This window comes from Xyrauchen texanus, chromosome 31, assembly GCF_025860055.1.
Source record: "Xyrauchen texanus isolate HMW12.3.18 chromosome 31, RBS_HiC_50CHRs, whole genome shotgun sequence".
NCBI classification, from domain to species: Eukaryota; Metazoa; Chordata; class Actinopteri; order Cypriniformes; family Catostomidae; genus Xyrauchen; species Xyrauchen texanus.
In genome coordinates this window covers 16,343,615-16,465,510 of record NC_068306.1, presented here as the reverse complement: position 1 = coordinate 16,465,510, position 121,896 = coordinate 16,343,615, and the positions used below count along the sequence as shown (strand labels likewise).

The following is a 121,896-nucleotide window of genomic DNA, read 5'->3' as shown; positions in this document are numbered from 1 at the left end:
TGAGAATGCTGTTTGTAGACTACAGCTCAGCATTCAACACCATAGTGCCCTCCAAGCTTGATGTGAAACTCCAGGCTCTGGGCTTAAACAGCTCGCTGTGCAGCTGGATCCTGGACTTCCTGTCAGGTGGACGTCAGGTGGTTAGAATGAGCAGAAACATTTCCTCATCACTGACCCTCAACACCGGAGCCCCGCAGGGCTGTGTTCTCAGCCCACTCCTGTATTCCCTATACACACATGACTGTGTGGCAACACATAGCTCCAATGCCATCATTAAGTTTGCTGATGATACAACGGTTTTAGGTCTGATCACTGACAATGATGAAACAGCTTCCAGAGAGGAGGTGCACACTCTGACATGCTGGTGTCAGGAGCACAACCTCTCCTTCAACATCAGTAAAACCAAGGAGCTTGTTGTGGACTTCAGGAGGAAAGACAGAGAACACAGCCCCATCACCATTAATGGAGCACCAGTGGAGAGAGTCAGCAGCTTCAAGTTCCTCGGTGTCCACATCACTGAGGAACTCACATGGTCCGTCCACAATGAGGCCGTTGTGAAGAAGACTCACCAGCGCCTCTTCTTCCTGAGACGGCTGAGGAAGTTTGGAATGAACCACCACATCCTCACACGGTTCTACACCAGTACTGTAGAGAGCATCCTGACTGGCTGCATCACCGCCTGGTACAGCAATAGCACCGCCCACAACCGCAAAGACCTGCAAAGGGTGGTGCAAACTGCCAGAAACATCATCGGAGGTGAGCTTCCCTCCCTCCAGGACATATATAACAGGCAGTGTGTGAAAAAAGCTTGGAGGATCATCAGAGACTCCAGCCACCCGAGTCATGGGCTGCTCTCACTGCTACCATCAGGCAGGCGATATCACAGCATCAGGACCCGCACCAGCCGACTTCATGACAGCTTCTTCCCCCAAGCAATCAGACTTTTGAACAGATGATCTCTCATGATCAATATACACCAGCACTGCACTTTATTAATCTATTGTCTCACACTGGACTGTCATAATTATATTCTCCACAATACAACTACAGCATATATATATATAATTTTTTTATATATACTTTTTATTTTTATTGTATGTGCATTGTATATTATTATTGTGTTGTGTAAGTATGTGTACATTTGATATGTAAATTGTGTTGTGTAAATATGTTGTTTACTGTAATTGGTATATGTCTCGTCACTGTCATGACTGCTATGTTGCTCGGAACTGCACACAAGACTTTCACCTACTGTTTCTCTTGTGTATATATGGTCATGTGACAATAAAGTGATTTGATTGATTTGATTAATAAAGTAAGTAATGACATGACATTCATCTTTACAAGGTTAACTACAGTTAAGTGAGAAGACAACAATTGTCGAGCTAATCATGTAGCTGTCATGTATGAATCACATTGTAAACAGCCATTCCTTCAATTCAGTTAGCACATTGCATTTTATGCAAGTAAATGATAACAGTTCAAACTTTTGCTGAGTAATATTTACAAAACAAAATCTGGTTACAAAATACTGCATTGAAATTCACTCAGCATCAAAATGACAGTAATTAAATATTTGTGTGCCTTGAAATTAGTTGTAGCTTTGTAATCACGACAAAATAAGAAAATGTATATTTCTTGAGAGCAGTTGTATTAAATTGTCTATTAACATACCATTATGAATTGAGAATAAAGTGAAATATTGAATTAAAATTAAATACTTCAAATGTATGCTGAATTTATTAAAGACTTCTCACTGCAGTTTGATGGAAATAACATACAATTGAAATGTGTAAATCTTAAGAAATGGATTTGAGTGTTTAGTTGGCATCTTTAAAAAAAAAAAGTAGCATGGATTAGAAGCCATAAATGCAGCATTTGAACCAGTACCAATGATATCATGATGACATTATAATGTTTCATTTAGCCTAATACTCTATATTCACATGTATCCATATAATAAACACATTCTAAATCAACCACCAAGAAAACAAATATGTCCAGAAATTAAGAGCTGCACCAGAAGTTGAGATGAGATGCTGTGGCGATCTTCAGTCATTGTCATAGATGCAATCTGAGAAGATATAGTTTTGTGAAGATGTGAATGAATACTATATGTGTTCTTTTGATATTGTCTAACTTTTTGGGGTGGATGTTAAATTACATCTCATCTGCAGTAAAGAGATTCAAAAGCATTTCATTTTTATCTCCTGTTTTAACCAGTAAAGACAAGTTTCTCCTATCCTCTGTTTATCAGGTGAGCATACTGTACATTATTTTGAAATTTGATTGTATAATTCATACAGTAAGACTTTATTGTAAGTATTAATAAAAATCCTGCTCATAAGTTTGCTACGTACCATCATCTCCAATGTCATCATAGACCTCATCGCTGTATAAATTACATTAAAATAGTCAGTTTTCATACATAGTCACACAATGTCAAATACTTTACAGAAAATGTATTCAATTTAGTGACTAGAAAATTAACTTACTCAGTTTGAATGTTGCTAACTGAGACATATCCAACTGAAAGTAAAATTGTTTGAAATATAATTTTACAATACTTTACAGGCATTATCTTTTCCTTTCATAGAACAGAACAAGATTTAATTTGGAGTCACAAAGAATGTTACTTACACTTGCCCTCCTTGTTCCTACAGATGAATTTTTCAGGGTCAGATTTGTTGATGACGTCCACAGTCTCGCCAGCCTGCACAGCCAGGTCTTTCCCGCCTCCCTTCTTACTGGTCGCAATTGTTGCTTGATGAAGCACTTGAATCTCACCGTCATACTGGTACATGTAAATAAATACCAAATTATTTCCTTACAAATTCAATTCAGAAAGCACTACAACTACATTACAGGTACCCGGAATTCAGCTGACAACGTCTTAAAGAGCACCTATTATGGTTTTTAAACGTGCCTAACTTTATATTGCTCGTAATTTAAATTGCAGCATTACCTTTTTTTATCCTGTCATAAACGACTCGTTAAATGATCTGTTCTAAAGCATTCATTCAGAGAGCCTACTCTGCTCTGATTGGTCAGATGTCCCAGTCTGTTGTTATTGGTCTACTGCTTACAGTAGTGTTTCAGGGCGGGTCAAAGCTGTTCGCGAGCAGCCAATGAAGACCAGAGGCGGGTTTTTGTTACCAAATTACGTAGGTTTGTACAGTACAGTACAGGAAGTAAGTCTGGATTTACTAGCGACTCGTTTCAGGTGTTCAGAATCGGTTCTTTCTTTTGGGAGTCAATAACGCCATTTGTCGTGCTCTTAGATTTTTTTTTTTTTAACTTTGCAGGCTTTTTTACATTCACAAACAGCTATATAACACACTACATGAAAGGTAATATTTGAAAAACCATAATAAGTGCTCTTTAAACCGATCTTATACGCACCTTAAACTTCTTTCTAAAGTCCTTCTCTTCTTTCTCGAGCTTTTTTTGCTTTTTTGGGTCATCGTGGCCTTTGGTCACCTTTGATTTATTTTGAGGAATGCTGGAAAATATAATTATTAGCACTATTTAAATGTGGTGATATACATATTTAAGTTTGATTTAATTAGTACATTATTTTATTTCCTATAACATTAGTGACATAATAATGTTCCTATTACATTTATTGGTAACACTTTGTAATAAAGTGCCATTAAGATGAACTAACAATGAACAACACCTTAACAGCATTTATTCATGTTTGTTAATGTTAATTATCTATTACATTTTTAAAATCTAAATTTGTATTTGTTAACATTAGTTAATGCAATATGAACTAACTTTAACTAACAATGAACAATTGTCATTTGTTTATTAGATAACAGTAACAAAGCTTAATAAATGCTGTAATAAATATATTGTCCATTGTTAGTGATTGATAATTCATGCATTAACTAATGTTAACTAATGGCACTTTATTGTAAAGTTTTACCCTTATATTAATAATTGTCTACCTGCTAACAGATGGAGCAGGAGGTTGCGTATCAACATCATCATAGATATCACCATCTGGAAAAATGTCTGTGATGAAATGACATTTGAAAAGAATGCAGACAAAGTAGGTTTTACATGTGTTGAATTATCTTAGCTAAGCTTACAGTTAATTTTGAAGGTTTGAGATCGGGCTTAAAATATTATTTTACCTTTATTTCCTTCAGATGTAAACTGTGTAGGGGGAGGAATGCTGAAAAAAAAAAGAAATCTCAGAATTTTGTGGGCAACAGCCACTCAACAAATGTGAAAAATACAATTTACAGTCTTAATTTGAAGTTAATATACACGTGTGGCCAAAAGTTGGGAATAATGGACAGATTTTGCTCTTATGGATAGAAATTGGTACTTTTATTCACTAAAATGGCAATCAAATGATCACAATGTGTCAGCAATATTGTCAGGACATTAAAAACGTGAAAAATTACCATTACAATTTGAAACCAATGTTCAGAACTTCTTAAACTACTTCAAAGTGTTCTCATAACAAATCCTCCACTTGCAGCAATGACAGCTTTGCAGATCCTTGGCATTCTAGCTGTCAGTTTGTCCAGATACTCAGGTGACATTTCACCCAATGCTTCCTGTAGCACTTGCCATAGATGTGGCTGTCTTGTCACGCACCTCACAGTCTAGCTGATCCCACAAAAGCTTAATGGGGTTGAGACCCATGTCACTCTTTTCCAATTATCTGTTGTACAATGTCTGTGTTTCCCACTCTAACCTTTTCTTTTTGTTTTTCTGTTTCAAAAATGCCTTTTTCTTTGTAATTCTTCCCATAAGGCCTGCACCCCTGAGTCTTCTCTTTACTGTTGTACATGATACTGGTGCTGAGCAGGTAGAATTCAATGCAGCTGTCAGCTGAGGACATGTGAGGTGTCTATTTCTCAAACTAGAGATTCTGATGTACTATCCTCTTGTTTAGTTGTACATCTGGCCTTCCACATCTCTTTCTGTCCTTGTTAGAGCCAGTTGTCCTTTGTCTTTGAAAACTGTAGTGTACAGCTTTGTGTGAAATCTTCAGTTTTTGTTGGCAATTTCAAGCATCCTATAGCCTTCATTCCTCAAAACAATGACTGACTGATGAGTTTCTAGAGAAAGCCGTTTCTTTTTTGCCATTTATGACCTAATATTGACCTTAAGACAAGTCTATTGCATACTGTGGCAACTCAAAAAACAAACACAAAGACAATGTTAAGCTTCGTTTAACGAACAAAATAGCTTTCAGAAGTGTTTGATGTAATGGCAAGTGATTTTTTTGTACCAAATTAGCAATTTAGCATGATTACTCAAGGATAAAGTGTTGAAGTGATGGCTGCTGGAAATGTTTTCAAATAGTGATGGTGCTTGTTTTGCACATCATTAATGTCCTGACTATACATTTTGTTCAGTTGAATGCCACTTTGGTGAATTAAAGTACCAATTTCCTTCCGAAACCGCAAAGTATGTACATTATTCCATACTTTTGGCCACCACACACTTTTGTACATACAGTAAATATATTTATCTAAAGCAAAAACAAAATCAAGGGAGGAGGAAGTCACTAGATGATTGTTGGGAAAAGAAGAGAGCAACAGTGAATCATTCACATCTAATGACTAAGAAATTATGATTGGAAAAGCATTAATAACAGGAAATTAAAAAAAAAAGAATTTGAAAGAAATATTTGACAAAAACTTTTACATGGATTGGATTGATTGTGAAAGCGTAGGTAGAAAAGATTTAATCATGCTCTGTTAGAGGAAATTGATAGATTTGTTGATTGGGATGGATTAAAAACCTTGAAAAATAACATTGTTTGATTTCATCTTACTAATGTAAAAATTACTCATTATTGTGGACTTGGCTTTTTCTCCTGTCAACTGAACTTTTGAGCATCTCCAAGAAGTAGCGTGGTTTTGAGAGGGACCTGGGATCTGCAATGCTATGGTTTCAGAGGAACTCAGTATGGGTAAGATAGATCCATAATAAAAGTGGCCAAACAGCAAACCCAGGAATACAGGCACACATACAGTAAAAAGACACAGTATGCAAATTATTATTGTTGCTATTTTTTTAAGGGCTTTGTGTTGTTCTTACCTGACTGAATTGGAATCAGATATATCATCATACACATCATCTGGTAGTGGAGGTAAAACAACTGAACAGGAGAGGGCAGAATTATTCATGTATCAACACCAAAACATGTATATAGTGTCTGACAGATTCGCCCAGATTTGTCCATCCTATGTTTGTAATTCATTAGAAATTGATTAGTTATATTAAAACTTACCCCGCTGACCACTCCTGAAATAAGAATGAGAAATGAACTGTAGAGTTTGCATTGTAATTTTAGTGAAACGTTCTAGACTGCAATAGACTAGAGTAGGAAAAAAACTCTCAGTTTCTACGCAATATGGCATCTGGTAATGCACATACATAGGCTGAATCTGCACCTTTCACATTAATGTGCTATTTATTGGTGAAAATCTGCAGAATTCTGCTAAATGTATTTATTTATTATTATTTACTTGATAATATGAGAGGACTATATTCTTTTTGTAGCTGAAAGCATAATTAAATTAGCCTAAATGTGTAATTAACAAACAAGATTTGGGATGTGTAGAACTTTGTGAATGACAGGTGTGCTCAATTCTGTGGAAATCTGTGCAGCTTTTCACAGAGTTCTGCACATAGAAACCCATACAAAGAACAGCCACACACTATACTTGTGTTTGTAACTGTGAGGTTCTTACCCATGATCATCCTGAGAACCCACGTCATCATACAACTCTTCACTTCCCAGATTAGTAGGAAGAGACATGCCTTGATTCTTCAGCACGCTAAAGTCTATCTCGACCATTTCCGTTTTAACAAAGCCAACTGCAATATAGAGAAAACTCTAATTCAAGGTTGTGCTATGAACATGCTCAAGGCAACAAAAAACAGATCTCTGACACTGATTCTCACAAGAAATAAAGAAACAAAAAACAGGGTACAGGGTACATGGTTCATGGTTCATGGCTCAAGTCATGGACATATCAGGGAATTTTTAAATTGTGTTTCCAACCCCCCAAAAGTCATTGAAATTTCTATTGTGAATAAGGTTTTATTTCTTCTAGTTTTGGTCTGCTCTAAATCCTTTCATAAGATATTGTACTTGTGTAGAGTTAAAGTTGCTCGCAAGCCATAGTGGTGTTTGATTTGCAATTAAATTGTTCTTTTGACTCTGTTATTTTTCAGGCAATGACAAAGATTATTTTGTGATTTTATAATTTGAACTTTTGAAGATCTATGTATTGTGCTATTTAGACTCATAGCTCACTGCACTTTATTCCCTGCTCATCTGAGATTGTGTTTGACGCATCCATGGCAATAAACGTTCTTTATTCCCGAGTCCCAACTCCAGACAAATAACATAAGAACGGAGTTTGTAAACTCTCGTGGTTAACCAAATATTACAGGTGGTTACCGTGCACATATTTACAGTATTAAATCATGTTTTGCTTCATCATTAAACATTAAATGCACTTATAGGACTTATACATTTTAAAGTCCTCCATACTGTTGCATGAATTCTGTCGCATATATTAATTTAAACCTTCAGCTTTGTACACTGCCAGGGTAAATTGCACCGTATCTTTGGAAGCATTTTGTAAATCAGACGCTGTTCTCTGTAGTACTTCAAATAAACATGCTGCAACTTTGAGATGCAGATTCCTTGAATGCTTGTACTTTAGTGTAAACACTTACTAGATCCATCTTGAGTCCTGCCCAGCCATTTACCCTCTGGGTTGTCAGCGATTCTAATGATATCTATTAACTCGCCCTTCTTTGTGGAGAGGTCATGTTTCCCGCCCTTGCAGTCAGCTTTAGCTTTTACCTGATGAATGATCTGCAGAGGTGGTGTTAGCTGTGGAAAAGACAAACCAACCAAAAATTTTATAATAAACCATGATCCAGTAAAATAACCCCCTAAAATAATTACAATGGCACACTGATAATTAGCTTACTTTAAACTTCTTAATGGCTTCCTTCTCTTTTTTCTCACGGTCTTTCTGGTTTTTTATTCCTTGTTCTTTGTCTTGCTTTTTCTGATGTTGACTTGACTCTGCAGCAGACCTGTGGTAAAACTGTCTTTAAGCCATTTATCAGCAGAATACCCCAACACACTCATTTGATTGTTGCATAAAAAAGTAGTTTTCAAAGAATCACACTGTTATACACTCTGTTATATAGCTGAGGGGAGCTCTGTACTACATTCATTTGTCAGCAATAACAAAGTATAAAACTGCTTACCTGCTATCATCAAGATCCTCATATATCTCACCATCACTTTCATTTCCCTGTGCAAATAAAGAGGTAAAAGATAAAATAGGTTAAAAAAAGAGTCAGTGTACTGTACCGTGGGTGGTGCTCGGGGTTGGGCTACCAGGGCTTAAGCCATGAATGTGTTCCGTAAAGCCCAGAATGCTTTTGTAATCTTGTAGTGATTTCAGAAGTACCTGTGCTTTGGTATGAAGTTGATACTAAAACATATTCTAATTGAATATTATTAAGACATGATGCAATAAACTTTGCAAACTTTTGCACCTCTAAATTTACCTATTTTAAAGCCGAAGGGGGAAAAAATTGTGTTTCTTGAAATCATGTTTCAAAGAACCCAGTGTTGAAAGCACACAATATTTGATTTTCAAGCATGTCTGAAGCTGAGACAAAAGTTAGTGGGACCTTTTAGTTATAGTTTAGTTATATTTAAAGATTTCCTATATAAATGACATCTCACACATGTAACATTTACATTTTTATTATAAAGTGTATTATATGATGGCCTCATATGCATCCACAGAGGTCTGGGCTAAGCCCCAAATTTCCCCTGACCCTAGAACCGTCCTGCAGTGTACCATAAACTGTCAGTGTACTGTCCAAGTAGAGTACCTGTGTGTATTCATTAAGTTTCTTACCTCATTTTTCTGGCCTGGAATGAATGAACATGGAAAAAAAAGCAATGTAGATATTTAGAATCAGTTATGAAATGTTCTTATCTACCCATTTAAAGCATTAATAATTCTAAGGTTTTGGCTCAAAAATGATATCCTTGCAATATCATAAGAGCAGGCCTACCCGCAAATGACCCCCTTAAGGACTCCACATCATCGTAATTCTCATCTTGAGTTCTGTAGACAAAAGAATATATAATCTACTACAAAATGTCAAATGTTAAAGAAAGTGTCACTACATGAATCACTCAATTGCAGTGCTACCCAAACAGAAAGCATGGTATTTCTGTGGTACTCACAATGCTCCTGAAGGTCGCGGGGGCAGGATGGGAAGGAAGGACTGAGAGGGCACTGGTGGGGCTGCCTGGCTACTCGGGTGAGAAGCTGGTGGGGGAGGGGGAGCTACAATCTTCAGCCCAGGACCTGCAAGAAAAATTCTCAGTCATCCTTATCACCAGCTATCTATTTTTGAAGTTCTTCTAGCTTCCTCTATTTTTAAAGAGACACGTTTAGTATGGCAGCTTTTCAATAGAAAAATAAATGACAGTGAACTTTGACCCACCACAGACAGTGATCTAGTTTAACTGGTTGTAAAATAGTGAAGACTTCAATGATTATTATTTGTGTTATAATATCTCACCTATTTGAACATACAGTTTGTTTCGCACATACTAATACTGAGTCTAGGGTCTATAAAATTGAGGTTAATGGCATCCAAATACAGTATTTTAATCTTCCATTTTAATCTCCAGTTATCATGTTTTTACATTGGACTCTGTAGAGAAACCTGGTCCTGTTTCTTTCCCATTTCATTAAATAAAAATGAAAGCCTTCTCTAAACTTGTTCCCATTTTAAATAAGCTTCCTTGTTTTTTTCAGCTCTCAAGTGAAAAGAGAAACACAAATGAGGAAGTATGTTCAACGCATACTGGAAATCTTGAATTTCCAATATGTTGTTATTACTCTCTTATACAAGATGCACCTGAATGTTTGTATCATAAGAGAGATGGCATAAAGTATGTGATGCTGAATCACATGATGTGCTGTAATACTCTATAGATCAAATGTGTTTACCTAGATACATATTAAATGAAAGATCAAATATAAGATCTGAGTATGTTGCACTGTGTCAGTGTGAACAGCAACTAAGCATTCAATATCATAATGTGATGCTCCTCATATGGACATAAAATGCTAACAATGATATGTATCTGCTCATAGTTTCTCATCTTTATGGCTTTGTGATGCTTTTTATATTTTGCATACTTTCTAATTGTCTCAGGGGAATGCAGAGCAGTCACAAGTAAAACCACATAAACCGCTGTGGTCCAAAGTACTCTACTGTGCTTGCTTAAAAGCAGTGGCTGATTTGTGTACAAAGACTTTGTGGCTTTGATATGAGTTGTGCAGAGCTCATTAGTGTTTTTTTGTTTTTTTGTAGATTGTGGCTTAATGTATGGCAAAGCGTTTAATCATAATCATAATGGAACTATTTGACAAAGTAGAAAAACACGAAGGTGCCAGACAGGGTGTACTCACCCTCAGTTGCAGTCTCTGTCCCCTTCTTGAATTTCTCAAGGTTGACTTTGGGTGGTCTGTTGGGTTTTGCAGGAGCACTGCCCAGGGCATAACTGTTGGGTAAAGGTTTCTTCTTTGGGGCTGAGGGATCATTATTCACTGTCTGTGCAGGGGGTCCAGAAGTCTTTTTTGGAAAGCTGGGTTTTAGAGGGGCTACTGGCTTTGGGACTGACTCATCAGCACTTGGTACTTTTGCACCCTCTTTCACACCTTCTTCGGGTTTGTTGATGCTATTTTTAAAACGGAAACTTGAGGGTTTCACATTAGATAGAGCGGAAGGTCTTGTACTAGACTCTGCAGTACTGCTTTCAACTGGCTGCTGCCGTAACAAAGCAATTGTGCTCTTTGGTTTAATGGCAGATGGCATTTTTGGATGGGTGGGATTAGGGCTTACACTGTTGTCTTCAGATTTCGTGGCATCTTTTACCCAGGGAGGCTTTGCTGTATGTGCCAGTGGCTTTGAACTTGTGCCCTTTGAATCATTTGCCATGCTGCTTAGAGGAGGCTTCTGTAGTGGTACCTTTGGAAAGAGGACCTTTGGCTCAGTGTCCTGAGATGAGTCTGGAGGTTTAGTTTTGACAGGAAGTTTAAAGTTGACTTTATTATTCTCTTGTGCATTTTCAAACCTACTCACAAGAGCTTTAGGCTTTGGTGGGTCATGCACATCTGGAGCACTTTTTGCTGTGTTAACTGTGCTCTTTAAAAAATTAGGTTTTGATGCAGTTGAGGTAGTAGTAACTCCACCAGAGAGGCTTGTTTCAAGCACTGGCTTCTTAGCAGGCACAGATGGGCCTGAAGATAAGGTGGGCTGGAGGGTTGGTTTTGAACGTACCCCTGGACTCCCTTCCATAGATGAACCACTAGCTTGAAAACGAGCCATAATCGCTTTTACGTCAGATTTGTTATCCTGCAACCAAAGATTGAAAGGCAAAATTTGAGGAACAGACACAAACTCGTGAGAATAATAAGGGACTTCCACATGGCAAAGAGCATCAGACAATGATTACCGCACAATACAGATGGTGTAACATTGCAAGGGCAGCGTCAATGCAAAAAAAAACACTTTTTATGTGGAGAACAAAGCGTATCTTGATGCTGCCGTTGAGTGGTGCGTTGACGGCCCATCATGTGGAAGCTCTAAAAGGTTGTGTACGCATTCATATTTGGTGCGTGTGTTTGGTACAGTACTAACCAAATTGTTAAATGAAGTGCAATTTGGTTAGTACTGTTCCATATCACCCCCAACACCCTCCCTCTCCTGCCCACCAACAAAATATATGCACAATACCCATTTCAAAATACTGCTTGATGTAACTTCCCCTTATTTACTAAAGTATTCAAGAAAAATGCAGACCAATGATATGAGTGATACTACCATGAGTGATTTTGTTGTCTGCTATTGACAAATGTAGACAACTCTTTAAAACACCAAAATCTGGGGCAAATTCAAATTGGTCATGCTGGGCTTCCTCCACTGGAGCTGACAGGTTTTGTGGTTTGACCAAAAGAGGGGTCTGTGCCATGCAATCATTCGGCCGCTCAAGTAAGTGGAACAGCTGCAAAGTTCAATTGGTGCTCATAACTAAGACAGGCTGCATGGTTATGGAAAATTATAACTGTAAGGTGTAATTTGGCATGTAAATGATTTAAATGTAAAATTTAAACACAAATGCATAAGTAATCCTCTCTCTAGTTCTTATATATTTCATTGGCGCTAATGCCTAGGGTTGTCAACTTTTAAAGTATTATGAAACGTAAATACATTCTGTACAAACATTTTCTTCAAAATGCTATCAAATGTAAATAAATAAATACATAAATAAATAAATCATCAAAGCTGTATAGAATTTTGAAACTCAAAGCTTTAACTTCCAAAGTCTGACTTGAATTTGTATTATGCAGTACATTAATCATAAGGGTAAAGTAATTTGAATAATTATCTTAAAATACCTGTGTAATTTTGTGCTAGACTGTCTATAAAAGTATTTCATACAACAAAAAGCTCTCAGTTTTTCTATGTAGTTCATCTGTGTATAAGAGATTAATGCTATGAACCAACTTAAATGAACCAACTGCTGCCTAACTGCATAACTCAAGCATATAGCAGATATACTTTTGACATCTAAAGTAAATCACACATTACAGGTTAAAAAACACTAGAAAAGCCAGCTTTACCTCTGACTCAGGATCTTCATTACATTTTAGGACCATTAATTTTCCAATGTGAGCCATTTGCTGTCTACTCCACTAAACGAGAGAGCTGTCTGTGATCACACAGGAACTGAGAGTGTTTATCATACCAAACTAGCAGGAAGTCACAACACTTACTACCTCTCAGATACAGAAAAATGAATTGAAAACATTTTAATCCAACTGTATATGTATAATTTGTGATAGAGGCTTAAAAATCACAGCAAAGTGCACTTGAAAGCACTAGAATCTTTTAGATAATTATTAACTTGACATAACTGTAGTTGTTAAAACCATTTTGGCCTGAGTAGCTCAGCGACGCTGACTACCACACCTGGAGTTTGCGAGTTCGAATCCATGGTGTGCTGAGTGACTCCAGCCAGGTCTCTTAAGCAACCAAATTGGCCCAGATGCTAGGGAGCGTAGAGTCACATGGGGTAACCTCCTTGTGGTCACTATATATATATGGTTCACTCTTGGTGGGGCGCATGGTGAGTTGTGTGTGGATTCCGCGGTGGATGGCGTGAAGCCTCCACATGCACTATGGCTGTGTCTCGTTTGGATGGATGTGTCCTCTGGAGGTTGCATCTGTCGGCCACTTACGTCATCGAGCTGTCTCGTTTCAGAAAAGCGAGTAGGATACTTCGAATGCAGCCTTCGAATGCGAATTCTTTCACAGGAATTCGGAGGATGCATGAGGTGTATCCATCGTGGGCACTCGCTACTCACAATTCTTTGCTTCAATGGAAATGTGATGTTCAAACGCAAGGAATGTTAATTCCCAAGGTACCTCAGTAGATGGGTGCAGAGTATATAATATGTATAATTATATTAATATATAATTGAAATAAAGTATTAGACGAAAAGTACACCTATAAAATCTTTTTGCTTTTCAGTTTACATCATTATAACTCTCCTAAAATGCACCTCATACATTCCCTTCCAGAGCGACTTTGTTCCCTTCTCGCTCAAAGTGCTCGCACTTGTTAAATAGTGGCGTGCTGTCATAGCAACCATGATACGTTCCATTTCAGTTTGTCCTATGAAGGCCGTCTCATTTAAACAAGATTTGTTTAAAGGGGGACACTCTGTATACTGCAGCCTTCAAAGGACGTGTCCTACCTAGCATGCAGCCTTCCAAACGAGACACAGTTTCAGTGGTAACGCTCTCAACAATCGACGTGATAAGATGCGCGGATTGATGGTCTCAGACACAGAGGCAATTTAGATTCATACTCCAGTCACTACGCCACCACAAGTATTTAGGATGCATTGGGAATTTGGTATTCCAAATTGGGGAGAAAAAACCCCAAAGATTTTATAGCATTTCCATAATGTTGTACCCAACTATTTGCCAAACTTCTTTGAATTCTCCCATTTCTGTCTAACAGACACAATGCTCAGGACCCGTGTTAACATGTCTGAGGATACAAAGGTACCTGAGAGGCTCTGGGAGATAGGAGTGAGGCACCCTTGGTTACAAGTGGTTGAATCAGGACAGACCTCTAACGAGGAAGAGCTGATAAACACATGACAGGCATTCTAATGTGACTGGCCTGACCCAGAGGTACACACTGTGCTGTTGACTTACTGAGCAACTCTCAACAGGAAAAAAAGAGAAACTGTTAGACAGGAACTGACATTGGTCAACCAATTACAATATCACTATGCTCTTGACAAACAACAGCCATGTAGGCATTTCCCATTAATGGCCTTAAGATTCTTTAAATCATTTACAGTGGTCCCTTAGTATTAAGCCATACTTAAAAACTGTATGGATGTCATTTCATTAGAAATTAGATTATTAAAAATATGGCAAGCACACTTTTCAAGCAAAACATGTATTTATTTTACACAAACATTTATTTCACAAAATGAATGTTTTAGGTTATAAAACAATAGATGTACTGCTACAGACATACATTTTTGGAGTAATGGTGTGGTCATACCAGACTTCGTGTTCCATTCACTTCCATTCACATGTATGCAAACACAGAACAACGGGAATACATGGTAACACAAGCATTTACAAAGAAAGTTTCTACTTTGTACTTTGTTGAAGTTTGCATTGTTCAATTTGTAGATGCCACTTGGATTGATATTTTCTTATCTTATGCAAAGAAATTCATGCATTTTACGTGTTGTTTACTCACCCTCATGCTGTTTTGTAACTGTTTGATATTCTTTCATGACACAAAAATAGATGTGGCAAAATGTTGGCTCATTCACCATTCTCTTTATTGGATGGAAAAAAGACACAATAACAGTGAATGGTGATGAGACTAAAATCTGCTAAGCATCTCCTTTTGTGTTCCACATTCCATACCTTTTTTGGGGGACTGTAGAGTGCATTCAAGTCACATTTAGTGCATTTTCACAGATCATTTTAAATGGTGTGCACTTATATAGTGCATTTTTAACCTTAACAGTATTCAAAGCGCTTTACACTGTGACACATTCACCCATTCATACATGTGTGTATGAATGCAAGGCGCAATGCAATCCCAATGCAAGGCACTAGCAACTTGGGGTTCAGTGTTTTGCCCAAGGTCACTGCCCAAGGTAATATGGTAAGCAAAGAGGAAATGTGTCAAGTTTTGCTCTCCTAACTAGAGCACATGTTTTTCTAGATGTTCTCTTATTTAGTGTTCTTTGCATTTAAAGTAAATCAGCCTAATATATAACACAGAAGTAAATACAGAATCTGTTTTTATTTATGTAGTTCCAAAGTTACTATTACAACAGCTGTACAAGCTCCCGACATGCAAAGTACAAAAAGTCCATAGTTCCATTCTTTAGAGGGGTGAGTGGAGCGACCTATGTTTTGAATATTGTACCTGGTGTGTGTTAATATGTGTTTAACAAAGAATCATCGGTAACACTTAATTGTAAAGTGCCATTAATTAACATTAGTTAATGCATTAGGTATCATTAACTAACAATGAACAATATACAGTATTTATTACAGTATTTATTAAGCTTTGTTATGGTTTGTTAATAAAATAAAAAATTGTTCATTGTTAGTTAAAGTTAGTTCACATTGCATTAACTAATGTTAACAAATACAACTTTAGAATTATTAGTTAATGTTGTAATTAACATTAACAAACATCAATAAATCCTGTATAATTGTTGTTCATTGTTAGTTCATGTTAACTAATGTTGTTAATTAATGTTTAGGGGTGGCTGTGGCTCAGGTCGTAGTGTGGGTTGGCCACTAATCGCAGGATTGGTGGTTTGAATCTCGGCCCACATGACTCCACATGCTGAAGTGTCCTTGGGCAAGACACTGAACCCCAAGTTCCTTGCATGCGCCTTGCATGGCAGCTCTGTCGCCATTGGTGTATGAATGTGTGTATGAATGGGTGAATGTGTCACAGTGTAAAGTGCTTTGAATACTGTTAATTGGTGAATTGGGAGATCCCATAGTATAACCTGTGATGCAACTGAAACAGGTGTTCCATCGTAGTTTCACTTTGGTAATGTGGGATTTTTGCGTATAAACAGAATACATTTCTGCAACCAAATAGCAGAACAAGATATACATTTAAATATATCTGCAGCACAGTTAAGTCAGAAGAATTTAGAAACTCAAGTAATGCTGTTCAGATGAAGAGGAACTGAGTTTTGTCCGCAAAGCAAAAAGTAGCCTAAAATTACACACAGTTTTTTTTTTTTTTATCTGGTTTTGCAAAAACTCCTCTAAACATTCTTAACATCTAACTTTCAATATTTTAGTAATTTCTAAACATGAGAAATGTTTAGAAATTTTGTGAAATGTACTGAAAAGTAACTGAAAGCTGATGTGAACCTAACGAACAAAAGCAACATTTTTTTGTTTGTTAAGTATCTTTTCCTAAACTAATGTTCTCCAACAAACAGAGCCTAAATATTATAACCGAAATTGTTCTGGTCATACACGACCAATAGAAATATTTAATGTAATAAGAGTTTATAAGTAGACAAACATAATTTCATACAAATGTAATATACCAAGAGACTGTTCTTCAATGTCACACAAAGAAACTCCTGCAAGCATGGATTCACCATGTACACCAGCTGATGTCATACTACCACAATTCTTAAACCTATGAATCAATTTCACTGAACGTGACTCAAGCCTGACAATTTCCACTGATGCTTAGAGTGGAAACTTGTTTAGGGTTGCCCACTGGACAGAAATAAGTGACAATTAATGGATGAAAACCAAAAGATGGCACTTACCATGATGATTGAGCCAAAAAAATTCCTCTGGCAGATCTTCTCATGGGCCGATAGCTCACAAACTTACTAGTGAATGTGCTTCTGTCTGCGTCAGTTCATTTGTGACTAAAAGCCTGCCCACTCCTGGCTACTTCCCCTATTTGCTGACATACTGTTGCACAGTCATCACAGGAAGCCCTATCACTCTCCTCATCAAATCTATTTGCCTATCCCACACTTCTCAACTGCTCTTTCCATATTCACATATGCTTCCCTACGCTGCATGATCGTATACACTAAAAATGTACAATCTCCTTAGTGTACTTACCTCAGTTCTCCATACATATCATGTTATCTAGAAAGTAATAGTGTGTGGTTGCCATAAAGTGTGCAATCAGTTAAGTTTGTTGCATTTCATTGGGTGCAGTATGCTGTGTTGTAATGAGCTAATGGGCTATTGGTTTGTTTATATAATGGCAACCTTTGTCTTTTAATCCTTAGAATTAAAATTACATTGTTTCCTAAGTACGAGATCTAATCATTTATTTTACATGTATTCATGTAGCCGATGCTTTAATCCAAAGCATCTCATAATACAACAAAAACAAATTTAAGGAGGCTATAATATGGGAAGTGCTGCAATACAAATTGCTCTTTGAGGACAAGTACAAGTAGAGAGGAAGTTGAGAGACAGTAAGTAAATTAGTAGAATTAGGTCAAGTGGTCATGGAAGAGATAAGTCTTTAGATGTTTCTTGTGGGAGGTTGGAGAATCGGCTGCTGGGATGGAATTGGGAAGGTCACTCCACCAGCCAGGAAAGGTGGAAGTCCAGTAAAGTGATTATGGAGGTAAATTCATGACTAAAAGTCTTTGAAGCATAAAAGCATGTTGAATTACTCTAATCCAAAAAATAAATGCATTGTATTATCAGTACTTGCATTTAAATGCATTGCATTTAAAGTGCTTGCATTTGGAACGCTGAAATCTAACATGGTTGTATTTTTAAGCATTGAATATTTGAAAATATTTCATAATTAAATTATTTAAAAAAATCAAGCAATAAATATTCACCTTCCAATGTCCATTTCCAAAATATTCAGTTCGGGGTTATTTTTCGACTGGTAAAATTCAGCCCCTTCTATTTTGCTTAACAAAATACGCTTCCTCAAATTTAGTGGTTCAAATTTGTCTGAAATTCAACCTTCCACATCCGGGAACTGCAGGAAAAGCAGCAGAGTACCGATGCACAATCTCAACCTGGTGCTATTCGTTCTCACCAGTAGGTGGTGCAACACGATCTGGTGTTGAATGGTGAAGACCAAAGCTACAGGTAGAGAGATTAGCCATGTAAATTTTGATAGTTTGTCATAATTGTTCATGAGTAGAAAATAGATACATATTTGATTTGCACATGTGTGTGGACATGAAACGCACCTTTCCACTGATTGGTCAACCCACATAATAATCAATTCCTCAATGCCTTGTAACAGAATATTTATCCACTGCTGTTCAACTTTTATTGTAACCAGGGCTGGACTGGGAAGAGAAAACATTAAGCTAAACATGTAGGTAACATCAGTAAATCCTCACCATTACTCTTCTTTTCGATTAAGTCCAAAAGGCTGCATATCTTTTTTCTTGACGTTTAATTTTTCCTCCAGAGTGACACAAGCTGCCTCTCTCTCTAGTAGCGGGAGGCATAGGGGGAGGGTGTCACGTCACGTGAACTTCAAACAAAATGTAACAATATTATTGCATCATGAAGATTATTGCATATTCATACAGAAATATTTTTGTTGTTGTTGTTGAGCTGCACCTAAACTTTGTGTTGCCTACATTTAAAATTACATTCTGGGCTGAAGCCCCGGAAAAATGACCTGGCGATGCCGATGACCAGTCCTGAATTGGAAAAAAGTTTTTGTCGATGGATGGGTTTCCCGAGGCACTAAGTAGAATGTTAGTAGCACTAAAGTTGTAACGAATGGAGGCAGCAAAAGCAGATGAGGAGAGTGGATCTAAATGCAGCTAAACTTTATTTAAACAAACAAATAAATAAACACAAAGGAAAAAACCCACAATGGGAAAACAGGAAACTTAAACACGATGAAACAAAACTGAGAACTCGGGCAGGGAACACATACCAGGCTTAACATCATTCAACGATTGACAGAGGGGAGTGAAAACAACCGGGTTAAAATACATGGACATGGGAAAACGGGAACCAATGAACAAACAGAACTCAAACAAGATGACAGGGCAATAAACAGAAACCAATGGCAAACTAACGAGGGCAGGATTAAAACAATGAACAGAGAACACGAAAGCTAACAAGGAGACTATGGAGCTACAAGGGTGACAAAAGTGAAAACTATGGAACTACCAAAGTGACAAAAATGACAAACAAAGGGCAACAGTGAGACAAGACAAGGTATACATAACAGATCCCCTCTCAAAGGATCGGATTCCAGACGATCCTAAAAAAGAAAAAAAGGCACCAGGAGCAGACGGGCAGACCAGGAGGGGCACGAGAGCAAGAAGGCAGTCCAAGGGGGCACAGAGGGCAGGCAGGAAGTCCAAGGGGGCACAGAGGGCAGGCAGGAAGTCCAAGGGGGGTACAGAGGGGACTGGGTCAGGGGGCCTGGGAGGTGGCCACAGGACAGGGAACGGTTCAGGGGGCCTGGGAGCTGGCCACAGGGCAAGGATAGGTTCAGGAGGCCTGGGAGCTGGCCACAGGGCAAGGACAGGTTCAGGGGGCGGAGCCGTAGAAGGCGTAGCCGGGGGAGGCCTTGGAGCTGTGGGGGGCGGAGAAGCCATAGGAGGTGGAGCTGAAGGAGGTTCAGAAGGCGGAGCTGAGGGAGGCTCTGGAGACTCAGGGGGCGGAGCCATGGGAGGCTCAGGAGGCAGAGCAGAGGGGGGCTCGGGAGGTGGAGACCTGGAAGGTTCAGGAGGCGGAGCCGATGGAGGTGGCGCCGTAGGAGGCTCTAGAGGCGGAGGCCTGGAAGGCTCTGGAGGTGGAGCCGTAGGAGGCTCGGGGAGAAGAGCCATTGGAGGTTCGGGAGGTGGAGCCGTAGGAGGCTCTGGAGACTTGAGGGGCGGAGCCCTGGAAGGCTCGAGAGGCGGAGCCCTGGGAGGCTCGAGAGGCTGGAGGGGCGGAGCCCTGGAAGGCTCGAGGGGCTCGAAGGGCGGAGCCCTGGAAGGCTTGAGAGGCTCGAAGGGTGGAGCCCTGGAAGGCTTGAGAGGTGGAGCCCTGGGAGGCTCGAGAGGCTGGAGGGGCGGAGCCCTGGAAGGCTCGAGGGGCTCGAAGGGCGGAGCCCTGGAAGGCTTGAGAGGCTCGAAGGGTGGAGCCCTGGAAGGCTTGAGAGGCGGAGCCCAGGGAGGCTCGAGAGGTGGAGCCCTGGAAGGCTCGAGAGGCGCTGGCTCTGGGACAGTAGAGGCTACAGGCACTGGCTCTGGGACGGTAGAGGCTACAGGCGCTGGCTCGCTGACCGTGGAAGGCGTGGGCACAGGCTCCTTGCAGTAAGCCGCTAGATCCATTTGTGGTCAATCGTTCTGTAATGAATGGAGGCAGCGAAGGCAGACGAGGAGAGTGGATCTAAATGCAGCTAAACTTTATTTAAACAAACAAATAAACACAAAGGAAAAAAACCACAATGGGAAAAGAGGAAACTTAAACATGATGAAACAAAACTGAGAACTCGGGCAGGGAACACATACCAGGCTTAACAACATTCAACGATTGACAGAGGGGAGTGAAAACAACGGGAACCAATGAACAAACAGAATTCAAACAAGATGACAGGGCAATAAACAGAAACCAATGGCAAACTAACGAGGGCAGGTGAAAATGAACAGAATACACGAAAGCTAACAAGGAGACTATGGAGCTGCAAGGATGACAAAAGTGAAAACTAAGGAACTACAAAAGTGACAAAAATGACAAACAAAGGGCAACAGTGAGACAAGACAAGGTATACATAACAAAAGTATTACTTAATCTCTATGGGCCATTACCCAAAATGCATCAAAGTAGTAAAGTAAAAACTTAGTAAATGAATGAGGGCTTTGAACCGCACTAAAGTCATAAGTGCAACTTAATTGTATCTTTCTCACATTTTCACAGTTTATCAGAGAATAAGGTTAGAATATAGACAGCTGCCTAGGGTAACAACGCTCTCTGGGGTGGTGCAACAGGTTACCTACTCGGCTGGGTATTCCAGGATATTTCCAGGATATTTTATGCGCCCATCAAGTGTAATATTTAAGCAAAAACATGGTCCAATTAAATCTAGCTTTTATTTTGCCGTTTCTGTGTGTTTTTGACAGAAGTTTCTCACCTCCAGATAAGCAGTATGCTCCATGCCATAGTGTGATAATTAATCCCCATAAAGCAGTAATTTAATTAAATAAATAAATAGTCTGTATGTGCTGTGCACTTCGGAGTAATCTCTGTCTCTGTCAACTCACACACACACATGATGATCATGATGAGGTGTTTTCGGTGTATGAGCACATTCATTTTAAAGCGTGCATCACTTGTAGATTATTTATTTATTCAATTAAATCAGACATGTTTTCTGGGGTAATATTTTTAAAAGAATAAGCTAAAAGCACCAACTTAATATATTTTAATGATTCAAGTATAGAAATGTATTCTACTGTGTAGAATTAGCTGCAAAAGTAAGGGTATTTTGATGTGGCTTGCTTCTGTTTCACAAATATGTTCAGATTCAATAACACCGTGTAACACACCTTTTATTTTATTTTTTGGTTTCTGGGTAGTAAGTGTTATCTTCTAATTGCTTATGCCTCAAAAGTATAGAAAATGCCTATTATTCCCCATAAACTTTGCTTTTGTGACCAAGACAGTGATATTTAGAAATGAACCTATGTTCCAGAACATTCCAGATAGATTCCATGCCGAGTAAACTTGGAGTAACTTCTAGAACTTTCTAGAACTTTCCAGTAATATAAATAGTAGTATAAATACAGGGGCCTTAAGCCCACCAGTTCAGTTTAGTTCCAGCTGCCTAAGTGGATACATATCAAGACCTTGCTGGACGTCTTGAAGTATGAGGAGTACGGCTGGGAGGTCATAGGAGACTTCAAAATGGTGGCATTCCTGATGGGTCTCCAAGGCAGTTTTAAAACGTTTCCCTGCTATCTTTGGCTTTGGGACAGCAGGGACACCAAGGCGCACTATCGAAGATAGGACTGGCCACAACAGACAGAATTCACTGTGGGGAGGAACAATTTCAAGTTGGAGCCACTGTTGGACCCCCGGAAGGTGCTGATGCCACCACTGCATATCAAATTGGGCCTAATTAAACAATTTGTCAGAGCTCTAGATGAGGAGTCGGCAGCCTTCAAGTACCTTCGAGACTTCTTCCCTAAGCTGTCAGGCAAAGGTCAAAGCCGGTGTCTTTGTCAGACCACAGATAAAGAAGATCCTGAAGCGCAATGAATTCCCCAAGAAGCTCACTAGTAAGAAGAAACCGGCTTGGAACAGCTTTGTCGCAGTTCCTGGGCAATCACAAGGCTGAAAATTATGTGGAGCTGGTTGAGACTCTGGTGAAGAACTACGGCACAATTGGTTGTAGGATGTCCATCAAAGTCTGTATCCTTGATGCTCATCTTGATAATTTCAAGGAGAACATGGAGTGTACTCGGAGGAGCAAGGCGAGCATGTCCATCAGGATATACTGAATTTTGAACGCCGCTACCAAGGCTACCAAGGACAGTATAATGAGAACGTGATGGGAGACTACATTTGGGGGCTGATTCGAGAAAGTGATTTACAGTATAACAGTAAATCCCGAAAACTACTTTTTGTAGTCATTTTTGGATTACTTTAGTATTAATACATGATAATTTGGATTCATATGTGAATGAAAAGACACAAATTCGCCGTTTTCTCATTGGAAATATGTAAATATCAAAATATCACTGTCCTGGTCACAAAAGCAAAGTTTGTGGGGAATAATAGCCATTTTCTATACATTTGAGGCATAAGAAATTAGGATATAACACTTACTACCCAGAAACAAAAATTGTGTTACATAATGTAATTGATTAGTTTAGTGACCCCTTCTGCAGATGCCACTAGGTGGCAACAAATGAAAGTCTAATATGCAATGAGCGAGTCATTGAATCCTTTGAAATGATCACGACCGAAATCTGCGAAGTGACTTTATAGATTTTAGATAAGAACAAAGCAGATCTATAATTTCCATTCAGTTTTTGAACACCCGAGCATGACTTTACATCCAAAAGGACAACAATAATAGTCTAATAATAATAACGATTATTAATAATGTCCTTACCTTCTACATTATTGAAATTTGCATGTCAAATCTACTGACTTCAGTGGAATGTTTAGGCATTATAATATAATGTCCCTTTGTCATTGTAAAGTGCATTTCACATGAGTTGAGTCGAGGCGTCAAAGCTCTGCTAAACACCAGCATCAAGCGGCACTTTGCCCTCCACATTAGGTTCCTACACACTGACTAGAGTTTATGCTGCGTCAGAGAATTCTGCGAATGCACTGACTTCAAAGTGGATAATACGTTGGAAGGACGAAAAGGGAAATTACGAGACGTTCAACATCTCTTCATAAATTTCTACCATTTTTAAATATTTAATATAGCTTTGTACTCTCAAAAACATCATTTGTGAGGTAAAACGTGTGTGAAAAACACTTTGGTGTGAAGTTGGAGCCAAGGTTGTGCTGGCGTGTCACTTCATAGACTAAAATGTATTCGGCAGCACTGACACAAGTCATGTGACATCCCCTCAAAGTGCAGAAACATCATTCACTTTTACAAATTAATAGCTCTTCTGCCCTTTTCTCTCCATGATGAACAAGGTAGACTCACATACCGATGCTGAAGTAAACAAACAACATACCCCTCTCATTCAGTCAGTCGGTACAAGTACCAGGTCATTCAGTTTGTTTATGAATTAGGGATGGGTGGATCGATACTAAAGTATCGATACTTCCGATACTGATGTGGTATCAAGAATATCGATCCTCACATAAAAATATCGATTTAGAAGTTGTTTTTTTAACTAGTGATCTTGTTATTTAGATAACGTGAATATTAATAAATCTTCTAAGCTTCAAAGTGGAAAAAAAATATTTGCAAATTGTTGCGTGGCACCGGAACTGTTTTTTCTTCTGCACATCTTGGAGCTCAGAACTGCTAAAATACACCAGCAGACAACGCTCACCCTTTCAGTCACAGCGCTCATTCATAGAGGGAGCAGTGCTTTCCTGAGGTAATGACAGAAAAACAGCATCTGAAGTTATTCACAATGACAAACCTAGACATGACATGTATAATAATGGGCTTGTGTGACCATTTTTACAGGCTTATTTAAATTCAGAGTTGTTAAAACATTGATAATGATCTTTAATCCTTATTAATAAATGATACCCTTATGAAAACTACCCATGGATTTACTGTAGTAATGTTGTATTAACCATTACTAGTAACCACGACTGTAGTAACCATGTTTTATTTTTTTGGCAGTAACCATGGTTTTGCTACAGCATTACTGTAGTATCCATATTGTAACTTGGTTTTAGTAATAGTAGCTATATGATAATATCTATGGGTAATTGTGTGGTTTTATATGTTGTTTATACTAACTAATTTTTAAAAGGTAAACAAAGCAGCCTAATAATTTTCTGCTTAGGCCTATTAATACATAACAAATTTAAGTAATAATTTAAGTTACTAATTTTATCCAAAGAATTCATAAAAATTTTATTTATTAGAGGTATCGGTATTGGTATCGATATCGGCTATACTAGCCTAAATGTACTTGGTATCGGATCGGATCGAAAAGAAAAGAAAATAAGTGGTATCGCCCATCTCGATTATGAATGAGAAGTTTCACGAATGCTGCTTCATACTTTGCATGCGCCGGTGAAGCAAAGCACGCGATTGGTCGTAGCTGTAACCAATCATTATGGTGTAAGTGCCCTTAACAGCTGATGTTGTTTCACAAAGCACAGCTGCCATTAGTGAAAAAGCTATACAAATGTGTATTTTGACAGAGTCAAATCGTTACCATGTTTTGTTTAACGGAAACCTTGCTAGCAACACAGTCAAAATGGTTATATTAATATTTTCCAGGACAAATCATTTTTCTAGGACATTTCGATATTTTTCTAACTTTCCATTACTGGAAAACTGTATTGCAAAATTCCAGGTTTTCCAGGATGCATGGGAACCCTGGTCATCGACGATTTTGCATCAATGAAAGCTAGGAGGGGAATGCTATATTTTAAATTAGGGATTAAGTATAATAGCACAAGCAGTTAACTGTAAGTATTCTGCCATTTTCTTTATTTACTGACTATAGTATAATTGTGTAATTTAAGTTATGTAAATATAATGTATATGTTAATATAATTTATAGTGGGTGTATATATATGTATGTATATAATAAACTCACTTCTATGAGCAAAAGTTCACTAGAAATCTAAAATTCTTACTCATGTTATCCCATACAGAAATCAGATGTATGGTCATACTCTACAATTATTGATAATTTATTTGGGCGTATTGGCTATTTAAAATGACACTGTGATTTGGGAAATTATGTTTTACATATATGAAAGTGTAATATGAAAATGAATGATTTTTACACTTACATAGCACTTTTCTGACTCTATACACAAAGTACTGCGGATATGTTGCATATACTGTATGTACCGCTAACTTCTTACATCAGTGAAAACCATTAACAGGCACTTTGTGTTTTACATACATAGTCATATGTGAAATGTCTCTTTGGAAAATGTTGTAACAAAGATATTCTCTTGTAAATAATAAAATAACAATGCGAAATCGAAGCCAATCTTGTGTTCCAAACATCATAAAAATGCCTTCGCAGCGCACTATGAAGGGAGAACAATTATGACAGTCAAGCCTGAAATGCTAATTATAAACCATACCATATACATAAACTTCTCTTTGAGGTAAGGTAAAACCGATCCAAAACGACTTTGGATAACGAATTTTGTGTTTAATTCCGTTGGTTTTAGTAAATGCAAATATGTGTGTGAATGTGACTTGGCGCAATGGAGTTCTTGTTCATTGTAAATATGGCAATGGAAACTGTGACACAAGCACTGCCTACACTGCACAAAACATATATGCAATGAGGGAGCGAGAGCTTTATATCTCTTGACATTTCTCTCAATTTATGCACTTTGTTTTGCACTATTTTCTTTGCATGCCATTTCTTTCTAAGTTGCCATTTACTTAAAACTGAAACTGAGAGCGCTCCCAGCCAAGTGCATTGATCATGAGAAACAAAGGCCGCGAGATTTTCCGATAACTATGGGTCTAAGCTCTTAAGAGTCTACATGCAAAGTTACGAATGTTCTTTCCTTTTCTCATGTGTTTCCCAAACCTGCACTTTAAACGAATCCGTGATGCACTTTTAAGTGCTTCTTTGCTGTCCATTGTGAAGTGCTGAAATCTGACTGTATAGTGACGCTCATTCATAGATTTGTGCATAACTTTATAAATACTTGTAATTTAGCTCGCTGAGAAATGTTATGTTCTTAAATAATCAAACAAATTAACTACATAAGTAAATACATAGTTATGTAATTATTTTTGTGCTGGAGGCTACGATCTACTGTTTTTACACAATCACTGCTTTGTTCATCAAATGTGCGTTTGCAATGTTTCATTTATCATATGTGGGTCGACCGTCATGGTGCAGGCTTTTAGGGTCTTTGAAGACTATATAAAAAGTATAAAGAGGTTTACGTGTTGGGATGCATATTTCATGTGCACAATAGAGCGGTGGAAGCACTAACATAGGGTAAATGTACAAACATTAACCGATTAAGCGGAGATCTGCGCTTTGCACCCAAACTGATCATCAATGCATAACAATGTGTGCATGATGGCACCCTTCAGTGTCAGAGAGGAAGATGAGAGTTTGTAAAGAGAAGGAATGTGGGAAGATGCTCAAGACAGACAATATCCCCATAGATACAGAATAACATCGACATCATTCCTTCTGAATTTAATATTATATCATGCAGCCTTTTTACCAATTCATGTACAAAGGTAGGCCTATTGTTTATTTATTTAGGCCTAATACATTTTTCATTAATTCTGTTATTATTTTTATTGTAATATAGTATTTTATTTAATTTTCTTGTTTTCTTGTTTCTGCTCATTTCCTTTCAAATTGAAAAACAAACTATCAAAACTTAAACAGCTAATCTCTCTACCTGTAGCTTTGGTTTTCCGCAGTCAACACCCGATCACATTGCACCACCAACTGGTGAGAACGAATAGCACCAGGTTGAGACAGTGCAGCGGTACTCTGCTGCTTTTCTTTCTTTGAACCTCTGAATTTGAGGAAGCTAATTTTGTTAAGCGAAATAGAACAGGCAATTTTACCTGTTGAAAGATCTAGGTGGTATTTTCAAATGAACTGATTATTTTGGAAATGAACTTTGGATTGTTTATTTATTGTTTAATTTTTATAATAATGAAATTAGTTGTGAAATGTTTCAAAATGAAATATTCAATGCTTAAAAATACAATTACAACCATGTTAAATTTCAGCCTCCAAAATGCATGCACTGTCAATGCAACGCATTTAAATGCAAGCACTGATAATAAAATGCATTTCTTTTTTCGATTAGAGCAATTCAACATGCTTTTACGCTTCAAAGACTTTAGTCATGAATTTACTTCCATAAGTGATTTTGTGATCTATGAGATAGCACCAAGAGGCACAGCTCACTGATCGCAAGCTTCTGGAGGGCATATAGAGCTGAAGTAGTGAGTGTAGATAGGGGATCCAGTGGCTGTTCTATATGCCAGCAACATCAATGCTTTGAGCTTGGCTTGACCACTGGCAACCAGTGCTGTTTAATGAAGAGAGGTGTGACATGGGCTCTTGGGCTTGTTGAAGACTACATGCGCAGCCAGGTTCTGAATCAATTGCAGAAGGTAATCACTTCTAACATTTCAATAATTATGTAAGGACTACAAATGTTTTTTATGTCTTATTGGAATATGAGCAATTGTTTTCTCAGTGGTCGATCAAAAATTATTCTCTGATAAGCGACACAAATGTTTGGTGCTGGCTGGTTGTAATTGAGCCTTAAAATGACCTGCTTTTTTTTTGGTTGAACTTAAAAAGAGAAATAACACTTTCTTAACTGAATTGCAATCATGACATATGCAAGCAGTGTTGATGGTGAAGATTTTTGTGTGTTTTTTGCTTGTTAAAACAACTGAAGAGATAAAGTTGATAATTTTTTAAACATTGAACTGTCCATTATGCGGAGATATTCACAAATCAGACATCCTCTCCATCTTATAAAATTAGCCTTTCATTTTAGCAGCTTAAGAAAAGAAATGGCCTTGTGCGAGCCCGTTCCCTTCTGTGTGGAATTTGTGTTTTGTCTTCTCTATACGAAATGCATGATTTTATTTAAATAAAAACCGACTGATCTTAGTTCAGGACACACTGGGCTATCAGTAAAGGGTTAAACTTTTGACCCACAGGCAGTTTCAGATTTAGGCATGGGTGACATGGGCAGCCCATAAATACAATTATAAATTTAAACATAATAATAATAATTTTAAAATAAACCATGATCTATAGATAGTTAAACACATATCTCATACATTTTTGTTTCATATAACACGGCTACAACTCTGACCGTCAGAGAAATAATTTTATGTTCCACAATATTTTCAGAGTTTGGACATTATTTTTTTTTAACAACTGCTGGAGGAATCTCCAAGCTACGAATGCAGGAACTGAGTTATAACTTTGCGCTGAGTTCAGGCGTGGTTTTCAAACATCTTACAACCTATTTCTCAGGAAAATAGCAAATTAAGCTTTACGTTACTTCATTAACATACAATACACATACAGTCTGCACGCATACACCCACAATAGCGCAAACACTCTGTACTTTGCGCTGGCACGAAAATAGAGCCAATGTGACAAAACAATATGGTGCCGATCACGGCGAAGTTTGTCTTTGGGAGAAACGCCAAACATAACTACATATGGTAAAAAACCTACAGTAATTAGGTTTTTACATTTTTTGTCTCTAGATTTATCCAATATGCAGTTTAGAAAATTGTAGTGATTTATCACAAAACAGCACGTTGTTAAACACAATGACCACTGACGTGGACTATAGGGCTATTTTTTCCTTAGAAATCCCATATATACTATGCAATATCACATTGAGAATGAATTGGTTCATCCAAAAGCTGAAAAATATTGCTGTAACAATTCCCCAGTTAAATAGGAAAAGAGGAAGCGGGTACGGCGATGTCAGTTCCGAATAAAACTTTATTCTTGACAGTTTCAGCAAATCAAAAACACACATTCACTGCTTCTGTTCAACTCAGCTTTCTCTCCCCTTCCACCTCTGCCGCTGGGACAATTGTAATCAGTATTTTATAAACAGAATTTATAATGTATAATTTTGTTTTATTTTAACATGGTTGGCACTGATTGGATGATGCTGGCCATTACTTGTATCAGAAGTAATTATGCTAATTTCTGATTGGTTAATGCTTCAGCACTGGCTATCACTTGTTTGTTTGACAGTGCAAAGTGAGGACATTGAGATTTAGTTGCCAACGTTGAAAAAAAGATTGTAACATAAAAGTAAAATCAAGTCAACTAGTTTTTTTTGTTAAGGTTTTATTTGTGCTTTTCCCAATACTATTTGCACTGCCATGTGCTATAAAGTGATTTTGACATTTTACTGAACATATGTAAATGCAACAACAACAGGTAATATACTGTATGAATGAGGTAAACTTCTGCATCACATAACATAGGGATGACATATGTACAAATGCATGCCGTGTTCATTAAATGCACATCTAATGTCTTTATTATGTTGGTTTGTTTAGGTGTCTTTCAGTCCTCAGATCTGTGGTACAAGTAGCTATCCTCTGTCTCTTCTGCGTAACCATGGTATGAACCAACATTCTCGTCTGGACAGTAAATTCCAAGCATTTGCTGCAGTTTTTGTTCTTGTTGACGTAATTCCATAGAGTCCACAAGGTCATAGATGCTTGCCAGAGACCACATTGGAGATGGGAACCACGCGTTTACATTGCCATCCTTACCCACCACCAGCATACTAAAGTAGTCCCTGTTAATCTTTAATTGGCTTCTGAGACTCTCCACTACATCTTGTGAAAGCATCTCCTTCTCTGGTTGACTTTTCCCTGAGAGAAGTAAGATCATTGGGTGTCATTCACTTATAATTGCATATACAAGTGTTCTTACTTACTGTATGTACACAGAAATTCAGCCGGATTCACAACAGGTGCATACGTACATTATTCAAATTAAACAATTTGTTCCATAATCACTATATTGCAGTATTTGTTGTAAAAGCAATGTGTAATTGCAGCAAATGAAGAGGAAGAGAGTTTTATGTTGAATCTCACCATTCAATGGAAAAAACTCCACTGTTCCTGAAGATGATGATCCAACACCCACAAGTTTCAACAAGGCAAAATGACGTATACCTGTCCATGTGGATTAAATTTAACACTAAAGTTGCAGAATCAGTAACCACACATAATGAATAATTTTATAATTAAGGAATGGAAATATACAACAAAGGTGAACATTCGACAATTTAGCCGTTCATCAGATAGACCTCAGAAACCATTATGCATACCCATCGGACACTCCTGTCCATTTAGTGCTTGAAGCTGCTGATGGAATGAGTAGTCATCTACAGTAGGTGCTGAGACAACTAGAAGTCTTCGTTTTGATATAAACCTGACAAAACACTCATGAAGAAGAAAATTTTTCAGAAAATCTGGTAAGATTTTTAGAAACACAGTTGAAGTCAAAAGCGCTTCTGGTGTTTACCTCATAAGTGAGTTCTCCCGATTGTTTGCTTGGGCTTGAGAGCAGGGTGATGGAGCTTTCTTCTCCTCCTCCTTTTCAGACTGACGTGAAGGAAAGCTGTCAATGTAATCCAGTAAAACCGAAAGCGCTGTTGGCTTGTTGAAAACCCTGTTAAGCTAAAAAACACAAGTATGCCTTTGACTCAGTAGTTAAAGTCACAGTTAATTAGGATGTTAGGATGTATTAGAAAAGTAAAATGTACTTACAATAGGCCTCAGGTCATAGTCAGTCAACACCATTGAGAAGTTTTTGGGTTCAAGCCCATATTCTCTGCGAATCTCGCTGATTAATTCAGGGTTTCTGAACTTGTCTGGAAGGGATGTTTGTAGAGGCTCAGCATCTACCAAACAAAACATAATGCATTTGACATTTTTGACAAGAAAATGCATGTCACTACTAGCAACACTATAAATGTAAAGGGTTCAAGAAAATGTTCTTTTCAAGTCATGTGTGTTACTCTATGTACAGTAAAATGCTCAAGACAGAGATGAGCCAACAATTAAGCATGAGGGTCCTGACCACCCTGTCATGGCCAAAGTAAACTGTGGTTGTCCACGTTGCAGATCGCTCCACGTACAACATGTGTGATGCAAATTTCGTCAACAGCACGGTCTGCTCGGACTGTCTGCATGCAGCCCAGCTTTTCTCGACACATGGACAATCCTCATCTGTGCACATAGTTGATGCATGCACCTGCCGTTGACTGTACTAAAAGAGTATCACAAAGCAGTCACAGTGCCCCTGCATCGAAAGCAAACGTATTCGCTTTTGGTCAAAAGAGAATACTTTGAAAGGCAATGCGGTCGATCGTATGCAATCCAATATGGAATGCAGAAAAAAGAAAAAGTATCCCAGGGCCTTCAGAGTTTATTTTGTCATAATGACCAGCTGACTGTAGATTTCCCTGATTATGCATGGCTCCTTGTCACGAACCCCGCTCCTCTGCTTCTCCCCGCATCGTCTAGCACACACACGCACACTCCCTCGACCTCACTCCCTCGCTCCGCCCCCTCGAGCTTTTCACGCTCTTTTTGCTCGCTCGAGCCCTCATGCCCACTTTGCTCCTACTCGCTCACATGCTCGTAGGCAATCTCCCTTCCTCGAGTTTCTCACGCGTTTCCAATCCCCCAGAACATTATGACCACCTGCACTCGCGTCATCTGCACTCCTGCACATTAGTTTCACCTGCACTCGTCTCATCACCTGTCATGGTTTACACCTGCACTCGCCCCTATATATATAGCACTACCCTTTCGTCTCATGGTTGTTGGTTATTGTATTTAGTTTCCCGTGTCTTTGCCCCCCGCTAGTCTCGTCTAGTTTTGACCTCCTCTCGTTTACCCCTTAGCTTGCCAGCTCCCCTTGTTCCCCTGTCTTTTGCTCCCTCTAGTCCCATCTCGCTGATTCTGATTACCCCGGCTTTGACCCTACGCTTTCCACAACCTCTCTCTTTGGATTTGCCCCTTTTATAGTCTCCGATTCCCCGGCTTCGACCTCACGCTCCCCTTGACTACTCTTCACTGGATTTGCCCTTGTTTTGTACTGTTGCCTGCTTTGCTTTTATTTAATAAAGCAGTTTTTTCCCGACATTGTGACTGTCTCAACTTGTGTTCGCTACACTCCTTACCAAATAAATTATTAAATGAACATAATTTGTTGGTGTTTACTGTATTTTGCTGAAGTCTGACTGCTCATTATCCTGTTCATTACACAACTAATTGCCAAATAAATAAAAAATATATTGGAGTTTAAATTATTAGCTAAATAGTAAAGCTCGTAGAGTGATACGAGAAGAAAAGATGACTTACAATACCAGGTTGATTGGTGAAATATTACTTAATCCCTGAATGTGTGGTCATTATTCAAAATTATCAGACTGCTTGATGGTGCCCAATAAGAATCAGGTATTCCAGAATGCTGTGTAATAAACTGCTCTATTACCTTGTTGGTAGTGTTGAATGTGTAGTGTAGGGCTGCGTTCTGAACCCAAGATGGACATCACTGAGATCTTTCTCAGGGAAAAGTCACAGCTGTGTAGTTCATTTTCCTCTCTCTGTTTGATATACTGACTTGAGACATCACTTTGAGAAGATATCACCTGTGCCACAAAGAAAAAAGTTATCATTTTATTCACCATTCTATGTAGAGCTGCACATATCCATGCAAATCTTTAATAAACAGGCACTTACAAGAAGTCTTCTTCTCCCTTTGAGGTTTTGCATGAAGTCTTTAAGAGCTGACTTTTCCTTATCATCTGCTTCTCGTTGTGACTTCCTCCCTCCTTTCCCCTTTTTCTTCTTGCCACCCTTTCCTTTGCCTTTCTTTTTGGAGCTTGAATTATCAGCAGTTTGTTCTGCTTTCAACTCCTCATTGACAATGTCAAAATGAGAATTTGCATTAGCATGCATTTTATCTGCTTCAGATGCTGAGTCATGTTTTTTCACTTCTGTCTCTGGGTCTCTGTGTCTATCACTGCCTGCAGTTTTCCTATGGCCATCATGCTTTAGCCTCTCATTTCCACTAGATCCAGATTTTGAACCTGCCTTAGTTGATGGTTTGCCATGGCTTGAACTACCTGGTGTTTTACGGATAACGAAACGTGAGCGTCCACTCAAGATGTCCTGGACTTTGTTTCTCAGAGTAGCCTTTTTGTCCAGAGGTTTCTTCTGTGTGGGGAAGATGGATGTGATATTTGCCTGCCTCTGTGGACTGAAGGTCCTCTTTTTGGTGGAACCCTGTTTCTTCACCACTAACTTCTTTTTGGTGACCTTACATTTAATGGGTAACCCCTTCCTTGTAACTTTTTCCAACTTACGCACAGGCAGCTGATCAATAACTTCAAGGACGGCCTCAACACGCACTGGGTAAGGAAATCTCTCGCTAATCCTCATGCTCTTCTTTACAATCAGCATGGAAAAGATCTGGTCTTCCAGCTCCAGGTAATGAAGAAGTTTGGTCACCATTTCAGAGTCCATGGGTTCCACAGTAGCCTCTCCCTGCAAGGTAGTGCGCTGGACTTTTCCCTCCATCATGGCATTCTGAATTATTGTGACAATGAGGGTATCTCTCTCTGCTAATCGGCAATTCAGTCCGTCAGAATCCTGAATCTGTTTCTCCATCATCCGAAGATAGTTGTCACTGTGCGATGGTGCAGTGATTACCCACAGGCGTTGTTTCCCTGCAAAATCAGTCAAAAAGTCTGACTCTGATGGGATGCCAGATTCCCTATCACGAGCCCCATCTGATCCAGAATCCTCCTGTGGCGTTATAAGGTCACCTTTGTTCTTCAGTTGATGTTTTTTCTTGCCTACTTTTGCAGACAGCACAGGGCTGTTACTCCATGTTGCAACCAGGACCAAGAGGATCCATAGACGAGACATCTCCAGCGTTGTAGTCACTCTCACTCAAAAGGAGGGAGCCACTAACCAGTGAGCAGTGAGTACGCAAAGGGAGAAATAACAGCTTCTGGTTTGCATTAAAATTCAATCTTGTTTCAGGAAAGTCCTGGAATTTCTGAACTTCAAAGCTCTGAGCTGTATGGCATGCAGAGTTGCTTCTTGAGTGTCATGACTTTCTGTGTGCATGGAGGCTGAACTTATGCAAGAAAAGAATGAAAGGGGAGGATGAAACCCAACCCACTCCAATCTGCAGTAATGGGATTGAAATGTGACATAATCTCCGTTAACATTTAATTTATGCAAGCCATTTTTTTTTTTTTTTTGAGGACAGAAAGAATGACTGGCAGAGCATCTTTGACACTTAATCTTAACTGTTCTTCAGAGTATGTTATGAATAAAAATAACAAAGAAATTTTTACATAATTCAAAAAAGAAGACTTGCTTTGTTGCCTCTGCTCACTCTCTTAGTCCATCCATACATCTGCAAAACAGACATCAAAACTATGATTAGGACCAGAAATCCAATACTTTCACTGTCTTTCTCCCTGTATTCTAACTACATTCAGTGAATCAATACTTGTTCATACATCAAACTGAATACACATTAAATTATAAGAGAAATCCATTTAGCCTTTGCAGAATGATTTATAGAGATCAAACTGCATGTTTGTTTCTTGCCCCAGACACCTTTCAATAGATATTTAGAAAAATGCATGCCCGATAGTTAGGAAGTAAAAGAAACTTAGAAAGTGGAATGCTTGTAACATCATAGTGACAAGAAACTTTAAAAAGTAAAAATGTGCATGTTGAAGACTGGAAAATAAGGTATTATTGTGATCCACACTAAAATAAATACAAAATATTTACTATCTAAAATGTACATTATATAAGATATAATATACATTATATGAATTACGAGCATTGGAGAACCAAGGGGGAAACATGATTTGCATCATTTTAATTAATCCCACTGGCCTTTTATTTCTTAAATAGTCAAAACCCAAACTTTCTTTTTAGTTGTGAAAAGAATTGTGAGAAGCGGCTGTAGCAATTTGGATCAGCGAGGAGAGCTAATGGTTAACAGCCTTGTACACAGACATTCCACAAAAGGATTTAGTTGAACAGAAACATATGAGAGACAATGGGGAGGACTTCACACAGTCCACCAAATCCAGTGGTGACACAACATAAGAAAAAGTCACTTATATGTATTTATGAATTAAATTATGGTTATTGTGTTATGGATATTAAATTCTGCAACATGGTGACTGTTGCTAACTCTTAAGTTTTAGAGTTTTAGTGAAGAACAAAAATTATTTATTTCAGTGTTACTTTGTATTTAATTTGTTATGACTGGCCAGGAATTGAATTTTAGTTGTTCAGCATTCCAATAATAATATTTACTCTCAATAACCAATAAGTCTGCATGTTTCCAGGAAACCAAACCATTACATTTTGCATCGTTCATACAGGCAGCTCTAAACACACAATCAAACCTCATAATGTCACATAACTGCAATGAAATCTTTATGGTTTGAGAATGCTTTGAAAAGACTGGATGGAGATTCCGATAAAAACCAATGGGCTGATTATCTGATGCTCTTTTTTAATGGACTTTTTCATGTCAGTTACACTCATAGGTTTAGTAGAGTGTTGTCTTCTGCTTTCCCTTGCTGGGTGTTACTGTAGGCCTAATAAAAAAATAAAAAAATCTACTTTTTTATATAAAACAACCCTCAAAGGCAAACTTTGATTAAATGTGGATGTTTGCTGGGTTTCCCGAAACACTCAAGTAGTACTTAATCCCTAAGGCGCGTTTCTCAAAAACATTGCTATCGAAGTAGTTCATAAAAACGTTTGTAATTTAAGCTCTTGAAACACTCTTAAGACACATAATACAGTACAACATTATATTAGCCTTCTTTGATAAGCATAATTGTAATGGCAATAGAGAGATATGTTCTTATTAAACAGATTATTTAAGAAGACATGAGTAATGTGACCATGCAGAAAAAAACTTAAATAAATATGCCTAATAAATAATTCACATTTGGTTAACAAAGGAGATTAGAGTAAGAGTGCGCAATGAGAGATTCCCTCTCACTCTTCCTCCTCCTCTTTCACTTTCCTCCAATGGATGTTTCAAATTGGCTCGCATATAGTCTTTTTACAAGGCAGTAACAAATTGCATGATGCATAATAATGGCAGTAAGGCTACAAGTACACAGTGCCTCACACTCTCACCAGATGACTTATTAATATTTAGACAGGTCTATGACTAGTTCAATACTGATGCCCATCATTTTAATCCTGTTCTGTATGCATTTGTTCAGTTTCCAACTAAAAACATTAGGCTACGTGAGAGCTGCTTATGATTCACATTGTGTACATTTATGTTACATGCATTTATTGGCTCACATTGAGCATCAGTAGGCCTACATCTGAATCTTCATTTTACTAAAGCCATCATTATTTCTATAATGTAATTCTGTTAACAGTTAATACATTTCCTTGCCGCGACAAGGTTACAAACAACTTCCATGTTTGTTAGTATTTCCACATTATTTTAATTTTGAGAAGACAAACACCTGGACATATTGGCCAAATACTAGACCACTTACTAGAGTTATTTTGACTAAACTACAGTAAAACTGTGGTAACCTGGTGAGCCACCACTGTCATCAGAAACAAGAAAGATTGTTACACTGTTTGAAGGTGATTTTTTTTTTTGTTTTGTATTTTTTTTATTTATAATTCCATTATGGATTTACTATTGTAACGAACTGTAGACACTATTGTATTTTGGCGGGAACCTTGGCGGTAACTGGTTACCTTGGTACAATTTTACAATGACAACCACTTCTCCACTAAGTTTTATTCTATTTTTGCTGTGTCTCGTTTGGAAGGCTGCGTCCTCCGGAGGTCGCATTTGTCGGCCACATACATCATCGAGGCTGTCTCGTTCCAGAAAAGCGAGTAGGACACTTCGAATGCGACCTTTCACGGGAATTCAAAGGATGCATGAGCTGTATCCTTCGTGGGCACTCACAACCCACAATTCTTTGCTTCAACGGAAATGTCTGAAAAAATTATGCCAATATGCCCGTAAATATTATGTTCAAACGCAAGCAATGTTAATTCCCAAGTTGAAGTACCTCAGTAGATGGGTGCAGAGTATATAATATGTGTTATTATATTCATATATAATTAAAATAAAGTATTAAGACTTAAAGTACACCTGTAAAATATATATTTTTTCTCTTTACATCATTATAACTCTCCTAAAATGTACCTCATGCATTCCTTTTAGAGGGATTTTGTTCCCTTCTCACTAAAAGCGCTTGTGTTTGTTAAATAGTGGCGTGCTGTCATAGCAACCATGTTACGTTCCATTACAGTTTGTCCTACAGGGCCGTCTCGTTTAAACTATGCTTGTTTACAGGAGGACACTCGGTATACTGCAGTATTCAAAAGACAGCCACTATTAATCAATTCAATAACTCAATAATATACAATTTGATGAAAAAAACGACAACAATAACAAAAAAACATTGTTTTGCCTCTGTTTAATACCTTTATTTAATCGAAAGAGGCTAAACTATAAATGATAAAACAACAATAACAAAAAACATTGTTTTGCCTCTGTTTAATACCTTTATTTAATCGAAAGAGGCTAAACTATAAATGATAAAACAACAATAACAAAAAACATTGTTTTACCTCTGTTTAATACATTTATTTAATCGAAAGAGGCTAAACTATAAATGATAAAACAACAATAACAAAAAACATTGTTTTACCTCTGTTTAATACCTTTATTTATTCGAAAGAGGCTAAACTATAAATTAAAAATAGTTTTCAGACGCCCACAGGCAGCACATGACTAACATATGCTGATTGACAGTCCAATGAAACCATTGAAGCGGTGACCATAGAGGTGAACGTGAGTTCTTCCGGGGAGCGGCTTTGAGCTCGTCCTCGCATTCAAAGGTCGATCATCTGTCTCGACACGGTGAGAATTTCAATTGTTCATTATCGATTTCTGCGGCCTTTGAGGTTGATCGCTAAACATGCTTTATGCTTCAAATGCAAATGGCCGCTTGCAGTTACTGATTTCTGCTTTGCTATCATGCTAGTGTGTGTTTGTTATGAAAACAAAAGAGGGGAATTGAGCGCTTGTACCCGCCTTCTGATTTCAAACCTGCATCTCAAAAAATTTGCATGCGAACTCGTGCTTTTGTTTTAGTGTCGCACATCAGATTTTGATAAGTGGAAAACACGTGTTTGAGCCAACAAATGTATAGTTAGAAACATTGCGTAGACACATGTGTGTCTCGTGCCATTGAGCTGTTTCAATGAATGACTTATGCAACGTCAAAAAACAAGCTCTAGACACAAGCACCGTTATATTTGCATTAGCGTGGTTTTCCACGGTGTGTTCTTTGCATATTGAAATCTTCCAAGCCTTGTAGTTAATGGGGTGTTTTAAATGTTAAACAGTTAATTTACGTGTGAGTCAATCTTGCCCCACTTCTGATAGGAGTCTTGTCTCACTTTTCTTGTGTGATGACGTGGTGCTGGATGTAGGTTGTAGTTGGCACGATAATCCAATAATCCAGTCAGACTGCACACGTAAAATTATCCCTGTGATTTAATTGTTTCTCACGCCTTCATGATTGGCATCCCCAGCCACTGCTGTGCTTTATGTGTGGGATGCATTCAAAAAGAACCATCAAAACATTGGTGTGTATTATGTTATGGTCTATTTTGTTGGTATTTGCTTTTTTCTTAATCTTTCTATTATTCGGTTTAGTACGTTTCTCACATTTAATGTTTATGGTTTCATAGCAGGCCATAAATGAGTTATAAGCCTAACTGTCTGAAAGCTACTGTGTGACCTAAACTGAGTAACCCTTATCACATTAGATAGTCAGAGGCACCTTACCCAAACAAGTTCACTATACATTTATAGTTTACCTTGGCTTGTCCTTGACCGTTTAAGCCATGTGTATTAATTGTGGATATGTTTTTGCTGCTAAAAATAACTTCCCAAGGAGACCTGAACTTGGAGCACTCAGTATTATTTTCCTCATTAAAAAAGTTTTACTTCTAAAAAAATTCATTGTAATTTTGAAACGTATAAAATCATGAGCACTCACATGAGATGAGGACTCTGGTCATAGCAGTAACCTTATAAAAGCTGTTTTATTCTACATGGGGGAGGGGCAACCTCTTGGGTGCTGCCATTTTGGAATCACGTGATCAGATCAATACTATTCATTTAATCTTAATAACCGTCTTGTTATTGGACACTTTCACTCTTGGATTAAATTAATCATGGCTGATTGTCAATGGTGAATTCATCTAGAATGGCATCTGTAACTGAAAACTATTGATTTTGAATGATGCTGCATCCACACCACTAGGTGTCACTGTAAGTCTAAGATGAGACAAACAAAAAGTTACTGAGTGCAACTTTAAATACTTTTTCTGGATTTAATACAAGCTCTTTACCAATGGAATCTCTGGCATGCTGTTGTTGCTTTGCAAAGTTCTGCAAAGTCATGAGATTCCCAGGGAATGCGCACACATGTATAACTGTGAAGGCTAGGAATGTCAAAAAAAAACATAGATTATTTATCGGCACGCTATTTTCTTAATATGTTTTGAGGCATCTATATAACATTAGCTGACATTAAAATTAGAAGCCTAATTTATGTGCTTTTCAATTCACTGTCAGTTGGCCTTCCATTTAATGTAGTCTGGCTTGGGAGAGCACAAGGGGGTGATATAATAGTTGCTGTTCCTGATCACTAGACTTGCCATAATTTTCACAAGTATCTTAATTTTCACATTGTGGTGTTCACGTTCAAACCGACTAACCACTGGTTGGACGCAAGGTGATACTATGGGGTAATTTTCGTTAAGCAATAGCCTACACAATAACGCAAGGCAGCTTGATTTCAAATTTGAACTTATTTTTTATAATTAATAATTCAAATTAAGCTAAAAAAGTTAAGTACAATTAAAATGTGTGTCATTAATTTTTGAGAGATGGCTTTTCAACAGTTGTTTAGGGCAACATCTCTTTGGCAACCAAATTCATCCGTGCATTCTCTCCATCATGGGCTACTGGTCGGGTATTTCATTGTCTGGGCAAACGCATCACTTACTGTGGGTTGTTGTGGGATTAATGTTGTGCTTTATTACCTTTCATCCCAGGACCCAGTTTAGCTGCTTTGGAAGGGTAATGACTTTTGAATGTGTGAATAAATTCGATGGACGATATGCAAGAAATATGTTCACAACATTTTTATTTAAAAAATAAATAAATTATATTTCACAATATCCAATTACATCAACCCCCGGCTGAGGGATCAGTGAATATTCTTGCTTCAGTGATTTTTGCATTGAAAATTATATTAATTTATTTAAAAAACTTAAACCAAAGACATTTCTAAATTCAAATTGTACTTCAAATGAAACGAAAAAGCAATTAAGAAAACGAAGTGGTAAAAAACATTCATAACCACCTTTCCATTTACTATCAGGCAAGTATCAGTCTATGGCAATGTTGGAAAATTGCTAATACAAATTAAGATCTAAAAACAATTCTAATTGGAAACGTAATATTATAATGATGATAATATTCATTGAAACATGGTTCGGGTTGTCCTTGTATTATTTTATCATTTAGTTACAGATGTAGGTAGGTACGTACGTCCGACCGACCTTGCAGAGTTGCGCTCCCAACAAACTGCTCTGTGGAAATAAAGTGAAGTGAACTCAGAGCTTAGATGGTCCGAGGTCATTTGTAGCATTCTCATCGATACTATTCTTGCAAAAAAATTTCAGAAGACTGAAAGAAAGAGTACAAACACTTTTCATACGAGTTTTCCACGAGACTGCACGCCCCTGAACAAACAGCACATAGACGGCTTTTCTGTCATTTGTTCTTAAAAATATAATAAAGAGTGTTTCTTCAAGCATGTGTCCGTGTGTCTAACAGCATTTCTTGTGTCATACCAAATCCGAGATGTCTTACAGTTACCCACCATGCACATTATCGTTACCTGCAATTAAACGTCTTCTGTCAGTGCGTGCACTTTGCTGCCTGTGTAATTAGATGTGTTGTTAAAGAACATCTAGCTTTCAGTATGTTATTTAGGTTCATTTATCATAGATCACAAATTCTTCATTTGGCAACTATTCTTTATTTAAGGCTATTCTATTCGTTAAGCTATTGTAATTGTATTGATATTGAAAGTTCTTTAAATAATGTTTCCATCAGTATAAAATTTCACACCTGTGTTGTCCCTTGTAACAAGTAAAACTTGGCTAACTCCATACTTGTCACACACTGGACGAGAAGACCAGGCACAGGGATCAAGCACAGGATGAATTGATGCGGTGTGTGCAGGACCGTTGGCAGTCCAAAGTTGTGAATCTTGTCACCAAACACACAAAATGTTATGAAGGTTTTTGTTCTTCTTTAAGAATGAACAAAGAGATATTGACGAGTTTGCATGTTAGTGTATGGAACTGGTGTTATTCGCAAACTGAATTATTAGAAATGGATGTTTATTAAGCAATTTCTCTGTGTGTAGCCTTGAATCGGTTTCATTTGTTGTCAAACCACAACAAGACATATTTGCTACTGAAAATACATATTTTAGGCTATATCAAAGATGCTTATACACAAAAATATCATCCAGTGATGGCTAGAGTACAAAGTCTATCGCCTTTGACAATGATTTGGAACAAATTAAATGGAAAACTATTTGCACCCTTTTGTGCAACAAGTAGCCCTATTTATATCTAAATAAAATTGGCATTATAGGTCGATAATAATTGGGGACATTTTTTTTGATTGTCGTAGCCTGAAAAATTAATCGTTCCCAAGCCTAATGAATGTATTTTCTTTCCTGGAGATATATTTTCACTACACCTTTGCATTTTCATGCAGTTATCAAGCAGGTGCTTTTTAAGAATCATCTGTACTTGTGTGAGTGTGTGCATATGTGTTTGTTTGTATATTGTATGTGTCAATGAATGTTTCTTAAATGTATGTCACCTTGGTAAGGAGTTCGGGGTGGGTGAACAGCTGAGTTTCTGAGTGGAGCATTGTGGGATAGGTTACTTGGCTCACACATTTTTTTTTTCTCTTTCAACCGCATGTAGGAGGAGGGTCATTTTGACTTCACAGCTCCTCCTTGTATCTCCAATGGCGAGTCTTCTGCGCGTGGTAGCCAGCAGCTGTTCCAGCCCCCTGTTCTCCGGAGTGGCCTCTGCTAAGTTACCGAGTGTCCGGACAGTGAAGACACCATGCGTGCGATTCTTTAGGACCCACCAAGCCCTCACTCGCCTCGCTAGTCCAGGTAACGGTGATGGAATATCATCCATAACATCATCTGTTTTTTTTTTTTTTACTGATGTTCATTAATCATATGCTGCTCTTGGGCAAAAATACGAGCTCATTGAAAGACCTTGAAAGTATTTGTCTTACGTCAGCAGATATTGTTTTACTGTTTGATGAAGGCAAATTAAAGATTCCCCAACTTCTCTTCCTTCTAATTTTCCTATAGCAGTTTGTGTATACATAGATTTTCAAGGCCATTGTGTTCCATCACCAGTTCCCTCCCCCTGCTTTTTCCGCCACTATTACCTGCATTGAAGGCCCCTGGATATGAATGAGTTGTAGTGACCTGTGTAGCGTGCTTGCTGCCTGCCTGACAGACATTTTTTGAGAGTGAGAAGAGTGGTAATGACAGCTTGGATGGGCTATTTCTGGCACTGTATCAGCTGGGGTAGGAGTTAGGATTGTGGCACAGATCATGTTGTAGAGGGACTGATGGGTATTAGACATGCTTATGGTGACTGCCAGTGTACAGTATGGTTATAAAAAGTTTGTGGGCTTCATATTTTCTTCAAGTTTATATTTACCTAGGTGAACTTTTAAGGTGCTGGAATTTCTTGGTTAGAATTGACACTGGCATAATGCCTAATCATATTGCAAAACAGTCACTTGTTTGCAACAGTAAAAAACATAACTGATCTTGCATATGCTAGAAGGCAGGATAGCCTTTAAAGTTGTTTTATCAAACTCTTTCCAAGATGCGTTCTGTAAAAAACACTGTACAATACTTGCATTTGTATTTTTGGGCACTTAAGCCACACTTCAAATGTATGAATTTCACTGCATTAAAAATCTAAATATCAAACCAATTGGCATCTGCTAAGAAATTATGCTGGAACATTTCTCAGAACTAACTTCACTTTTATAGCCATATTTGCAATGACTTTTAACCAGCTGGTGCCAAGGTAATTTTTAGTGGTTGTATGGTTTCAGTTCTCCTTAAAGTGATAGTTCACCCAAATCTGAAAATTTCTCATTTACTCACTCTCATGCCATCCCAGATATATATGTATGACTTTGTTCCTTCTGCAGAACACAAATTATGATATTTAAAAGTATAGCTCCGCTCGGTGTGTCTATACATTTGCAAGTGAATGGTGGCCTGAAGTTTGAATCTCCAAAAACCACATAAAGGCAATTTTTAAGTCCTTTTTTTATAATAAATCTTCACTTTCACTTCTATATTCTATTCTATTCTCTTTTTTTATGTCGCCACCTACTGGCAGGGGCTGGTCAAAGGTGGAGGTTTATAGTAAAAAATGTACTTGAATATTGATCTGTTTCCCACCCACATCTACCATATTACTTCAGAACACATGGATTAAACCGTCATACGGATTACATTTATGCTGCCTTTATGTGCTTTTTGGAAATTCAAAGTTTTAGCCACCATTTAATTGCCTTGTATGAACCTACAGAGCTGAGATATTCTTAATATTTATTTTTTTAAATGAATAAAGGTTGCTTTGCAGTCAGCTTTGTGACCTGTGGCACTGCTTTAACCGCCTCCAGGCAGCTCAAGTCAAGATGTTGTTGTTATATTTAGATCAGGCATGTGGTGGAATTTTCCACAAGGGACCTCCTGCTACCAATAGCTGGAAATGACTTGAATCACTTCTCAGTGCAAATTCAGCACATCTTGACCACTTTTTGTACATCCTTACAGACCAAAACACACAATATAGCCACGCAGCTTTCTTTTCTTTTCTATTAATGCCAGAACCCTTTGCCTTTGCTCTGTTGTACAACTTGAGCCAGTTTCAATAATATGAACAGAATTGGAGCTGTTGCAAAGTCACACTCTCGCAGTCTAGAAATGCATGCAGCTGTAAAACGAATCGGTTACTAACGTAACCTCTGTTCTCTCTAGATGAGGGAACGAGTATTGCGTAAGCTAGCTTACGCTACGGGAAAGATTCATCTTTTCTGAGATATTGAAGCCAAAAAATTATCCTTAATTTTGTATCCATTGTCAACGCAGCGCGGCAGCTGCAGACCTTGAGCGGGCTAGCTAGCGAGCTTATTGGTTGCTCTGCGGCAACTGCTGCAGCCTATAGACTAGCTTGGGCGAACTCGCATCCAATGAGAGGCGTCCGCGGCTCACTGCATCAAAGCCCGCCAAAAGGGCGTGACTAGAGTGCATATAAGCGTAGTTCAGTAGGCTGGAACCCTGGTTTTCATTGAATGAAGCGAAAAATCGCTCGTGGAGCGAGCACGGACGGTTACGCAATACTCGTTCCCTCATCTAGAGAGAACCGAGGTTACGTTAGTAACCGATTCGTTCTCTTACGAGAGGTTCTCTCGTATTGCGTAAGCTAGCTTACGCTACGGGAACCCCGCGCCAAGCATCCACTGCATGAGCCCCAGGGAATTAAGGGGGACCCGGGGGAGCCCTTGTGAGTGGGGAATTAATATTTGGCCGGCAAGAGTGCGGGCCAGTGTGTGTGTAGTACATAAGCACATAGACAGAGCGGTATACAATCTCAGTGCTCTGACTGGGCAAAGGAGATTGGCGTCGCGTTCGCTATCAGATGCTGGTAGCGCCGACAAGGAAATGATCTGTGCTCTGAAAGGAGTACCGACCACCTTGGGGACGTAGCAGTGTCTAGGCTTTAAAATGACCTTGGAGTCACTTGGTCCAAACTCAAGACACGCAGCGCTGACAGATAGCGCGTGAAGGTCTCCCACCCGTTTAACTGATGATAGGGCAGTTAGAAAAACGGTTTTAAGTGAGAGGTGTTTCACATCCACGGATTGAAGCGGTTCGAAAGGGGGGGCTTTCATAGCTTCGAGAACTATAGAAAGGTCCCAGATAGGAACCGATGGGGGGCACGGAGGGTTCATCCTTCTAGCTCGCCTGAGGAAGCGGATGACCAGCTCGTTTTTACCCTGTGACTGGCCGTGCAGGGGTTCAGCGAACGTCGCGACGGCCGCCACGTACACTTTGAGCGTGGATGGGGATCTGCCCTTATCCAGCAGCTCTTGTAAAAACACGAGCAGAGGCGACACCCCACATGTCCGTGGGTCCAGGTCTCTGTCGGTGCACCATTTTGAAAACACAGACCATTTTGACGCATAGAGTCTTCTCGTGGAGGGGGCTCTAGCGTGTATGATGGTGTTTATTACTCCTGGCAAAGCGACGCGTGGGTGATCAACGACTACCCGTGTAGCGCCCAGCGCTCTGGGTGGGGATGCCAGATCGTTCCGCGAGCTTGCGAGAGGAGATCTGCTCTCACTGGGATGGGCCACGGCGCTGTCAGTGACAGCTGTGTAAGCTCCGGGAACCATGTTTGATTCTCCCAGCGCGGGGCTATGAGGAGCACCGAGTGGCGCGTTTCCCTGATCCTCTGCATTACCTGTGGCAATAGCGAGACGGGAGGGAAGGCGTAAAGCGGGCGGTTGGGCCAGTCCTGGGCCAGCGCGTCCTCGCTTCGAGAAAAATATTGGGCAGTGAGAGTTCTCTTCTGGCGCTAAAGAGGTCTATCTCTGCTCTGCCGAATATGCGCCATAACGTCTGGACTGTTTGAGCGTGCAGGGACCATTCCCCTGGGGGAATATTGTCTCTGGACAGTCTGTCTGGGCCGTCGTTCAGACGGTTTAGATAGGATACCACAGACCTGTTGTCCGAGCGGACCAGGACGTGGTGACCCTGAATGATCGGGAGGAAGCGCACGAGCGTGTACTCGACCGCTATCATTTCCAGACAATTTATGTGAAGGAGCTATTCCTGAACTGACCATAGGCCAAAAACCGGAGAGCCCTCGCAGACCGCGCCCCAACCCGTGTTGGACGCGTCTGTCGAGATGACTTTTCGGCGAGATACAGCTCCCATCATCACTCCCGCTGATACCACTCGGCCACTGTCCAGGGCTGCAGAGCTGAAATACAGGTCTGAGTCACTCTGATTGGCTGGCGGCCTGTGGCCCAAGCCCGGCGAGACGCGGGTGTTTAGCCAATGCTGAAGCGGGCGATGCGCAGTAAACCCAGTTGAAGTACTGCTGCGGCTGAGGCCATGTAGCCTAGCACTCTCTGAAACTTCTTCAGAGGCGTGAGGCTGTTCATCTGAAATGACGCGGCTAGTCAGCTGCACACGGCGCACGCGCTGTGTAGATAAGCGAGCCGTCATTGCCACTGAGTCTAGTTCTATTCCAAGGAAGGAAATTGTCTGACTGGGCTGTAGTGAGCTCTTGGTCCAATTGACTGCAAGGCCCAAACTGTTCAGATGACTGAGGAGAACTGTCCTGTGAGACAGAAGCTCCGTATGTGACTGTGGCAAAATCAGCCAATCGTCCAAATAGTTCAGAATTCGCAAACCCTGACTCCGCGAGGGGTGCGGCGCCTGCATCCATGCACTTCGTGAAAGTACGGGTGCTAATGACAGGCCGAACGGAAGGACGGTGTATTGATAAACCTGGCCGTCGAAGGCGAATCTCAAGAATGGCCTGTGACGGGGATTTATCTGAATCTGAAAGTAAGCATCTTTCAGATCGAGAGAAATAAACCAGTCCCCCTGGCGCACATGCGCGAGGAGTTTGCTGGTTGTAAGCATTTTGAACGGCCGCCTTGTCGACGCTGAGAAGTCTGGCTTTGTTGAGCTGGGCGCTGTGAAGAGGCTCGTGCAGGAGGCTCACGTGGGCGGCCTGCAGAGGAGCTAGCGTGACGAGGCAGAAAGAGATTCATGGCTTGTGTGGCTTTTTGGACCTCTGAAAACCGGTCAATGATACCACTCACCGCGGAGCCGAAGAGACCGGATGGAGAGAGTGGTGCGTTGAGGAACTTAGAGCGCTCTGCTTCTCCCATGTCAGCTAGCGTTAGCCACAGATGTCTCTCGGTCACAGTCAGCGCGGCCATGCACTTCCCCATAGCTTGGGCTGCAGCTTTGGTAGCGCGGAGGGCGAGGTCCGTAGCACTGCCATAGAGTGCAGAGCAGATGCAGCTTGGCCGGCGGCGGAAGTTGTTCTGCAGGCCTTAGACGGGAGCACTGGTTTAGACCGCCATCTCGCGGAGGGTGGGCAAAGGTAGAAAGCAGCCGTCAAGTCTGTTGGGTGCCTGCTCAAGGGGCGGTGACCACTCGAGCCCGAGGCGGTCGACGGCCTGTGTGAGGAGGCGTGTTAGTTCCCCTTCGACTCCGGCGCGGGTCCTGCTGGATTCCTGGGCCGAGGAGGAGGCGTGTGAGCCTGACCACTCCTTGCTGTCCGAAGCCATGATGGAACAGCCCTTATCCTCCACTTCTTCGTCTGAGATGGCAGCAGAGCAGCCGCTCGGCGGCAACTGCTGGCGTCCTGGGTGGGCGGGGAGGGTGAAGGCGATGCTCGAGGGATGGGCTCGGCGAGGCAATCGCTTCTACCACTGTTTCCGGCAGCCTTTGAGAGCGGCGCTTTTTCTGCGCGGCTGAGCGGAAGGCGACGCGGCGGCCGGTCCTGAGTGCTTCGAGTCGAGCCCGCGAGGGTCGACATCGGCAGCTCCTCGCAGAGATCGCATCCGCCTGGCGAGGGCGAGCTCTGCATGCCCCAGTCCCAGGCAGAGAGCGCCAGATGATGTGGCGGTCTCCGGTGCTGAGAGGAGCGCGACAAGTGGAGCGAGGCATCTTAAAAAGACGCTCGTACTCTTTTGTGAAGTTCTTTAAGAACTAGCTTGCTTTTAAAAAGGATACGTCTCCGGATGGCGTAGCTTCGCAGGACGGCTGAAGGTGGCGAAGACGGCCGGCTTCTTCGGCGCAGTCCACGCTTGCTTGATGCCCCTCGAACGGCGACGCGGCTTCCGGTTCAGTGATGCGAAGAGCTTCACTGAAGAGATGAAAATCAGGGTTCCAGCCTACGAACTACGCTTATATGCACTCTAGTCACGCCCTTTTGGCGGGCTTTGATGCAGTGAGCGCGCGGACGCCTCTCATTGGATGCTGAGTTCAGCCCAAGCTCGTCTATAGGCTGCAGCAGTTGCCGCAGAGCAACCAATGAGCTCGCTAGCTAGCCCGCTCAAGGTCTGCAGCTGCCGCACTGTGTTGACAATGGATACAAAATTAAGGATAATTTTTTGGCTTCAATATCTCAGAAAAGATGAATCTTTCCCGTAGTGTAAGCTAGCTTACGCAATACTAGAGAACCTCTCGTAAGAGAACCGCACGTCTCATGGAGTCTTGGAAATTGTTACTTTTTTTGCCCTTTTTTATTTTTTTTTACATTTCCCTCCTATGTATCTCAAAGGTATTTTATATGTTTAACTCTTTCGAATTGGACTTTATAAACTCCTGTATTGTTACTCTACTTCTGTATGTAGCCTTTATCATGCATGCATACCTTTTATTGTAATGCTCTTCTCTTTTGACCTCCGAGTGCGAGTTCAAAACTGGCAGTCTGGTGGGTCAATTAGGAGCCTGTAAAGGAATGTATTGGTCTGGGAAGTGAGGTTAAGCTTTCCATTAGAGATGCTCATTGGTCTCACTCAGGAGAGCAACCTGAGATCACAGTTGTTCACACTTCACTTCTGTATTATTAGGCTCCCTAAACTGAGAATTCGTCTTAGGTTTGACTCTTGTAGCTGATAAAATGAGAACACTAAAGATTCCGTCTTAAGGTGTGTTGTCGTATATGTCATATATGTATGCTATATATTCAATTGAATATATAGCATATATATATATATCTCTATCTCGCAATTACTTTTACACATGTTGCAACCAACCTATTTTAGATCCTTGTATCAATATAATTTGTTTTATTGAAAACGCAAGCTTGGAATTCACAGATGGAGTTGTCTGGTCTGAAACACCTCAAACATAGGCAAATGATGTTAAACAAGCAATTAAAAGTTCCATTGTTGTTAAAAGAAATTTGAGTATTTTTGGAAAGCTGCTTGTCCAATCAAATTATCCAGGGGCCGGATAAGATGTTTAATTAATTTATTGGGTTGTTTCAAATGTGACCCATTCTGAGTCGGAAGTCTCGATTGGCTGTTTATGTAGAAATGTGATTTTTGACTAAAATGTGTTTTTGACTTATGATATTTTTATTTTCAGCTTAAACTATGTAAATGTTGTCGTGAATTATTTTTATTGTGGTTACCAATCATGTTAGTGCTCTCTCTCTCTCCATGGTATTTGCTCCATAGAAACATAATAATTAGTGTGTGTGTGTGTGTGTGTGTGTGTGTGTGTGTGTGTGTATATATATATATATATATATATATATATATATATATTTATTTTTTGTTAAAAAAAAACAAAGATGCACAACAGAGCTTTACAATATTAATGACAAAAAAAATCTGATTACCTGAGGCAAAAGTCTGCCGTGGCTGATTTAAAACATGCTGATATTCAGTACACTTGCTTTTTTGATATTGCTTACAGATAATAATTATATAACCATTTAATATTATATTATTGGTCTTATGAGTATTATTGTGACTAATTTGAATATTACACTTTTTACCGTAGTAATGTAGTAGTCTTAATTTCTTCTATTTCACACATCCGGTTGAATAGAGCTCTTAATTCAGTGTGACTTGTATTTGGAAAGACCTTTTTGAAGTTCTTTCTGTTTTTGAAGGGTTCGTTATATCAAGCTTTTCACGACTTGCAAGCTGAAATCTCTGAGCTGCAATGGTGAACATGGTCATTTGAGAGTTCACAGCCAATTATACACTAAACACACTGCTCTTGAGCAATGTAAATAGATACTATTGGACACGTAGCATGAAAATCAAGCATTAGTATTGTGTTGGGTTTGTGTGCGCACCTCCATATTATTTCATTAAATGACATCTTTCTGCTGTTAAATGAACACACTTGGTCATATCAAGACTTTTTTTTTTTTTTTTATTATTATTTTCAAATTGCCTTTGATTTCATCTCAAAACATATTACATTACATTTTGCTAATGGCAGCATACTTTAAAATGGTACAGAATTGAAGATGATATTGGACCATTTCATATTTTTTGGTATCGCGATATTTTGTTAGTATACCGGGCACCACTATGAATTTATTGTATTAGACAAGGCAACCTCAAGAGCAAGCTCATGTAAGCATACAATGTCAAAGCCTGTCATTTTATTAAGAAAAATTAAGACGCTCCTAAGAAAGAGTATGATTTCTTTTTAAATATTTGCAGTTGGAAACATTTACACGCATCAAATTTTTCCTTTAGAACTTCAAATGTTTTTGTGAATCTGCACCCAGAACTTTTTAGTTTTTTGTGGTTTTGTTTGGTTGTGGTTTTATTTTGGGTTAGCTGTTGTTTGTTTTTTGTTTTGCACTGGAGATTTTTCTCTCTAGGCCTTGATTAATTCTGTTCTCCACTGTTCCCTGCAGGTATTCCATACAACCATCTGACTGTTGGTGTTCCAAAGGAAATTTTTCAGAATGAGCGTCGTGTGGCCATCTCTCCAGCTGGAGTGGAAGCACTCATCAAGCAGGGTTTCAATGTGGTGGTGGAGTCAGGTGCTGGTGAATCTGCTAAGTTCTCTGACGAAATGTATACAAAGGCTGGGGCCACCATTAAGGATGTTAAAGAAGTTTTTGCATCTGATGTTCTGCTTAAGGTAGGTTCCTTTATCTCGCCTCTGCAGGTTTGAGATAAAGGTTTATTGTGAGTAGTGATTGTCTATTTCAGTGATCTCCATTCCACCTACACAGGTGCGCGCCCCCATGTTGAACTGTGCTTTGGGTGTTCATGAGGCCGACCTTATGAAAGATGGAGCTTCCCTTGTCAGCTTCATCTATCCTGCTCAGAACCCTGAGCTGATGGACCTCTTGTCCCGGCGAAAAGCCACCGTCCTAGCCATGGACCAGGTGCCCCGTGTTACTATCGCCCAGGGTTATGATGCCCTCAGCTCCATGGCCAACATTGCTGGGTAAGGCCATCTAAAGTTGAAAAGCAGTGTGATTGAGCTCTTCCATTTTTGAGGCAGTCTTTGATAGCTTGTAATGTGTGAGTGAAATGAAGCACAGACCTTTAAAAAAAAAAAAAAATGCTCCAGGTACAATCACGCTGCTCTGCGTCCAATCTACACAGCTCGCATACTTTTTAATGTTTATTTTTGGTGTTGTGGCCAGATCCCAAACAAACAGTTGAACTTCACAGATCAGAAAGTCTTGTGTGACATTAGTGTCAACAAATGTGATGTTTGTGGCCAGTGTAAATCGTATCTTAATTTCTACCTCATAAGCAGCCATGACTGATGTGCCTCTGTTTTTGTTGGCAGCTACAAAGCCGTGGTATTGGCAGCAAACAACTTTGGCCGCTTCTTTACCGGTCAGATCACAGCTGCGGGGAAGGTTCCCCCTGCTAAGGTATGTGCTGGCTTAACCGCATGCACGCTTGAAGTGTTTTGATTTCAGTTTGCTTAATTCATTACCATACACTTCTCACATTAGCTCTTGGAAGAACACATTAGCACTGTTGATACTTTGTCCAGTTTGAATGTTCTATATGTTTCAGAGCTTGACTTTAAAATGAACTGTTATTATTGGCAGGTGTTGATCATTGGAGGTGGAGTGGCTGGGTTGGCCTCTGCTGGCACTGCCCGTGCTATGGGTGCCATAGTCAGGGGGTTTGACACCAGGTAAAAGGCTGTTCGTCCAGATCATATGACTGGAATATTCTGTCATCATTTACTCACCTTAGGGCTGTCATGATTATGAAATTTGGCTGAACAAATTTTTGCAATTATTACAATTGTCTGTTTTAGGTCTATGACAATTAATTATCTCTCTCTTAGGGCTTTCACAATTAAGTGCCATGTGTGCTTCATACGCCTTAAGAAGTCATTTTTACTTATTTAACTTTATAAATCAAATAATAAAATAGGGTTGTAAGATTTCATTTTAAGGCTTGAATGACATGAAATATAGTATCTAAATATTTCTAATCCTTCTAATATTTTTCTCTATTTGGTCAACTTTAGATTTATAAAATTGTATATTTACAGTGTTGTTTTTGGAACTCATATATATATTTTTTTAAATGAAATATATTTATATTTATTTTTCAAATCCTGCTGTTCTGGACAGGAGCTGCTCTGTTTGAGATCAGTGGTGCAGCTCAGTGATGCAGCTCAGTGATGCTCAGAGTTCAACCGAATGATACACAAACACGCCGTTCATGGCATTTATATATTTACTTAAAATTCCCTTATTTGGGCATTAAAATGTGATTGGAATTTAAAGTGCACAATAATCACAGTTATGTCAAATAACCAGAAGGATTATTGAAAAATCTACATGTTGTTCCAAACCACTATTAATTCTTCTTCTGTTGAACACAAAACATTTGCACGCAGCTTTCTTCCATATAAAGACCAGAAGCTGTAAAGCTCCGAAAAGAAAAATATTGCACCCTAAAATTAGTACATACAACTTCTGAGGTTTATTCCAAGTCTTCTGAAAAAAAAAGAAAATTATGCTTTTGTGAGGAATTGACTTAAATTTAAGTAGTTATTTGCTAAAATTCTTGCCTTCCACCATGGTGCTCAAATCTTATACTTGGATGATTTTTGCTCCATAGACCCTCTTTACACTATTGGGTTTTGGAAAATGAAAGTAAAGGATTGCAGGGTGAACCTCGATTGTGGTGATTTGGAGACCACAGGAAATGTAATTTTTGCTTATCTATTTGTTCCAACATTAAAAGAAAAATGTCACTTACATTTCTACAACTTTTCAAATAAAGAAAAAAATAGAGAGGGCTGTATTATGACAGTCAGAAGAGGGACGATGGCAATTTTTCTGTCACTCTCTCAGCAGCTGTATTAGCAGCCCCATCACAGCTGTGGTAACTCATTTTTAAAACTAATTCCAAGGTAATTTAATACACAGTACAGTTATAAATGTGTGCTAAAAAAAATAAAAATTGCATACATACAAAAGTTTGCTAGATTTATGCTGCTAAATCTGGCGGAAATGTATCCTCACACTTTTGTGAAAAGGTGTGTTTTTTTTAAAAAAAATTTTTTTTTTTATATAATCTGATTTGATGGATGCTCAGTTTTGGGGAAGTTATTTTGAAATTGTAGCTTTACAAGCTACTCGTAACTTAAAGTAGATAAACTACAGACAATATGCTCTTTTAGAAAAGTAGTTAGATACACTACAAGCTACTAACAAAAAGTAGCTAAATACATTGAAGCTATTTAAAGATGAAAATATTTAGATATATAAAAATGTTATAATATTGTTTAATTTTGCAGTCAGTTATGACTCCAGAATTAAATATCACCTGATAGTTATATCAGCCACAACATAAAAAATACCTGCCTAATATTGTGTAGGTCCTCCTCGTGCCACCAAACAGTGCCAACCCACATCTCATAATAGCATTCTGAGATGATATTCTTCTCCCCACAATTGTACAGAGCGGTTATCTGAGTTACCATAGAATTTGTTAGTTCGAAACTTTGTCTATGTCTAGCCATTTTCTGTTAACCTCTCATCAACAAGGTATTTCTGTCCACAGAACTGCTGCTCACTAGAATTTTCTCAGACTGGTGCCAAAAACATCCAGTGAGTGTCAGATGGAAATGCCTTGTTGATGAGAGCGGTCAACAGAGAATGGCCAGACAATGGCAAAGTTTCGAACTGACAGTCCATGTCCGATAACCGCTCTGTACAATTGTGGTGAGAAGAATAGCATCTCCAAATGCTATTATGAGATGTTGTTGGCGCTGTTTTGGTGGCACGAATGGGACCTACACAATTTTAGGCAAGTAGTTTTAATGTTGTGGCTGATCGGTGTATTGGCTTATACATAGGGTAACATTCCCTCACGAAAATGAATCGTGGTTTGACTACAATAAACAGTTTAACCATGATATTTGTAGTAAAACCATAGTAACCACAAAAATAACCATGGTTACTACAATATTACTATTTACAAGGGTTAAACAAATAGGTTGACAGCATTAATTTGAACACAAATTTATACTTAAAGCTGAACTTTTTCTGCGTTAAAATACTTTCTCCTTTCCCAGCTTAATGTGCAGAGACTATTCTAAGTTAGCCATTCATAAGTTAATTTTCCAATGAAAATTACTGTTCAGAAACGTGCTTAGATCCGCCCAACAACCTTACTCAACCAATCGCGTGAGTTGAGGGCGGGTCTTTCTCTTTGACCAACGGCAGACGGGGGCACGTTTTCAGAAAGCTGTTTTTGAAAACGTTTATTTTTGCAATTACATTTGGTGCCGCTAGTGGCACAAAAAGTCATACTTCCGCTTTAAAATACACTAATAAAGTAGAAAACACCATATTTTATATATCTGAATCAAAATATAGTGATAAACAGCAGCAACTAACTAAATATTTCATTTATAAAAGAAGCCATGTCCCTTTAAGACTGCGTGGGGCTCAAGTGAATCATTTATTTGAACCACACAAAATTACAGACTCAGTAAAATGAACTGGAGTTTCCATTGCTAATTGCGTTCGCAAAACAACATGACAAATACAGCGTTTTGTGACACTAAAGCGCTACTTTTTGGAAATTGTAGCTTGTTATTGTAAAAGCAACAGTATTGTGAAAATGGCTAAACTGCTGTAATGCAACAGAAACATATAGTTGCTGTAAAATGTTAGTTGCTTAGCTACTTCTAGTTAACTACTCCCCAACACTGTAGATGTTCTTAGTCAAATTTCCTTTTTTGACCATTTACACATTTGTGTTATATTTTACCTTTTGAATCGTTACTCTAATGACGTTGATATTGTCTAAGGTTCCAAAAATAAGATGATTGAAAAGGTCTCCGTAGAATGCAGTAATGTCACTACTAATACTGCCAGCATTTGAGTGTACATATTTGACATTTTTTATTTTTTATTCCCTGAATATGTGATCACCTACTATATTTTAGCCAAGCTCAGTGAGTTTAGAATAAGTGCCCTTGACTTTTTTGCTTAAACTAAACAAATAAAACTTTAAAAACTCTGCAAAAGTTCCAACAGCTTCAGTTCCAGTAAGCCTCCACTGGGTGGCAGTATTGCATTAGTTGTGGAGTTTTTCCATCAGTTATTAAGAGATCAAGGACGTCTTGATGCCTTCTCATTCTCAAGAGTCAGAATCAGAAGCAGCTTTACTGCCAAGTATGCTTACACATACAAGGAATATGTCTTTGTGACAAAAGCATCCAGTGTACAAGTAATACAGCAAGACAGATAAAAATAAAAACATAGAAAAAATATAAGTGTATATATAGGAATGCACAATAAGACTAATAGATAGAGAGAAATATATATAACATGCACATGTACAAATACAAATCTGTTATATACAGATGCGAGGTAGTGTATGTTGGATAAATATAAATAGACTAAGCTGTGTATTGCACATAATTATTGCTCAATGGGGAATTTTATCTGTTCATGAGATGGATAGCCTGAGGGAAAAAACTGTCCTTGTGCCTGACTGTTCTGGTGCTTGGTGGTCTGTAGCGCCGTCCAGAAGGCAACTGTTTAAAAAGGTAGTGGGCTGGGTGAGTGGGTTTTTTTTTCCAGCTTTTTTCTTCACTCTTGAAGTGTACAGTTCTTGAAGAGTAGGCAGTGGGGCAACCAATAATCCTCTCCGCAGTCCTAACTGTCCTTTTGTAGTCTTCTGATATCGGATTTTGTAGCTGAACCAAACTGATATTTATTCAGACAGTTATAGATGTACAGAAGACAGATTCAATGACTGCTGAGTAGAACTGTATCAGCAGCGCCTGTGGCAGATTGAACTTCCTCAGCTGGCGAAGGATGTACAACCTCTGCTGGGCCTTTTTCACAATGGAGTCGATGTGTGTCTCCCACTTCAGGTCATGTGAGATGGTAGTGCCCAGGAACCTGAATGACTCCACTGCTGCCACAGTGCTGTTTAGCATGGTGAGCGGGGTCAATGTTGGTGTGTTCCTCATAAAGCCCACCATTATTTCCTCTGTTTTGAGTTTGTTCATCTACAGGTTATTTTGACTGCACCATTGAGTCAGCCGTTCAACCTCCCTTCTGTATACAGACTCATCGTCATCTTGGATGAGGCCGATGACAGTAGTGTCATCTGCAAACTTATGGAGCCTGACAGAGGGGTCCTTGGTGGTGTAGTCATTGGTATTTAGGGAGAAGAGTAGTGGGGAGAGTGGAGGGCACCAGTGCTGACACATACATGTGCTGGAAGTGAATTTCCCATCTCACTAGCTGCTGCCTGTCCATCGGAAAGCTGGTAATCCACTGGCAGATAGACGTGGGAACAGAGTTGGTGTAATTTAGTCTGGAGAATAGCTGGGATGATGTTGAAAGCTGAACTGAAGTCCACAAAAAGGATCTTTGCGTATGTCCCCGGTGTGTCCAGATGTTGCAGGATATTATGCAATCCCATGTTTACTGCATCATCCACAGACCGGTTTGCTCATTAAGCAGATTGAAGGGGATCTAGAAAGGGTCCAGATCTTAAGTGCAGATTGAGTAGCAGGAGTGTGGTTGCAGGAGATGTTGATGTTTGTGTAATGTGAAGGTCAGAGCAGGTGTAGGGTGTGAGACTGGGCCTTTCAAATCTACAGGATAACACATTCAAGTCGTCAGCCAGTTGTTGGTTCCCTACCGTGTTGGGGGATGGTGTCTTGAAGTTAGTAAATTATTTTAGGTCAATCCACACTGGTCCAGGGTCATTAGCTGAACTTGTTTTTCAGTTTATCAGATTAGCTTCTTTAAACCACTCTGAGTTCCTTATTCACTTAAGTTCCTGGCCTGATTGTAGATTATATTATCCCCACTTCTGTAAGTACCCTCTTTGGCCTGATGAAGCTGCCTGAGTTTTGCTGTAAACCATGGTTTGTCATTGTTGTATGTTAAGTCCTAGTAGGAATGCACATATCCTCAAAGAAACTGATGTCACAGTATCTGCAACCTCAAATACGCTCCTCCCCTACCTGCTGCATATTCAACAGAGAGGAAGAAACGGAGTCGCCCATAGGCTACCGGCAGCAAAGGAACTTATTCTATAGGCTAGATTATGCCTATGTCTATTTTTACAGGCTGTATGCAGTATGTGCAAAGCCAAAACACAATTAAATAAGGCAACTTATGATTTCGGGGGTTTACATAGGCTATTGTCTGGTTTCATATTTGTCAGTCAACTTTTCAAAATACATTCGGGGCTACACAAAACATTCGGGGCTGAAGGCCCGGCAAAATCGGCTGCCGCCGCCTCTGGTCCCAAAGCTGCTCTATGGAGAGAGCAGTATGCATCCTTTATTGTTTTGTAGCAATGATCCAAAGTATTTTTGTCTCTGGTGGGGCATAATGTACTGTCTGTATTTTGGCAGTTCACAGGTGAGGTTAGCATTATTCAAATCTCCCAGAATAATAAGTGAGTCTGGGTTTTGTTGTTCCGTGTATTTGATCTTATCAGCCAGCTGTTGCAGCGCTGCATTCATGCACGCTTGTGGAGGAGTATAAACCAGAAATAAATGAGAAACTCCTGAGGCGAGTAGAAAGGCTTACATTTGATAAAGAGTGCTTCCAAATTAGGACGGCACATCTTTAACGTTGTTACATCTGTACACCAACTTTCATTGATGTAAATGCAGGTTCCATTCTAGTTTGAAGGAAGTTTGTATTGTGCAAATGCTCACAAAAAGCCTTTGTGTATAGTGCAATACTAGCTTTTTTTTTTCTCCACAAAAATATTATTATTATTATATAGCATTTTCAAGATTTACACATTTCAGAATTGAATTAAGCAATCTTTAACTAATTTAATTGAATAAAACTTGTAAAATAATGAATAAAGTATATACGTTTTATTGATCAATTTAACTATTTAGTTTTGAAATGTAATAAATACTTATTAGAAATACTCTAAAATATTTTTTGTGTGTGATAACTGTTACATAGTATGTTTAAAAGGAAATAGTAGGAAGTGTACAAAGTAGGTGTTATTCCACTATAAATGTAACAAACAGGTGCTATGTTGTGAAATTAGCTCAAAATGCATGTGATTTGCTGTCGAGTTTTTATAAAAAGAAAAACAATTTTTGTTAAATCAACTTTTGGTAGTCCGATTAAATAATGTGTCAAAAAATCTTTACATTTTACAGCAAAAGTTGTAGAAATGTTGAATGACTTCCCACTGTATATTATCCCTTGTATGAACTCTACATCTGTTTATATGTCACTTGTCCAGCCCATCTTCGTGTCCTCCTGGTGTCTGATTCATTTTCCTCTTCCTCCAGAGCGGCTGCATTGGAGCAGTTTAAGTCGCTGGGTGCCGAACCCTTGGAGGTGGATTTTAAGGAGTCAGGGGAAGGCCAGGGCGGCTACGCTAAGGAGATGTCCAAGGAGTTTATTGAGGCAGAGTTGAAGTTGTTTGCCAAGCAGTGTTTGGATGTTGACATCCTTATCAGCACCGCGCTTATTCCCGGTATGCATACCTGCAAGACTCGCTCCCTTCCCATGCCCTCTTTTTCCATCGTACATCCTACTCTGCACTGACCGATGCAGATGAGTGATCATGCTTTTGGTGATGCTCTGAAAATGAAATTCTAATTCTGTCATTAATTAATTACTATCAAGTTGTTCTGAATGCATATAAACATTCTTTCTTACATGGAACACAAAAGGAGATGTTAGGCAGAATCTTAGGTCTCAGTCACCATTCACTTTCATTATGGAAAAGATGCAATGAAAATGGATGGTGACTGAGGCTAACATTCTGCCTACTATTAATTTCAAAACTGAGGGAATAATAGGAATATAATAGCTATCCCAAACATCCCAAAACCATTTGTGTTTGATGTTAGTGACTCAAATTACTAATTTCCTTTTAAACTAAAGCTAATGTACAGATCAAACGGCTTTGTCATTTTAGAAGTGGTGCATGTTCATCTTGAAGTAATGTTTTGCTTAGTTGAGCTCAGTTGATAGCATTTTTGGCATAATGTTGATTACCACAAATTAATTTCAACTCGTTCCCTTTTGTTTTTGTTTTTTTTAAAAAAAAAAAAAAAACAATGAGGCACTTACAATGGAAGTGAATGAGGACAATTAACTTGAATGTGACCAATTTTTGGAGGGTTTAAACCGAGAAATGTGAGTCTTAAAATTTTATAAAAGCACTTTTTTTTAAATTCATCTTTTCTGTTAAAACTCATGTATTATTTGAGCTGTCAAGTTGTTAAATTGGCATTTTAGGGGTTGTTGACATAATATCGTCATGGTAACAAAATTGTAAAATTGGCTAAATTTACACAGAAAAGTTTTAGTATGTGATTTTACCACATTAAAATCATGTTTACACGCATATACTTGATGTCTTGTGTCCCCAGTATTTTAACCCTCTGGGGTCGACGGACGCGCCGGCGAGTCCTGCTGTATTTTTTCATCATTACAGCAGAAACAACCTGAAATTCTCCGTCATTTTGGGGCATACAGATAAGTGCAAGACATCATTAGAGACTATAAAGGGTCTACTTTTATTTGTGTACACTCACAATAACAACAAAACCTTGTGTTTTGTAAAATAAAGAAAATAAAAAAGGTGAGCTGTCAGCAGTCTCTGGGTTTGTGAGCATATATCTGAAACGCGTCACAAAAATTAACTGAATATCAGCAAATACTTATCACACAAACATGAAACATATGTCTAAAGAAAGCTTAAAATGTCTACTTTTAAATAAAATAATTTAAAACAAATATTCTCCTGCAATATAGTCTGTATGAAACAAAGCGATGTACAGTTTCTCCTGGCTCAGCTAATTATCTCGAATGTGATTACACCCACCAGCAGAGGGCGCTATTCATATGCTAATGTGCTGAGGCGATCAATGCAAATGGTAAACGCCCCCGACTTTCTTAAAAACAAGTTTGTTCATTTTTCTGCGCGTTTGAAATACAGCACAATACACAAGTGAGAAAACTCCTGGATAGTGACAGTTAAAATTTTCCTCAGAAGAGCAGGACTCCGATGAACGTTTGTATTTTGAAGAGAGACTTGATCCAGCTGAGGATACAATTTCGGACGAGTAAGTCATTTAGTTTTCATTAGTTGACATGCTATTTTATATAAACATGTACATATTTTACTAGTGGGACTGTTTCCAGACTTACCAGCCAGGATTCAGATTATTGAAATTTGAAATATGACTCCTAATAAGCAAGTTTTAGTTACATTTAAATGTTGTTTCAGCTAAAGCTGGTATTTAAATTGTATGCTGTATGATATAAATATGATCCAAAAATAATATGAACGTTTATATTATATTTTATCTAGTGTTTATGCTGCCTCGTTATCATCAACAAAGCTTGTGCTTGCAAATATGTGTTCAGGTGTAAATGAGTAAAATGCACTTTAAATATGCCCATATTAGAAAATCAGCATATTATAATGATCTCTGAAGGATCATGAGACACTGAAGACTACAGTAATGATGCTGAAAATTCAGCTTTGATACCAAATTGCATTTTACAATATATTCAAATAGAAAACAATTCTTTTTAAATTGTAAAAATAGTTCAAAATATCACTGTTTTTACTGTATTTTGGATCAAATAAATCCAGTCTTTGTGAGCCGAAGAGACTTCTTTTAAACGGTAGTGTAGGTCTAAAATTTTTAGATTTTTGTAAAGTCTTTATGTAAGGAAAATGTATAGTCAAATTACTTCTTTTAACTTAAAACTTGATTTTGATCATTAAGTCTCCTCACATTCATTCCCTTTCTGTCACATTCCTCATTGATAGGCCGAGGGGAGGGGTCTTTTGTCTCCTCAGGTGTGAAATACAATCAATATTCATGATAGTTCACGCCTCCTCGCATATGAACTTTCTAACACTAAAAGTGTCTTACAAAAGATAAATTACTATATTGTTTTGATGAATGAGTGATCAGGATGGTTTTCACATCACTTTGTCGCAAAAAACTCTAGGCTAGATTCAGTTCTCAAAAGGCTTGTGGACCAATGTTATATGGCCTTATTTCAATGACTTACAAATTTAGTTTTTTCAAAAACCATGCATAAACATTTTTTTTTCTCAAAAATACAAACATGTACACACATGTTGCTCACATATTATTGTAGCCCAGTTTGTGCTGAATACAGTGTTATCAGACTTTAGCCATTTAATGTGTTTTTAAGCAACTGATAAAAGCACAAATGTCAAGGCATGTCAAAACTTCTCCAGGGCCCAAAACACCCACAGACCCCAGAGGGTTAACAAAAAATTGGCCACATTCACTTCCATTATAAGTGCCTCACTCAGATTTGTGCTTTTTTTTTTTTTTTTTTTATAAAGGTGCACTAAGTAAGATTTTAGCAAGGATTTAGCTGGCTCTTACTCTGTACCAGAATTACTAATAAAAGCTGTTGGTTTACACCAAATGTGTTTGTTTATCTTCGGTTTTGTTACTTTTAGTCTTTTATTATTTTATTTTTTTTAGCCGTCTCATATTACACACATCCCTATAACAGGCATTCTTCTATTCAATCCAAGCGAAACGCTTGTCCATGATCCACGCTGAGCACTGCAGGTCGTAGCTTTTTGTTTAATCACTCCAGCAGGGACCTCTTGTTTGGACATTTTATCTTTCTACTTTTTTCATTCTGTTTGGACTGTCTTGTGGATCATACTCCTGTTTATCAATACTGTACAATCATTGGTACCACTGATGACCATTACATGACACAGTGTCATGTGTTGGTAACATGACAGTGCCGATGATGGGGTGACCCGCTCCATGTAATATTAAACTGCTTTTATAAGGTTTTTGACATTACTGTAGTCTTCATCTCATGTGAGTCTATATCATTTTCAACATATTTCTAAAACATTTTATTCATGTCTTTGTGTAAACTTTTTTAATTGCCAAAAACTAAGTGCACCTTTTAAAGAAAATTAATTTTTGTGGTAATCAACATTATGCCACACATGCTGTCGATTTGAGCTGAGTTTAACTTGTACTGAACCCGGAACATTCCTTTTTAAGCATGCTTTGTCCCAATATTCATGACTGAAAGCTAATTGAAATCAGCCTTTGTCCATGGAAATGTTTATCAAGTTTCCCTAGTGTCATAACAGTTGCTTTGAGTCGTTCCATGCTTGAGATTGGCAGACAGCTGTCTTCTTACTCCGTGTTGCTTGCTCCGTACCGCTGGCACTTGGGAATACAGTTCCTGTGACTTTTCATGGCCATGCACATCCCTGGTATCACTCCTATGTTACATAATTTTATTTTCATCCTTGAAGCCACTATGGAGCCACTAGTAGGACTTTTTGTACACAATACAGATGTATGCACGAATTGCATACCCGAGTTTTTTTTTTTTAGCACGCTTGAATTGGTAAAACTCATACAGTTCATTTAACTTGTATCAGAAAAATCTTTTTATTTGTTTTAAAACCGACCAGCCGCAAAGCAGCTTATCTGTGTATTCGGTTGCACAGATAAAAGGCAGATCAGAGGACTCTTATTAAATGCGTATCAGTCATGGTTTTGATTTACCAGTCTCACTGTGCTGAAATGATTATGCAGGTCGGAAGGCCCCTGTGCTGATTACTAAGGAAATGGTCGAAACCATGAAAGACGGTTCAGTGGTGGTGGACCTTGCTGCAGAGGCTGGGGGTAACATCGAGACCACGGTTCCTGGAGAACTGTCAGTTCACAAGGTGAGGACATTGCAACATGCAAGGGGTCTTGCATGAGCAATATTTTTCTTGTTTATCAGGAAGGTTTGGGAATATGTTTTTCTGAGTAACTTCATGACAGCAATGCATAACATAAAATATCAGCAAAAATGTTTATACATGTTTTGGTGCTATTTACTGTATATCTGTGCTTGTTTCTATGACTAACGGTTTCATAATTTTTTAAAAAAATGCTAGAACTTTTCTGTCCCATAGGGTGTGATCCACATCGGCTACACTGATCTCCCAAGTCGCCTCCCAACTCAGGCCAGCACATTGTACTCCAACAACATCATCAAACTTATTCGTGCCATCAGTCCAGACAAGGACATTTTTTACTTTGATGTCAAAAATGAGTTTGACTATGGCACCATGGACCACGTCATTCGAGGTTCAATAGTTATGCAGGTAAAGCATTTCCCACGGAACCCCAAACATTTTAAGCTTTTAAAGTAATTATTCAAGAGCCCGTAATGAAATAAATGGGGCTTTACATTTCAGTTACAGCAGCAATTAAACATTACAAATCATAATATAAAAACATTTAAGAAGTAATGTAATGCAAAATGCTTAAATTGTTGACATTCTTTAATGTGTGATTATTAGATATTGTTATGCTAATAGGCTTGTTAAATTTAAAGGGGTAGTTCACCCAAAAATTAAGTCTTATTTACTCACCCTCATGATATACCAGGTGTGTATGAATTTCTTTCTTCTGCTGAGCAAATTTGAAGAAAGTCTTGTCTCATTAGATCCTTAAAATGAAAGTTGATGATGATTTCTCTTTTGAAGCTCCAAAAATCGCGGTTAAAGCATATATCTGCGGTTAAATTAATGTCTTCTAAATTGATATGATCGCTTTTGTTTCGAAAATAGATACATTTAAGTACTTTTTTTTTTTTTCTGTATACCAACGATTCCGGTGAGCTTCACGAGAGGGTGGAGTCCAAGCGGTCTCCTGTGTGATGTATTCGCTTTGCCATGACACAGACATAATCTCAGGTTCTACACTCGGTTGAGACATCCAGAATAAGCACACAAACGCACCATTGTGAGTAAAGAAACGGATCAAAACCAACCAAGCTACAGTACAGCATTCCTCCTCACTTGTAAACGGCGCTGCTCATGTCACACATGTGTCAGTTCCCACGTCTCGCATGCCAACGCAATAATAGTACATGCATACCGCTGCAGAACGGAAGCAATGGTTTATAGTTAAGAAAGTACTTGCATATAGATCTTTTTCACACCAAAAGTGATCATGTCACTTTAGAAGATTTTTGGAGCTTCAAAAGTGAAATCACCATCCACTTGCATTTCAATGTCATACTGAGTGAAGATATTTTGTCTAATTTTCTTCAAATGTGTTCTGGGAAAGTAAGACATTCATACACACCTGGGATATCATGAGGGTGAGTAAACAATGAGAGAATTTTCATTTTTGGGCATACGGTCCCTTTAATAGGCTATTAATTCCATGCTGTCAGAGTTTGAATATGAAGTAAATCTGTCATTAAAATGTATTTGGTTATTAATCTACTAAAGATATCCAGCCAAATACTTTTTATTATTTTCTTGTCAGTATTGCCATTTGATTAATATTAAGGATATAACGGACAGCAGCAGGTCTATTAGGTTGCATTTACACATTGCACACTTCAGATATTATAAGATTATTGTCCTGTCTGCATACACTCACGTAATACAGTGCAATAATGGCTGTTTACACATTAATATGGCATCATGGCAGATTTAGTCTCTTCAAGAGGGGCATTTTGACTAAGAAGTGTATTTGACTGTTAACTGCATTCAGCGAGACATGAGCGCACACGCGCAGATATACGCATGTGAGCGTTTGAAAACAGCTGGCTGTACTCGCAACACAAGGGTACAACATTTGTTCTTGGTACTGCCAGTACTTCGCTAGCAATTAAATAAAAAACATTTAATATGTATAATATACCCTTTTCTGCCAATGTTGGAATGCCCAATTCCCACTACTTTAGTATGTTCTCATGGTGGCTCGGTTACTCGCCTCAATCCAGGTGATGGATTCATCACGTGGCTCATTGTGCATGATACCGCAGAGACTCTGCATGTGGAGGCTCATGCTAAACTCTGCGATCAATGCACAACTTGCCACGCACCCCCATTGAGAGCGAACCACTAATCGTGGCCAGGAGGAGGTTATCTCATGTGACTCTATCATCCCTAGCAACCGGGCCAATTTGGTTGCTTGGGAGACCTGGATGGAGTCACTAAGCTCACCCTGGATTTGAACTCGCAACTCCCGGGGTGGTAGTCGGCATCAATACTCGCTAAGCTACCCAGGCCCCCCAGCAATTAAAATATTGAACTGAGCAGAGATTCCTTGGCACCCCTAACCGGTCATGGCAGCATGCAGTTTGGGAACCACCACACTAGTGACACAGACATTTCACACTTTGGCTGCTTAAAATGCCTTGGTAAAGCTGAAAGATGTGAGCAATTTTAAAGGTATGACTTAATGTCATTCTGTCACTAGTTTAGCTGTCAAGCAGATGAGTGTTGGTGTAATTTAAATGTTGGCTCTCCATCTTTCTGTCTGCAGGATGGAAAAATACTTTTCCCTGCACCACAGCCTCAAAACATCCCAGTGGCTGCACCTCCAAAACAAAAGAGTGTCCATGAGCTGGAGAAAGAAAAGGCTGCCACTGTCTCCCCCTTCAGAGCCACTCTAAACACTGCTGGGCTTTACACCGGAGGTAAATCACAGTCCGGCTGCCCTCCCTCTTCCTGCTGATCTCTCTTGGTCCCCTGGGGCTAATATGAAAGCAGCTCCCCATGTATTTTAAGAGGAAAAGGTGGCTGCATTGGCGGTTTCTTTCATTCAACTATGGTAATAAGGATATCACATGTTTAATATGGCCCCTTTATTGCCTTAATTGCCTAGATTAATTCGATTTTTATTTGAAAATAAAAAGTAACAGTCAGTATCTGGAGTGGCCCTTGCAAGGTCCAAGACATTTCTGGGGGGAATGGACCTAGCCCTCACACTCCTATCCAACAGGTCCCAGACGTGCACAATGGGATTGAGATCCGGGCTCTTCGCTGGCCATGGCAGAACACTGACATTCCTTTCTTGCAGGAAATCATGCACAGAATGAGCAGTATGGCTGGTGGCATTGTCATGTTGGAGGATATATCAAAGTGGCATTCAACTGATCACAAAGTATAGTCAAGATATTACTGTTGTAAAAAACCGCACCATCACTATTTGAAAAAAATCATTTTTGATCAAATCTAGACACCCCATTTCCTGCAGTCATCACTCCAACAGCTTATCCTTGAGTGATCATGTTAAATTGTTAATTTTGTACTAGAAAATCACTTGACATTATATCAAACACAGTTGAAAGCTATTTGGATTGTTAAATGAAGCTTTACATTGTCTTTGTGTTTGTTTTTGAGTTGCCACAGTATGCAATAAATGGCAAAAAAAGAAACAGCTTTCTCTAGAAACTCATCAGTCAATCATTGTTTTGAGAAATGAAGTCTATACAATGCTTGAAATTGAAAGACAAAGGTCAACTGGCTCTAACAAGGACAGAAAGAGATGTGGAAGGCCAGATGTACAACAAAACAAGAGGATTAGTACATCAGAGTCTCTAGTTTGAGAAATAGATGCCTCACATTTCCTCAGCTGACAGCTTCATTGAATTCTACCTGCTCAACACCAGTTTCATGTACAACAGTAAAGAGGAGACTCAGGGGTGCAGGCCTCATGGGAAGAATTGCAAAGAAAAAAGACACTTTTGAAACAGAAAAACAATAAGAAAAGGTTAGACTGGGCAAAAAACACAGACATTAGACAACAGATAATTGGAAAATAGTGTTATGGATTTAACCCCATTGAGCTTTTGTGGGATCAGCTAGACTGTAAGGTGCGTGAGAAGTGCCCGACAAGACATCTATGGCAGGTGCTACAGGAAGTGTTGGGAGAAATGTCACCTGAGTATCTGGACAAACTTGACCGCTAGAATGCTAAGGATCTGCAAAGCTGTTATTGCTGCACGTGGAGGATTTTTTGATGGGAAATCTTTGAAGTAGTTTAAGTAATTTTTCACATTATTAATGTCCTGACTATTGTGATCAGTTGAATGCCACTTTGGTGAATAAAAGTAAGAATCTGTAATAACATCTGTACATTATTCCAAACTTTTGGCCGCCAGTGTATGTAATGCTCCTGTGTGAGACGCTGAAAAAACAAATCACATAAAATGATTTTCAGATTAAACAATAAATGTGGACCTCATGTTAAAGACCCCTGCAACCATCTTCATTGCTTGGAAATCACAGAAATGGCAGCTCTTCTGTTTGGTGCACTCCCCCAATGTATTTAGACTCAAAAGCCCTGATAAACAAAACTAGACAAATTAATTCTATTAGTTGCAGACGGCCAGGGCACTTGTGTGAGGAGAGACGGCACTGGCGAAACATCAAAGAATTCACTTCCTCAGACAAGCCACAAATACAAGTTGCATGTAAATAAACACCGGCTGATAAACAAACATGCAAATGTGATCTTCCTTCCCTTTCATGGTGTGCCTTATCTGTATGAATGTAGCTACAGAGAATCCTGACTTGCCCCAAAGACCGAAAATCGATGCCTTTTGAAATCAGAATTGATCACATAATTGCGGCACAAGTGGTTTTGTTTTCCATACCACCTTGGCATTTTTTGGCTTCTGATTGCCAGGAAACTGGAATGATAAATGTAGGGTTATATTCACCTTTTCCTTCCGCAGTGAATGTCTGGCTTTTGTGAGTTGTCAATACAGGGGTGCCAGTTCAGCCTACCTGTACATTTGTAAATGGTAGTGTTTCATATATAGACACAAAAATATGCAATATAGACCAAAAAAATTAAAATCTAATTTTCACTGTTATCAGTATGCCACATGTTTTCGTCCTTATACTATTCATACATTTTACATTTAAAAACTTTCAGTGCTTCTAAACCCATTTCAGGTGGAGAAAGAAATAGTCTTTACGTAAGTGATAGATATTAGTGTCTGCCATTTCTTTATGCATTATTTTTCTTTATTTTTCCACCTTCCAGATTGCTGTTCTGTTCTTTCATACTGGTACCTTTTTTGTGCACTTCATTCTGATTAACAGAACATGTACACCAGTTATAATGGGAATATACAGCACCTTACTGCAGTTTAAACCTGGCACATGCTCGTATCATCTGCGACTAATTGTGCAGTCCTAGTGCTCCCCTACTATGAATTTGGTGGACAGCTACAGAGCTGATTATTCTCTCTTCTGCATTCTAAAACCCTTTATTTTATTAAGAGAAGAAAAAGACAAAAACAAAAAACAAACAAACAATAGAGCTACCAAAAACTTAATTAACTTATTCCCTACCGAAAAAAAAAGAACTGATATCAGATACCAAACCTTTTGTACAATAAAATGTTTGTTGAAACCAAATTTCTTATTTGTTCTCAGGTCTGGCTTCAATGATTGGTCTTGGGCTTTGTGCTCCTCATGCTGCTTTCAGTCAGATGGTTACAACCTTTGGCCTGGCAGGAATTGTAGGATACCACACCGTATGGGGCGTTTCTCCTGCTCTTCACTCCCCACTTATGTCGGTTACAAATGCCATTTCAGGTAAGTTACTTAAAACAAACCCCAGAATACATAAATCCTAGATGATTTGTTTTAACAAGCTGTTTTAACTTTGACAAAGTCATTTGTATTTGTATAGCACTTTTCACAACATGCAGTTTAAAAGCAGCTTTACAGAAGTTCATGCATAAACAGAAAATGAAACTGTAAAATCTGTAGAGTCATCATTGTGTAGTTTGATTAAATGATTGTAAATTGTGTATAAATATAAATTATTAAATAATAACTTTATTTAGAACCCCATTGAGCAAACCAAAGTTGAATGTGGCAAAGAGCACAACACTCTAACTCTGTCGGTTGATGAAGAAAAATAACCTTGGGAGAAACCAGGCTCACTGTGAGGGCCATTAGTTATTAATGTGCAGTGGAAGTCATGATTTTTTTTACATGAAATCAGAATTGACCCTATTTAGTTTCTTAAGGTTTCTGTTAATAAACATCAAAACATTCCTGGTTGTATTCTGCATTATTTATCAGTGTATGTCATTCCAAAGGAAAAAGAAAGTTTGTCTTTTGTAATCTGTCTAAATGATCTTGCTCTGCCTCTGTGCATTAAATGGAAAAGGAAAGTAGTGCCAGTCACTTAGGCTATCCAAGCTATTGGTTTGCAATTTTGACTTTAAAGCCTGGCTCAGGTTTGGTATGGAACACCCACTTTTATAAATCCAATCAACTCCCGATGGATAAGTCCTGTCAAAATTTTTTTATTTACTCATTCAATTTCACTTGAAAATGTGACATTATGGAAGTAAAATGGGTTGATAGTTGTGTTTTTATCTTGACTTACGGTAAATTATCAACTGAAACCGTATAATATTCTAAGGTCATCCTACATAAGCCTACTAATGAAGCTCCTACTAAAGAAACGAAGTATCAGTTGCTGCAGTGAAAGGTGGAAAGTTTTCCATGTATGCCAGTAATGCCACAATATTTTTGTCCAAAGTTAGCCTGGCTGTAGTTATGAAAGTGCTTCAAAAAGAAAAAAATGGTTTTCTTTGGTATCTAAAAAATTTTATTTTTTTTTTTTGCTTTTTTTTTTTTTCCTCTACATCAGAGTTTTCCCTTCAGCTACAGGGGGTTCTCAAGTGGGTGTGAATTTCCCACTTGCTTTAATGAGCAGAAAATGTCACCTAATGCACCTAAAGGAGATTTAATTATTTTTCTTCTTCCCACCATTGAGTTAGTGTCTTTTGACAGGCTGAGGTAGCCCACCCATTAAGTTCTTCATTAATCTAGATGTGAGAGCCCAGGCTTCAGTAGTCTAATGAAGTAGAGGATGTAACCATCAGCCAGGCCTTAAGTCTAGAAAAGGTTTCCTTTTTTTAACAAGTATTTGGTGGTCTACATTAAAGAGTCGTTTATGTCAAGAGAGCTGTAAACTTTAGATTGAGAGTGTTGGGGAATCAACTGAAGCAATTATTTCTTTTCGACCTACTGCACAGTTCCTTTTGAATTCGTTTATTAGTCTTGTGGAGACAGTCTCTTGCTTTTTCACCTTGTCTTATATGTGTATGAGGTGTTAACGCTACATATTTGAAACTTATTGAACTTTGTGTCTTTCACAGGACTGGAAATGTGAGTCCATTGTGGGATTTGCTTATTACTGTGCCAGAAGTAATAAAGCTCACACAAAAAGTTACCGAGACGTTAAGACACTAATGTGGAATTTCTGTCCCTCATTGAAAGTGTGGGAGAACTTTTCCAGAAGCATAAAGTTACTTTTGATTTTGCTCTTGATGGAGTAGAGTTCCTCTCAAGCTCTTTAATCTACCTGAAACAGGTGAATCAGAGTTATCTACTGTCTCCATATATCAATACAGGACTATTTGAACATTTGAAGATCTGATCTAAGGAATCTTGTGGATGAAGTTAGGCTATTGGATATTGGTTTTGGGTCCATTTAGGCAATATGACCATGACTCACTGAATGTGTCATTGCTTAAAAAAGCCCCTCTTTCCAAATACCTCATAGCTTTCACCATCTTTGATCATCATGGTGGATCTTTGATGGCACAGACAGTCTGAAATTTTATCCAGCTTGGAATAATAGAAAATTAGGATAAAACAAAATCTGCTTGTACATTTCAAATGGTCTCAAACGTCTTTTATTTTATATCTGAGGGTTTTTTTTTTTAATACAGATATCCAGATTTCTGCATGTGTGTGGTGGTGCATGCCTGCGGTGGTTTACAAATTTTCTGTTGCATTTCCTGCAGCATTGTGGTAGAGTGCACTTGGCTCATGAATCTAGTTTGTGATCAATTGTAACTTCGGAATTGCCAAGTATTAGGAAATGCTTAGCAACAGTTACAAACCTCATTGACTTAAGAGACCACTAACTAACAGGGCCACATCAGGTTTGTTCAGTCAAGAGTCGACACTTCAGAAGCATTTCAAAGTGATTTTAAAGAGGTGATTCTTATCAGATTTCCCTTTGGGATTCCAGTGTTGCTCTTGTTAATCACCGATCAAAACGAGTTACAAATGACTTGTTTTGAGCACTGCGAGCACTGAACCAGCATGAAGCATATTGCAGGGGATACAGGGGATCTCAACCTTTTTTGGTCTGCAACCAGTTTTTTTAGGTTCCAAAATAAAATGTAAGGATCTCACTGGTGGAAAATTATGTACTTAAAGAGACAGTTCACCCAAAAATTTTAATTCTCTCATTTACTCGTCCTCATGCCATCACAGATATCTGCAGAATACGAATGAAGATTTTTAGAGGAATAATTCAGCTATGTTGGTCCATGTGAATACAATGTGAATAGGAGCTAAAAGTTTGACGCTCCAAAAAGCACAAAGGCGTCAAAAGTAATCCAAAAGGGACTCCGGTGTTTTTAATCCATATTTTCAGAAGTGATATGATAGGTGTGGGTGAGAAACGGATCAATATTTAAGTCCTTTTTGCTTGAAATTTGTCTCCTTGCCCAGTAGGGGGCGGTATGCATGAAGAATATGAATCACCAAAAACACAAGATGAAGAATTTTAAAGTGATCCTGTTTCTCACCCACACTTATCATATCCCTTCTGAAGACATCGATTTAACCACTGGAGTCTTATGGATAATTTTATGCTGACTTTTGTGATTTTTGGAGTTTATTTGGCATCCATTCACTTGCAGTGTGTGGACCTACAGAGTAGAGAAATTCTTCTAAAAACCTTAATTTGAGTTCAGCAGATGAAAGAAAGTCATACACATCTGGGATAGCATAAGGGCAAGTAAATCAAGAGAATTTTCATTTTTGGGTGAACTATTCCTTTAAAGCAGGGGTATAAATTAAAGTTATGAGATCCGGTCTCTACATTTCCTTCCCAGCAGAGGTCTGGATAATATGTAGCGTACATGGTGTCAGTAGTCATATGGCTATGAAATTATATAATATTGTTTTTATAACTTGCCACATTGGCAGCAATAGAAGCCTACTATGTAAATAAATAAATAAATAGTAAATCCTAAACAGTTAAAATAGTCTCTTCAATCTGAATATCAGCAGTACAGTTTTTGTTTTTAAATATTTTTACATTCAGAATATATATAGAATGTGTATGGGATATAGGAGGACTTTTGTAGGGATTTCCCCTGAGAGAAAATGTATAAAAATGTTTGTCTGAATTGACCATTTTTCCTTAAAGTGAGAATCTATGAACAAACAAACAATTTACATAACAGCGAAGCATTAAAATACTACTTGCTTAAAGTATAAATAGGCTTTCCTTGCCATCCACGATGACATCTCTGATTTTCACAAAATTGGAACAATGTTTTTTTTATTATAAAAAGGCTCCTAACATCAGGTTTTTTGCGGCACCTCATGTCATGCAGAGACCAAGAATTAGTGCTTTATTCCCATTTTAGAGAGAAATATTTCTCCGCGTGTCTACATGTATGCTCACACAATCACTTAGCCAAGCCAGGTGTCCGATATCTAGCACTAAGATTTAGATTTCGGTACGGATTGAAGTGTCCGCCTATTGAATACCCCTGCTTTAAAGGTTGCCCATAATATGAATAATGTAATAAACCAAACCCAAATTAATTTCTCTTTTCTGTTGAAAACGACAACAAAAAGGTTTCTTGGGAGAATGTTGTTCGTTTTAGTCACCTTTCACTTACAATTAACACGAATGGTGATTGAGTATAAAATTCTGTCTCCTTTCTATGTTCCATGGAAGAAAGTCATGGGGATTTGGAACAACATGAGGGGAATGACAGAACTTTCCCTTTAAGTATAAGAACACCTATTTAGTCATTATTGTATGTCACATTGTAGTGTAATATTTTAAGCACAGAAGATTACTGCAACACTAACTATAGGATGTCTTGTTTTTCTCACTTGGATTAAAGCAAATCCTGCAGCAGATACAATTTCCATGAAATGTGCCAAATTGACCAGATGTTTTCCAGTATGCGCTTTATTAGTCAACAGTTCTAGCAAGTTATTTAAATTTGTGTGCACAGCCTTTATCTCCCATGAACTAGCAGTGTCTGCATGTGTTTGCAGGCTTGACAGCTGTTGGTGGCCTCTCCCTCATGGGTGGTGAATACCTCCCCAGCAACACAGCCGAGACCCTGGCTGTCCTGGCTGCTTTCATCTCTTCTGTCAACATTGCTGGTGAGTGCACACAACACATGATCCCATACCTGGCAACAGTAAAAGAAAAGATAAAACATTGCTCAAGCCAACTCTTTAAGAGGTGTTTTTCTATGTAAACGTGCACTAGATAGACATCTTTGACCATTGTGTCGTGTCTCTAGCTGGGATCAGGGCATTTTGTAGGAGTCTTAAAACATCAAAGGGCAATGAGCCTTGTAGTGTGTACTTGGCTTAAAATATAAAAGTCTGGAAGTTTAGTAAGATTACAGATGCCAGCTGGGGAGTGCTCTGTACTTCTGCTGCCCTGTGCTCTCTGGCAGCCCTGCATCTTGTGTTCAAGAGAAGAGTGGCATATTCCCTTCACTCTAGGTGGAATGGTTTAGTCTGGGTGGAGCAGGCAAACTTCACACCTGAAACAGGAAATCAGCGTGGCAGTTTTGGTTGAAAGTGCCTTGGCCTTTCATAAATCAGTCTGCTCAAAAACAACCAGAAAGGCCATTAAGGAGGAAAAGGAGAAAAATGGATTTGAATGGGCAGGTGGCCAAAATGCCATCCCGAATCCAGTGACCCCTCCATCCTGTTGAATTCTACATCTGAAATGCTGGTCCGGTGGGCCAAGACACCCAGCCAGGTCACATGGTGTGTTAGTGATTTAGTGGCATGCTACTAGGTTATTACAGACATTTTTATCATGCTCTAATGTTTAGTATGTGTTCCAGTTCTCGTAAAGTGTCTGAATTTATATATTTATCTTCTCAGAAGGCAGGTGTTTAATTTCAGTTTAAAGATGGTTATTGTTATTTCCATTTCTCATAGACTGTGTTTCATCCCATAGTCCCATTACCCATAAACCTGTGGCAGTTAGAAATATGGAGATTCTGGTCCCTTTTTTCCCTATGCTCTTCTCTGCTATTTCTTATTGTTACAAGTGTATGCAGGGAAAAAATAACAACTGCCCTCTCCAATTTAATTTCAATAAAAGACTAGGAATTTATGGTGAACCTGCTCCATTTATGACAGGAATGAAAACATATTTTATTCTTTGGCCCGGCTATGATGTCTGGATATCCCTCTTATTTAATTGTGGGAAAACGGAACATTCTTTTAAATGCTGTATACATTGTGTTCGACAGTCTGAGTGCATTTACTTCTGAGTTCAAGTATTTTAATGGAATCCTCCGAGGAATGGGTCGCCAAGGTTTGAGTGAAACTGGATATCCTTCTGAGTTTGAAATGAAAAGCTTTGGTTTGGTAATCGTCCTAGTAAGTTGCTTTGGTCAGATGGTGCAAGCCAGGAAAAGGAACGTAAATGTAATCACATAGCAGTTTAAAAATACTTCACTAATGAGCAGCCGATGAGTGACTCCCCTCATTAATCATGGAATCATTTAGTGACTCCTCAATTAGGATGTTTTACACAAGTTTAAATAAAATAATCAGGGGTCTGCTGATACAATATTATTTCGACATATGTGTGGTGATAGAATAATATGTGATTCTTTCAATGTAGCATATTACAAATGAAAACTGAGATATTGCAGTCGTTTCTAATTAATTGAATTATTTGTGCTTTGCGCTTCCTTTTTTACTTCGTCGCACAACCATAGTAGTGTAGAGCATAGGCACGTCAGTTCCAGTTAAAAAAATAGATGAACTTGACCTAATGCGGCTGTACATTTAGTTTTACACACATTTTAGTGCCACAAATGTGAATGGGAAATATGTGACATAAATATATAGATTTTTGACAAGAATATTGATAAAGTATTGAAAAGAGGTAAACACCCCCAGCTGACTTCATATTGAAACATACAAAGCTTAGAATGACAGCATAAACCTGATAAGTGTGATCTTACCATCTATTTGTTTAATCAGGTGGTTTCTTGGTCACTCAGAGGATGTTGGACATGTTCAAGCGGCCCACTGATCCTCCAGAGTACAACTACTTGTATCTTCTTCCTGCTGGTCTGTTTGTTGGTGGCTATGGGGTGGCTCTTCAAACCGGCTACAACATTGAGCAGGTAAGAGAGCGTCACTTTGGTCAGTGTTACTTCAAGGCCCCCCATTTTACAACATAATATTTTAAAGTCCCTTCCCCTTGAAAACAAGGAGTGTCAATAGATAAAAATAATCATAACTGTGCTTTTTTGGGGTTATGCAGTATATCTTCACTTCCTGTAAACCTTTTTCTCTTTGTGCAGATGATGTACTTGGGTTCTGGGTTGTGCTGCGTGGGGGCTCTGGGTGGTCTGTCCAACCAGTCCACAGCCCGTCTCGGTAACGCCCTGGGCATGATCGGAGTGGCCGGTGGCATTGCTGCCACATTTGGCGTGTTGAAACCTTCTCCTGAGCTTATGGCACAGATGAGTGCAGCCATGGCTGTGGGTGGCAGTGCCGGTGAGTATGTGTGTTTGTTACTCTTGAGTCAGAGGCCTTTTGAATCTCAGAGTGTGTGTATGTAAATTGGAAATGACCTAGTGATTTGCCCCACAACCCCAGGTAATGGTCATCAGGTCGTGTGAGTCACACAGCACGGGATCGCTCTTTGTAGCCAGTTTTGTCTAATCTAAATTGCTAATTATTCCTGGAAACCTGCTGGAACGGAGTTTAAACCATCCTGATTTGCCCTAGCTCAAACCAAATGTCTGCTTGATTCCAGATGCTAACTTCCAGCCGGAGGCCTCAGCCCACCCCAAACATGCCCTCTGCACACCCCTCCCCCAACCTGCACTCCAGACATGAATCAACACACACACCGCTACATCGGATGTTTACCAGCATGCCTAAATTCTCTGCTTCTTGTTCTCTTTACCTTTGCAGGTTTGGCCATTGCCAAGAAGATCCAGATCTCAGATCTGCCACAGCTCGTAGCTGCTTTCCACAGTCTGGTGGGTATGGCGGCTGTGCTCACCTGCGTGGCAGAGTACATGGTGGAGTACCCCCACTTTGCAACTGATCCTGCAGCCAACTTCACCAAGATCGTGGCCTACCTTGGGACCTACATTGGTGGAGTCACCTTTAGTGGCTCTCTGGTGGCTTATGGCAAACTTCAAGGTCTTATTTGCTTTTATCATTTAACATAATTTGCTTTTGTTGCTGATATGGAAGTTTGATCCTCTGCATTTGTCTCCAAAAATGTGAAAGCTTCATATATTCGTAATGGACCGGTTGGTTACCCTAAACTACTTCTGACTTAATCGCCTTAGGGACATCCTATATAATTACACTGGTTTCAGGTTCACTTAGCCTGATTAAAGGGAGCCTTTGCATAAGACACTTTCTTGTGTTTTAAAACAGCTAGACGAGTGCAACGGAATGTAAGAGAATGCAGGGTTCTCAAGATGTGTTGAACTATTTTTAAATCTACACCACCTTTAACACAACTCTCATGGCAGAATGCTCAAAAAGAGTGCAAGTCACAATGCAATGACCAAAGATGTCTGTCTCAAGGTTAGGGTTAGATGCTGTAGAGTGGTATTTTTCAAGGGGATGAATTAAAAGACCACTTTGCCGAGAGGGTATTACGGGGAAAATAGTTTTTACAGCTAAAGCACAGCATTCTAATTAAAGCACCCCATTAAAATATCAAAACCTGGGTAAAAAAATAAATCTAGTTAAACTAGTCAAACACACTATTTCACTAGTCAGTTGTTTGATGACTAGTTGACCATCGTGACACCCTTTCTTGCTACCCTTAAAAAAGGTACTGTGCAGTATTTCCAATGTACTTCCAAGATTACTACCAGTTATCCTGTGTTCATTTCGATCACTCCTCAGATATTTGAGGGCAGAGTTCCTCAATGTTGAACGTGCGGTCCAGATCTTCATTGTCTAGTGTGGCCTCTGTTTGTTAACTCGCCGACTCACCGGTGCCACATATGCCTTGTGTTTAAATCTTGGCCAGGCGGAACATCTCAGAATTTGGCACTAATTAGTCCCTCCACCCCCCCAGTCATTTTCCATTTGTCCCTCAAAGCTGGAACACATTATCTTCAGGAGCTTTCCCATTCCACCACCTCTACCATCCCTCTAAATCCTGGAGGCCCGCACTTATAAAGAAGATTAAACACCTATTTATTTTTATGCTTGTTTGTGTTTCTCTTTCTAGCATCATTGAAAGTTGCGTAGGAGATGGTTGAATACGGTATATTGTCCAATCCAACTGTATCACAAACTTGTTGAGAGACAGATGCGAAAGTTGGGAGAGTTATTGATACGGCTCCTGAGTTTTTCACACATACAGTACTTGTGCTGATGATATGTCTTGTACATATTACTATCGTTTATAGAGCGCTAACAGCTGCTAAATGTGCACTTTCACAACATGACATGCAGTTGTGAACCTTTGTTTAAAGTGCTAATCAAACCAGCTTGAGAGAGTGCCTTCTCATTTCCAAGAACTTCTGACCCTAATTTCCCTCCTTTCACTCATCGTGTTCCCAAACAGCACACTGTGTCCACTAAACAGAGCTCGACATTAAGAATGACCTGCTGGCCTGGGACCAGTTGACAGAACTGTGATGAGCTCATTCGGGCTGGAGATGTGTTGTCATTACATATTACATTTGTTGGTCTTGTGTTTTACTGCTTTGCAAACTTACATTTGGTTTTCTGTGATGCATTTAATGTTGTTGCAAATTCTGCTGATTGTCACCAATATCTAGCTGGCTAACATGGATGAAGTTTTGATAAATTGTTTGAAATGACTTGCGATTTGTCTTGGAATCATCAGTAAGAATGGGTTGAAAATTACAAACCAACCAGTAATGTTTTGCACCGCATGTGGACATTTTCCAGCAAAAGTGTGTTTGACAATAGCAGTCACAGGTCTGCTCAGATTGGGTCGCAGACATCAGGGAAAGAACAATGCCATGGCTGTACCTCCATTGAAAATGTAGGCAAATTGATAAGATGACGTTCAACACTTTATACGTGTTAAATATGCTTATCATCTGCAGCGTGATATTGACTCGGTGTGATTGAAGTCTGGTTTTCGCGAAAGTGTGCTTGAGCCATCAACGAACCACTCGCACCAGTGATCTACTCTGCACCAATCTACTGTCTGGAGTGCGCACACACCAACCAGGCTTCTCTCGATATCTTGCCGCAAACCATAAAACTGATTTGACACATTTGAAATCTAGTGAGAATTATTTTGTTTAAAGCACTAAAGAGGAAGCCAAACATTGCAAACAGTTAGATAGCCTGACATTATGAACAGCACTGATTTAAAAAAAGAGCTTCATTTTGCTATGTGCCAAAATAAAGGTTTTTCAAATTACACATCACACTAAAATGTTTTTAATAATATATCACAATTTTACAGTGGTAACTGATATATTTACTAAAATATACATACCATTATTATTTGAACAGTGACAATTGTATTTAAAGTTTCTAAATGTGTTTAGGCTATTATTTGTTCATAACCGATACAGTCTACTAGTTTTTTGGGGTTGCACGAAAATGCCAAAACCATGGTCATGCTAATTGATGCATCACCAGTGGTGGAAAGAGTACTGATTGTTTTTACTTAAGTTAAATTACTGCGACTGAAGAAATAATTCACTTGAGTACAAGTAGAAGAACTGAGAAATATTATTACTCAATTAAAAGAAAAGTAGTTTGATTAAAAACCTACTCAAGTAATTACGTTACTTTATGAAAATTATATTATATATAGTGCATACCAGGGGCCAGCAACCTATGGCATGCGTGCCAGCATTGGCAAGCAGAGGGGTAATCACTGGCATGCCAGAAACGGCATGCGGTGGGGTAATCACAGCAAAGGCGAAAGAGGAGTAGAAGACTGTTTTATTTATATAAATTCCGCACCTGCATTCCAATCTACATCTTGATGTAATCCTTCCTCATGATCACGCAGCGTTTCATTGAGCTCAATGGGAGGCTTTCCACCTGCGTATCGCATAGCGCTGCACTTAAAATGCTGCGCTCTTTAAATGGAGCCCAAAATGTCCAGTAAATGTCCTGGAACATTTTGCCTTGAAAAGAGCGGGAACCCTGATAAAAATCTATGGCTAAAAATTATGTTTTGTTTCTTTTACAGACATTTTTATCATGCTCCTAATCTTTAATATGTGTTCCAATTCTTGTAAAGTGTCTGATGTTATATATTTATCTTCTCAGAAGGCAGGTGTTTAATTTCAGTTTAAAGATGGTTATTGTTGTTTCCATTTCTCATAGACTGTTTCATCCCATAGTCCCATTACCCATAAACCTGTGGCAGTTAGAAATATGGAGATTCTGGTCCCTTTTTTCCCCTATGCTCTTCTCTGCTATTTTTTATTGTTACAAGTGTATGCAGGGAAAAAATAACAGCTGCCCTCTCCAATTTAATTTCAATAAAAGACTAGGAATTTATGGTGAACCTGCTCCATTTATGACAGGAATGAAAACATATTTTATTCTTTGGCCTGGCTATGATGTCTGTGCTGAAATTCATTAAACACAGTTCTTAACATGCTAATATTTGTTTCCTCCCCATACAGGACTCCTGAACTCTGCTCCCCTTATGCTTCCTGGTCGTCATGCTCTGAACGCCACCCTCATGGCAGCTAGTGTGGGCGGAATGATTCCCTACATGCTTGATCCCAGCTATACCACTGGCATAACCTGCCTGGGCTCTGTCTCAGCACTGTCTGCAGTCATGGTGAGGCATTCACCTCCAAAAGCTCCATGTCATATTTGTTTAAATATATCATGACTCGAGTGCTGTGGCTTTTATGGGGGGTTCAAACTTTCCTTTATGGGCCTTTTTGGGTTCTTACTGTGGTGTAAATGAGTGGTCGACCAATTAACTTTTTGTTGTTCTGGCCGATGCTGATATGTGGAGCAGAATGACCTACACAATGCACATAAATGAATTCCAATCCAATGTAAAGGCTTTGGTATATTTTTGTATTTCAAAATGCTTCTATGCCCTCTTAATATATGAGGGGGGCTTTTAGGTTGATTGAGATGAAAAAGTAGGTTGATTCCATTTGGTTCCGCTATATGGTAAGAAATTACCCTTGACAAGGTCTGTTTTATGACAATGAATTGTCTTTTTCAAGGCTTTCATGATTAATTGTCAAATTTGATATTTCTTAAGGTGCATGTGTGCTCCATCCACCTTAAGAAGTCTTTTTTACATATTTTGAATATATAAATCTAATAATAAAATAGGGATATATAATTTCCTTAAGGATTTAAAAACTTTAGAATGACATGGAAAAATTATTTCAATATCAAAATATTTTTAAATACTTCAAAACTTTAGTTTTGGTAAATTTTACTTTTACATTGTTGTTGTTGGAACTCATAAAAGCTAATTTATTTATTTTTATATATAAAATTGGAATTATAACATAATATTATTATCTTCATAATATAAAGTGTATAATTACAGACAACAGATAAAAAGTAAACAAAAATCATAAACATTTTAGGGAAAGCTCTGAGTGTCAGTAAACATTGGCGTCAAGGAGCTTTCATCATTTGTCAATAATCAGGAAACTGACATGCAGCTCATTTTACCTCCTATAAAGATAAACAATCACCTGCTGTATGGTGTCTGGCTCATTTTACAGTGATTCGATATTATTCAAGTCACCGTCTTTCTGCTTGTTTTGAGCGTATTTCTTTACATAATGTTTGGTAGCTGGCTTTAAGTCTGTTCCCTGAGGAACGCATGTTGTTTAATAATACAGGGATGATATCACGGGAAAGTGAAATTTATACTGTGTTTTGACAAATACCTCATGCCTTAATTGAAGCCCATTGCAACCAAATCTGTGTGAAATGTGTTATAGTGCTGTGTTCTAGATCGCATTTCCTATTTGTCTCATCACCAGTCTGTAAACGAACAGTGAACAGTGCAAGTACATTTAAAAAATGGTCATTCCTCAAACTTGCTTCTTTGGTCTTTTTTGGTTTAAATTACGGAATCGAGTTACTGTTTGCTTTGCTCACTTGTCATCGCCGTAACCTTTGATCTCCACCGTTTTCTTCTTTTTCTCCCTCTTTTTGTGACCCTGCTCTTGCCCTCTTTGTAGGGCTTGACCCTAACAGCAGCCATCGGAGGGGCCGACATGCCCGTGGTTATCACTGTGCTAAACAGCTATTCTGGTTGGGCCCTGTGCGCTGAAGGCTTCCTTCTCAATAACAACCTGCTAACCATAGTGGGTGCCCTCATCGGTTCTTCTGGAGCCATCCTCTCCTACATCATGTGTGTGGTAAGTGCACTCTTGGAATTGGAGTCATAAGAAATTTAAAGGAGTCTGGTTGTTATTCCAATAATACTAAATTATTTCCTTTACCATTACCGATTCCAAGTACCGGTACTTTTTAAAAAGCACCAAATAGATCTTAAATATGAGAACATTTACAATATTTTGTTAATATGTATTTTAAACCAAGAATTTTTTTATGACAAAATACTATTTTGGTAACTAATTTTTAAAGTACAATTTTTTTTTGTGTATCTATAACTACATGTTGTAAACAACTTTTCAGTAATTACAGAAATTTAAGTCCATCATGAAAACAAAGAAAAGAGTTCTTGGTTCATTTTGTGTCGAAAGCAATAAGTGAGTCAGATGTTAATTCATTAACTGCTACGGCTGATTTCTTAAGTGGACCGTTTTAGATCGATACGTTCATCTGTGAGTCATTTTGAACGATTCATTGAAAAGAACTGTCTCAAAACAGTCATTCATTTGCAAATTGGACCACTTTAATTCAGACCGCAAGCCCACAACTCACTAAAATAACAGCATTTCTTTTGTTGTGGTGCTGTAGATTTCACAGGAAATAGACGTCATGACGATTAGTTACTTCCAGTATAAAACAAATGGAACCACCTCCGAATAACAGGTTCTCGATCTTCAACCCTAGTTCACAGTGTCCTCTCCTTACGACTGTCTGTCTAAGTCTCTGTGAAGTGGTTTGTACCAGTTTAGGTTGGTCATCTCTGAAAGCCAAGTTTCACCAAATGCCATGACCCCAAAGACTAGATGTTCCTTTTATAATGACTCCCACCCATGTGGGATTCGGGAATCCGAGACTATGGTTTTCTTTACGGATGAACAAGTGGTCTTATTTTTTATGTACCCTTTTTATTCTTGCTTGTCCTGCCAATTCTTCTGGTTCATTTTGATTGCCTGGCTGCTGGCACACACTGCAAATGTCACGATAGCCTTTAAGCATGTGAAATAAATTCGGATCACGCAATGAATTTGAGCAACAGGATATAAGGTTGTGCTACAGGGCTTCTGTTTTGAATAAATTATTAATTGTGTAATTGATGCAAAAAGCCATGATGGAAGAAAGAATATTGGGTGTGAGTGCCTTTTATAAAATTACAGTAACGGCAGTAAAATAAGACGCCAGTTTTCAATAAACAATTAAGTTTATTATTAATCATGAGTATAAACCATTCTGACAAGTAATCTTGTTAATAATCCTAATCGTAGCTTATTGAAGTTGCTAAGCAATTTAGCAACTTAAAGTGAATTTAATGGTCCGTCACTGGTGAACATTTTATAGTCAATTCATAATGAATTCATAGTCTGAACTGTCCTTTTTATAATAAATTTGAAATGTTAAAATTCCATCTACTTCAGTTTCCTGCAACACACCAAATATGTTATAACTTCTTACCATTGCTGATCAAGTCAGCTTGAGATCATAAAGCCCCGTACACACATGCAGAAACTTTCAGCAACAAAGCAACCAGTTCTCATTCATTTTCAAAGAAAGCTGGCGACTCCCGGTGACACGAGTTTAACTATGCAAATTTGGAGGGACTTTCGGGAGCAACAACCAATAGGAGTGAAGAGGGTGTCAGTGGAGCTCATGTCGTCAGTAGTCTCTTTGAGATAATAGATTCGAGTGCAGGCAAGACTTTCACTGTTGTATATGATTCGTTCGTAACCACATGCACGGATATAATAAAAACGATGCATGGACAGTCTGAGTGAGCTTGATTTGATCCTTGATGGATCATTCAACTTAATTATGATATGATGCTTTTAGCACTGCTGCAGGTTAAATAAAATCACACTCCCCTGAAGAATGTGCTATTTTATGGACAAGAAAACTGAATCCTTGTCAAAGTAGAGCGATATCTTAATTTAACTGGCAAAATGCCTCATCAGTGATAAGATTTTCAAAAGACATGGCCAGACGTGCAGTCCACCAATAACATTATAGCGATAGCAGTAGGAATGGCCACTAACAACTTCACACAGTACAAAAACTACCGATATCAAGTGAAAAAGTCACTGCATGTGTCACACATGCAACATCATAAATTGCAGTAACGTTTTTAGATTGTCTTGACTGGTAAATGTATCTGCTATTCACACATACAACGAATTCTGTCCTTTTTCTGTTTTGCGGCCATTCACACATCAGCTCCAAAATGCCAGTGAACTCCTGACATGTAGTTCGTTTTTTTTTTTTATCAGTAGACAAATTTCTTCATCCGCTCGGATAAAGAAAGGCGGTTTTTAGGATTGATTACTCTACACCACTTCTTATATATGAACAGAATCTAATAGTGCTAGGTATCCCATACTTTCCGACTATGTAAATGGCTACAGACAAAAACTGGGCATCAAATTTTACGACTGAGAATCTCTTTTGCTGTTAAGTTGATCCCATCACAAACTCATGTGGAAACGCACTGCCCCATTCTAGGAGACGCATGTCAGATGTAGACAAACACGGATGTATCAAAGCTCTGCCATTGATGTTGTTGCTACTCTGTTTTGAGTCTCAAAACAAACTGGTCGAGTGCATTTGGTGCAGTCTTGGGTGGAAAGTTGGAGACTGAGACGCGAGTTGGAGGTGGGGTGGCGTTACATATTTTCTCCACTTTGAGCGCTTGTTCGCCATCTCTATTTCTTCATGGTCCAGTTGTGGCTCCGTGTGGTCGTTCACCAGATGACTTCAGATTTGAATTGTGGAACATCGTACACTACAAGATTTTTTTATCGTGGGGTGGTGTGGCGCAATGGATAAGACACATGCCTTTGGTGTGAGAGACCCGGGTTTGAATCCACTGTGAGACACCAATGTGTCCCTGAGCAAGACACTTAACCCCCAGTTGCTCCAGAGGCGTGCGACCTCTGACATATATAGCAATTGTAAGTCGCTTTGGATAAAAGCGTCAGCTAAATGAATAAATGTAAATGTAAATCCTCCAACTAAATGGCCTTTTAAATTCTCCTTGTTTGATTCTCATTCAAGAGTTCACCAAACTTTTGTATGCAGCACTAGAAGACAAATCTTCTCATATGAATGTCAATAAAAGTGAATGGAAACAAAGCATAGTGGTGATTGCAGGATCATCACTGTTTTGACATGATACTACTTTCTTATTCCTCTAAGAGGGACTCACTGAATCCATGACTGTAATGGTCACTCAACTTACGATGAGCATCTTGTTGTCTTCTTACTAGGCCATGAACCGTTCCCTGGTAAGCGTAATTCTAGGTGGCTACGGTACCTCATCAACTGGCACGGGCAAGCCCATGGAGATCACAGGTACCCACACGGAGGTTAACGTGGAACAGACGGTAGAGATGATCAAGGAGGCTCAGGATATCATCATCGTTCCAGGTAATGAAGATTTTGTGTAGTCTAGCACATCTGAAACCCCCTCCATACACAGATAGAAGGTCCTTGGTTCAAACTAGAACCAGAGTGTACTGTCAACAACTTCAAATTATGTGTGTTAAACCAAACTTGTTTCACCCCCATTATGTCACAGGTAATTTTCTGACCCATCCTGTGAAGGATAAGCCCCCCAGAGTGTGCCCTGAGGCCTGTTGGGGCTTGTTCTGAGGTGGTCTTGAATTCTGACTTTTTTTTTTTTTTTTTTTTTACGTTAGAAAAATGTTATCTGTCTGTTTGGGCTCGACGACTCTGCTTGTTGTTTTGTGGAATGCTGTGGTTGGCCTCCCGTGCCATTGTTCATGTGTGTTGAACTGTGCAGGGTGATGTCAGGTTTATATCTTCTGGCAGGGTCCCGCAAGCTTTCTTTGCCCAGATACAGCTGACAGAGCGAGCAAACAAACTTTTAACAGTGTTCATCTTATAAGTTAAAGCTGAAGTGTGTAATCTCTGTGCCAGTAGTGTCACCAAACTAGATTGCAAAATGAATGACATCTGTCAAAATGATGTGAGCTTCCCACTCGTCTTGTCTGCCATTGAGTGCTGGACTATATGTTTAAAAAAAAAAATAACATGCCATTGAATGAGTCAGTGTTGCTCTGTTAGGATGGTTGAGATTCTCAAACAAACAATGTTTAAAAGCACCACAGAGCCACAGTGTTTAAATATTTCTGGGAAATCAGAAATGGGAGATTTTTAACATAAAATTACATACTTCATCTTTACGTTGCCAAAAAACATAAAAAAACTTAGTTGTTTATCGTTCTGAACGTCCTATGTGAATAACAGTTTTTCTGTGCAGAATGGCCGGTTTCTTTGAATGTTCTTTGCAAGGGCCTCCATGATAGCCTCCAGCAATGGCAGTGTCTCTCAGGCCGCTTTGCTCTCCACAAAAAACTGTTTTACGGTCGTGCTTTATGGTCCGACAGCAGGTCAGGAAGATCAAGACGTTGGAGGCGACAGGACAGTGGAAAAGAGGAGCAATTAGATGTGGGAATATGAACAAAGAAAAATTGAAACGATAAAAAACAGCGCCGTCCAGAGTAAACAAGATGGCTTGGCCAAGCACAACAGTGACGGCCCCTTTTATTTAAAACAAATGGCCATCCAACATGCTCTGAGGCATCCAGTCTTCCCCTCCTGACTGTTGCCTGGTTAGCCACTACCAAGATGATTTAGAGGGCCATGTGTTCGTAGACGACACAGGCCTGACCATCATGAGCTCCATGGCCTATTGGTATGAGCCACAAATGGCTACAAATACCTTTTCTGAGAGTTAGCGTAGTGGTTCAGGTCTGGTAACTGAAAGGTTGTAGGTTCAAACAAAGGAGTTCTGTAATACCTGTAGAAAGTTGATACAGCAGTTGCTTGGCTGGTGCGTGGCCCTCCCTAACCCTTTTCCTTACTCTAGCAGGGGCTAGCTGGGCCTTGACCCCTTTGTTCAAACCTTGGAGAGGTGATCTATAAACTGTTGTGTTGCCAAATTCTCCCATCACATAAGTCCTTTTGGAGTAACCTGCAATTTTTCCCTGTAGTTAGTGTGCTTTGGTGAAGTGACCGCTAAATGACAAATATCTAAACCCACACAAATGTTGTCCTCTTATTAGCCGCTAAATCATCAATCAGCCAGCATGGTGTGGCCAGTGCTTTTTGTACGGGGTTCCCTTGACTGCTCAACCCTCATGTTGCGCAAGTGGTGGCCTTGTTTCCTTTCTGAATTTCTACAATTGAAATCTACTGTGTTAGTCATGTTCGTTACTGTCAAGCTAAAAAAAATGACATAAAAGAACCATAAAAACAATTAAAGTAGTTCATATGACTCGTACATTTTATTCAAAGCCACTTGTAGATGTGCGATAGCTCTGTGAATCCCAAAAGGCTGTGTTTTAATAAGTAAATATATAAAATGCACGCGCAGCTCCAGTGCGTCAGTGAATGGCGCTGCTCTGTTTACACACACGCATGGCTATTTTTAGCCTTCACAACGGTGTGCAATATTTAAGCTCTACTCACGAACAACATCTCCGATGTAGATGCTCAATAATTTGGTTCACTTATAATATGCATTTAGAACGACACCTGAGGTGCATTTGACCAGAATTTGAATAAGAAGTGAATTAAACTGCTGGGAACTTGCCTACAAACAGACACACTTACAGGACTTCCTGGAGAGTTCAGAATGTCAAAATAAAAGTGTGAGGGTTTAGAAGTTAAAGGTGCACGATTGAGATATATTACTATTATAATATATTATTATTGGTTTACAAATGACGATAATATTGAAGTTGAATGGGTTCCAAAAAATAACTGTGTGAATAAAATGTGAGCTGATATCTTAACAACTAAATGAACAAAAAGAGATCTGAATACTTTATAGTCCAGATTCAAGTTGAGAGAACTGCTTCTTTTCTACTGATGACTTATAAAAAACAACAACTCTAGGATCGGCCGAAACTGAGATTTCCGATATCGGGATCGAAAGAGAAAAGTGGTATTGGTGCATGCCTACTGGAAACTACACACTATGAGAATCACTCTAGTTGTATGAGAGATGACAGACCAGAGCACTAATCCACCCTGAAGCATTATTTTTATATAATTAAATCACAGTATTTGTGCTTTATTGATCACACCGGGCCATTTAGTAAACTGTTTATCCGCAGAAGTTAAACTACATAACACACATATATGCTACATACGTATATTATAACTGTATAGTAAACTGTAATCCTCACTGTAGAAATAATAATTATTATAATAATAATAAATAATGATTTTAATAATAATAAAAATTAAGCAGTATATCACAAACAAAATGCTTTTGTACTGAATACATGTTTGCTTAAACATGCAATGGTATGTTGAGAAGTAATTGTTCTATTTTTTACTTGTTAAAAGTTTTTAAAAGTAAGAATTTTTTTTTTGATTAGACAACATTTTGATAATGAAATGAATTTAAACTTTGAAACATGGTATTCTGGAAAAAAATTATAAAATAATAATATTTTACTTATTAAAATAAAAAAAGAACATGAATATCTTTCAATGTATAATTTACATTGAAATTTAACTTTAGGCTAAAGGAATGTGTACAATAGCACATTATCATATTAGCATATTGTTTCTGTGGTATCGAAATTGGTATTGAGAACTGTGAAAATTCACTGGTATTGATGAGCTCATGTTTTGCATGACAGACTTCAATCCTTTAGACCTATATGATGATGTTGATATTTAAACTCGTTTACATTTACGAGAGAATATTATATATATATATATATATATATATATATATATATATATATATATATATATATATATAAAAAAAATCTTTATGGCTCTTCGTCATGAAATCATTCTAACGGTGCACATTCTGGGGTGCGCCACCCGGTGTCAAGTTTCATCACCATACAAAATATTTAAGATATTCAAATGAAAAATGTCAATTTTTCCAGTATTAGTAATTATTTATTGCCCTTATTAATTTTAGACACCGTTCCTGAATAATGTTATATACAATGTTATTTATTAAATCTACTTTTATTACGTGTCGTATTTCAAGGGGAATATCATTTATTATAGCTGACAGTTACGTGCGCAAATGAGGTTTGAATATTAACCGTAACAAGATAAAACTAAAATTCACGGCTTTTGTACACTTCTGTGTATACGTTTGAAAGCTGCTTATTGGATCAATGTAAGTAAATGTCATATTATGCAACTACGCATGACTTTACGGAAAACTTACAACCTACTAGCTAAGTCTTGCCTTAAGAACAGGTGGTGCAACCAAATCAGCACTGACTTGGTTACAAACTAACAAGTAGTTACTAAGCCTTTAGTTTGAATTTTACATCCCAACTTAAGTGAGAACTTATGGAAAGCTGGTGCAAGACTACCCAGAACCGTAACTATCTGTTTTATAACTGAAGTTAAATTAACATATGCAAAATGTATCTAACATTTTATTTTATTTTTTTATAATTTTTTGCCACTATCGCTGGTAGATTATGGAGCTGACAATGCTGTAAACAGCCCTAGTGCACACCATTATCGGGCTATGCCAGTGATCTTAAAATGGCAAATGTGAGCCAATTAATAGTCCTTATTGGTATATCAGTATCACAAATTTGAAGTTAAACTTAAATTTGACTTTTATAATTTGTGTTTTTCTTTAACTCTTGTGTCTTTCCATTCAGGGTATGGTCTGTGTGCAGCTAAAGCTCAGTATCCAATTGCTGATCTGGTGAAGACACTGACTGAGCAGGGCAAGAAAGTCAGGTAAGAAATATAACCATCATTTACATTTTTTTTTTTTTTTACATCAAGACGAAATTAACCTCTAATTAGTTTGGAGCAGTGATGGAGCGTTTAAGCCCTGTGCACACCATGGTTCAACATGTTAAGAGCAGATGACACGCGTTTGAGTCTTGCCTTTGACAATTTCACTATTCCGTCCCTCCAAGAATGTCCAGTTATTAACTATTTCTGGTATCCAGGCAAATCAACCATTATAACTGTCCCTGACCCGATTTTGAGAAATTTGAAAGTTGTCTTTACAAAAAGTGTTAGGCTAAGCATAAGCCTATGCCAACAAATTGCATCAGCAGACGATTGTAAGAATCACCTAATTAATATTCATGAGCCAGTTAGATAGTTTGTACTATGCCTGTATCAAATGAGCCCCAAAAGTTATTTGTTGGCAGTCACTTTTGACTTTGTCACTCTGATAGGTTCTGGGGCTTGTCAGTGCTGATTGATTAGTGTTTGAATAGCTCACTAGTTTTGCAGGTCAGTTTGGTGAACCTCTGAATGGCAGCCTTCTCTCTGCTCTCTCATTTCTAGCAGTCTGCATGTCGGACTTCTCTATTTCAAAGAGGTATTCATAGAGTGCTTTTGAAGATCCTCATTCAGTTCTTCCATTGTTTGGGGCTTTTGTTGCCTCTCCAGAGTACGTGTAATGTCCTGTGATCTGAGCGCAGTGTACCCTAGGCCTCCCGGTGCCGTGAGAGGGCCGGTGAAGCGCTGAGTGACAGGTGGACGCTATGCAATACTTTCCACAGCCCTAGCGACACTTCTCAAGTTGCAGGCTGTGATAGAGCTACATGCCTGACTCTGGAGATGCTTCCGCAGGAGTGCAGATGGCTGGCCTCCAAATACTTCTCAATATTAAAAAGGCATATTTATTGAACAACAACATGTAAAAGCTTTCTTATTTATAGCATGTTGTGGACTGTGAATGGTGACTCTTTATTTATTTTTTGGTTTAATTTTGGGTTGTGCCTGTATGTCTGTTCGTTCCTTGTTGCCTTTATCAGTTTTGTCTCAGGCAGAAAGGGGGTATTTACACTTGGTTTCTCCATGCATTTTTACTGATCGTATTGCTGTGCGATTGAATACGCACACTACATTTACCAGGGCCAAATATAGTCACCATTGGCAACAGTTGGGTTGTGTGATGCATTTGCGGATTCGTCAGATATTATCTTGTGCGTTATTGAATACATCTTTAGATCGCATACCACCAGTGTGTCTCGTGCCACTTTTCACCCATTCTGTTGTGATGACGAGCTCGCTGTACCGCACGCATCAATTATGTATGTATATAAGTGTGTGTGTGTGTGTGTGTGTGTGTGTGTGTGTGTGTGTGTGTGTGTGTGTGTGTGTGTGTGCATATGCTCATATTACACACAAAAATGATCTTTTGGCACCACCTGCTGGCTAACAAATGTAATTTCAAAAATAAAGCCAGTAACTCCTAACAGATACACTTTAGTTTAGAACTGCATGAACGCGGAGTGATACACACACAGTGAAGCTGTGCTGATGCTATCACACAGTCTCTCATCCAATCAGATTTGAGGACCGGAACTAACTGTGGTGTGTGTGTGTGTATCAACCTTTTGACACTTCGGACAATTGAGGGACTTGTACAAACATTCATTGATGCTCAAGAAGATAACACACTACTATATGCATACTATACTTTATGTAAATATCTGTAATGTAGATTCTGAAGAGCAGTATTAAATAAAAATATCTTTTATCTGTTATATTTGTTTAAATTATGAAAGGGGTGTGAAGATTTATGAGACAAGAGAGAATGCAAACTTATCTTCTCAACTATATACGGTTTACAAAACCTTCGACGAATTGGCTGACTTTATTTCTGCCTTTTTTTTTTAACAGAAGTCTAAATCGAGAAAATCTGTGATTTGGCCACTACTAAAAACAGCCATTTGGCTCCTTAATGTTTCAGTTTAGGAGCCAATGGCTCCAAAGTCATTTTTTAGTCTGGAGCCATGTTTACATTTGGCCATGTCAAATGTAAATCAATCTGATCTTCAATTCCTGGGCTATATGCAAATAAATTGGAAGTTCACTTCCTTGATTACGTGATTTAAAAGATGTGATTTATTATTTGATTCCAAGTTACTCTACCATGTGTGGGTAGCTGTATATTTCCCCCCTCTGGGCTTGTTGAAGGTTTGTCCCTGCACATCAGCTGTGCTCATTTTCAGTGTTTTAGTTTGTTTCTTCAGAGAGCTGCATCAAATAAATGAAGAAAAAGTCCTGTCTCTCCTACAATGTTCATCCGTTTCTTTATTCTTTATAGTGCTACACGAGCCCTTTGCAAATACTTTGTAACAGCTGTTGTATTTCCCATTTCCTTATGCTGACGTAGTGCTTTTTGGGCTTTTACACTTGGTCTTTTCATGATCTGATTGCTATCCGATCTGTAAAAACTCTAAGTGACCAAGAGTAACCCCCCCCCACCCCCCCAAATATTTTTGTATTTTTAGAACTACTGCTTGCTTAATTTGTTCTGAAACAAGGACTAAAATTGTCACAGTGTTGCATTTCCTTCTTTGTTCAGTTCGCTTACACAAGGGAATATTCAAAATAGAAGTTGAGCTCAATCGACAGCATTTGTGACATAATATTGATTACCACAAAAAATGTTTTTGACTTGCCGCCTCTTAAAAACATTTACAAATCTGGGTTAATGTGAGGTACTTACAATGGAAGTGAATTGGGGCCAAACCTTAAAATACTAACTTTTTTAAAATTATAGCCACGAGACATAAACAATATGCATGTAAACATGATTTTAGTGTGAAAAAAATTGCTTCCTAACCTTTTCTGTGTAACGGTATAGCCAATTTTACAACTTTGTTGCCATGACGATGTAATGTCTACAAACCCTGAAATTACTGTAAAAATTACATTTTTAACAACTGTACAGCTCAAATAATACACAAGTTTTAACAGAAGAATTAATTTAAGTGCTTTTATAAAATTATAAGCTTCACATGTCTGTCTTTTAAACCCTCCTATAATTGGCCACATTCACTTCCATTGTAAGTGCCTCACTGTAACCTCCAGTATCACTACTGAATCTAGAATGTAAAAGCTTCCAAACACCAGAGACCGGAAACACGAACTCATTGCAAAGACATTTTGCACTACGCTGCTTATCGAAAATTAAAATTTGGTGAACTCTGAACTGCGAATCTGTATGAAGAGTGACTTAAAGTATATAGAAATGTCACATGCTGACCTCTTGCTCAATACAAAGAATACATATATTTTAAATCTGCATGTTTTATTTTTGAGAAGCGAATAGACTAAAATATAAATATAAGATATATATATATATATATATATATATATATATATATATATATATATATATATATATATATATATTAGTCTATTCAGCTATATATCTATGTATGTATGTGTGAAAAGTGAGAATGTGTGCATTTAATTTTATCACCGGTCTCCTCATTGGTGTTATTTTGTCATAAACCATACATCATCATATGGTCTCTGTTTAAACACCAAAAAATATATAATCTTAAGTAAAATTTCATTTATATATATATTTTAACATAACATTTGTTATGTATTATTTACTTGCCCCTGAAGTGCTCATGTGTAACATCATATTCTGGTCCATTGCATTGTCTGATAAATTTGCGTGCTCAAAGCCTAGTGTTACTTTAATTATGCCCGACTTAAAATTACATTTATTTCTGATTTATCTTTTCTGTTGACTTCTAAAATAATCTCATAATTTTGTAAAATACAACTCTAGAGCAATGAATGTAATAAGAATTGTATTTATTAGTTCCAAATATTTCTTCATCAAAAGTACAAAAAGAATTGTTCAGAGAAACCAGAATCGTTAAATTCCATCCAATTCCCATTCCTTCTCATGAGCTTCAGAACCAGTTTGCATAATGCAATTTGTGGAGTAACTAAGCATTCAAGTTGACTTGTCAGCTTATTTCATTTAGTTTCCACCTCGTCAGATCTGTCGCATGAGCTAGACTCCGTCTCTCTCTCTCTCTCTCTTGAGCTGGGGGCACTGTGTGATTGTGGAAGAGAGGCGTACACCAGAAGCTTGTGTAATTTTCATTCATTTGTTTGATCTTGGAGCCCAGCAGCTGCTGCCAATTAGAGCATTTGCAGTTGATTAGAAGGGGAAATGGGTGGCCAAAGAGTGGACAGATTAGGTAGTACACCCACCTTGCCCCCCTTTCTCTTTTTAAGGCATTATTGGCTCGCTCCCAACATGAAGGCTGTTCCAAAAGATAGGCAGCCTTGTTTTGGCCAAATTTTAAAGATGGATCCTTTGCAGAAAAAGCAATCCCAAAAAATGTACTTTTTATAGGCTGAAAAATGTAGGTGAAAAATAAAGTTATTTAGTTCAATACAATATCGATAAAGTATTTCAGTGTAAATTAAAATAGATTTTTACCCAATATTTGTGTGTGAAAATTATTTTACGCATATTCGAGTATCACACCATTAGAGCGTCACATTATTTGTCAATTGCTTGTTGAATCTCCTGTGTGAAGTGAAATTTATGTGTTGCTGAATTGCTGCCTATGTAGAGCTTGCCTTATGTGGTCCCATGATGGTTAGGATGCAGCCTTAGTAGGCAGCTGCATATGTAGGCAGTGAGGCAGCTCACAAGGTTTTGGAACCGAAGTTTCTGTAAACCGACTGTCTTATCATTCTGTGCATTTCTATTTGTCTTTCTTCATCTCTTGTTCTGCCAGCTCATAAAGACTACTAAATTTGTTTTGGCTGCAGGGAGGAGTTGAAAAGACTTGTTCTGTGAAAGGAGTCAGAAGTTTGAGCAGGAAGGCAGCCTGAATATCCTATGGGCCATAAGCTATCATGGTCAAAAAGAAGAGCAGTTGTTTTCAGATGTGCGGAGAGCACATGTTGGTTCAGTGTGGTGAAACGCAGGGCAGCTGGTAATGGGAATAGCAGAACGATCGGCTGGTTTGGACTGGAGAGCAGAGCTTGGACTCTCTTTCCACTAAGACTGTTTGTGCACCCACTGCAGCTGCAACTTATGTAAAACTTTCCAGTGTCAGTGCTGATTGACAAACCCCATGTCTCAAGTTTTGAGGCTTGTCTGCTAAATTATCTTTCGGTTTAAATGATTGAACTGGTTTTCCTCATCCTTATTTCCTGTCTGACAAATAAATTAACTTGGAAGTAACAGATGTCGGACTTGAAGCTAAACAAAAATATCACGCCATGTTTCTTTTCTAAGTGTTTGTGGCAGAACATTTTCAGATCATATCTTGGGATGTGCAAAACTGTGTATTTTCAAAATTGACCAATTGGTGGGTAGTCCAAATGGCCAATCTGTCTTGAGAAGGCACGCTGATTTAGGGTCATTTCAACCAGATAGTGATCAGATGAGTGTTTTAAAGGGTGTTCACACATGTTCTTGCTTTCAGCAACAGCTGGAGTGCAGCAAAATGGAACAGAAAATGGGTTTTGAGCCTGTTTTGTAAAAAAAGATGAACAAGTTTGACAGGGCATCATAAAGCAAAAATAATTGATGCAATGGCCAAAGACGTGTGTCTGCTTGTTTATATAGACCAATAATGAGTCTTTGGATGACTTGGGTCAATGAGTTTCACCATCCTGACCTTGATAATTTTACCATTTGATGGTACCTGTTTCTGTAAGAAATCCACTTTCGCTGTAACATGTTGAATGGTGACCGACGCAGTCATGTCACTTTGTCTGTCCTAAGCCTGTTGGCTCTGATCTTCTGTTTTTACAGAGAAGTGTGTACCTTAAGGGCACGTGGGCAGCTTTACAACCTTCCTCAAGTCATTTCCCCTGAGCTCATGCCCTTTACTACCTCTGGCATTAAAAAAATACCTACAGCCTCCGCTTATTTCCTTGTCTCTTAACCTTTCGCAAACAGCCTGACCCCTACCTTAAAGTGCTTCTATTTAAGTGTTCAAAGACTCCTCTGCTTGTACTGTATGGAGGGTCATACTGCACTGCCAGAAAGCACTTTTCTAGATGCTATGTATTTATCAGGAGATCGTAGAGGTCTGATGTGTTTATACATTGTCTGTGTGTATTCAGGTTTGGAATCCACCCAGTGGCTGGCCGCATGCCTGGCCAACTTAATGTACTGTTGGCCGAAGCTGGTGTGCCATATGATGTTGTGCTGGAGATGGATGAAATCAACGATGACTTCCCTGGTACGATATTACGTTTGCTTTGTGTAGTCTGCGTGACAAATCATAATACTAGTTTATGCCTAGTAACTTTGTTTCAACTCTATTCACTACTACATTTCTCTGTCTGTGCTAATAATCTGTGACCCAATTTTCAGAAAATGACCTGGTTTTGGTAATTGGAGCAAATGACACCGTGAACTCTGCGGCCCAGGAGGACCCCAACTCTATTATTGCTGGCATGCCCGTTTTGGAGGTCTGGAAGTCCAAGCAGGTGAGCAGCTTAATAGTTTTTAATACTTTCAATAGCCAAATATAAATTATAGTCTGAAAATCACCTGACCTGTTCGTAGCTGCTTTTTCAATATACATGAAGTATGTATCAGACATGACTTGTTTGGCTTGGCTGGAATAAAAACCAATATGGCAAGGATTGCCCTTAAGCACTGTAATGCAGACCATTCCTCATTCTCCCATCCAGAGTGATATGAAAATCTACATCCACACAGCTGGTTCCCACTGTAACTGAGCTGTGGTCCAGGTGTATCTCCAGCAAAGACAGCCTCGCACTGCTTTCATTAATTCTGACATTTCGGAGCATCCGACCAATACTTTCCCTAAATGTGGGGGCTGTTGTGCCTCACCATATGACAGTATGACGTATGCCCATCATACCCAGGCCTTCTCTGGGGAAATCACTAAGTACTGGGGCTTGACTTTGTGAATGTACGAATGGATCCACCTCTCATTAGTAATTGCGTGTAGCTTAACCTGTTCTGTTTATTCAGGTTAAAGTGTTTGCAAAAACCAATGTTAGTTTGAATTCAAGTGGGAATCCAGCAAATTATATTTCCGAAAGCACAACTGGACTCACTACACTGGTGTAGGCATTAGTAAACCAATCAGAATTTCAGAGTGAGTTTTAGCAAATGTTCTCAACTTTAGTTTGCATGACTGGGAGTCATTCACAAACTTTTGAGTATTTCCTCTACATCTTTTCGATGCACCATCCCCTTTGAAATCAGTGGATTTTACAGCATTCTCTGATGTAGCGAAAACTCTAGGTGGCTTTATTTGTAGGAACTTGAATGCATTGCTGTCTCTTGTTTGTAAGACCTTGGATGTTGCCAGATCTCAACTAGGAAACTGAACCAAATTCTTGATAGTGTTGCATTATCTGGAGTTACCCTATCAAAATGTAATGATTTGAAGTATTTTCGGACTAATAAGCTGACCTTATTTGAAGGAACTTGAATACATTGCTGTCTTGTTTGTACAGTGCATCCGGAAGGTATTCGCAGCACGTCACTTTTTCCACATTTTGATATGTTACAGCCTTATTCCATAATTGATTAAATTTATTATTTTCCTTAAATTCTACAAACAATACCCCATAATGACAATGTGAAAGAAGTTTGTTTGAAATCTTTGCAAATTTATTAAAAATAAAAAACAAAATCACATGTACATAAGTATTCATAGCCTTTGCTCAATACTTTGCTGAAGCACCTTTGGCACCAATTAAAGCCTCAAGTCTTTATGACTATGATGCTACAAGCTTGGCACACCTATTTTTGGGCAGTTTCTCCCATTCTTCTTTGCAGGACCTCTCAAGCTCCATCGGGTTGGATGGGGAGCGTCAGTGCACAGCCATTTTCAGATCTCTCCAGAGATGTTCAATCGGGTTCAAGTCTGGGCTCTGGCTGGGCCACTCAAGGACCTTCACAGAGTTGTCCCGTAGCCACTTTGTTATCTTGGCTGTGTGCTTAGGGTCATTGTCCTGTTGGAAGATGAACCTTCACCCCAGTCTGAGGTCCAGAGGCTTGTCTCTGTGCATTGCTGCATTTTCCCTCTATCCGGACTAGTCTGCCAGTTCCTACCGCTGAAAAACATCCCCACAGCATGATGCTGCCACCACCATTCTTCACTGTAAGGATGGTATTGGCCAGGTGATGAGAGGTGCCTGGTTTCCTCCAGACATGATGCTTGCCATTCAGGCTAAAGAGTTCAATCTTTATTTCATCAGAGAATTTGGTTTCTCATGGTCAGAGTCCTTCAGGTGCCTTTCGGCAAACCCAGGTGGTCTGTCATGTGCCTTTTACTGAGGAGTGGCTTCTGTCTGGCCACTCTACCATACAGGCCTGATTGGTGGAGTGCTGCAGAGATGGTTGTTCTTCTGGAAGGTTCTCCTCTCTCCACAGAGAAACGCTGGAGCTCTGTCAGAGTGACCATATTGGTCACCTTCCTGACTAAGGCCCTTCTCCCCCGATCGCTCAGTTTGGCCAGGCGGCCAGCTCTAGGAAGAGTCCTGGTGGTTCCAAACTTACATTTACGGATGATGGAGGCCACTGTGCTCAGTGGGAACTTCAATGCTGCAGAATTTTTTCTGTACCCTTTCCAAGAACTGTGCCTCGATACAATCCTGTCTCGGAGGTCTACAGACAATTCCTTGGACTTAATGGCTTGGTTTGTGCTCTGACATGCACTGTTAACTATGGGACCTTATATAGACAGTTGTGTGCCTTTCCAAATCATGTCCAATCAAGTTGTAGAAAGATCTCAAGGATGATCAGTGGAAACAGGATGCACCTGAGCTCAATTTTGATTGTCATGGCAAAGGCTGTGAATACTTGTAACAAAATGTGCTTTGAATACTTTCCGGATGCATTGTATGAATGTAATGCCAAATCTCAACTAGGAAACTCAACCTACTTCATAGCGACACTCTGACACGATAGCATTGCAGAATCTAAAGTTATCTTCTCAGTTGCTCCCAGCCTGTAGAGATGTTCATTTGTAACTCAATGTAACCAAACAAAACCAGCTGCCAAATTAATAATTTCACAAAGAGAAGGGATGTTGTCCTTTCCTGAGGGATGCTTAGCCTGATTAAAGTGGACACATGACTCTTGAAGAGGGGTTGGCAAGGGTTGTATGTGTCTGAGCACTGTCCTGATCACCTGGCTGGCATTGAAAATTTGCATAGCTTTTGTAGGACAGATGATATTAAAAGAACCCACCCCCTGATTTGAAGTCTCAAGATGAGGGTAATTTTGTTCCAAATATCTTTCAGCATATTGAGTAACGCTAAAGCTAGACCAGCGGCTAAGACTCTCCTCTCTGGTTTTACTTATTCAATTACCAAGTGTTCCTCCTTCCCAAACAGATGCTCCCAAACACAGCACTTTTCTCTCTGATTTTCACAGAAACTGCTCAGCCTAAAAACTGGCGTTCAAGACACCAATTAATTTAGCAAATGGCAGATACTTAAATAGCAATTACATGTTGGATGCAAGGACACTCTTTGCACTCTGTCGTACAAATCCTAAAGCCTTCCTCCCCAACTTCACATATAGATGCATGCTGTGTTTTTACAGGAGTAATGTTGCACAGTTTTGTATTATCTGGGTCAAAAAACAGTAGCTCTCAGTGTCTTAGTACTGTGGAAAAATCAATTGAAGCTCTAAGGTTGGCAAACAGACATGGAGGTTTTTATTGCAAGTGAATTTTCCAACTTATTTCATAAAGTACCGCCTTTGTTCCTTGATGATCAGAGACTAAATGCATCTACATGTGGTTTCATCCCTCCAGGTTATAGTGATGAAGAGATCTCTGGGAGTTGGTTATGCAGCTGTGGACAACCCAATCTTCTACAAACCAAACACATCCATGCTTTTGGGAGATGCCAAGAAGACTTGTGACGCTCTGTCTGCCAAGGTCCGCGAGGGATAGAGAGGAAAGGAGACCTGACCTTGCTTTGCACCAGAGGAATCACTGAGAAGAGAAGATCGCTCCCATTGAACAAATCCAGTAAACCTTTAGACAAGAATTAGCATTAACAGGATCAAGCCCCTAATAAAGCACTCTATGCCCTCTATTTAGATGTAGGTGGTATAGTATCAGTATTTCTACTATTTATTTGTTTGTGCACCATATTATTTTCTTTTTTTTTTCTTCCATAAAATTTGTTTTTGCCTCCATTTAAATCAAGCAAAAAGGAAAAAAGCATTACAGTATCACATTAATAGTTAAAGCTAACCAGTCACCATATGGGTTTGTATGCATTATAGGTACATTTTTATATAGCATAGCAACTGCAGTCTGTTTTTTAAACCTTGGATTTTTGTAGGTTCCTGTGTTTTGAATTTGTCTTGTTTGTTTGAAAGCCATATACAACTCCAAACTGTATGCTGTTTTCCATTTCACTTGCATAGATTTTTGTTAACTTACCATGAGCATTATTGACCAGACGTTGGTTATGTGGTATTGTTCCAAGTGTTATGAACTTTTGTAGAAGGAATTGTCTTCAAATGCAGCTTCAGGTGGCCATTTTTAAAACTGCTAAGCTTTGAAGGATCGTTGTTGATATGAAGATAAACCCCACTGAATTTCACATACGATTTATGTAAAGAAGAATCACAAACACTGTGGCTCCCCATAAGATAATTTATATTCCTTAGCCACAATTCAAATGAATGTCAACACATCAGTGAGGTTAGTATGAGTAGTAACTGTATGTCTGCCCTATTGTGCTCCCAGATTTGCTCCCAACACTAATCCTCTGCCGTATTTGACAGGGATTAGAACAGATGTACTGTATGTTACCCACTGGGACCTAATGGTATACATCCTATGAGACATAGGAACCATAACACAAACCATTACAACAACCCTACCTCTCCACAGTTCAACTTGACCAAAGCAATCCCTCTTACTCTCCTTCATGGGCACTATCCCAGTTTTACACTCTTCTGCCTAGGCTCGCCTTGAGCTTTGGCTTCATTGGGCACATGTTCTTTGACGTAGATCTCATGGATGTAAGAATTGACAGTTTACATGTGTATCTATATGGCACAATGTACTTTCTCAAATAAGCTGCAATGTAGATGCTGAATTTGCAATTTAGACAAATACATTTTAGGGAAGGGAATTGACTTGTTGCAAGGGAATGGAAATATTTGTCAAACATTGTCTGGATGTTTTTCATTTCTTCCTGCTCCTTTAGGCTATTTTTGTATAGATGGGTTCATGTGTAGAAAAAATGCTTTGACAAATCTGCTTTATTGCAATACAAGGGAGGAAAGAGTGGGAGTCTTTTTTTCATTGTGCCATGGTAAGAAAATAATTGAATTAATGTCATACTGTGAAATGTTTGTCTGTCTCTGATGTATCACATAACATCCCTGTTCATAAACATCCTGACAAGAGAACAGATGGCATGAAAAATCAGTAATTTCTCAATATTGCATGCCTTCAACATTGCAGGCACCACAATGCCTAGATTGGCTGTTGAAGAAGTGTCTTGTATCTCTCATGACCACACTGTTTAGGGAACATCTGTGCACAAGTGACATTGATTGCACATTGTCAGTTTGTTAGTTACCTGGGATTTTTCTCTTGTTTATGTCTGGAGTTAAGGGTGGATATGTTTGCTCTGATCTCAAGTCCTTGGAATTGCATGTGGGTTCTTTCACCTTTGCAACAAGTGGCACTTAGTCATGATGGTATCTCCATACACCTCTCCCATAACTCTCTTATAAGATGAGAGGGCTCTCAGAAAGAATTATGAAACTGGGTTTAAACAAGTCTTGATTGCAATTTAGAGTAATGGTTCACACAAAAATGAAGATATTTTTTTCCCCTCAGTGGAACACTAGATTGAAGTGAGAATAATTTTTTTTTTTTGGCAGATTGAAAGTGCGTGAATTGTGCAGTCAAGCTCTAAAAAGCATCAAAGTTATAACTGTTAACTGAATATTTCCCTCTGCCGGAGCTTTCAAATCTAATATTTGCTTGTGTTCGTTTAAAAATGGTACCTTAAGACACGTTGGACCAGAGTTGATCATGTGTATCAGGGTACGTCCGGCAAGATAAGGAACGTCCACTACATGACACACCCACTCCAAGAAACGTAATAAATTTACAAATATTTCATTTTTTTATCTTCAATTTTTAGATCTTGGTTTAGGGTAGGGATAGGGTTAGGTGTAGGGTTGCTGTGGGACTCCAAATAAACACAACAAACACTATAAATGTGGCATCCGACTGTTGCAAGACTTGAGCATTTCGCTGGTTATTGAAAGGGGGTGTAACTTGTGGACGTGCCTTGTAGTGTGCTTGTCTTGTGGTAGTCTTGCAAGATATGGGATATTCACCCACACCCAAAACATTCCAGTCGTTACCAATTTTTTTTATTTATTTTTTTATTTTAGTTCTGGTCCTGCTATCAGTTTTGACAATTTATGATTTATGTGCAAAATCTCTCTTGATTTCCATGAACTCAAATGTACTGGAGGTAGAGGCAGTGACGTGCGGTGATGTCTTAAAGAGGCTAGGCACTGAGTTATGAAAGCCAGATTACCTGATTTATTGTTTAAGCTAATAATACGTAATAACAGTAAACGTTACGCACAAGTGCGGCATATCAAGAAATGTACAAATCAGGATGTATATCGTGTAAACTCTCTCTCTCTCTCTCTCTCTCTCACACACACGCACACACACACAAGCGCGTAAACAGTGAACGTTACGCATTTATCAGATCCTTCAAATCCTCACGGTTTTCCTTTACCTTTTCATTGTGGTAGGTTATATTCAGCTTCCTTTGCTCATCAAGTGCAAGGTTGATCCGAGATTTTCCAAAGGTTTTCAGTGTAATTTGACACTGGATGTGAGCTGACGACTTTTCATGCTTGGTTAAAGCTGCTGGCAGGTTGTTCAAATCACAATATCCTGCTGAAGTCCAAACAGTCTGACAGGTTGAAAAAAGCAGGCAGGGATAGCAGTACAGCCGCTGATTGTTAGCACAGCCACATAGACAATCTTGTCTTACATGCCAATCAGTTTGAAATGATCGGATAATTTTTGGGCCCTTTTGCTGTGCTAGTCCATCTAAGGCTGGCGTAGACCTCCCTCTTGCAATTAATTCATATTTGGTTATAAAATTTCCTAATTCCGTGATTACGGCTGGTGTTCTGTCATTTTGAATTTGGCGGGGATTAGGCATGTACGCTAGCTGTGGTGTAATGACGTTAGCTACGCAAATGTCCAGAAATATCTCGATTTTAATTGGTCCATGTCTGATACGTAACGGAGATGATTACGGGCATAACATATTTACGTCAAAAGGCAGAGCAGATTTGTGCTTTTTGCCGTACATGTTAAAGAATACAGGATCGAAGTGCGCATGCGCAACATGGGTTTTCCGCTTGTCGTCTGCAACGAATGCACCGTAAAAGCACTGCTTATTCTACCATATGTTTTTAGTTGATTATGCGTAACTGCTACATTTGTCATCATAACGTCTAAACAATTGGAATAACACACATATTGCATATATATATCACAAGAATAAAAAGTAAAAATACAAATACAAGTTTATTTTTTAATAAACATTTTATTTTTGAATTTTGGCAGGGTAGGCAGTGCCTAGTTTGCCTACCCAGACCGCACGTCAGTGGGTAGAGGTCTAGATACCCTATAGGGGCTAGGAGGAAACAGATTCTGAAGGGGAACACAATTCGATTAATCACACATTTTACCTATATGCTTTCATAAAAACAGCCTATTGCAACCGCAGTTGCTAGAAGAAATTATAAAGATAGTGAGCGGGTTCGGGCTTAATCTGACGATATAATTCGGGCAGGTTAGTGTCGGGCCACACGGTATCTGGTATGGGTCGGGTTCAGGTTTCATTTTAAGGCCCGTGCAGACCTCTGCCTGGAGGTTCTTGTGCATGTTTGTGGCAAAACTAATGGATGAGCCTGATGCCTCAGTGACTGCACTAAAAGCACTTTAAATGGGCATTCATGAGTGGTATATTACACTACAATTTATCTCCAGTTTTGTCAAAGTGCTGAAAAATGCCAGAAGAAATATGGTTGATTGAAGCTAGGCACACTGTGTTCTTTCACCACAGATTTGACTACACAGTGGTTTGTCTCAGTGATGTCAAAGGATGTGGCCGTTTCCTGCTGGACTGGGTTAATCAACCAGCATTCTTGGAGGTCATTGTTGATGCTCAATTTTGTGGATCAAGTACCTCCCTAATGCAGAGACTCGGATGAAGCACCATCACCTTCTGTTTTCATTGTTAAACAGTTGTCAGATATGTAATGTTAAATAAAATTTGTAAGTGCGATTGCTTAGAAAAGTAGTAGTACACCTCTACTCAGCATTTTGCACAATTTGAGGTGTAATTAATTTCTGTTGCTTAAGTTATATGCCAAAGCTTCATACTTGAAGTTTGGTCAAATTCCTTATCCTAAGTAATTTAACAACAGTCATTTTAATGCTTACCTTAGCCAGCACCACTAAGTTTTACAACTGCACAAAATCGAATTTGTTAGTATGGTGGCATTTTAGCTTAATCCCCAAAGGAAACTGCGATAGTATATAAAAGAAATGTCTAACAATTGATCATCTCTATATTCTGTATGTCCTGTATCATGCCCACCTGTTTGGTTTTTTTAACAGCTTAGGTACACGGAGCACCAGATGCTCTGCATACTATCCCTTTCATCATCCAGTCTGCCGAACCTTACTCTGATTTAAAACACAGGGGATGGCCTGCACAAACAGCATCTCCAAAGTCCTGTCCCAAGCTAATGCTCGCTGCACCACAAATGCTCTTAAAAGCATTCGTCCAAGCCATTTCACTCTTAAAATAAAGATAAATGTTGACAAGCTACAACCTTTCTCTTAACATATCCTCGATAATAGGCCTGACATTTAAGAAACATAAACAATTTCGAGTGTCCTTTTAAGATACTTTTGACAAAATTTCCTTAAGTTAAAAGTGAAGCGCTGGATAAAATGGAGTGGCTTTTTTGAAGTTCCGCAGAAGAGTGCTGGCCTGTTGTGCAGAGTAAGCTTTTAGTAAACAGCGCTTGGATTTGGCAGCACTGTTATCAGCAATTGGGTGTATGTGAGGTTGCATACCAAAAGTGGAGAGTCTATTACACGTTATTATACTTGTTCTTCATCGCAATATACACGCAGACTAATTTATTAATATACTGTAACTATTAGATATTTTTACTGATCCTGTACTGTATGTACTGTATACAAAGACATCAAATGCAAAAGCTCTATAACTTCAATCTCTTTGAATGAAACTAAAGTGGCACAGAGGTACTGCTTAGTGTAATGTAGGCCTATATGTATAGACAGTATGTAGCTGTATACAACGTTGATAAATATACAAACCTATTGATGGTTTATTACTATTTTCTGCATTTAAGAATAACAGTCAAGTCATCAAATTTATTAAATGAAACAAATGGAAGTATCAGAATTATGGAATGACCAAAAAATACTAACTTCATCAGGTATCCACATGGGATGCTTTTTAACCTCATTGAAAGAGAAAGGTTTGTAAAATGAACACTAAAGACAATTTATATTTGTCTACAATCAATACTTCTATCAAGCATTTAAGCATATGCCTTTAGATCAAAAGCTTTTCTAAGATCACAAGAAACAAATTCCGACAAGAGTGTTCAACTTTCACACTTCTTGACTGGTAGTGTGAATGAAGCTGAATTTAAAGCTGTATTTATAGAAAGCTACAGTACTGTGCAAAAGTTTTAGGCACTTGTGAAAAATATTGCATAGTGAGGATGTCTTCAAAAGTAATGTCATAAATAGTTTTCATTTATCAATTAACATCATACAAAGTCCAGTAAACATAAAAAAATAGCTAAATCGATATTTGGTGTGACCACATTTGCCTTCAAAACAGCACCAGTTCTCCTAGGTACACCTAGACACAGTTTATCTTGGTTGTTGGCAGATAGGATGTTCCAAGTGTATTGGAGAATTTGCCACAGTTCTTCTATCTATTTCGGCTGTCTCAATTTCTTCAGTCTCTTCTTGTAATTCCAGACTGACTCAAAATTCAGTGGGGGGCTTTGTTTGGACCATGCCCTCTGTTGCAGGGCTCCCTGTTCTTCTATTCTATTTGTAAAATAAATGTTTTTGTGAGTCTAAAATGTATATTTCCTATCGACACACTAAAGCTGAAGATATAAATAACCATCTTAAGACAAATGTTTTTGTGAAGCATCTTATGTGCATAAGACTTTTGCACAGTACCGTATAAATATAGCTTGATGTTCACAGCTGCAATGTTTTGTTGTTCGTCTAGCTTAGAAAAAGACTATAATGTGCAAGCTGCAGAACCCCCATGGGCTTTAAAGTATGTTTGTGCAGCATTAGCCAGGGGGAAAAAACAGTGTTGTTTTTAACTTGGAGCCACAAAGTGATGTTAGTGTAAAGAGCATCGCTGAATGACCTCCCTCACACCCGTCTTGTCTGTCTGTTGGTCTTAAAGAAAGAGAAGAAGTATTTTTGAGAGAACCGAAAATGTTATTTCAGTCCTCACCAGCAGGCAGTGCTGTTTCTGAGCAGTTTAATCACTCACCGGACAACTTTGTTTCATTTACACATTGCTGCTGGAGTTGTGTGGATCTTCAGCTCTGAAGTGGCATACAGAAATTAATGTCTGATATATTGTAGAAAATGTTGCCATGACAATGTCCCTTTAATATCTAATAAATCTGTCCACATATTATTAGTATTTCTTCAGCTTAAAGGGATAGCTCACCCAAAAATGAAAATTCTCTTATCATTTACTCACCCTCATGCCATCCTGGATGTGTTTGAATTTTTCTTCTTCAGCAAAAAACAATTTAAGATTTTTAGAAGAATATCTCAGCTCTTTAGGTCAATACAATGCAAGTGGATGGTGGTCAGCACTTTAAAGCTCCAGAAATCACAGACAATCATACTAAAAGTAATTTATACAAGATTAAATTCACTTTGGGTGAGAAACAGTAATGGTTTCATTGGAGAGCAACCAGAAGTAAACAATTATAGTGAAAATGACTTGCATACCTTTCTGTTTCTCACCCAATGTGATCATATGACTTTAGAAGACATTCATTTAACCACTGGAGTCATATGGATTCATTTTACTATGATTGTCAATGCTTTTTGGAGCTTTGAAGTGCTGATCACCATCCACTTGCATTGTATGGACCTACAGAGCAGAGATATTCTTTTAAAAATCTTTGTGTATTGCTGGAATGGCATGAGAGTGAGTAAATGATGAGAGATTTTTCATTTTTGGGTGAACTAACTCTTAAATGAGTGACACCAAGGTACAAAATTTTGTAACCCAGTAAACAGACTGTAAAAAATGACATCTACCCTGAATAATGTTCATAGAGGAAATGATAGTGATGGTAGGTCATAAAGGGTCATCTTGCTTTGCCACCTCCAGAATAAAGTAGAGTTAACAGTGAAACAGACATCATGCACTGTCTAGCAATAAAGCATTAGTCAGTAATATCACTTGCAACTGTATGCAACTTTCTCTGCAGAGAAGTCACTGTGGACCTGTATTTGACTTCAAACATTTTCTAATTGGACTCAGATGAAGGACATTGAGCCAGAGATCTTCTACGTGACACAGCAGATACGCTGTCAGGGTTACAATCCATATATATGTTGACAGAAAAATCCTAAACATCCAAATCCCTTGACAACAGTTAAAACCCTGTTTTGTGTTTAAATGTCAAATGCAATAAGCTTGCATATGTCACACTGGAAACAAATTCATGAATACAGCTTCACACCCCAGCAATAGAAGGCTCCTTTTGAAGCCATGAGGAATTATAAGCAGTAATCAAGCAATGTATTGAAGATGGAACAATCAGGCTTGAATCCAACTACCTAGCCAACTTTTTCTCTGGACTCTGTGTTTGTTTCTTTACCACGCAGGCCTATGCTTTTGGATCTGTACAGTAGTGAAGAGTTGATGAATTCTCGCCAGGGTCAAGGTGTTGTACACGGTCCATAGCCAACCACACAGCTGTTTGAACCAGCTCCAGACTCTGTAAAAGAACTCACAAAATGTGTATTAAGGATTAATGGGTCTTTTTTGCATCTGGCAAGCTTGGTTTGTTGCCTTAAAGACTATGAACCGAAATAACAATAGTAAATTGCAGCAAGGTCATTACATTAATGCTCTGTCGATTGCATCTTGTTCCAGAAGTGGTCAGGAAAAGCTGGAAGTTTATTCACAGTTAGCAGAAAATGGTTTTATTTGGAAGTGGGTGTTATAGTGTCTTAAGGATGTGACTTTCTAAACATCCCATTATTGGTCCTGTTTAGGCAGAGGTTGGTAGGTTTATCAATGTAGAGTATACCAACCAAGAACATAATGTTCTGATTTACATGTAAATGTTTGGTAAGTATTTTCCATTTTCAGTTAAAGATAGTATAAAAGTAAAGTTGTTGTGAAAGGGGAATGGATATTGAACAGATTTGCCATATATTTTCATGCTCACATTTTTAGATGTGCGATTGGCACGCCAACCTTAGTTTTGCGCTTTGAAAAACAATTCTGCACCAATTGACAAATTTTCCTTGGGTCTCGGGCCACTATCTAGAGAAATTGAACATGTCTCTTTATTTAAATGACTTCTGATGTATTCTTGGAAGTTTGTTCATTAGTCCAGTATTGAAACAGATGAATTATTATAGACATTCCTTAACAATGGTCTCATTGTGAAAATCAATTGAAAGTCTTGTGGTTAAAAGAGCTGTTAAGTGTTTAACTCTTTCAGTTAATGGTATCACTCAACACTGTCCCTCAGCCACATCTCCACAGTCCTTATCTCATTCCGTGGCAAGGCAGCCACTTTGGATTGTCAGGAGAGGTGCCTCTTATCTGCCGAGTTCAGAAGATTTACGTGAGAATCCCCAAGAAAAGAAGCCTTGGAATGGAGACAAAATCCCACAGGAATGATCTGCTAGAGGTATCCTGTATCTTAGAAGCTTGGAGAGAACCTTTGTGCCTGTTATTCAGGTATGCATGCATGTGTGCGTTGAAGAGGAAAGTGGAACAGATGACGTGACCTCCAATTCATCTTGTTTTAGGTGAAAGCTTTGAACACAAACAAACTAACAGAGCGCAATACATGCTTGTGTTGAGTTGTGCAGTTTGACACATTTTGGAACAACAACAATAAAAAGATATAAATCGCATTTAGCTCAGGAGACAACTCACAACTGAATTCATTAGATTTTGACATTAGCATGTTGCTAAGCTAACAACACTGTACTTTAATAAACAAAAATATATAGCTCACACAAATATTGGTGACAATTATCCATTTGTAACTAGACTAAACTATTTTCAGCAATGCTTTTCAGTATTGAATGAATTCTAAGTGTAAGCTGATTCAGTGATCGAAGTGGAAAAATCTGTTCCGTACTCCCCCTTGTTTTGTGGGAACAAGACACAGTACTGGTGCTTGCTGTTATGCAAGTGATAGGTGCTGGTACTGTGATACAAACTGTGCATCCTTGCCGGTACAGCTTACCACTGTGTATCAGCTGACTTGAAGCACTACGTTGATTTATAACAAAGACTATTTATCCAGAGATGGACCACTGGTATTAAAATGAATGAGAGAAATTGGAACGGCCAACACATGAAGAAATGGAAGTTCCACCTTGAGGGTAAAAGAGCCAATTAGCTTTTAGATACAGAGATCACCTGTAAGTCAACTCAAGAATGTGCATACGCATTAGCTAGCCTGAAAAATTGTTTTTTTAGCATGATCTAAGTTAAAGAAACACCATTTTTGATACAATCGTTGTCAGATTTTACTGCTGATTTTAAATATGTTCTTTGATTGTAATCTTGACCAAATGTTTTGGACATTTCGATCTTTACTCATTCAAGTAGATAGGAGCTGTAGCATTTATGGCACTTCTTCACATAGAATTTAGCTGCCCAGCCTGCCCAACAGTACTCAAAAGATGGCCGCTGAGTGCACTGACTTGCCTTGAAAGGGACTTTGTTTTTAATCAACAGTTCTCTTGCCTCATCCACTGACATTTATTTATTTTTATTTCACAAAAAATCACATTCAAATGTGATCAAAAACTCATGTGACCACATCACTTCTGAGGTGTAAACATTAATCTGTCATGGCAGCAGTGAAGCCCCACCCCTCACCTGTCAATTAACTGCTCAGCTAAAACAAGAGTTTAAACTTTGCCGGTTAAGAGTGGCTTTAAATGGAAATAACCTTCCCATTGTAAAACCAAAAAAATAGATACATATTGTACACAAGTGCAAAAACTTCACAGATCTTCCGTGTTTGATTTCAACACAGATGAGAAGCATGAACTTTTGAAGCTCCTTCAATACAGGTTGGTAATCCACTAAAATAACAGATAATTCTGCATAAAATGTTGCGTTTGTTCTTAGATTAAATTTCAGATACATCTGGAAGAAACAGCTGCCATTTGTTTTGCTTTCTTTGTCTTTTCTGACTTTGTTGCACATTGACCTAGTGACTGAGGTATGCCTTCATGAAACAGACACCCTCCGGTAAACAGTGATATGTCTCGCCTGACCACATGTGATCGGATCACCCGAGACGCATCTTAAAATCAGGTGTAAATGTGGTCTAACAGTACAATCCCTTGAACACACTGTAGCACAATTTCTCACAGCCATGTTTTCAATTGCAAAAAAATTAATATAGTGTCTTCCCTTACTAAGGTCCATAGTCTTGCTTGTTTTGTCTCTGTAGTTTAAGAGGTGAAATAGAGGGGTCTTGCAGGGGCCTGGCAACATGCCTCCAGTGAGGCACTTTATACATGCTAGAGTAAAGGTGATGGAAGAACAAAGAGCTGAGAAAGCAGACTCTCTTTGGAGTCAGGTATCAAGAGGATAACCACTGCCATGTCAAAGGGAGCCACCACTGGCCAACACAAAAGACAGACTGACACCAGAAAAGAGGGATGGGGTTTCAGAACCTGGACATGAAAAGGAAAACATCATTCTCTGACTTTTTTGTTCACAAGTCGGCCCAATTTGCGGGTCATGGTGTGACACCACTAGAGGAATTTTCACTGATGCTATCCTCTGAGTCGGCCACTATAGTGAGTGATTGGATCCATTTGTCCTTTTAATGGAAGGGGGCCATTTTTTTTAATACATCAAGGATGACTCAACAAGCAAGCCCATTGCAAATGAAAATACAAATACCACTTGTCAGCGCTTTTATCGCAGCTAAGCCGCCTTTGTGGGTGGTTGAAGCAGACCAGAGGCAAGCTTAGAATCACGCCGGGCTTGTGTTTCCCCCATCGCACGCTGCTTTGTGTACGGGGAGGTTATCTGTCGGGCTCTTTAAAAGGTGGGGGACAGACAATAGGCTTTCGTGCCATGGGAAGAGAGTGTAGAATTTTGGGTCCCTCCCTGAACATGCAAAGCTTGGTTCATGAACACAGCACAAAGGAATGAGATATCCACCTCATCCTGGATTAACACAAACATGTGTATATACCCGGCAATGGGAATCATAATAGATTTAATTTGTTTGTTTATGAAACTCTGTTGCCAGTGGATGATTGTAACCACAACACAAGAGCTAATCAGACACTTACTGTTGAAAGAAATGCCATACCTTTATACAAGTCAGATATCGAGCTAAAATATGATTTTGAAAATGGAATTTTGCATTTTTGTTGATAATTTGAGAAAGTATGCACTGTAGATGGATATAATACATCCATCTTAGTTTAGTGAAACTCAATCATTGGTCCAGCTTTTCAACCTTCTGTTTGTAGGAAACATTTGAATGACTCCAATTATCCATTTGCCAATCAAAACCTGTGCTAACTATGTGCTGAGAAACGATGACTCACTGACCATTTGTCAGAGAGAGAGAGATTTACATTTTGGCCTGAGGCTTCCATGGTTTGCTTCTGATGGTCCAAGCAAAAGCTCCCCTGAATTTTAAGACTGAATTGCATTTAGAACATTTGTCTTGGCTGTCCACCTTCAAAAAACAGAAAAACACCCCAAGCCAAAGCTCAAGAACTTACATTTGAGTCAAGTCTGTGCTTTATCACTCATGAGCCCAGCTGTCCATCAGAACGATTATTTCACATTTGCTTAACCAAAGTCTCAGTTATGTAAATGTTCATCTCATTAAAGCAACAGTTCACCCAAAAATGAAAATGCTGTCAATATTTACTCATGTCATTCCAAACCTGTAAGATCTTCTATCTTCTGTAGAATATTAACAGATGTTTAACAGAATTTTGATGCTTCTCTCTTCCACTGAAAGTGAACGGTTACTAGGGCCTGTCAAGCTCCTGTCAAGTGACAAAAAAGCACTATAAAAGGACATAAAAGTAATCCATATGACCCATGTGCTATATTCTAAGTACTCTTGGAATTTATTTAATACATTTGTGTGAAGATCAGACTGAAATGTACGTTTTTATTTTTATTATTTACCGGTAAGTATAATTTCCCACTCTGCCTCAGCTCTCAAATCTCCGTTGTGTTACAGAAACATGCAAATATTCATATTTGAGACCTCATCGGTTAAAAAGGTATTAGAACCAGTGATTTTTGGCATCATTGACGTCAAACCTGACCTGACACATCTTGGCGTGTACATTCGAATATACACAAATGCGAATGAGATTTGAAAGCTTTAAAAGATTAGCATTGATTAATGACTTATAGGGTTAATTCACCAAAATATAAATCTCTCAGCACTGTAGGTCCATACAATGCAAGTAAATGGGTGATAAAATTATGGAAAATCCACATATGGGTATTGGGCAACATAAAGAGTACTCCAGTCGACTCTGGTGGGTAAATCCACAACTTCTGAAGCGATATGATAGGTGTGAGTGAAAAACAATCAATATTTTTCTCCTCCTGTTTTTGGTGATTCACAGTCTTCGTGCATATCGCCCCCTACTGGGCAGGGAGGAGAATATATGTAAAAATGACTTAAATATTGATCTGTTTCTCATCCACACCTATCATATCATGTATGAACACATTGATTTAACCACTGGAGTCATTGGATTTGGAGAGTTGGATTACTTTTATGCTCTCTTTATGTGGATTTGTGAGCTTCTAAATTTTGGCACCCATCCACTTGCATTGTATGGGCCTACAGAGCTGAAATATTCTTCTATAAATCTTCAGTTGAGTTCTGCAGAAAAAAAAGAAAGTCATACACAGCTGGGATGGCATGAGGGTGTTTAAATCATGAGAGAATTTTCATTTTTGGGTGAACTATCCCTTTAAAGGTGCACTCGTTAACTTTTGTCTTTGTGTCATCATGGACTGACACAGCATCTAGGATTAATAGTTTTCAGTTTCAGATGCCATTGTAGAAATTTTGTATTCACAGTCAGTCATGATTACTTTAATAAATGAGTGAAAAGTGTCAAATAACAGGAGGGTTAATGTGATTAAACAAGCAGTATTTGGCTGGTCATGCGAGTCTTCATTTTAATGTGAGTGATCATGATTTCCTACATGTATTGCAAAATTATAATTCATATCTTTAGAAGTTAAACTTTTCTCATGAGGAAAAAATTACTCAGTGCACTTTTAAATATTTCCTTACACAAATCTATTATATGCTTCAGATAACTTGGCATATAGCACGAGTTGTATAGAATAATTTTATGGTGCTTTTTGTAATTTTTGTTGCTTGACAGACCCTGGTTGCCATTCACTTTCATTGTCTGGAAAAGAGCAATATCAACATTCTGTTAAACTTCTCCTTTGTGCTTTTTAGAAGACAGACGATCAGACAGGTTTGGAATCACACGAGGGTGGGTAAATGATGATAGAATTTTCATTTTTGAGTAAATTATTCCTTTAAGTTATCATTGATGAAAGAAATGAGAAATATGTTTTTAAGACTGGAGGGTAATTCTCTCATTAGTCCAACTGCCCAGTGAAAATATAATTTAGATATTTGAGAGAATGCTATACCTTTTCCCACATAGCACTGCACCAAATGCCAAGAACGCAGAGCCAGACACTCAAAACTATTAATTATAGGTCATAACCTGAGAGAGTCAGTATTCCTGTCAGCTGGAGACAGCGTTAGATATTCCTCAGCTGTGCTATAGATTGGGGGGGCATGAGACCAGACTAAGTTTTAATTTGCACTGTAGCAAGCATATGGTCTGGAATTACTTCTATTGGAATCCTTTCAAACATCACAAATCGCTAGAAAAATCATGCATTTTTTTATGGGGAAAAAAGAGGAATGCCTAAGATCTTACCTAAATCAGTCTGACTGACAGATTATATAGTTTAGTATTCATATTTAAATAGGCACAGAGTCAAATCAAACATCAGTGGCCAAAATCACTGAAGATTTATGTTTGCCACTGTGTCCCAAAAATGTATTTCAGTGTCAGTTCTTTCAAAGTGCAGATGTTTTCATTTCTAATCTGCCCTGTAGAAAAACAGATTACTGAATAAACACTCCTGTTTTAAGAAAACGACCAATACATTGGTTTACAAGTTTTATGACCTAATGTTGTCAATCGTCATTCTTAAGTAGCTAATGCTCCAGATGACTGATTAATGTCATCTGCTGAATATGTAATCCACAGCCCTCAAAATTAGGCTGTTGTTTTAATAATTTGATTCACTCCCTTAATGCTTCAATGTCGTGGAAGGTTGTGCCGCCTCTTTTGATTAATTGGTGAATCAAATGTGCTCTAACATGTAACATGAGCTGGAATAACAGCGGCAATCACAATCAATCAAACGAACAGAGCTTGAATCAATCAAACACAAATGTTGCATAATTACTTTCACTTTCCGATCAAAGCTAGATTAATTGTTGTGGTATGCCTCTGTTGCATGTGGGGAAAAGAGCACAGCATTTTGAACAGAGGCATTAGTACAGAAAAATATGCAGACACAACAGGCCTACAAACCACTTTTTAAGAAAGTTTGTTTAGATAACATGGTGTACAATATGGTGAATAATACACCCAAATATGACAAATCTTTCATTTACAAACCCTCATGTCATTCCAAAACTGACTTTCTGTATAATATGAAACACAAAATTAGAAATTTTGAAGAATTTTAATGGTGGTTTCCATGCACTTAAAAAAAAAAAAGAATAGACACACAGGTACCAAAAAAGTTTCTTAAAAGTGATCCATATGACTTCTGTACTATATTCCAAGTTTTTCTAAATTGTACACCATTATAAAGGTCTGCTACCTGGCCCAAGCTTGACGGGCCCAACAAACCATCAGGTTTCAGGCCGGATTCGGGTCAGTTTTTTTAAAGTATAACTTCGGGTTCACGTTGAGTTTGTAATTAACAAAGAACAACGCACACTAACAGACAATTTAGGGGCACGCCAAACACATTCTTGAGTGTGGCTGCACTGCTTTTTAATTATATTTCTGTGTCGGCACATGCTGAACAGACGTCTTTGACCATTGCGCCATGTCTCAAGTGTTTTTTCAGCATCTTGCACAGGACTTATGCATCGTGTCAAGTTAAAAATAGCTTTAATTAAAAAAAATGAATCTCGAGTCACCTGCGTTCTGTTTCGTTCAGTGCGCTGCATCTATATTTCGTTTAGCGCAGGTGTCACATAGATTCGACATTCTGAAGACGTTCAGGCCCAGCCAAGTTTCAACGCTGTATAAACAGTAATCCAATGTTTTTTTCCTTTTTGCTCTTGTGTGCTGAAGGGCAGCCGTGTTGTGAATGTTTACTGTAACTATATTGTTAATGTAAATAAAGTTGCCTTTTGAAACTATGACAGAGTTACTCAGACAGGGTTACTTTTAATATATTATAGTAATGATTGTAATTGAAATATTTGCTGCTTCTCTGTACATATGAAGATGATTAATATGGATATCACTCATGGTGATATTTATTTAACACGCACTTTTGATGGCCCTGTTGCTAGGGTGGGTAGAGTCACGTTGGGTTAACCTCCTTGTGGTCACTATAATGTGGTTCTCGCACTCGATGGCGCACATGGTAAGTTGTGCGTGGATGCAGCGGAGAATAGTGTGAAGCCTCCACACGTGCTAGGTCTCTGCAGTAACACGCTCAACAAGCCTATGTGATAAGATGCGCTGACTGACTGTCTCTGACTCGGTGGCAACTGAGATTCATCCTCCGCCACCCAGATTGAGGCGAGTCACTATGCCATCACGAGGACCTACAGCGCATTGGGAATTGGGCATGCCAAATTGGAGAGAAAATCCACAAAACAATAAAACATGCACTTTTGACATGGAACACAACAGACATTTATCAAAGTCAAGGCAAACTGTGCTGCAAAAACGATGAAGTTAGTATTTCAACATGTGGTGCTCCCGAGGTCATGAATGGCTTCTCCTCTCATTGGAACTCATGAGATGTATTTATTGCCCTAGGTGAAGGTAATGACCAGGACTTCCTTTGAAACTTAACCCCTTCTTTCAAGTCATGCAACGTTATGGATTTTATCCTGGCAAATGGGTAATTTATCAAAAATGTCATTAAGATTTGCTAAAGTGATATGCGAATGAAGCATTTGCTTTTAGGAAAATTTATACAATGATAAAAGCTAAAAAGAGAGGATGAAAATGGATATGCAACATCTGTCATGTGTTGGCACTCATGCATATTTTAATATTGATGGCTCAGATTTTGTTATACAACCTCAGAGGATCACAGGCTTGGTTAATGGTCAAGACTGATTGCATAGTTTCATTCCAAATCCCCACCACCATTCCTGCACTAATTTTGTAACTCTTCCTCCAGGTTGACTAGATCTTATTTATGTTGTGTCTCTCTTTAGTGTTTTGACCATATAATAGCAACTCTTACCTTGAACTGACCGCAACCCTGATTCAGTATTGAAATGTAATCCAATTTTACTCTCTTTTCAGAAATGTGTGAGCCGATGATTTGCAGTGTAGGTAATGTAAATGGACCTATAATGACTAAGACTGAATTCCTGGTTGCTGAAATCATATTGGTTTTAAACATCTGTCTATTGATGCCTCCCTTTCTCTCTCATATAATCCTTAAATTCTTATTATAAATTGTATAGTTTATGTACCAATTTATTTTCATGTGTGTAATTTTTCAAATTCACTCAAAGATCATATTTATACACTTATTTTGTGTTTGTCAGAGGGACACCTTTTGAGATTTCTTCAAAGACATTATTTTTACATTATTTTTGCTGTACTAGTAAACACTTTGTTTTGCCTTCATATGCTTTATTAAACAAGGATAAATTGATAATGAAAGATAAGAGAATGAGGTGAGGTTTATACTTACATATTGGGCAACACATTTTTATTTTACATTGTAACCTTTATAAAAATAATCCCACATTTTTTTGAGGTCATCCATCCATCTAAAAAATGTGAAGTGAAAACTCTAATAGATTACTCTGGTAGTTGACATGTCCAGCGGGGTGACATGCTACAGTGCACCCCATCTAAAACTATTTCCTTTATAACAATTCCTTTACAGTTATTATGCTTGCAACTTTTATGAACTCAAATTAATTGAGTACATGGAATATTTGTTCTTTCCAGAATTCATTGAAATGGACATACAGTACACATTTAAAATCAAGGTGAGTAGACTTTCTTTTTGAAGAAATGGTGTCTAGTTACAGGACCTAACATACACAGGTTCTCTTATATAATTAAAAAAATATGTTTTTTAAAAGCTCATAGACATGTTATGCATCATCAACTACACATTTTCCACCATTTCCAAAAATGGTAGAGCAATACTTTGTCCTGTGGCACACCGAAGCCAAGTTCTAAAACAAACTAAAGATTTTAGTTCAACCTCAAACAAGCAGCCCACTGAAAAACAAGAGTATCATCAAATAAACTTACCATTCCGATAATTGTTTATGTCACAGGTCACCAGGATGAGTCATAGGATGATCTTGAAGGTACAGCGGGAAGACACTACTATGTTTACACATCTGGCCTCTTTGGATACAAGCTTGTTACTGTCTGCTACTGCTCAAGGCCTTCAGCAGATAAAAAATATACATTTGAGTTGAATTAGAGGTAAATTAAGATGCCACACCATTGGTAAGGGGATTACCAGCTTAGAGTCATTGTTGACACTGACTGTTAGGCTTCTTCTATGATGGTTGAATGCTGGTAACAGTCTTAAATTCCAAGGATTACTATTATACTTCATGTTTAGACAAAATAGATTTGGTTCATTCAGTGTACCACGCAAATAAAATGAGTAGTTAAGCTCAAAATTAAAATTCTGTCATCATTTAATCAACTCTTGTAATTCTAAACCTGTCTAAAAAAATCTTGACACCTGCCATTATTCTCCATGGCACTTTCATGAACGAATCATTCAAACCAGTTTTGTAAACCATGACAGCTGATTCGTAGAAAAGATTCAACTTAAAAAAACATTTTGTTCATTGATTGGATAATGCTCTCTGATCAAGAGTTTCAGGCCACTATCAAACTAATACATAAAAACACATTAATTTCACTGCGTTTACATCTCTCATCCTCATTAGAATGGCATTTTCCTCTACCATTCCTCTTCATTTCCGCATACTTTGGAAAACAATAACGTTCGGAAATTGAAAACCGAGTTTTCAAATGAAAATGGATTAGTGTGGGTGTGGCCTCAGTGAAAAATTACATACATTTCAGTCTGTTTCCCACCCAAAGCTATAATATGGCCTCAGAATACTTGGAATATGGCATCATGTAAAGACCACTTTGATGATACTTTTATCAGACTGATCTCACAGTGAAATCCAAAAACAGGTTGACTTTTCTTTAGCTAAAACCAGTCTGTTCTTACCGATATGTGGAACACCGCCCTCAGTGGCCAAAGCGGTAAGTGTTGTTGGGTGTATGGGTCAGTAAGAGTGTGTTCACACTTGTAGTTTGGTTCTCTTGGTCCTCTTGGTCCTCTTGGTCCGGACCAAAAATGAAAATGATACATTTAGTCCTGGTTTGTTTAGCATTCACACTGACATTTTTAACACCAAACCTGACAATACAAAACCAAAGGCATCAGGAAAAATTCACAACCTGATTGGACAGCTTTTTGATGGAACTTACCGAACATCCAAAACAATGCTGGCTGCTGGGCGAAATGCACTCGTTGGATTTAAATATGTATATATGGTGTTATTTTTACCAGCTGAGAACAAATGAAGAGTTAATAAAATGTGCAAAGGAGTCAAATCAATGCCAGGAATTCCTCCGTTGTACACACAAACGAATATGCTGCAAGGATGGCTGACGCAATTCCGACACCTGTACCGAACTGTAATGGGAAACATAGCTCCTATGATGAGAAGAACCAGGTATGCTTTAGCTCAGTATTAGGCAAATTACTTCCTGTTTTTGGTCTGTTTAGAAGTCTTTGGTCCATGTTGCGTTCATGTATCAATCGAACCGTACCAGAGTTCCTTTGGAAGCGGGCCGAGACCCACTTTTCAGGTGGTCGTGGTTCGCACCAAGCCACCACCATTGTGTCCTTGAGCAAGGTACTTAACTCCAGGTTTCTCCGGGGAGATTGTCCCTGTAATAAGTGCACTGTAAGTTGCTTTGGATAAAACGCCTGTCAAAAAACGTAACCCCCCCAACCCAAACCCTAAACCTAACCATTGAGTAAAAATTTAATGTTAAAGGGAAAAATGCAACCTCAAAAACGCACTTATCACTGATTATGCAAAGCAAGTATGCAGGATCCGAACAAGGGTCTCCCACAATACTGATGCAACGTGCTTCCTGTTGCACCACTAGGGAAGGTAAACATGTTGAAGCTGATGCAAAATGTCTGATGGAAGATGCCACTTGTTGGTGCATCTGCATAATGTGGCCGATCCTAGTGTACGAGAACTCTCGGAAACAACATGCCGACTTCCCGTGTGATCATGTTGACTTTTATGGTGTTTTGCTTTGCTTACTTTTTGAAACCTGAAAGCTTCAGTCCTCATTGAAATTGAACTGAAAGGATCAGATAGTACATTTCTTCAAAATATATACAGGGTTGGAATGACATAAGAATGAGTAAATGTGAACAGAATTTCTTTGTTCCTTTAATAGCTTGAAAACAGCTTATAAGTACAGTATATCAGTTTTTAACACCTGAAATATCTTCAAGTCTGGAAAACTGAATCCTCACTTCAGTGTAATCAAAAGAAATGAAGTGTAACTGAGGAGGAAAAGCTAGAATGAGTCATGGGGTATGGCTTTAATGAAAGCGGAGTTGATGGACTCACCTGTGGTTTTCTGGTTTTTCTTTACCAGGTTGCTTTAGACATTTCACATTTCCCAATTCTGAGTATCTGTGTCAAAAAAAAAGTTCTACATATTAATATTCTCAGATTCATCCTTCGCTTGCTGGTTCTCAGGGCTCAGAGCCAATTATAAATATTTAAGGGAAACTGTTGACATGAAGATAACACTGACAAATTGAGTTAATATTTCAGCAATAGTCTTACCACTCATGTGGGGGAAGAAAGAGCTTGAAATTTGATGTTCGCCGCTAGATCACGCTGGGTTTATGTTTTCTATATTTACTGACTATAATGTGATAAAGGTTTTGGAAGGTATCAAATAAAATAAATAAATAAATAAACCCATCAAAAAGGTTCTGATTGTTGCCATCAGAGTATCAGAGCAAGAAACCTCAACGCACAATCACACTGGATCATCCCATCAGCAATGTTTAAAGCACTCTGGAAGACAATGGAGGGAGAGACACAAAATAGGTGATGCATTGCTGTATATAATTAATCCGCTATATAGTTGGTTTATAGATGAATACAGTGGTTTCAAAGGGGGTACCTGGTTTAAGGACTGCAAGCCACAGGTATTTGGTGTACATTCAGATTGAATAATGTTTGTGTGAATGAGAAACAAAAGTCAAGTCTGTTTTTTACATGATGTAGTGATAGCAATGTAACTGTTATGACAGTGACTTAATTGCATATCATAGAATAAGTCTGCAATACATATCATAGATCATAATGCCAGGGTAATATAACACAAACTGTACTGAAATAAGTTTGCATTTAAAAAATAAATTGCTAGTTTTTATAGAATTGCTTCATCGCCGTGTGAAAGGATCCATAAACGAGTCCTATCCATACAATATATACGTAAATAAATAAATATTTATTCATCCTTAAAATATTAATATTAATATATAAATATTTTACCCTAAATTGAACATTCTCTCATCATTTACTCACTCTCTTGCCATTCCTGAAGTGTATGACTTTCTTTCTTCCGCAGACCAAAAACAAAGATTTTTTTGAAGAATATGTCATCTTTCTGAGGTGACGAATTTATGATATTCATCGCTAGATGCCTTGTCAAAAGGGATCTATTTGACTAGCTTATTATGCTACCTGCTGTGGTAATTGAATATAAGACTGATATAAGGGCTGCTGATCAAGTTTGTTATTTGCCCATCCCAACTGGTTCTGATATAACCAAGACATTTTCAGCCATCATTGGACCTGGCCAACAATTTTTCCATCATTGTCTGCGGTATAATCAAAAACATTTTAAGTGTGCATTACATTACATTTAATGGGAAGCTCTATTTTTGAAACGTTACCTCAGATCTATTTCAAAGGGATTGCTGTGGATGAAAATACTGGTCTAAAGTGGCAAAAGAGAAACAATATAGAGAAACACTGAAATACAATGTAAATGTTTCATTAACAAATTAAGCAAAGGCACGCTTGAGGCTAGGCCCATTTTCAAATGCAAAAGTTTGTTTTGGGGGCACTTTGTAGTCTAAATGTTAGTTTATTCAGTGGTGTTTGGAGTGTGGTGAGAGTGCACTGCCAGTTCTACCTCACCCAAACAAGTGGTAATGTGAACTGTGAATGTATTTATGTGCAATTCAATTTAAAAGCCTGAAACAAAAAAGGACACAAACAGATCCCAGAGCAGTGAAAACACAGAAAAATGTGTGCATCACTGGAAGATTAATATTGCATTTTATTGACTCCCCCTTTTCCCGTAAAAACTCTAAAGACTTGGCAAATGAGAAACACTGTCACAATATCTGAAACTTTCAAATGATGACAAACATGAGAAAACTCATACTTTTCATTTCAGGCTTGGGCACTGTGGCAAATCTGAGCTCATTTAGTGTCATTAACCAAATACCCATCCAATTGGCCTTTTACAGATAAAATGTTGTGCTTGATGGCGTCATTCTT

General features: G+C 38.6%; 3 protein-coding genes across 8 annotated transcripts; 1 reads left to right on the top strand and 2 right to left on the bottom strand.

The window, feature by feature from the left end:
* Positions 1–1,102: 1,102 nt before the first annotated feature.
* On the bottom strand, positions 1,103–17,051 carry LOC127625455 (FYN-binding protein 1-like). Of its 6 annotated transcripts, none has more exons than XM_052100758.1 (19): positions 12,723–12,803; positions 10,509–11,454; positions 9,269–9,392; positions 9,094–9,146; positions 8,934–8,947; positions 8,269–8,315; positions 7,983–8,091; positions 7,723–7,882; positions 6,726–6,852; positions 6,263–6,276; positions 6,070–6,130; positions 5,819–5,914; positions 4,143–4,183; positions 3,954–4,008; positions 3,403–3,502; positions 2,641–2,794; positions 2,496–2,529; positions 2,361–2,392; positions 1,103–2,074 (listed from the first exon to the last, which is right to left on the bottom strand). In XM_052100758.1, exons 1-19 carry the CDS (start codon positions 12,777–12,779, stop codon positions 2,052–2,054), a joined length of 2,247 nt encoding a protein of 748 aa, XP_051956718.1. In that variant the 5' UTR covers positions 12,780–12,803; the 3' UTR covers positions 1,103–2,051. The 6 variants fall into 6 exon arrangements, 5 of the variants coding, with proteins under 5 accessions (XP_051956718.1, XP_051956717.1, XP_051956721.1 ...); XM_052100757.1 differs by having other exon boundaries at positions 1,105–2,074; positions 3,954–4,020; XM_052100759.1 differs by lacking the exon at positions 12,723–12,803 and adding an exon at positions 16,962–17,051 and having other exon boundaries at positions 1,107–2,074; positions 3,954–4,020.
* Positions 17,052–29,368: 12,317 nt separating this feature from the next.
* Positions 29,369–34,474, bottom strand: ccdc80l2 (coiled-coil domain containing 80 like 2). The gene is made up of 7 exons (XM_052100508.1): positions 33,080–34,474; positions 32,832–32,988; positions 31,097–31,230; positions 30,852–31,006; positions 30,655–30,758; positions 30,419–30,499; positions 29,369–30,193 (listed from the first exon to the last, which is right to left on the bottom strand). The coding sequence occupies exons 1-7, from the start codon at positions 34,268–34,270 to the stop codon at positions 29,880–29,882; spliced, it is 2,136 nt and encodes a 711-aa protein (XP_051956468.1). The 5' UTR covers positions 34,271–34,474; the 3' UTR covers positions 29,369–29,879.
* A 3,746-nt stretch (positions 34,475–38,220) lies between these two features.
* On the top strand, positions 38,221–101,034 carry nnt (nicotinamide nucleotide transhydrogenase). The gene is made up of 22 exons (XM_052100746.1): positions 38,221–38,300; positions 42,470–42,666; positions 51,017–51,246; positions 51,341–51,558; positions 51,910–51,997; positions 52,181–52,269; positions 58,900–59,087; positions 63,193–63,326; positions 63,561–63,752; positions 65,935–66,088; positions 68,841–69,002; positions 73,527–73,637; positions 75,495–75,640; positions 75,821–76,016; positions 76,440–76,673; positions 80,129–80,289; positions 81,674–81,853; positions 85,085–85,244; positions 89,498–89,579; positions 95,712–95,830; positions 95,965–96,080; positions 99,398–101,034. The coding sequence occupies exons 2-22, from the start codon at positions 42,513–42,515 to the stop codon at positions 99,536–99,538; spliced, it is 3,255 nt and encodes a 1,084-aa protein (XP_051956706.1). The 5' UTR covers positions 38,221–38,300; positions 42,470–42,512; the 3' UTR covers positions 99,539–101,034.
* Positions 101,035–121,896: the final 20,862 nt, after the last annotated feature.

Excerpts from the sequence above, each read along its gene's own strand:
- LOC127625455 (XM_052100757.1), bottom strand. The coding sequence starts at position 12,779 with ATGGCTCACATTGGAAAATTAATGGTCCTAAAATGTAATGAAGATCCT. Across the intron at positions 9,393-10,508 it reads GACAGAGACTGCAACTGAGG|GTCCTGGGCTGAAGATTGTA; the intron begins GTGAGTACACCC and ends TTTTTCTTGCAG. Across the intron at positions 4,021-4,142 it reads TACATCTGAAGGAAATAAAG|ACATTTTTCCAGATGGTGAT; the intron begins GTAAAATAATAT and ends ATTTCATCACAG.
- ccdc80l2 (XM_052100508.1), bottom strand. The coding sequence starts at position 34,270 with ATGTCTCGTCTATGGATCCTCTTGGTCCTGGTTGCAACATGGAGTAAC. Across the intron at positions 31,231-32,831 it reads CATTCAACACTACCAACAAG|ATGCTGAGCCTCTACAAACA; the intron begins GTAATAGAGCAG and ends TTTGTTTGGTAG. Across the intron at positions 30,500-30,654 it reads TGGACAGGAGTGTCCGATGG|GTATACGTCATTTTGCCTTG; the intron begins GTATGCATAATG and ends CCACATGGACAG.
- nnt (XM_052100746.1), top strand. The coding sequence starts at position 42,513 with ATGGCGAGTCTTCTGCGCGTGGTAGCCAGCAGCTGTTCCAGCCCCCTG. Across the intron at positions 76,017-76,439 it reads GGCTGTGGGTGGCAGTGCCG|GTTTGGCCATTGCCAAGAAG; the intron begins GTGAGTATGTGT and ends TTACCTTTGCAG. Across the intron at positions 76,674-80,128 it reads GGCTTATGGCAAACTTCAAG|GACTCCTGAACTCTGCTCCC; the intron begins GTCTTATTTGCT and ends CTCCCCATACAG.